General features: G+C 32.2%; 7 protein-coding genes across 11 annotated transcripts; 1 reads left to right on the forward strand and 6 right to left on the reverse strand.

Moving 5' to 3' along the window:
* Window positions 1-8,584: 8,584 nt before the first annotated feature.
* On the reverse strand, window positions 8,585-12,015 carry LOC114754742 (cationic amino acid transporter 7, chloroplastic-like). Of its 2 annotated transcripts, none has more exons than XM_028943561.1 (5): window positions 11,579-12,015; window positions 11,260-11,479; window positions 10,800-11,148; window positions 10,452-10,686; window positions 8,585-9,465 (listed from the first exon to the last, which is right to left on the reverse strand). In XM_028943561.1, the coding sequence occupies exons 1-5, from the start codon at window positions 11,958-11,960 to the stop codon at window positions 8,900-8,902; spliced, it is 1,752 nt and encodes a 583-aa protein (XP_028799394.1). In that variant the 5' UTR covers window positions 11,961-12,015; the 3' UTR covers window positions 8,585-8,899. The 2 variants fall into 2 exon arrangements, with proteins under 2 accessions (XP_028799394.1, XP_028799395.1); XM_028943562.1 differs by having other exon boundaries at window positions 11,260-11,492; window positions 11,579-11,655.
* A 13,911-nt stretch (window positions 12,016-25,926) lies between these two features.
* Window positions 25,927-34,476, reverse strand: LOC114754743 (L-aminoadipate-semialdehyde dehydrogenase-phosphopantetheinyl transferase-like). The gene is given in 6 exon segments (XM_028943563.1): window positions 25,927-26,286; window positions 28,082-28,253; window positions 28,815-28,842; window positions 28,845-29,058; window positions 31,643-31,775; window positions 34,148-34,476. Coding segments are annotated over 6 exon segments (852 nt in total). The 5' UTR covers window positions 34,264-34,476; the 3' UTR covers window positions 25,927-26,097.
* Window positions 34,477-43,414: 8,938 nt separating this feature from the next.
* Window positions 43,415-50,515, forward strand: LOC114754750 (uncharacterized). Of its 3 annotated transcripts, XM_028943569.1 has the most exons (3): window positions 47,384-47,712; window positions 49,699-50,061; window positions 50,096-50,515. In XM_028943569.1, exons 1-2 carry the CDS (start codon window positions 47,610-47,612, stop codon window positions 50,052-50,054), a joined length of 459 nt encoding a protein of 152 aa, XP_028799402.1. In that variant the 5' UTR covers window positions 47,384-47,609; the 3' UTR covers window positions 50,055-50,061; window positions 50,096-50,515. The 3 variants fall into 3 exon arrangements, with proteins under 3 accessions (XP_028799403.1, XP_028799402.1, XP_028799401.1); XM_028943570.1 differs by lacking the exon at window positions 47,384-47,712 and adding an exon at window positions 43,415-43,766 and having other exon boundaries at window positions 49,699-50,515; XM_028943568.1 differs by having other exon boundaries at window positions 49,699-50,515.
* A 32,131-nt stretch (window positions 50,516-82,646) lies between these two features.
* Window positions 82,647-85,693, reverse strand: LOC114754721 (pentatricopeptide repeat-containing protein At2g15690, mitochondrial-like). Its single transcript, XM_028943540.1, has 2 exons — window positions 85,615-85,693; window positions 82,647-84,808 (listed from the first exon to the last, which is right to left on the reverse strand). The coding sequence occupies exon 2, from the start codon at window positions 84,693-84,695 to the stop codon at window positions 82,833-82,835; it is 1,863 nt and encodes a 620-aa protein (XP_028799373.1). The 5' UTR covers window positions 84,696-84,808; window positions 85,615-85,693; the 3' UTR covers window positions 82,647-82,832.
* Window positions 85,694-90,795: 5,102 nt separating this feature from the next.
* LOC114754722 (uncharacterized) lies at window positions 90,796-92,254 on the reverse strand. The gene is made up of 7 exons (XM_028943541.1): window positions 92,186-92,254; window positions 91,845-92,109; window positions 91,570-91,736; window positions 91,441-91,488; window positions 91,191-91,283; window positions 91,006-91,104; window positions 90,796-90,900 (listed from the first exon to the last, which is right to left on the reverse strand). The coding sequence occupies exons 1-7, from the start codon at window positions 92,252-92,254 to the stop codon at window positions 90,796-90,798; spliced, it is 846 nt and encodes a 281-aa protein (XP_028799374.1).
* A 24,217-nt stretch (window positions 92,255-116,471) lies between these two features.
* LOC114754714 (vesicle-associated membrane protein 727) lies at window positions 116,472-120,527 on the reverse strand. 2 transcript variants are annotated; one of them, XM_028943533.1, is made up of 6 exons: window positions 120,450-120,527; window positions 119,741-119,994; window positions 119,449-119,650; window positions 119,209-119,329; window positions 117,245-117,307; window positions 116,528-116,853 (listed from the first exon to the last, which is right to left on the reverse strand). In XM_028943533.1, the coding sequence occupies exons 2-6, from the start codon at window positions 119,928-119,930 to the stop codon at window positions 116,710-116,712; spliced, it is 720 nt and encodes a 239-aa protein (XP_028799366.1). In that variant the 5' UTR covers window positions 119,931-119,994; window positions 120,450-120,527; the 3' UTR covers window positions 116,528-116,709. The 2 variants fall into 2 exon arrangements, with proteins under 2 accessions (XP_028799367.1, XP_028799366.1); XM_028943534.1 differs by lacking the exon at window positions 120,450-120,527 and having other exon boundaries at window positions 116,472-116,853; window positions 119,741-120,385.
* Window positions 120,528-132,478: 11,951 nt separating this feature from the next.
* On the reverse strand, window positions 132,479-136,693 carry LOC114754746 (uncharacterized). Its single transcript, XM_028943566.1, has 7 exons — window positions 136,449-136,693; window positions 135,931-136,036; window positions 134,861-134,944; window positions 134,698-134,737; window positions 133,891-133,959; window positions 133,671-133,780; window positions 132,479-132,721 (listed from the first exon to the last, which is right to left on the reverse strand). The coding sequence occupies exons 1-7, from the start codon at window positions 136,549-136,551 to the stop codon at window positions 132,586-132,588; spliced, it is 648 nt and encodes a 215-aa protein (XP_028799399.1). The 5' UTR covers window positions 136,552-136,693; the 3' UTR covers window positions 132,479-132,585.
* Between the last annotated feature and the right edge of the window lie 7,486 nt (window positions 136,694-144,179).

A 144,179-nucleotide genomic window follows, 5' to 3' on the forward strand; every position in this document is an offset into this window, starting at 1 on the left:
AAAAAATAAAATAGTGTCAAAACATTTTTTTTTGATGTTTTATTGTTACTTTCTTTGTTACAAAAGTCAGAAACGAGGTGAGAATACTGCATTTTAACTAATAACAATCATGCTAAAACTTTTTTATGCTCACCAACCCAGTTCTTATTATCGGCCTTACATATAAATAAACTCTAAAAGCAAAGAAGAAAATAAAAAAATAAGAAAAGGAAGAAAATGAAAAGGGACAAAATGTTTAACTATCTTAAAAGCATCCACGAATGAATACTCAACATATAAAAGTTTTTGGAGTTTTTATTTGCTTTAAAGGTTTATTTTTATAACAAAAATACTCTATTCGTTATTTGTTATTAAACTGTTAAATTATGTAATTTGATCGATTTTTTTGACAATCAAATTTAATGATGGATAATAGTTCAGGACAGAAATGCTATTAAATAAAACTTTCAAGATATATAAAAATTAAAAAAAAAACTTTTAGATGTTAAATATTTTTTCATATATATTTTTGAGGATTTTAAGCATTTTATCCTTATCCAAAAAGGAGTTCACGAGAGCACACATATCATGAAGTAATGGGCCGCGCATGATCTTTTTAAGATGAGCAGCTGAAGGAAAAGAAGAAAGATTACACTTTATTAACAACATAAATTGAAGATTATTTTTTAAACTTTTAAATTTGAAATTATTTCAAATTTAAAGACCCAAAAACATTAACTCTAATAAATCATTTATTTAATGCCACTTCTGGTCTTTAATATAAAAGTTAATTTATGGGTTATATTTTGTCTAAATATAAGACTTCAATTAGTTTTGTTTCTCATTTTTTCCCCTAAAATGTCCCTATTGATTGTAAAAAGTTCATATTATAAAATAATTCTAATCATTCAACCCATATGATTGAAGATGATAGTTTTAGAAGATCAACACATATTTATAACAAATAATCAACTTAACTAACTTTCTTAATATTATCAAATTAATTACCTAATACTTATATTAATAACCGGAGCTAATAACAACAATCAAACTTCAACCGTGGAAAGGCTTGATGGGGAGGAGAAGGGGATTCAAACTACATGTATGGGTGAAGGGAAGAGTTTTTTTTATGAAATATTGACCATTTGTACCCATAAGGCAAATATATATTATCTCTAATCTTTAATATAAGAGTTAGTGAATAAGAAGTTTATATTGGTCTTGAATATAAATTCTCAATACAATATATATAGGTTTTAAATTTACAACTTTTTTTTTCTGAACTCTTTTTATTAATTATATATGTTAAATGACTTTTCTGTAAATGGAAATAGTAATCTAATGAAAATGATAAAAATGGATTTATTAAGAAAAGTTATTTAACTATGTTTTTAATTTTTACAAAGTAATTATTTATCTGTTATATTTAGAACTAGATGAAATATATATTTATAGTAATTCTTCTGTTGAAAAAGATTTTAAAACATAACAATATTTTCAAATTATCAAGAAGTAAAAAAATTTTATCAATAAAAGAAACAATTTATCCATGGCGATAAGGATTTCCAACAACCACATTCAATGTCGTTTGGTTGAATAGTCACATGGTGATGCACAAGTTGCATTGAATTCTACTTTTGGGGTCTATTTCAAATGGTCCAACCATATCTTAATTGACTAAAAAGCCTGAAAAAAATAAAAACAAACAAACAAATATGAGATACCCAACCTCTCAATCACCCGTGACATGATTTTTCTCTTAACCTCATCCCTTTTTTATTTTTCGGCCTTTATTTTTTCTCTTCATTATTTGTGATATCCTTTTAGGATACGCAATAAATAATAAGGCAGGTGGATAAGCTCCAACGTGCGGTGGGAATGCAAATTCAAAAAATAATACTCTTCAATCCTAAATATAAGACTCTTATATAATATATAAAGATTTTATATTTAAGGCTGGAGGAGTATATGAACTAAAATTTTAAGTTGAAGATATGTATATTGAATGATTTTGAATTTTGAAATTATTTAAAATGACTCTAAAAATTAAAAAGTTTAGTGAACAAAACATGACATTTTTGGGGAGGTGACTAATGACTATGCTTCCAAGCAATATATTGAAAAAGAGATTAATGAATAATATGGTTCAAAATATCAACATCTGTTCACCATGGTAAAGGAGGGAAAAGAGAATATAATCGATTCTTCATAGTGAAAAGAGAGAAGAAAATCTTTGTCAATTTACCATTGAACTCATATTGTCTTCTTGTTCTTCGAATTTGCTATCGAATAAGTAACTAATCTAGTTCTTCTTTCTTGCATGCATAGGCTTCTTCAAATTTATATTCTACCATATTTTTTATCAAATCTACCATGATTTATTTTAATGAACTCAAATCCTTTTAAATGCTAGCCAAAATTGCAGCTGCTCAACCTATAATTATCTCTCTAGTAAAATAAGGGGCAAATTAACATTGTGTTGAACCAGATCACTAATTTTTTTTTTCTTCAATATTGTCACCTATAAGCAAAGTCATCAACGTGGCAACTATGTTAGTCCTTAATTAAAGGGGCAATTTTTAAGGACTAATATTGCGAACCGCAAAAACAACAAGGATCCAAAAAAAAAAAATTATTTTTTGGGGGGGGGGTTTGGGAATTTGAGGGGCCTACTCAGAATTATATGAAACTACAAGGACCTCTAACTTACTTTTCCCTATCTTTTATTGAAGATTTTATTAGTTTATGAATTATTTAGCATAATTACAAAATTTAAATTCATTTAATGTAAAGCCATCAAGCATAATCATGTGTGTATACTACATCCAATCTTTAATATAAGAGCAAGTTTAACTTTCAATTTGATTTTAAATATAAAACACAATCTACTTTGTTTCTTATATATATTATTTTTTTTAAAGTAACCTTATAGTAGTTACACATGTTAAAGATAACATCAAATGGTACTTTTAGTTAATACACATGATTAATAAAGATATTTAAAAAAACACCTATTTATTACAAATAATAACTTAATCGAAATTTTTTAATATACTCAAATTAGTCAAACTAACTTTTATTAAAGGAGTGTGTCATTAATAAAGTTGACTTTAGGTTTTGATTCTTTTCGTTTAGATCCTTTGATTTTTGTCCTTGGCAACTTTATCTTCACATGCTCCCTGGGAGTCGAGACCGGAAAGAAGTCTTGTGCAAACAACGAGATTAAAAAGAAGAGGCGGCCGCCGATTACAAGCAAGAATCAGAACAATATAATAAAGGAGGTGGGGATAATAGGATCTCTTCAAAGCCTGTGTTTGAGTTTTTATTTGGGGTCAATTTTCCTAGAAGGAAAAAAAATGGAATTCTTTGAACCCATCACATCAAAAATTAACTTGAAACAGACAGTTATGACATTTTGCCAAAGAATAATGCATGGTAAATATGCAATTCAAGGAATAAATATTGAAAAGTAAATTCTTTATCTTTTTTATCTGAAGTAAAATAGGTACATTATTATCTTAATAATATCATGACAAGTGTATTAATTTTATAACCAATGGAATAATATCTTCAATTAAACTATATACGTATCATGAAATTATTAAAAATTAAATACCTGTCACATTTTGATTGAAAGATTTAATTATATGGATATAAATAACTACGTTTGAATTCAATCCGTAAAGGAATAAACATCAATAAGTATATACTGCTATAGTCATGGAATATGTTTTTTTCCCCGCTTTTACCTGTTGAATGGAGAGAAAATGAGAATGTGAGGGGAAAAACCTGACTTTTATCATAGGGCTTCTGAATTTGTTCCTTGCTTTTTGACTCAGAATCCAACGAGAGAAAATTAATTAGTGATCACTTGCAAGTCCATTTGTGGGAATTGAAAATTCCACACCCATTACTTGTTGTTTTAGATGCTACTATATCTTATGCTTAATATAAGATCTAATTAATTAATTTAAAAAATTATTTAATAATATACTACTTCCAGTCTTCATTATAAGACCTCGCTTATAGTCTAAAAATAAGGTCTTATAATTAGGACTAGGAGTAGTATATTGCATGATTTCTCTGAAATACTTGTGTTTATCATTATATTATACATCAATTTATAAGTCAGACAAATTAGTTTAAAAAAACAATAAATATAAATAATTATTACAAAGTAGTTTATGTAATTTTTTTAAATTAGTCAATTAAATCGTATGTTAAGGATAAAAAATATAACACTATATGTGTTGAAAAAATGTGAATAGCATACTGATATCTGAAGTTATATGTATGTGTGTATATTACTTTTATTTAAATTGATTCGAAATTATTGATGAGCATCATTGATTTGGAAAACAAAGATTCCACGATGAGTGAGAATTCCTGTGCCAATAATTACTAGACCAAGACATAAAGAAGTTAACTAATGGTAAAAGAAGTTCAGTAAAGGAAACCCAATCGACGAGAGACAAGGGTTATAGGTTACTCCCACCCGTTGAAAGACCTAAGTTTTTAAATTAGTGCGGTCTCTTTTTTATAAGATTAGTTTGGAGGTGTCTCAATATCACATGCTACTCTCAGTTCTAATTATAAAACCTTATTTATAAACTATAAATAAGGTCTTATAATTAAGATTAAAAGTAATATATATATTTACTAGTTCTTAATCTAAGTATTATACTTTCCTATATTTTTTTTTGTAGTTTTTTCACTATTTCTCTCTCTAACTTATCGTCTTATAAATTAGAAAATGTTTGTTAAAAAATATATTTCTTGCATATTTATTACTTTTAATTAATATTAATAGATTTCTTAATGCAGTTATTTGGATGTTATGAAAAAAGCTTATTAAAAGTCTAATCAAGAAATCCTAATCACAACTAAGAACGACATATTAATCAATAAATAGAACAAAAGAGTTGGCCAAAAAAAAAATAGAACAACAAAAATAAGTCATTATATGGCCAAGCTTGGCCCTTTCATTTGACAATCCTTGAATAAACTCAACAAAGGGAGAAATTAGAGATATACATGGAAGCTCCATAAAATAAAAATAATAACCTTTAACTTTTGAGACCTATCTGTTTTTCTTTACAGATAATCTAGTATCCACTCGAGACTTCGACTAATTTAGATTCAAGCTTAGCGTCTAATGAGGGATAGCTCTCCTTGAAGCATCTTCAATTTTAATGTAATGAGCAATGGACTTACTAGGTAATGAAAGCTTTACTAGAAGTTAATTACTATCTTCGGTTGTTAATATAAGATCTCATTAATTAATTTGAAGAAATTTATAAAGTTACTAAATTACTTAATTATAATATATGTTACATGATCTCTCCAAAATATTTATGTGTATCATTATATATATACTCCTCCGGTCCTTAATATAGGACCCAATTATTAAGTTATTTTTGTTCTAAATATAAGATATTATATTTATCAAAAATTACATGTACTAACTTAACTAACTTCTTTAATTATAATCAAATTAGTTAAATGGGTCTTATATTAAGGATCAGAAGAGTATCATTTTATAAGTGAGGCAAATTATATTTAAAAAAATAAAAAATAAAAAAACTCTAAAGTGATTTAGTAACTTCGTTAGTTCTCCCCACATTAATTAACTGGATCTTATATTAAAGACTGGAAATAGTATTATGGTGGAAGAAGCAGTATACTTCAATACTTCATGCCACGGTTTATAAAGTAAAATTAAGTAGTTCATATTATTACTAGTTCTTACAGTTTGATTGAAATTTGATTTTAATCCCTATGAATTCAAATCGTGATTCTCAGTCCTATAATTTCATAAAAACTTAGTATGAATTTAATGACATTAATAGTTAACACTTATAAGTATAAGAATTAAAGTCAAAACTTGTTAAAAATACAAGGACTAAAACTAAAAGCCGTTAAAAGTACAAAAATCAAACGAGTTTTGGTTTTGATCCTTGTATTTTTAACGAGTTTTGATTTTGGTCCCTAGACTTAACAATATTAACTCAAGTCAAATTCTCACGAAATACAGAAACAAAAAAAAACCACAATTTGAAATTAGAGGGATTAAAATCAAAATTCGATCAACTAGAAAGATTAACAATGATACTAATAATATTTCTCACATATTGATGGCTATCATAATATTAACTTTAAAACGGGCATGACACATGACCACATCTAATCCACTTGTATCTTTCAAGCATCTTTGGACATGAATGGAATATTGACGTGGATTATGTGATGGAATAATCCGCAGTTCTTTTGATGCTGGATTGAATTCGTGTAAATCTTTATATATGATTCTTTAATTTCCCCCTGTTTCTTCTTGGTTGAAGCTGCACAGAGGTTCAGTAGCAGACATGAATGATGCAGCTTCAAAACAAAAGATGCCACCGACCCATAAGTATGAGAGAGAAGGGACCACACAAAGAGAAAGTGGCATGAGGGGAAAAAAAGCAAAAGCAAATTATGACCCAAAGAAAGTAAAAAAAACAATATGTGGCAAAGTGAGAAAGAAACAATTGGAGCAGCAGACAAAGGAGGCTTATAAAGCAAAAACATGGTGCCAACATAATGGCCCATGATAATTTTGTCTTCTTAGTTCTTGGCTATTTTGTCAATCATAGACCACTGGCATCCACCTTGCAAAGTTGAGATAAGGCACGGCCTTGTGTTATGATTTCCTAGATTTCTCTTGCTTTTCCTTTTTAAGAAAACAAATTTAGGAAATAATTAAATTGAAGACCCCTTGATCAATACAGCCAGAATTTTCATGGTAAAATAAAAAAGGATTGATTTTAGTTTTTAATATAAGACTTACTGAACTAATTTAGATAGATTAAGAAAACTAATTAAATTAGTTATTTATTAAAAATGTGTTGGTTTTCCAAAATACTCTTTTAAATTATTTGCATTGAAACTACCCTTTATGCAACTTCCTTAACATGCACAATTAGCAGGAACAATTAAAAAAAAAAAAAAAGTATGAGAGACAAAATAAAAATGCTATATTTAAGACCAAATTAAACTCTTAACTAACTCTTCTATTAAGCAAAGAAGCAATACTTAGTTTTTCCAAATTAGAATGCTTTTGAAAGAGGTAATTAATTTGGATAAATTAAGAGAATTCATTAAATTAGTTATTTAAAAAAATGTGTTGAGTTTTTCTAAAATACTCTTTTAAATTATTTGTATTGAAACTACTCTTATACAAACTCCCTTAACATGTGCAATCAATAGTAATAGTTCAAAAAACATGATAAGTATCGAAGATATTTAGAATTGAATTTAACTCTAAACCAACTCTTATATTAAAAATAACTGAACAAGAGATAATACTTAGGTTTTCAAATTAGAATGCTTTTGAAGAGGAGAATAACACAGTAGGAATGTATATTGTCCACTTCTTATCTTTTGAGATATTTTATGGATCTTATCATTACAATTTTAGAAGATGCAAATCTATCAACAAGATTGCATTAAGAGGAAAGAGTGTCACATAGTGACAAACTGTTTCCATATGCCATAGTTGATGATGGCGTGGAATATTGTAGCAGGGAATTCCTAGCGAATGAGGTAAGCAATGCCATGGCAAGGTATCATCCAGTTGACAATAACTATTATCAACTCAATTCCCTTTCTTGTTTCTAGTTTCTCCTATTCATTTTGCGGCCAGTGATTTACCTCAACTGATATAACAGAAAACTATAGACATGTGATTCAGAAAGTTCAGTGTGACCCACAACCTCAAAGAAGAACATAAACAGAAACAGTCCTAAAAATAAGAAGTAAAACATTAAAAACTACTAAAAAGCTACAGGATTCCACTCAATAAAAATGCCAAGGGTTGACAAAGAGAATCAACTATCATAATACACACACACACACATATATATATATATATCACCGCTGAGAATCCATTTTATGTCTAGATAAATACAAACTAAAAAGACAAGTATGGAAGAAGAAAAAGAAAAGAACCAGAGACTTGAGGTCAAAATTGATAACACTGAAAAAGCAAGATCGATTTCGGATCTGACAAGTTTGTTGAGTTTATAAATGTCTGCCATCATGTACAGAGATGGGACGACACAAAAGAAGATAAATGGACGGCACATCCTCCTTTATCCGAATGCAGCATGCTAAACAGCTAAAGTATATATTTTATCCATATTTTTCAAAAAAAATATTTCTTAGTGTATGCTAATAATGATGGATGCATCAGCTCTGCCAATTATTATAAAACAGCAATACAGCATTCTTTGGTGTATTTCTTTTGAAGATGACGTCACATGTCCACCTTGTGCCATCTTTGTTCTTTCAATATCAATAGATCCTTTGGCCAGAGACCATTAGTCTCTTCAGAAAAATTCTAAACCCCACATGATTCGATGCTGTTTATATCTTTGAATTTTGCTCAAAAAGTCACAAATAGCAGGAGTCAATGTAGCATCGCAAACTTTAAAAAGGATGAGTGACAGAACAAGAGTTACCTGAGGGTTCAATTGGTATTCACAGTACTTTATTCACTTTAGCAGTTAAAATTCACAGAGATGAAAAACCAAGCTCAAGAGCACAAGAACTGAGTTTTTTTTTTTTTTTTTCCGTCCTGCTTTTCACATAACATGAGGTTGATTTACAAAAGCAATCACAGCGTATGCAGCTACTTAAGACTTTAACTATACAATTCATCATTTCCACGAAAGTGAGAGCCTATTCTACTCTTCCCGTACCCTATTCTACTTTTGTCTATGATCTGTACGATATACAATTATCTCTCCCCACTTCTATATGACTATCAATTATACTATGAGGTTGAAATCATCCTATCCCAGCTTGGAAGAGGGGGAGCGGGAGCGGGAGGGGTGATAATCTACACTTCAAAACTTTGATCGCCACATGTACAGCTGATAATCTACACTTCAAAACTTTGATCGCCACTTTGTTTGGATAAATGAATTTCCCCATTTTTTTCACCAAGAGATCCATCTCCTTCAGCATCAAAGCTAGCATGAACGCTGTAAAATACATAGACAAGCACAGCGATAGCGGAAAAGAATCCAAATCGACTGTAGGATGGCCCATCCAGTGCACCAAGCAAAAACACATTGAGAAATATTGACATGGAGGGTATCCATGGCATAAGAGGGACCCCCCAGAACTCTGGCTTCCGAGCTTGAGGAACCATGCGGTGGAAAATATGCAGAGTTGCAATGGCAATCACCCCACAAGCACCAAGTATTCCTGCCTTGGCCCTTCCAGTTGGAAGAAATCTCCAAGTGAGGGTGAACATTATGGAGGTGAAGGAAAATGAACAGAGAAAGGACAATGTAGGCCATGGATTGGTCGTCTCAGCAGACACATAACGTCTATAAATTACAGCATTTGCCACCATGTAAAAAACAAAGAGGGTGCCGATTGATACGAAGCTGAGAAGAACGTTGAGGTCAGAGAAAAGGGCAATTGCAGCAGTGAAAATCCCTGAAAAAGAGATTATCTGCGAATATGAGAAAAATTGGACCCCAAAATGCACAATAATATCTTCAAGATATAAAGAGAGGGAATTTTAGCCCATCGATTGCAGGAAGTCAAAATGAACCACTTGGTTGGACAAAAAAATATGAACCACTTGAAATAAAGATCAAGGAAGTCCAACATTTAGGCCCCCCTTGCAACCTAAAGAGCTAAGGCCATCATCGGTCAAAGATTCTTAGCAAGAGGAATATTTAACTCGTATAATAATATTGGTTGGACCATACCAGCCACTAATTTCCATGCAAGATTCTATATTTCACTGAATGCACACATAAAGAAAATGAAGATTATTATGCAGCTTAATTTTCCTTGAATGAGTGAATCACATTTTCATGAGCCGAACAGCTCCGCCCTTAACCCATTTGCCAATTGTCTCTTCCATCGATATCTTGTTCGGATACTACTACAGAAAATTAATGATCATGATGTTAAGCTACCCTTCATTAATGTTGACAGAGAAATCATATGTTGGGGACCATCTACAATAGCATAGGCAATTCAATATAGCTTCAATACTTAAACAGGAAACACAAATGTGAGAGCTTTCTCAACAAGCACCAAAATTTACTGCTTTATGTTTGACGCCAAAGAAATGCAACTACGTTTTAATTATCGAATAGATGGCTACATTTTAGAATGAAGCTTAGGTGAGACCATCTGTCTAAGATAATTTCTGCAGCTGCATACAATAGTGTTGCAATTGCTAAAATTCCTGCAGCCTCTGATATACTTTTCTGACCGAAAGAAAGGTGGGGGGGTCCCTTGAAACAAGGACTATGAAACGGGCCCCCACCAGCAGACGCTAAGGCCTGCATCTTGCAAAGTAGGGTAGGAGTACACTAAGACAAAAAGCATGGATTGTATTTACTGAGCACAAAAAGCACAAAAGAACGAGCCGCCCTGCACGGATCAGGTATTAACTCATAACGTACCAAGAAAAACGGAGGCGTTGACAGGCGTGGACGTCTTAGGATGGACCCTGGCGAACCAAGAGGGGACCACGTTGGACCGTCCGATCACACACATATATCGAGCCTGACCCAACATGGCCACTAACAACGACGTCAGGATCCCAAAGCTGGCCCCCGCCCCTATCACATTCGACACCCATCCCCAGCCGTCTGATGACGCCCTGAACGCCGCCGAAAACGGCGCTTCCGCATCGATCTGCGTGAAATCCCCCAGCACGGTGGAATCAGATCCAATCGTCGATGGGAATTTTTTTCTTAATGGAATAACATAAATTCATGAATAAAAATAATTGGGACAGTCTCATTCACCATGTCGTATGGAAGAAGCTTGGACATGGAAGCGGCCATGAGACAGTAGAGAAACGTTACGGTTATGACCGACCCCAACACGCCGATGGGGATATCTTTAACTGGATGTCGGACTTCTTCGGCCATGGTGGAAACGGCGTCGTATCCGATGTAACTGAAATAAACCATCGCTGATCCGTTGAACACGCCTGAAGCCCCGTAAGGGAAAAACCCGGATGGGTTTTGCGGATCACCAGGCTCTGTGAAGTTCCTCCAGCTCCCTCTCCAGAAACCCACCACTATGACAAATGCTATGAAAAATATGTGAAGCGCCGTCAAAATCATGTTAATCACTGAGCTCTCCCTTGTGCTGATGGGAAAACAATAACACAAACAATACAGTTATTGGTCAAAACTTTGCATGATAATGGTGAAGGTCGAACCGAACAAAACTCCTTCACTGGGCTTATTTTGAGCATACCTATAGCAAATAATAAGGGTGATTATCAGAACGACAGCCACTGCAACGACGTCAATCTCGTCAAATCCTTTTGGAAGCGAGGGAACCGTAAGCCTCCATTTCGCAGTGGAGACACCGATTGCTGTGCCAAAGTATGCAGTGAAACTTCTGGCAACGGCGGCATTGGACATGACATAATCCATCACAAGGTTCGCACCCGTTATGAAGGCAGCAAATTCGCCTGTGAAATTGAACTGAAACCTAACATCAACAAGCGAGTTCTGTATATTTTATTTTTTTAAAAAAAAAACGATGACTAATTCATGAAACCGAAACGCACCGAATGTGACGCGGACGTAGCTGAAAGCACCGCCGGCAACGGGCATGTCGACGGCGAACTCAGTGTAGCAGAAGGCAGAGAGGAGAGCACAAAGACCGGCAATGGCGTAAGAAAGCACTACTGAAGGGCCAGCTGCGTAATGGCTGGCGTGGCCAGAGGTTACGAATACGCCGGCGCCAACCATACCGCCGATTCCCAGGCCGACCAAGTCGAACCAGCGGAGGGTCTTGCGCATTTCAGAACCTGACCGGGTTCTAACCCGGCTCATCTCGTCGTAGGAAGTGGAGAGAGAACCGGCTCGGCAAGCGAGGCGGGAAGGAGTATGAGCAAGAGCACAGAGGTAGGATCGGAAGGTAGAGAATGACGAGCCTTGGATCTCCATTGCTGGATCTTCGCGTCACTGCGTCCCTGAATATGGGAATGGAGGAGTCCCAGTTTATAAAGACTGCGAGCGGATAATATTGAATCGCTTCTTTTTTTTAGTTACCACCCAGTTTATTATAATTTTGTTTCGACCACGGCTAGACCTGATTCACGTCACGCATCTGGTTGTGACGAATGAATCGCTTCTTTTGTATTATTGTGTTCAAAAATATTTGTCTAACACATGAATAAAAGGCTTGACGATAAAAATATCAGTGTGATCATCTCTTGATTATTTGGTCCAATTGTTTTTGAAAAAAGTACAATATGTCATCCAAGTTACTTTTAAAAGGGTTTTATGGTATAACGTTTTAATTACTTTTTTAATTTTTCAAAACGTCCTTGTCCTCCATCATTAGCAAAGAGTGGAAATTGGTTAAGATTGATTAGCTTTTAGCAACTGTTTAGGATAACATTTAGGACCATTTACAAGCAACAAATTTATCAATATGCTATTAACAGTAAAATAAATTATCAGAATGCTACATAATAAAAAAAATTTATCAAAATATTATATTTAAACTTGTTCAGTGAGAACGAGTTTTAAATTATCAATAATTGGTTCTTGACAAAACGAGTTGGTTTGTCCCTTACTTCACCCAGTCACATCATCTTATAACATTTGATGTTTATTTTTTTAAATAAAAAAGTGAAGTTGTTCACAGCTTGAGCAACTTCATTGCTTTGAACGCCGTGCTACGCGGGTGAGGAGAGGAAAGAGAATGGAGAAGGGGAAGGGAATGGGAAAATGAGGGAGATAGAGAAGGGGATGAGGGGTTTAGATGAGATTGTAGGGAGGTTGCTGAAATTAGAACTCAGTAATATGAATTCACTAGTTTAACCCACCACCGTACAAAAAATGACAGGTTATTGTTGGTTAAAAACTAACCCGTCAGTAAACGAGCATTTTTAAACTGTACCGTCAGGCCCGTAACCCACCACTGGTTAGCCTGCCAACCTACGGGCTAACCGCATGTATTTTTTATTTTTTCAAATTTTTAATTGTTATAATTATATTATTATATATTATATCTTATCTAAAAAATTTAAAAAAAAGTACGTACATAATTTATTTGGTGCTTTCAATCAAATATTTCAAGAAAAAGCAAAAATTTTATCATTATTTTGAATATTGTATAAGAACAAAATATTAAAAAGTAAAAAAAAATTCAAAAAAAAAGTATTGGCAGGTTGGTTAGGGTTGGTTAAAGCCGACCCGCCTTTAAGCAAGCCTTTTCAATCCGACCCATATGGGTTCAACCCGTCACAGTTGTGGGTTAGCCCTTATTAACAGCCTTAGCTGAAATGCAAACTCATTTATTTATAAAAAAACGCATATATAAAATTCAGAATTGCCAAAAAAAAAAACTAAAATTGATTTTGCAAAATGTTAAACATAAATTCTTCATATTAAGAGGTAAAATATATAAATCTGAATGATATATTTTAATAAATCCGAATAATAATATTTCATATATTTGATAATCCTGGATAGTCTCACTATTTATACAAGTTAAACTCTTCAATATAAGAGTTAGAGAACTAATTTGTGGATATTAAAAAAAATTAGTTAAATTAGTTATTTGTAATAAATAAATGTTGTCTTTCTTAAAATATTCTTGTTACTCATGTAAATTAATCAGAACTATTATTTGATAAAAATTTTAATATATGCAGTTACTACAAGAATTATTTGAAAAAAAGAAAAATATTAAAGATAAAATTAATTGAGATCTTATATTTATAACTAGATTGAATGTCAAATTAGTTTTTCTATTAACGACCGGATAGTAAGAAGTTTAAAATTTTGAACCACAAAATTAAATTTAAATTATTCGGATTTATTATTTATAAAACTATAATTAAAATATGAAAAATAAATTTAAATTTATGCATTACCATGATTTGTTGTTCCCATTTCATTGGCCCACGCATCCCGCTTACTTGCATTTCATCATCCACGTGTTCCCTTTCTCAACTACCAACATCCTCTTACTTGAATTTTATAAGTAATAAATCTGCATAACTGCCTTCCAGTGCCGTCTCCATTCTCTTTCCTCTCTTCAACCACAGAGCACGGCGTCCAAGGCAGTGCGGGTGAAGGCGTTCAAGCTGTGAACCACTTCACTTTTTTATTACAAAAAAATAAAGGTTAAGATGCAATTTTAACAATAAAGTTTTCCTGAAAGAGCACTGGGCACCATAAAGTTTATTTGGACGTAAAAATATACATGAAGTTGTCAAAAGGGAGCATCTGACACCATGCCGTTAATGTCCGTCAGTTTGCCGTTAGAGGGGCCCACAAAGTCAGTTTTAAGGTGCATTTTTAACAACAAAGTTTGCATCAAGGGGCATTAGGCACCATGAAATTTATTTGGATGTAAAAATATACATGAACTTTATAAAAGGAAAAAAATAACAAAATTCTTCAACCTCCATAAACATCCATTAATTTTATTCTTTTTGGTCTCACCAAATGCTATATTTTCTCTCTGTAAATTTTTACTTCCAAGCCGATCCATCTTTCTCTCATCATAGTCAACACGCACACTCTTTCTGTCATGTTGTTTTCTGAGCCTCCAAGCCTTTTATATGTATTTAAGCAAAACACATCTTTCCCTTCTAGGATATGAGGTTCATTCCTTGCACCCGAGTACTACCTCCAGTCCTTAATATACTATCCGATGGACTAATTTGAGGAGATTAAAATAAATAAATAAATTACTTTAAATATTATATTATTTATTTATTTGACGCAATAGCATATAGTACATGATCTCTCTAAAATATTTATATGCATCATTAAATTATATATTAGTTTACAAGCCAAGAAAATTAATTTGGAGAAAAAACAATAAATATAATATTTTAAAGTAATTTATTTATTTATTTTTAATCTCCTCAAATTAGTCCATTGCATCCTATATTAAGGACTGGAGGTAGTAATTGGATCAAGCAATAAACCTCATATCCTAGAAGGGAAAGATGTGTTTTGCTTAAATACATATAAAAGGCTTGGAGGCTCAAAAAACAACATGACAGAGAGAGAGTGTGTGTTGACTATGATGAGAGAAAGATGGATCGGCTTGGAAGTGAAAATTTACAGAAAGAAAATATAGCATTTGGTGAGACCAAAAAGAATAAAATTAATGGATGTTTATGGAGGTTGAAGAATTTTGTTATTTTTTTTCTTTTACAAAGTTCATGTATATTTTTACACACAAATAAAGTTCATGGTGCCTAATGCCCCTTGATGCAAACTTTGTTGTTAAAAATGCACCTTAAAGTTGACTTTGTGGGCCCCTCTAACGGCAAACTGACAGACATTAACGGTATGGTGCAGATGCTCCTTTTGACAACTTCATGTATATTTTTGCACCCAAATAAATTTTATGGTGCCCAGTGCTCTTTCAGGAAAACTTTATTGTTAAAATTCTACCTTAACCCAAAAAATAAACATCAAATGTTATCATTTTATAAATATTAGAATACGTAAATGTCCATAAATTCTCTCAACTCTTGACTTTTCATATTCTACACTCTATAACCTCTTCATTAAATAGTTTTTAGGAGTTTTTATTCCATAACTTAGAGGCTACATGTACTACACTTATATGAGTTAAGGGTTAATTAATCCGCAAGTTTTTATAGTTTCAACGAATTTTGAATCAGGTCCCTATAGTTTTTTTTTCGTTTTATTAGGTCCTCATACTTTTACTTTTTTTTAATTAGGTCCTTGTATTTATTTTTCTTTTAATTAAGTCCTTATAATTTCACTAAATTTTTAATCAGGTCCATGTAGTTTTAATTTTTATTTATTAATTAAATATAAACTTAATTAAATAGATTAATACTGAAATATAAAATATTAATAATTAAATTAAATTAATAATTATGTTATAAAAAAGTAATAGAATTAATTAATTCAGGAAAATTTTTTAGAACAATTAATTTTTTTTGCTGAAAAAATTAAAATCATTATAATAATTCAATATCTTTAGAATATTATTGTTTATAAACTAATATTAAATAATATATACTATTTTATATTTATATAATAGTACTATTAGAATTTATAAAATAAAGAATAAAAAATTCAGGGACTTAATTAAAAATAAGGTGAATTATAAGGACTTGATAAAAAGAAAAATAAATACAAGGACCTCATTAAAAATATGTGAAAGTATAAGGACCTGATAAAAAAAAACTATAAGGACCTGATTCAAAATTAGTTAAAACTATAAAGAGCTGTGGATTAATTATCCCTAAATAATATATACTATTTTATGTTTATATAATAGTACTATTAGAATTTATAAAATAAAGAATAAAAAATTCAGGGACTTAATTAAAAATAAGGTGAACTTATAAGGACTTGATAAAAAAAATAATAAATACAAGGACCTAATTAAAAACAGGTGAAAGTATAAGGACCTGATAAAAAGAAAAAAACTATAAGGACCTGATTCAAAATTAGTTGAAACTATAAGGAACTGTGAATTAATTATCCCATGAATTAATATTGTTATTTATTTTATGTAACTCTTGGTTGAGTTTTGGAGTCTATAAATAGAAGGCTATGTAATGCACATTTTGATCATCCAAATGAATGAGAATACACTCCTCTTTCTCTCAATTTCTCTCTTATCTTACTCATCTCTTTCATTCCAAATCTTGCTTATATTTCTCATTTTCATAATACGTTATCAGCATGAGTTTACTCTGAAGATTTGAGGTATGAGCTTTTTGTAAATTAATATATTCTTATAGTATATGATAATACTTTATACTAACTTCTCTTTACCCAATTTTTTTAATCTTATTATCACGTCTAATTTTAATTTTCTGTATATTTGCTATATATTATGTTGTTCTTTTATGTTATTTATTAATTTATTCTTTTTATGCATTTTAATTCTATTATCTCTATTGTGATATTGTGTTATTTATTTTATTTATTTTTCTATACTTGTTGTGTTGTTTGTTGTTTTTTTTTTTGACAGATTTGTGTTGTTGTTTACATATATCTGTTTGGTTTATATTATGTCATTTTATATCTATCGCAATATTATATATATATGATTATATAATGTTATTTATATTGTGTTATATTATGTCACCATTAGATGACCAGAAGTCATATCACTTTTGCAATTGCTCTTTTGTAAAAGAACACTATGGATGCCTTTAAACGGAATGACAAGAAAAATCTATAGTACTTTGATGATCTAATAGTGACAAATATCAAAGCCCTGAAGGCTACATGATGACAAGTATTAAAGCCCTGAAGGCTAATAGTTCAAACATCAAATGACATAAAAGAGTTTTATTTAAAATATTTTTGCTATAGTCCTGAAGACTAATTTTTGGAGAAATTGATTGTATACTATTAAAAGTAAGAAACATGTTTATAACAGTAATAAAGAACATGACCACATTGTATCAGTGGAATTAATAATTTAAGGGCAATGATCTTTGGTCTTGGCTGTTGAATCATAACTGAGAAGATGGTGATACTTCTATAGTTAAAAACAATTATGGGCAAATATTACAATATGACCAGAAGTCATATGGACAAGTATATCCATTGAAGGTAAATGTTAAAATTAATTATGAAACCAAAAGATCAAGAAATATTATGAAAAGTATGAAACATAGTTATGATGTCTAAGGTAATATCTTGTGAAGAAATATGTTCAAATTAGTCAAAGTTGAAAAATATAATCATAAGCCCAGAAGGCTATATGACATTACTTTTAAATTTTTTTGTGATTGATTGGTAGAAACATATCATTATAAGTATTTGATATTAAGATATTGATAAATATTCTAAGAGTAGTATGAAACAAAATATACCAAAAGATAATTATTGGTCACTTTGAAATATTTATTTATTGTGCCAAGTTATTTGCATATTTAAGAATATGAAATATGAATATAATTTATTTTCATATTAATATAATAATGTAAAAGATGGTCGTCATATTATGATATTGATATTTTATTGTGTTATTGGTGCACAAATTAATATTTTGTTCATTTATATGCTATTTGTATGATCTTAGTTTGAATGATTTATTGTGGTTTATTGATAATAAATTTTATTATAAGCATTTGAAGTTATTTTGAGTTTGACTAAATAAAAAAAATTAGTTGAAAAAGAAAAATTAGGCATTCATATAATATGTAAGTATTTTTCCAAATGGCATATTTTGAGTGTTGCAAATTAATAATTGATATATGGTATCTTGATTATTATTGAAAAATTCTGAATAATACATTCAATTTTACATTTTGTTCTCAAAAAGTTTATTTTAAAAGATCATTTACGTTTTATGTTCCTTTCAACTATATGAGTTTGCTTATGAGAAAAAAATTAAGCATATGCAAATGATAATTATAATTTAAAAAAATTGTATGGATGTTGGATTAGTTCAAATACCATTTAATCTTTAAAAATTTGAACATTTTGAAATAACATAATAAAAAATTGGATATTTATATTCCTCTATTTTAATGTTAAGAGGTATGTTAATTCTTATTTTTTTTGAAATGATGAATCATTGATCTTATATATTTAAATTAAATTGCTCTTATTGTAATATTTGTGAGAAAAATAAAAATCATATATTTATGTTACATTTGAATTGAGAGAATGAAAAGTTATTTAACTTTATGAGAAAATTTATTATAAATAATTGATATTAATTTTGATTGGTTAGACAAAATCATCTTTGCAGTATGTGTAAATTCTCTATATATTACAAGTTAAACTTATAATACTTATAACTATTCGTTATTATGTATTACAATGTTATTAAGATGAATTTGTCTTCTTATTCTTTCAAATTACATAGTTCATGAAGAATTATGTGTAAAAATATTAATATAGTTCCTGAAGAACTAGTGCGAATTTTTTTTCTTTAGTGGACAAAGAATTGATAGTGAAAAATATGACTCATTAATCTACATCAAAATTTCGATTCCCCAAAGGGTTTAAAATGCAATAGCCCAATTGAATCAATATAAGTGTAAGTTGATGTTAAATAGAGTTTTACTTATATAAGAAGCTTATTACAGTAAACCAGAAGTTTACTTGTCCAATTAGATTTATAGTTGGTATGCCTTGTTTGATCATCATGAATCATATATATGATGTAACAAATCATTAATGATTATTATTGACATCCATTGAAGAACCAGAAGATTTTTCATGAATAGACAACATATTATATGATTCAAGAGTTCATATAGTTCTTATTCTCAAAGAAAAATTGATTATGTTGATATCACTAGTTATGATGTGGAATAGATCTCTATATTTTTGGAAATATATCAAATTCAGATATATGGGCCCATACCTATAGCATGTAAACCATATAAGTATTCAATAAATTTGATAGATGCATTTATAAGATGGTTACATGTGCTATTATTAAGTTGCAACCTGAAGTTTGCAAGACTAATTGAGTAAATCATTTTATATGTTGAGTGCACATTTCCAGAAAAGTGTGATCCAGAAAATTTCTATAGCAAACACCAATGAGTTTATGTCTTAGCTTTTGAATGATTATCCTATATTTATTAGAAAATTGCTGAAAAGCCTACTCAATAGAATGATCTAGTAGAATAATTTATTAAAGCCTTCAGAAGTAGTTAGATCAATACTTTTCAAGATAAGATCTTCATTTCAGTGTTCGCATATTTGATTTGACATTTTATAGTACTTATACATATCAAGCCAACAAATTCTCCCAGTAAAAATTGGCTTTTGGTCAGGAGCTAAATATTTCCATCTTAGAAGTTTAAATGTGCAATATTTATTACTATCAACCCGTCACAATGCACATAGATGGATATTTTAAAAAAAAGTTGGGATATATGTTGAGAAAGAATCTCCTCCTTGTCTCTAAATAAAATGAAAGATGTTTCTAAATGAAACAAATGAATTTAGGAGACTTATACTATATGATTAATTGATTGTTATTTGACAAAGTTTTTTCAACATGAACAAAGTTTTCCCAACATGAGGGGGAGAAATTGAGTAGCTGGAAAAGATAACATATAGAATGCATTATTATTATCAAGTATAGATCCTGAAATATATGATAGTATGAACCAGAAGTTCATCAAAGAATGCATTCATGAGATATTACAAACCACGTGCCAGATGCTGTTACTAACTTAAATGAGTATTACTAAATCTGATATTTTAGCTAAAAATGCTCCAATTAGTATAAATAAAAGTGAGACATGCCTGAAGCATGAAAGATTAATTGGTTCCATTATAATTATATTAGATAGAAAGGAGCATAAAATCTAGAAGTCATATTCAGAAGGCATGTACTCTAAAAGAGTGCCAAGACATAACTAATTGAGAAAAAAATCCCAGAAAAGGTTCAGGTACCTGAAAAGTAATGAAAAGATCTCAATAAATTATGTCATAAGAGGAAAAATAGAACCAAAAAGATAAAGTTGTCAACAACGTTTTTGATAATAATATCACGTGATTTTAAAAAGGATCTTATATGAAGGTAGAAAGTTGGCCAAAGGCAAAAGGAAAAGAGAAAAGATGTAATGGAAATATAATGATATTATTATGGACCTGCAATCCAAACACATGAAATACAAAGTTATTATGTGACATATGAATATTTTTGTGAAAATAAAGAATTTCACAAAGGTCTAGTGATTATGATTAAGTATAGTATTTTGTGGTGGATGTAATAATTGTTGCATATATTACTAGTTTGGCAGTATATTAAAACAAAATATGCGTCTGTTAGATATCGTTATAGCCTATGTATGTGGCTCACTAAATAATAAAGTTTACATGAGAGTTCTTGAGGGATTTACAATGCCAGCAGCGTTTATATAGACAAAAATCATCCAATATTTGAAATATTATGTTGAATAATCGAGTATACATATTTGGCTTAGAAAGATGCATTAGAAAATAAATAATTTCATATCTTACTTGACCTGTAGATCAAGTTATTGAATGCATTAACAATTGCAAAATAATTGATTTTGTTATGATAATTTTGTCTGCAAAATATATTCAACTAAATAAACTAGAAGTCCCATATATTTATTCTATAATAATATTTACATATATTGCCAATATTACGTGTTATAATTTTATTGGTAAATATAAGTTTCTATAGGTATGCATGTAAATAATGAAATTAAGATTGGATATATAATTCTATGAAACTATTATATGATATCATTTTGTTCAAATTAAATTAATCGTGCCGATGCAAGATATATTATGGTGTTTTTTAGAATAACCTCTCTTTGTAGTTTTCTCAGTGCAAATGAAGAATATATTGATAATTCCACATATCCAAGAGATATGTTAGAGGAATACACTTCAATATAAGCTGATGATGATGTACTATGTATAGTTCAACTAAAAAGAAGATATGCTTGAAAAAGCATTGGACGACTTGAGAAACTAGTATACTCTATTATGATAAAATGATATAGAGTTATGTTGTTGACAGGGGGAGCAAATATCATGCTGTACTCTTTTCCTTAACCAAGGTTTTGTCCCACAGGGTTCTCCTGGTTGAGGTTTTTAATGAGGCAGCCTAAATATATATTGTATACTTTTTTTCCTTCACTAGGTTTTTGTCTCACTGGGTTTTTCCTAGTAAGATTTTAATGAGGCATAATATTTATTTATAGACATCAAGGGGAGTGTTATAAATATTAGAATACGTGGATGTCCATAAATTCTCTCAACTCTTGACCTTTCATATTCGACACTTTATAACCTCTCCATTGAATAGTTTTTAGGAGTTTTTATTCCATAACTTAGAGGTTACATGTACCACACTTATGTGAATTAATATTGTAATTTATTTTATGTAACCCTTGGTTGAGTTTTGGAGTCTATAAATAGAAGGCTATGTAATGCACATTTTGATCATCCAAATGAATAAGAATACACTCCTCTTTCTCTCAATTTCTCTGTTATCTTGCTCATCTTTTTCATTCCAAATCTTGCTCATATTTCTCATTTTCATAACATATCAGATGATGTAACTGCGAGGAAAGTAAGAGACTGAGCAAACTCGTCCTTAGCTAAGAACGATTTCTTCGTGATTTTAATCCCGTTCTCACTCTAAACAAATTTAAGTATATTATCTTAGTAAATTCTTTTTATTATGGGAAGTTCTGATAATTTATTTTACTGTTCATAGCATATTGATAAATTTGCCTTTATAAATACGTTTAATGTAAGCTGATATTTTTATAATATATTTATTTCATATTCTATAAATCACGATTCAAAAGCTATTTATGAGCTATTTTAAACAAATTCTTGGTTGAATAAGCCTGAAGTTGAAATGGATATCTTGAGCATGAACACTATAGACTTTTTTTTAGGCTCAGGTATGAGCTTTAAAAGGTCCGCTATTGCTTAAAGCCAATTTAAAAGCCGAATTAAAATATAAACTTTTAAATAGGTTTAAAAGTCTACGTTACCAATGTTTTGTTTAGATGAGAAGAAAAGTTATAATGAGAAAAATTGTAGAAAAAAGAAAACTAAAAAGAAAATGTTTATTACTTCTTATGTTTAGGTGATTGAGAGAAAACACAGAAAGAAAATGAGCAATAATATCATTCAATATAAAAATATATAATATTTAAAATCAAATTAAATACTGTAATTAAAAAAATCATATTAACATCAGCATCTTTGATGAAGATGTATTTCTATGTCACTATATTTTAAAACAAATAATTGGGGAAAAATTCTTATCTTTCAAGGTACCAAAAAAAAAAGAGAAAGTGGATAATTTTTTGAAATTAGATATAATAAAAAAATAAATAAATTATACATGTACTAAGAATATGATATAAAAATGAAAGATGGAGGGCACGAAAAGAAATTTCTCTTCGTCATGTATCTCAAGCCTTTCAATGCTCTTTCCTCCGACAAAAATGCTAGGTTTATTCCTCTCTTGTGTTGTTTTGAAATCTTGTGTTTTTGTAAGAAGAGTTCATTTAATCTCAAGAAGTGCTACGAATTTAATCCTCACAATGTTGTAAAATATTTTTTAAGAATGGTGTCCTTAAGTACGACTCAAATCCACTATTGTTTACAGTGCCGCCGTGAACAAAAAATTTTAATTAAATAACTATTTATAAAAAGAACAACAAAATGAAGGAAAAGAAAAAGGGAAAAAAAGGGAATATCTCATAAAATGAATATGAAAATTACTAAATAGAGTTGGTAATACGAGCAAGCTTGCTGGTTATGGCTAACCCATAGTGGTTTGGAAGACTGGCGGGTTAGGCTTAAAAGAATTGACTTCTAACATATTGGTAGTTAGCCAATCCAAACTCGTCATGGTGGGTTGATGAACTGGCCTGTAAACCAACGCTTTTTATATTCTTAAAAAAATATCTGAGCAAAATAATATCCAATATATCCCTATCCTTTAAACATCAATTCAAATTTAAAAACCCCAATTCTCAAATTAAATAATAAACATATATCACTTATCACATTTAAAAATTACGTCCAATTTCAATAACAAGTTCAACAACTCTATAACGATATAAACAACTCTAATAACGTCATTCACCACATGATTTAAGATATGTGTTAACATTAAGAGATTTCTGAATACCTAATAAATTGAGAATTTTTTAACTTTTGTAACACGTTTGACAAGTCATATAATGATATGAATGAGTTCGGTAATGCAACTACCAACATATTTTCTAGAAAATTGTGAAAGTGAAATTTTTTTAATTTCAGTAACATAGTTAACAACTCTTATAATGATATTAACAATTCTAATAATGCTATTCACCACATGACATAAGAGGCATCTTGATTTTGAGAGATTTCTAAATGCATAATGAATTGAAAATTTTTCAACTTCTATAACCTGTTTACACGTCATATAACACTATTAACAAATTTAGTAATACAATTAATAACATGCTTTTGAAATATTTTCATAGAATAAGCACAAATTACATTACCACGGCATACTTATTTTAGCAAATTTCAAAATGCCTACTTGGTCATATATAACTGAAATAGAATTTCTCTTATTGGAGTGACTATTTAGGTTTCAAATTGGAATATCATTTTATTGTCATTTTCCCATAAATAATAGGAACAAGGAAAATAGTCCAATTGCTAGCCAAAATCTGTTTTCAATGGCCATTGAATATGTTCTTTAATATTAATGTTATTGTAGGAGCCATCTAATAAAAAATATTATATTAAAACCTTGGGATATTGGTGTGACTATGATGAATTTTTAAGATTGGTATGTTATTTTAAACAAATGAATTGTTAACCTGTATTTGTATTGAGTTTTTATGATATATTATAATGAATGGAATTTTATTATTTTATTTTAAATCTAAATTATATTTATTTAAATAATGGAATCATATGTAATCTTTTTATAACCACAGTAAGCATTGAAGATAGAACAAAACTTAAGTGAAATGGCTTATGCTCATTAGACTAAGTTTATGAGTGAATTTACAAGCATGTATATATATGCGTGTGTGTTTTAATAACTAACAATAGCAAAATAAGTGCTCATATAAAAACTTATATATATATATATATATCCTAATTTACATTATATTTATAACAACTGATATAAAAATTTACAAGTCTTTATAGGTGAATTTACAAAGACACATAGGTATTTTAATAACTAATAATAGCAAAATAATAAATATAATTACAAAAACTTGACCTAATAAATATAAACAGCTTAACCTAATTTTTGTCTTACAGAATTACAATTTTATAAGTAAATGTACAAGTGCAGATAAGCATTTTACTAACTAACTAGTAGAATAATAATCGTTCATATGAAAATTTACAAGTTCTCATCTACATTCTTCATATTTTTTTATGCAAAAAATTGCAATTATTCATAGGTAAATTAATAAGTACACTTACACATTTTAATAATTAGTCATAACCCAAAAAAAAAATTCATATGAAAATTTGCAGGTTCTAATTTACATTTTAATAGCTTTTAATACAAAAATTATACATATTTATAGGTGAATTTATAAGTACACATAAATTTTAATACCTAATAGCAAAATAACATGCTTCCATATTAAAACTTTACATTCTAACAGCGTCTGATACCAAAAATCACGAGCATTTATAGGTGAATTTACCAGGGTATATACAAATCATGACTAATCATGTACACTTCATGTTGCAAGTGGCTTGGAAGTTATTATTTATATAAAATTTTGCACTCATAATTAGAGCCAGTAATATGAGTTGAACTCGCAGGTCCAACCCGTCAACCGGCACCGCCATATCCTAAACTTGCAGCGGGTTGACCTGCCAACCCGCGGGTCAACCCACCTATTTTTTTAAAAAAAATAATGAAGGCAAAAGTAAGGCAGACTTTCACTTTAAATTTCATTGCCATTAGAAATAATTAGATAAAGAGGATTATTCAGTGTTGCTCCTTGGTTTCATTGGAAAAAAAATGTGTGAACTTGTATATTATCATATTCAAAAATTGGACAATCATATAATACTTGTGTTTTATTGTATTGTAATTTTCATTTGGATATTTGTCATATTTTATATCATTTTTAGTGTTTTTACTTTTGATTATAATAACTGCTAACATTTAAAAAAAAAACAAAAAAATATAAATTCTGACAGGTTCTTGCCACTGAAAAACAAATCTTTTGAACCCGCATCGTGTAGCCCTCAGCTTGATATGAGTCAACCTGCAACCTGTGGATTAGCTCGTTTTACCAACCCTACTCATAATGAATCGAGCTTAATGACTTGATAATCATAACATTTTTGTGGAGCCAAGCAGTCATGATTTCAAACCCCTCCTGGACCCCTTTGTTTGAATATTTATTTCTAACGGTTGACGGTGAGTAGAGAATTTTGACAAAAATGAAAGAAATTTGTGATTTCTATGGGAATAAAATTGATACAAGGTTGAGTGTTTCTGCATGCGAGGCACTAATTTTGTGATCATCTGCTCAGACAACAGAATCTTTTCACGGCGACATCACACACAAACATCCTCTTTGCCTTGGATTTACAACAACATTCAACTTCTATGAACACCATTGATCGCTTTCTGTAAAGTCGAGATGAGTTGTTCTACACTTAGCTCAACAATGTCTCCAGTTGGAAGATTTAAACCCTCGTGATATTCCTGCTCAGTAAAATCTACCTTCTTCAGCGTTGCTTTGTAATTCCTAGCGGCTGATCTTGCAGGACCTCTTGCAATTGATAGCTGTAAAACCAGAAGAAGCAATCAGCAAATAATCTACAATTCTAGAGTCAGAAATCACCATATCACCTGAGACAACTTCCATACAAGAAATCCCTTTGTATATAACTTTGATATTTACTTTGATCTAATTTTCAATCATTGAATTATTTATAATACTTCTTTTCCACAGTTCTCAGAAATTGAATACTGCTACCGTTCATATATTGAAAAATAAAAATATTCTAGCTTAAAATTTTGGATCTAACCCAACCATTTACAACTAGATTACTCTATGGTCTCAGGAAGGACATGTAGGTAATAAAGATCAATGGAGATAGTTGAGCCGAAGCGATACAGACAGCACCAAACTCTAGTTTTGGACTGATCTGGGGTTATGGACTCAGTAATGGGGTGCATTATTCCATCTTCTTGTTCATGACAATAAAATTGGAGCTCCCAAATGGAGAGAAAATGGATTTGGTGATCTATGCAGCAGTTTTGTGAGAAGCTTTTACTTTTTCAAAGACAGTGGCCATACGATTGGCCATATCTATGAATTTCAAAGGAACTTTGATAACATGAAAAAATTCAGGGTATACATTCTCTGAGTACTTGTTTTATTCATGGTGAGGAGATTGGTTTGCATAAACAGGAGATGATGGCTGGAAGTCTGCCATTCAATCCCATAAAAACTGCAACCGCAATGGGAAATAAAATCATTAAGAGAGATGCTACATCTTAGGAGCAAAATCAGGAATTAAAGCACGAACAAATCATAGAATATAAACGAGCTAACAGAATCAGAATCTCAACCAAAGCTGTAACCCCAGTTGCTCCAGTAATATTTTTGAGCACAGAGAATAATTCTGCAATATCATGCATACATATCTTCATATCTCAGCAAGCCAAGCCATCTTCAATAGGTATTTAGCGCAAAAAAAAAAACCCAAAAAAAAAAGTAAAGAAATAAATAAGAATTCCCATTTTGACGAAGATTCGGCACCTTGGATACTTATAACATGAGAATGCTCAATTCCAGCACAAAGATAACCGGAAATTTGAAACTAAGAAATATAAACTACTCTTTCAGTTAAATTATATTATTCATTCTTTTGTTGCAAAGGAGTCTTAAGAGTGTGGTCATAAGCATACCAAATCTTGCTTTTCAGCCGACTACAGGGACACGATGGCCCGCTTTTGCAAAATATTAAAGATGAGGCATACCTTACTTAGGTCTCTGACAGATAAGTAAAGTTTAAATATCATCTTCTGCATATAATTTATTTTGATTCAGTCCTTCAATCACCAAAACTTCAACACACCCCCCCCCCCCAAAAAAAAATCCTATTTGGATACAAAATGTCAAATCCAACATAATAGTAACTTGGACATTTACCGATACTGAACATCATTTACCCCCACCTGAAATTGCTCACTTCCAGACAGCAACATGTTAAATTTGGCATTAATTTTAAGAAGGAAAAAGTATCAAAGGCAACATGGAGAGCATTTTCACGACTGAGGCTGAATTGAAATAAAAGACACCATTGAAAGTGCAACTATCTGTCAAGGACCAAAATAGGGTTTCACTAGTAGGGAAAATACAATATCACATGCCTGGAAAGGATATTAGGAGCTAGGACCTACTCAAAAGGGTCAACATGTTTTGGTGCTATTGTGGTGATAACTCCTTTTTTTATGGACAAAATTGGGGTCATGACTCACACAGTGTCAATGTAATTTACGGGGTCTGTTGAAACATATCTTTGTAAGTGAACTAAGCTATACGTCTACTCAAAATGGATAAGGAACTCACACAATGTCTTTTTCCAAGCTCGTAGAGCCAAAATCTCCACTCTGCCATATGCTTCCCATCGACCTTAGCTGATATATTGTTCCAACTTATGTGACAAAACTCAACTGTATTCAAATCGTCAGTCAGTCCACTCCCTAAGGCTTTAACATATGCTTCTTTTAGGCTCCAATACCTGCAAAGCATGCACAGTTCTCCCTCCATTTAAAAGGATCATATTCCATTTATTAAAACTCCTACTTCTTCTGTACGTAAAATTAAACTAAGACCTGACCCTTCCTGATATTATATTATTACATTGTTCATATGTGAATTAAGCTATTCTAGATTCCATCTTAACGATTGCATTGTATACAATCTCAAGTTTCCTTTTTCTTTTGTTTTTTTTTTTTGGGCAAAATCTCAAGGCTTATTTGATATAGTCTTTGCATGAAGGCATCAGATAACAGCCCAATAGGGGAAAACAGGCAAGCACGCTAAGTATTCAGCTAATGTTAGCTACGGATGCTTCTTTAAGTGTGCTTCTGCTTTTGAGAAATACTAAAAAAAAAAGAAAAGAAAAGAAAAGAGAAGAAAAGATTGGATTACTTACCTAAATATAGATAATAAACAAAAAATGAGTCAGTGAAAACATTACACAAAGCTTATGGGCTTCAACAGCCATCTCAAAGCAGATAAACTTACAGAAATGAAGAATTGGACAAAGCCAAAAGAAGAAATTAAAATATAATCATACCTAAAAAACTCAATTAATACATTATCAGAGTTCCAGCGTTGACTATGTTATCCCATTCCAAACTTGAAAAGTATGATGAGAAGTTTAGAATGAATTCTTCAATTGTTTCTTTCTGAGGAACATCATACGATACAATATCTAACCCCACAAGACATATAGGTTCAGAAGCTATGCCCACATAATCACCATGATGGGATACATTAAAATTAAAATTGGGGAATTTGAGATCATCTTCATCATAATCCTGAAAAGGAAAGAAACAAAGCAATAAAATCTTATCCCATTGGCAGAAGCCTACTTAAGGGTGAAAAATATGATTTAATAATCTGGTAATGTAAAGACCAAAGACACATGAATTCAATACTGTCGTGTTCAAATTTGAGCTAGATAATTGAACAGTGATCAAGAACAGAATTTGCTGAGTTTTCCAGCTTTGAGCTAATGAAACAAATACATCGCTATATGTGAAGAATACAGGATGCTGTAAATTATACAGAGATATGAAATTACAAAGAATAAGGTTACTCAAATAATTAAACTTATCATGCAAATCATTAAACAGTTTTAATAGTTTACCACTTCCAAGATGAAGCACAGCCATAATTTTTATGTCTTGTAATTAGGTCTTCAAATCAACTCTTATTTATTGTCTTAATTTTTATTTCTTTCCCAACAGATATGAAAGGAATTGATCGTAAAAAGTTGCCACCACGTGGGTCACAGATGTAGAGATAGGGCTCTTGCCAAAATGTCAAGCGGTTCAAAGTTCTTCTCATAAACCCCTGATTAGTACAAAAGCTAATTTTGACTAGCAGCATATTGCAAAATGTCATATCATTCTTGTTGGGATGTTCTTAGTTTTGTATATTAGAAGGGTAAGTGAAATAAGCCCAACAAATCAAGGTTGCTAAATGCAACGGCCCCCCTGGCCCCATTTTCATTTTTATTAAGCAGAAAGGCAAGATAATTTACGCTCCGTCCCCTTTGATGTCTTATTAATCAGTAGCATCATATGAGATGTGGTTTTCTCTATCACATGCACGCAAGCCCAAAACCAAACTAACCAGCATGCACACATGTGCAGGAAAAATCTATCAGTTAGTCTAAAAGGTGGTGATCAAAAGATAACAATCATGTTCTGGGCTGTCATGTTCAAAAATGATGAAAACCAAATCAAAGAATGTAACGAAAGCATGCTTTGTCCTGGCACGAGAATACTTAGAATGTACAGGAATTTTGTGCCTCTCCATAAAGGAAAAGAAGGATTTGCTTTACAAAATAAGGAAAAAGGTCGCGGAAAGACTTATGGACATGCTTTGTGCTGTCTTGAATAAATTACACTTTAGCCACCATAGAATGAGAATAATTAAGTTCAAATGTAGTTATTAGAAATCAGACTTGTCCCCAAGTCACATACATTGTTGGTCGCCTTACATTGTGGGGAATAAAGAGTGGCAAGTCAACAAATTTGCCAAAAATAATAACATACACAGGAATTGGAGACAGTGTACAATTCAAATGCACCACCAAAGAATCAGAAAAATGCACCATGGAACTTAATTTTACTTCATTAATCAGCATACATGTTATGTCATTATAATTATAAATAAGAAAAGATTAAAATAGGATTTAAATGATATCATTAGGATGTAGCCTGGATTTAACTATATTAGTAGGATTTGGAGAGATTAGGGTATCTAAAGAATATTTAGATAAGATTACGATATCTATTAAGATTTAGAACTATTAGGACTTTTGTCTATAAACAAGGGTAACATAACATTGTTAATGGGCATTCTTTGTTCTCTATCTTTGTTTCCTTTCTCTCCCATTCTCCCTCTCTTTCTCAGCTAAATTCTATAACAATGGTATTAGAGCTGTCCTTCATCGTACGAGATGAGATGGGTTTTGATATGAAACAACTTCAGAGCAATTGACATTAGAAGAAAAAAGGGTTGCATTGAGCAAATAATTGCTAAATGCAGGAGGTAGCAACCTCGCGGGAACACTAGGAAGCCATTAAAAGAAAAGCTTTAGAAGTTCAAGAAGATGGGTTTGCCCTCTCGATAACCAAAGAGTACATCAATGAGAAAGAAGACAACCAAACAAATCTTACAGGCACCAACCAGAACGTGTGAACTAGCATTGAGAACGATTCTAGAAAGGCTGAAGATCCTAATGCAATGTGAATGATGGGTCCACAAAGCTTCAAACTATTGGTCTCTTCAACATGGGGGATGCTCAAAGGTTCTTTTCCAGCTTCTTCACTGTTGCTATCTTTTCCTGATTTAACAGACTTTATATTCAATTCTCCCTAGTCAGCTGCTTGTTCTGATATGGTTCAGAGGGAGTCTAATTATGATATTAATGGGGTCTAATTTTGTACAATGTTTAAGTGTACTTGAACTTTAGGGGCAAGGGTCTTTTGGGGGATATTGTAATGTATTTATAATTATAAATAAGAAAAGATTTAAATAAGACTTAAATAGATTTAGAATAGGATTTATATAGGGTTTACTTATATTGATAGAATTTGGATAGAATAGGATATGTAGAGAATATTTAGATAAGATTAGGAAAAGATTAATGATATGTAAAGAATATTTAAATAAGATTAGGATAAGATTAATATCTATTAGGACTTATGCCTATAAACAAGGGCAAACATATCATTGTTGATGGGCCATTGAATAAAACTGATATTATTCAAATTATTCTTTGCTTTCTATCTATGTTTCCTTTTTTCTTCTTTTTCCCTTTCTTTCTCAACTAAATTCTATAACAATATCACATTTTTTGACCTTTTTGGTTATAAGAAATATTCATACCAAATACGGTTTCCCTTCCAATGTCCGTTTTATCATGAATTTGCCATATCGGACATCCATTGCGTCACATACAAGAGCATACTGAAGCATTCGGCTCACAAGTGCCCGTTTCCTGTCTTCCAACTTAATAAACCTACAAATCCACAAGTAAATCTAACAGTCATGAGACCTACAAAAGCCATTTGCATATATTCTGAACAATCTAAACATTGCCACTTGACTCCAAATGCTGGAGTGTATTACCATATTCCATGAAATTTAAAATCACTATAGCTGATACACACATAAAATTTATATAAAATGCTGATGCGCAAGAAAAATAAAATCTCCATTTGCACATCTGACCAAATAAAAAAACTGCACTTGACTTTAGGCTTGAGGCTTTTTACCATAATATCATATTCAAAGGTAGAACTTGTAATTGTAGCAGTTGAGATAAACATAAAATTTTTAAGGGAAAAAAATTAACACTAGAGAAAAATTCCCACATGCAATCATGAAAATCTAAGTTATTGCAGGAACAAACTTATCCATATTCTAATTCATCTGCCACTAATTTTCAAAATAACACTGAATAGACACTAATTTGGATATAAGTGACCAAACAGAAATGTCAAGGCCTGAAACAAGGAAGCTCCAAAATACTTGGGGAGAATGCTGCCAACTGGACTTTTTGAGGAGGCAATAAAGTCGACTAAGTACTACATTTTGGTCCATTACCTTAAAGCATTAGGACTTATGCCTATTAGCTGATCCACCTTTCTATTATTCTCACAGTCTAATTTTATCCAATATAATACTTCAACACTCTTGCATGATCGCAAACAATCTGCCCTTCAAATATGAGTTCAACATAGACATACTCCCAATTTTTTTAGTATAGTTACAGTAGGCCGACCTCCTATCACCTTAGAAAAGCCCTCAATACTTCACCTAAGAATGGGTCTCACCATCACCAACCTTTCACAAGCACAAGATCCCTTTCTTTGCCTTTGAAAGGAGTTCATCGCACCACTCATCACTTTAGTTTGTACCTGGCTATCTCCACAATTTACAGATCGTCAGTCACACCTATCTCTAACTGGATTCAAGCCATTTCTCGACAATCGACAAGTTGGAGTCACACCCGTAAACTAACAGTGCCATTCTGTCCAGTTAGATCATTGTCTTCCAGTCAAGTCATCAGGTTTGATAATTGATACCAAAATATTGGAAGTTTGTTATGGCCTCAACTCAGGGACTCAAGTTACCAAAAGATCATCGTCCGTTGGATCTTCGGAGAGAAACTTTGAACAAAAGTATACGTGTCTGACTCCAAACATACTGCAGATGTTTTACTAACAATTGTCTTGCTATTTAGTCCATAGAAGTTGTTCTACATGTCTGTGACTAACAACATAACGCTGCAGATATTTCGCTTACTACCATGTTACTATTTGGTCAGTGGAAGTTGTTCTTAATCTAATGCTGCCCATTACTGTTAGAGTTCCCTTTGTAATCCAAGGAAGCCATACCGAGTCATCTATTAAAAAAAAGAAAAAAAAAACAGAGAAATTAGAGTTTTCTTCAACTCTGGAACATACCAAATGTTCTCCAAACTCCTGACCAGCCGCTTATGCATCTTTATCTTCACTGTTTCCTCTCATGTATCTTTACCTTCACCGGTTCAATCTCCACCATCTTGCAAGAGTGTCTGTTCCCTAATACACCCAAACTCTCATGAAGCAAACTGAAGGAATTGAACCATTTCTTGTTTGTTGTGTAATAGGAAGGGCATGCCAAACCAAAGTCCAATTGAAGTTGTGCTTCACTTCTTCTATCACAGAAACCAGAAAAAGAATTTTCCTTCTCTACCTTGCACTCGAACATCACAAGATCCATTTCAAATGGCCTCCTGGACCACAAGTATAATGGTTAAAGAACCTATGATTTCCAGCTTCCCTTTGACTTTCCCAACAAATCCATTAGGGAACATAGGGTAGCCTTCTCATTGAACACTGAGAACCCGGGAGAATCAGAATTCATATCTCAACTTTCCGGGGGTGTAGAACTGTGAAGTTGAAACCATATCTTGAGATAATAAGGTATTAAGGCGTGAGACCTATAAGCCAATCCTCTACTATATTCTTCTCAGAATCCAGTTCTATCAAATGTAACTTCCCCACTCACAACAAGGAACAGCTGAACAAACAAAACGCTAATATGAACGTGAGGGGAAGCAAACAAAAATTAACAAAGGACAAAGATTCCTTCATGTGATTGTGAAGAGAATAACAAATAAACCCCACCAGAACTTATTACTTCACATTGTCATTTGGCAAATCGATATTCTCTACCAAATATCAAATGCAAACTGTAATGACTGGATTTAATTGACCAAACAAGAAAACAAGAGCTGAAATAAGTTTTGAACATCATAGAAATTGACAAGTCTACTAGTTTTATAGATAATCAACAGTGAATCCAGTTAAACAACCAGCAATTCCACAATATGGGAAGCGTAACCTGGTGATGGAGGAGTGATCATGGGAAGGGAGAAGAGAGAGAGCAAAGGAAAAATCGCCGGGAAGTGGGTCCCACTTTGAAATGTCTACCACCCATCTCCGAACACCTTCCTCCATTGTTAGCGACTAGAAAAGCATCATGCGTACTTGCAGTTCCTCAAGGCTTTACTTTTCAAAAGGATTAAAATTCAAAAATAGAAAAAAGAAAAGGTGCCCAGAAGAGGACAGGATTACAGGAATGCTAAGTACAGGCCAGGGACGGCACCCGAACGAGTCGCTGGTCCGAGAGGAAGCGGGAAGTGAATTTTTCATTTTCTATTCATACTAATATGCTCTCAAGAATTTCACATTTATAGGAAGAGCTTATAGGTCAATTGGCACTTCTGCCTCCTCTCAACTAGGGGTGGGGTGTGTGATTCCCTTCTGCAAGAAGGTTTAAATTGTTGGTGTGAAAAAAAATAGGGTCCGAACTATTTTTTCAGGTGTGTTTAGTATTCTAAAGAAATTTTCAGTGCATCCAGTATCCCAAACTAATTAAAACGATGCATCCATATCTCGGGTTAACAGAAAAGTTAAGTTTGACTGTTATCTTACTGACTCAGCCAAAAGTTGACTGAAAAATCCTACGTGGCGAATACGCAAATGTCTGATGTGTATTATTTTGACGGATTAAGGTGCGTCCAGCACTCTGAACTATTTTGCCAGGTGTGCCTAGTATCCTAAAATAATTTTTTGTGCATCTAGTGTCCCAAACTAATTAAAATGTTGCGTCCACATTCCAGACTAACAGAAAAGTTTCATTTGACCGTTACCTTGCTGACTCAGCTGAAGGTTGACTGAAAAATCCTACATGGCGGATACGTAGGCGTCTGATGTGTATTATTTTGACTAAAAATTCAATTTATTTCCTCCTATTCTAACATTTATCTTTTGCCAGCTTTTAAACTTAAAGAAAAGAAAAACCACTGATCTGCCCTCTTAAATCCTGGTACATGTATCACCCATTCAATCACATCCTCGTCTTTAACATTTTATCCATTTCTTCTTCCACTACTCTGATTTGAAACCGCAACCACCATCACAGCACGCTTTTGTCTTCGTCTTTGTCAACTCCTCATTCGACTCACATTTGCTTTCCTCCTCGTAGAACACAGTAAACTTCCCCTTGGTCACTCTGTTGATATCACTGTCGCCTCCCGAGAAAACACCTGCCACCACCAAGCTCGTCTCGGGAACTTTAGTCAAAATAATACACATCAGACGCCTGCGTGTTTGCCATATAGGAATTTTCGATAAACTTTCAGCTAAGTCAGCAAGGTAACAGTCAATCGAGACTTTTCTGTTAGCCTAGGATGTGGACGCACCATTTTAATTAGTTTGGGACACTGGATGCACCAAAAATTACTTTAGGACACTAGGCGCATCTGGAAAAATAGTTCGGGGTGCTAGACGCATCTTAACCTGTCAAAATAATACACATTAGACGCCTGCGTGTCTACCACGTAGGATTTTTCGATCCACCTTCGGCTGAGTCAGCAAGATAACGGTTAAACTTAACATTTTTGTTAGCCTGGGATATGAATGCACCATTTTAATTAGTTTGGAACACTGGATGCACCGAAAATTACTTTAGGACACTAGACGCACCTGGAAAAATAATTCGGGGTGTTGGGCACACTTTAACCCAAAAAAATATAATAAAGAATTTTTTACTTATGAATTTAATTTTTAAATGATGTAATTCAATTTAATGACTATGACAGTTTAACTTATGAGGGTTAAATCCCTTGTAATTAATCAATTTTCATTTAAATTTCAAAAAATATATTTATATTTAATTCTCTATGTAGAATTTATGAATAATTTTTTAAAATAATAATAAATGAAATAAAAATGAAAGTTTGTATCATACTACCTTCGGTCCTTAATATAAGAGCTAGTTGACTAATTTAAGTAGATTAAAGAAACTAGTTAAGTTAATTATTTGTAATAAATAAGTGTTGTCTTTCTTAAAATATCCATGCTAATAAAGTATATTGGTTAGAATTATCATTCTTACAAACACTACTTTGGGGAAAAAAATAGATAAATATGAGAGACAAAACGGATTGAGGTCTTATAATTAGGAGCAAAATAAAAGTCAAATGAGTTTTTATATTAATGACCGAAAGTAGTATTTTTTAATATAAAAAGTCAAAATATATTATTCAAACAATACATTAAAAAAAGCTCCTCAAAGAAATTTCTACTAAAACCCGTTTGAGGAGTCCAAGCAAACAACAAAAACCGAAGCACATTGAAAACAAAGCAAAACATTGGGTTCCATTTCAAAAAAGAGTGCCAAAATTACCTGCTTGTCATGCAAGACGTCAATAAACATCTCAACAACCAGGCGACAACAAAAGAGCTGAAGAGCTTTCATGATTTAGTAATAAGGGATGAAAGGCAATGCCTCCACGGATCACCCCTAGAGATATCCACGACGTTTATAGCTTTAATGCTACTAAAAAATCCTCCCAACATAGCTGTGATGAGAAGTAGAAGACTAAGAAGCCACACCAGATAGTGTACTAAAACCAGATGAGTAGAAGAATATGAGCTACAAGACAGCATCATCAAGACTTAAACACCAAGAAAACAAAATAACAGATAACCCAATGTGAATATATATAGGCAGAGGGAGGGAGCAGCTTGGACTTTGCAACCGCTGCAGCAATAGCTACCCATTCTACAGTGGTCATGCATGGAGCTGATGATTTGGGTAGGTGAACCTTTTGGCCAAAGGCTTTTTGCAGAAACACAATGACAGAGACACATCAATATGATATGCTTGCCAAGCTCCTTTTCATGATGACGCAGTCCTCCACAGTGTTGGTATATGCAAAGAAATCGTGATAAGGAGTAGGGGATGCTAGATAAGCTGTATTATTGCAACGAATCTCAACTTACTCCTCTGAGTTAGGGATGAAAGAAGACCAGAGGCCTTTCAGAGTCTACGGTCTGACCTATTTTGAGTCTGGCTTGTTTAATAAATAGGCTAAAGCCGAGCTTTCGACTTAAAACTCGGTCTCCTAACTCGTTTTTTTTATTTTTTATTTACATCCTTATATGTGGTATAATCTAAATCAATTTTATTTACATTATTATATATAATTAACCTAAATCAATTTATATTATTACAACACAACTAAAATTTACCTTATATTTTAAATTTTTATGCCTTTTTTTGTGAATAACTTTTTATGCCTTTTATTGACTCTTAGAAGAACTTATTTGTATGAAATTCTTCTCATTCATATAACCTCTTGCTATTTGTTTTTGGGGTGAGTCTAAGCATATTTTTTATCCAGTCTTTTCTTGATATGAAATTTTTTTGTGTGTAAAGTTTCAATTTGAAGATCATGTACCTATGGTGAAAATTTTAATTTTGTATTGAAAAAAAAAGTACTTCATGCCTATAAATATACACATTGGTTGATTAGTATATCCATAACTTGTTTAGTGCTTAAGAACTCACAGTATCATATTTTACTTTTGATTTATCTAAAGCGTTATAACTGCATTTTCAAATCAAGTCTATCTATTGAAAAGTAACGATACTATTAAATAGTCTCTTTAATATTAATGACTTTCGTAAGAGTTGTCCAATAAAAGAGAAATTATGTTAAAATCTTAGATTATTAATTTAATCATGATATCTTCTTAGAATTTCTTATTATTATAAACAAATTATCGTATGGTTGGTGGCAAAAAAATTATCTATCTATATTAATGTAATTGAATCAAATTTTTATGAGGTATCATAAGTAATAAAATTTCATTATTATTTTATTGTAAATTAAAATTAAATTTATCTAGATAATTAAATTACATGTAATCTTTATAGCATCAAACCTTATTTAAAGCATTGTATGAGATTTTAAATAGGCTTGAAGAGTTATATATATAACTAGAAATTTCTCCCCGTGCGATGCACAGATTAACCTATTTGATTGTATTTAAAAGTTTAATAAATTGCATTATCTAAGATAGTTTAAAATTTACTTCTAATAGGAATATTTTTTTTATTCATTTTAATGGAATTTGAATTAGAGATACAGAATTTATGGTGAATAGATGAAAATTTGAAATTAATTATTTATTTCTCTATTTAAGCCTCTTATTGACATGCTATTCGATTATGATACCCCCATTTAATTTAATATATTCAAATTTCAATTAAGATTTAATTCAAATTGAAAGTTAATTATTAATTTCTTCATTTGAATCTCTATTTGAAATTGCATTTATTTATAATATTTCCTATTTAACTCATTATATTCAAATCTCAATTAAGATGTTATTTATATCTCATTAATTAAAGATATTCGGATCATATAATCTTATATCTGACCTGTTTGTAAACGAATCAGGTATTACAAGTTTTCAAGAATATAATTGATTGATTGATTGATTGAAGGTATAAAGACTTATATTTTAAATGTGCTTTAAAAAGGCTTCAGGTTTGACTAGACCTTTCAAAGCTTCAAACTTAAGCCAAAAAAAAAGTATACAAGCTTAAGTTTGCTTTTGTTTCATGCCTCAGGCCTATTTAATAACGTCTGATTTGGTTTGGCCTATTTCCACCCACTAATCATAGAAGTGATTCTCGTATAGGATGAGTTTGAACGATTATGAAGAAGCAGTGATTGATGAAGCTATGGATGAAATGAAATACATAAATCAGGATAGGTGTCACGAAGTCAATGCATAAACTGATAAAAGTGTAGGTGGGAGGAATAATAAACCTGCAAAAATATGGTTCCTTGTGCTCAATAACACTATCCTTAAAAATTATTTTGTCACATAAGATTAGAATAAAACAATAAGAGCGTGGAACGATAGAAAATATAAATAGTACTCCTCCGGTCCTAAATAGATAAGACCCATTTTATAATAATTTACACTACATAATCAGTTTCATATTTAAAACTCAAAGAGTATTTAAGAACTAGTGTCGTACGAAGTTGAGTCTCAAATCTCTTTTTATAGGTCATGAATTCATGTTGATAAAGTGATAAGGTTGTTAGGTATGAGATGAGTTAACATTGGGTTGGGAAAAAAGAAATAAGGGATAAGAATAGAAAATATTTGTTGAAGTGATAAGATTTGTTAGGTAGAGAATGCATTTAATTCTCTTGACATGCTCACATGTACTACCTCCATCCTTAATATAAGACCCTATTTGACTTTTTGTTTGGTCCTAATTATAAGACCCCAATCCATTTTGTCTCTCATATTTATGTATTTTTTCCAAAATAGTTCTTCTAATAATGATAGTTCTAGCCAATACACTTAATTAGTAAGGATATTTTAGGAATGACAACACTTATTTATTACAAATAACTAACTTAACTTACTTCCTTAATCTCCTCAAATAAGTCAACTGGGTCTTATAATTAGGACCGGAGGTAGTAATAATTACAACAGCCGCATAACCAGCACCACGAAGAGATTCCTGCCTAAGGATCATATAAGCCTTAAATTCGAAACAGTCCATACTCCATACACCCAGTGGAACCATGCAACTCATCGTTATGCCAACAAGGAGGTGCTTTGGTGGGAAAACTGGGGGCTAAAAAAGGAAAAAGTGAAAGCATCTTAGGTGTCTGGTCATTAAAAGGACCAGACGCCATCCATAAAGGAAGTGTTTTTTTTTTTAAAAAAAAAAACATTTGGGTTACCTGTAGGGCCAAGTCCAAGAAGGACTGGCCCCCCTAAGTGGTTCGTTTCTGTTTTTTGAAAAAGTTCTAAGCCACTTATTTACTACAGAGTAAACATTCCAGCAAGAGTTTGGTCTAACAGAAAAAGCTAATCTCTCACAACATAACCAATTAAGATTCGAATCCTATTAGGAGAGATGTCTACATTTAGTGTCTAACAGTACCTCGAATAGGATTGCCTCCAATAGGATGATACGTACGGTTTAGCAAAAAAAGAGTAGACACCTTAAATGTCATAAATTAAATATTATTAATATTAATTCGTTCTTGTATTATTATTAAATTATATCACTAGTATTTTTTAAATTTTTGTTCTTCTATTTCATTATAATTTCACATTACAAATTTAAAATATATTTGCTTTTCAAATAAGTTTCATAAGTTTAAGTGAAATTTATTTTCACCTTATTTAAAAGTTTCATATATATGACATATTTATGTGTGGCTCCTTTTATATATGCAATAGAAGCAGTAGTGTGACAAAGTTATTTATGACCTCTATTTTTTATGCAATAGACGCCATGAGTTATTATTACTTTCGTTCCTCAAGTAACAGAAGTGAAATCAAAATAATTAAATTAGTAGTTTGTACTAGTAATCCTATGATGTTTTGAAATATCTTTTCTGAAAAAAATTATTTAATATTTTTCCTCCACTCCTTAATAAATGAACTTTTTGAAACGTACGCATTCATCTAATTAGCGTAGAATTGAAAAAAAATATTTAAACACAAATAGACTCATTAATTAATTTGTTTAATTTTAATAACTATGTATTATATACATATATTTTTTTGCTAAAGTGTAAGTATTTTCTTATTGGAGGTAATCCTATTCGAGACACTGTCGGGCACTAAATGTAGACACCTCCCTCAGTAGGGATTCAAATATTAGTTCACTAAATTATAAGGGATTAATCTCTTTTGTTGAACCCAATCCCCGTATATTATGTATTATATTCAGAGATAGAGAAAATATTATATATAGAAGTTGGTGGTCAAAAAACTCACGTAATCTAATCCACGTGTGGACTTATAAAACAGCCCAATAAAAACAGCCCAAGAGCTTGTAGTCTCTTAGTTGGACTTGTATTCAGTCATTTTCGTAAAAGATTTTATTCTTTGACACGAACCGCCATTCTCAAATATTAAAAATTAACGAGGTTTGCAAGAAACAAATTTACAATTCTTGGTACTAGGAATTCTCTATGGAAATCCATTGCATCTTAATTATATCAGGAAAAACTTATCAAGTATAGGTTATATTTGTGATGCCGTGCATCTAACTTGTTTTATTACCTCCTGCCCTTAATATAAAAATTAGTTAAGAAATTGAATTTGATCCTAACTCTTAATGAAAAACTTTAATTCATTGCCAGATTTGTTGGTTATCGTCTCAGTGGTGGTTACCTGCGTCATGGATTCCTTTTTTCTTTTTTTCAGGAATTTGTTGGTGGGGAAGGGATAGCGAGGCAATGGTAGGGAAGAAGAATATGGTGAGGAACGATGAACAGAAAATGATCAGACTTGACACTATAGAGGAGGGAGGTGGAAGAAGGTGATGTTTCACTTTCAGACGTGACCTTTTTTTTTTTTTAAAATAAAATTTTAGAGTTCAGACGTGGCTTTCATTATTCAGCTTTTAATAGAAATTTCTAACAGCTAAAAGATCTAATAAAAAGGGGGAAAAAATGCTAAGGGACTTGGTTCAAAAAATGAAAACTACAAGTATCTCTGCATTAGTTTTCTCAAATTAGAATCAATTTTTAGGAGGGAAAATGGAAATTGCCCTTTATATTCTCCTTCGTAATTATCCTCTAGTAATCCTAAGAAAAACAAGTACTCCTTCGGTGCTTAATATAGAACCTAGTTGTTAAGTTAATTTTGATTTTAAATATAAGATCTATTTTTCATATTTATTAATTTTTTCTCAATTATCCTCATAGATAGTCCTTCAGAAAAAATATATCATATTTCTTATAATTAACTAATTTATCTAACTTTCTTAATCTAATTAAATTTTTTAAAAATGTTTTATATTGAGAATCGGATGAGTACTATGATGAGATCAACCTTTAAATATTCAAAAGTTTAGTGCATTTTTTTTTTTTGTTTCAAGAAACAGTACATGTGGGGTCCATCTAGTTGATGCATACGCCCACTTCTCCTGTGGCCGGTGCCGGGTGCTGTCCCTGGGCAGCCCCATGAGTTTTCGCCTTCGTCCCACAGAAGAAAGGAGAATCTTTCTTTTTGGGTATAAAACTCTAAATTATTAAAACTTTAGAGAGCCCAAAGAGATGCCGCAAACCACAGAAATACCATGTGAGATGTTCAACTAGTAAGAATTAAGAATTGGGTCCAGTAAAAAAAAAACTAATTTCTCGTAACTTGATGAATTAAGATTTGAATTTCTGTTAATAAAGGTATCTATATTAAATATCCGACAATGTCTCAAATGAGATTATATTAAGTATCCGACAATGTCTCAAATGAAATTATCTCCAATAAAAAATACTCTTCTTTTTATAAATATAAGACCTTTATATAATATATAAAAGTCTTATATTTAGGATCGGAAGAGAATTTATACTTTAGAAAAAAAAAAATCATGTGAGGTGTTCAAGTTGAAGCTTCCAACTATTGACAGAGATGCATCTGAAATAAAAACCAACGGCACCAGATTTGATTCGATCGAGTGCGTTTATGGGCCCCTCACAAGTCACAACATTTATTTTAATTTTCGGAAAAATTAATATTTTGGTTCTATATTTTTAACTCAAGGAGTGTTTAGGAAATATCAGAAGTGCTTGTAAAAAGTAATTTTTTCATAAATCGAGATAAATTCTTTCACATATTTTTTTCGTATACCTTAAAAATACTTTTAAAATCATAGTTTTGATTCCATCTAAATACCCCTCAATTATAACAGGAATGACTCCAATTCATATAGTTCCTGTGGTTTTGTTTGTTTCTATGGCAATTCAATTCTTAAAGTTTAACTTATTGTAACTTAGTTCTTATAGTTTTGATTATTTAAATTTTAGTTCATAAATTTTATGAAATATATAATTTCATTTTTAAAAATATATATAGGGGCTAATTTTTTAAATGATTAGATCGGAAGATAAGGTAGAGATTTGTATGATAAAATAGAATCATACTTTCTTTAATCTTTATTAGAAGAACCTGTCTAAGAAATTTTAGGTCTTTCATATGAGAATATTTGATAGTTTCAATAAATATTGTTTTTTCATATGCGCAGTATGTCCATATTTAATAAGAATAATAAGAGAATAAAAATTAACATGATATTAAAATTTAATATTTTAAATTATTTTTATTAATATGTATGAATTAATTAATGAGTATTTTGTAATAAAGACCAAAGCAACTGAATTTTGATAAGTTTAAGTTTAGAAATTATTTAGTTATAATTAAAATATCGGGACTAACTTGCAAGTGGGTTCAAACTACACATCCAAAAGATCAATTTGCCTTTTATTTTCTCCTTTTAATGAATAGCTTCGCGCTCTCTCTCTCTTTGCGCTCCGTAAGATAAGCCGAGCTCTGCAAGTTTATTCCCAGAAGATATCGTTGAATCATCAAAACCAGAACCTGCCTCCAGAATTCAGGCATTAGCCCACAGAATCCCCAAACATACATATCTCATCGGTGCTGGAGAAAGTGAAATCTTCTAATCTTAGGGTTTCCATCATCTCCAGTATTTAAGAAGAAGAAGAAGAAGTGCTTCAGAATTATGAGCCCAGATAGACAAATGTGTATCGCAGAATATTCTCTTGTCATCTTCATCTCTCTCAGTTTCCTATCATCTTCCTCACTTCACAAGGCCCTCTCTTCAGGTACGTTTCTAACTCATCTTGCTTCATATTCTTATCGACTTCATTCCACATCAACTCAATAAACTAAAACAGAGCATGTGTGTGTGTGTGTGTGTATTTACTTGCCCATCTGTGCGTCTGATAAACTAAGGGTGGTAGGAAAAATTAGAGGAAATTCTGGACATTTTTCTTGTACCTTCCGAAGAATTGATGGTAATGTTTCATTCAACGTTTGGAAAAAGGGTGAGCCAAAAATTTCTTACGTCTATGATGGAGACTCAATACTTATATCATATATAAGTTTTAAAATTTTCTCCAATCGTTATTACCATTAGAAAATTTAAAATATATAGAAAATACTGATAAAAAAAGTTTGATGAAAAAAAGTAATTTTGTGTATCTAAATTATCTTTAAAACTTGTCGTCTCTTTCAAAATGGCCATAATTAACGCTTTGCTCTCTTTCCCTCTTTCTCTCCCACGCCTGACGGGAAATAACTGAATTGTGGGATGGTATTTTAACACTATCACTATCACGTATTTATTAGAAGGAGCTTTCCTTTATAAATTCTTTTCCAACTTTCCACCGAATTTTTATGGGAAGTTGACTCTTTTTTTTATTAAATTAAAAATATTATTATTTTATTGTAACAATAAAATATTATTATTTTATATTATTTTATTTTTAATTTTTTTAATTAAATTCTTAAGTAAAATTTAGGATATTACATGTTATATTTCATGTAAATAAAGTCAATGTAATAATAAATAAGGAGTAAAATTAAACATGTATATAAAATTTTTTTCTCAGTATCCTGTAAATAAAATCATAAAATATCTTTTCTCTTTCTTATAAATAAGATTTAGAGACAAAAAAAAAATTATACATAGATGTTGGTGGTCAAAAAACTTACGTAATCTAATCCACGTGTGGACTTGTAAAACAGCCTAAAAGTTTGTAGTCTCTTCGTTGGACTTGGATTCAGGCATTTTCATAAAAGATTTTATTAGCTGACGCGAACCGTCATTCTCCAATATTAGAAATTAACGAGGTTTGCAAGAAACAAATTTACAATTCTTGGTACTAGGAATTCTCTATGGAAATCCATTGCATCTTAATTATATTACGAAAAACTTATCAAATATAGGTTATACTTGTGATGTCATGTACTGACTTTGATATAAGAACTAGCTGAGAAGTTAAATTTAATCTTAACTTTTAATATAAAATCTTAATTCATTACCAAATTATTGGTTATCTTTTGAATGGTGTTGTTGCACCCTTCCTCTTCCACACTAGGATTCTCTATTTTTTTTTTCCCCGAGAATTTGTTGATTGTGAAGGGACAGGGAGGTATCCAATGGTTGGGAAGAAGAATATGGTGAGGAACAATGAACAAAAAATGAGAGATTGATCAGACTTGACACTATAGAGGAAGGAGATGGGGGAAGATGATGTTTCAATTTCGGACGTGACTTACTATTCTTTAATAAAACTTTAGAGTTTAGACGTGGCTTTCATAATTCAGCTTTTAATAAAAATTTCTAACACCGTTAGTCCTTATTTAACAGTTTTGCAAAAAATTAAATAACACGATAAAAAAAAATGCCAAGGGACCTGATTTACAAAGTGAAAACTATAAGTAACTCTAAATTAGTTTTCTCAAATTAGAATTAATCTTTAGGAGGGGAAAGGGAAATTGCCCTTTATATTCAGAAGAATTATAACGAGATCCCAAACAAAGAAAACAATTGAAAAACAAGTTCCAGAGATTGTCATTCTCACTAAAAGACTTGTTATTATAAGCTGTTGAGATTGTTATTAAGATTTTTTGATAATTATTTTTTTCTATGAGATTTGATTGTAATGTTCCCTTTATATTCTCCTTCATAATTATCCTCTATTAATCCTACGAAAAAAAGGTACCATATTGAGATCAAGATTTATATATTCAAAAGTTTAGTGCATTAAATTTTTTTTAAAAAAGAAACAGTATCATGCGGGGTCCATCTAGTGGATACGTGCGCCCACTTCTCTTCGGCCCGTGCCGGGTGCTAATCTCTGGGCAGTCCCACTGAATTTTCGTCTTTGTCCCAAAGAAGATAAAAGAATCTTTCTTTTTTCAAAATTATTAAAGGTTTGGAGAGCCCGCAAACCACAGCAATGTCATGTGAGGGGTTCCAGTTAAAGCTTCCCACTATTGACAGAGATACATTTCAAACAAAAACCAATGGCGCCCGATTTGATTCGATCGAGTAGGTTTAAATGGGCCCCCCACAACCTTTATTTTAATTTTCGGGAAAATTAATATTTTGATTCTTATTTGTAACTGATATGACTCCTGTACCTGCAGTTTTGGTTCTGTTGTGACTTGTTTCCTAAACTTCAAATGACTGAAGCTCAGTTCTTATAATTTTGATTATATAAAATTTTAATCCATAAACTTTATAAAATATATAATTTTACTTTTTAAAAAAATATGTAAGGGCTAAATTTTTAAATGATTAGATTGGGAGGTAGGATAGAGATTTGTATGATAAAATAGGATTATACTTTGTCTGGTCTTTATAGTTTCAATATATAATTTTTTTTCATATATGCAGTGTGCCCATATTTAATAAGAGCAATGACAGAATAGAAATTGAAATGATATTGAAATGGGTTAATATAATCTTTGGCTTTTTAAATTTGTATTTATTTTAATTTTGGTTTCTTAAATTTCAAATAATAAGTTTTGGTCCCTCTAAGGGCAAAATGATCTAAATTTTTATTAGATTATAAGGACCAATGTTTTAAATAAAAAAAACTTGAAGTAATATTAAAAATCATTTAAATTTTATGATATTTAATATTGTTAACTGTTTTTATTAAAATGTGTAAATTAATTAATGGGTTTTTATAATAAGGACACGAGGGAGGGAGTATGAAAGAGTCATCAAAATAAGCAACTGAATTTCGGCAAGTTTAGGAATTAATTACAATCAAATAAAAATTATACGAACTGAATTACAATAAACTAAAATATAGGGACTAAGGGTGTGTTTGGGTGACCCCCTAAACCATAGTTTGGAGATTATGTCACCCAAACACCCACCCAAAAACCAAAACCATGATTTTGACTTCAAAACTATAGTTTTAGAAAAAGCAAAACTTTTTTGTTTTTGAAGAAAAAAAGGAGAGTGTGAGAGCCTCTAGGATATGTATCTTCTTATTTTTTTATAAACATATTTAATATTATATTTTATAAATATATATACATATTAATTATTTATTAATTATATTATCTTATGTATTATTAATTATGTTGGTAAAAAATATATTGTTAACAATTTTATTCCTTCAAATTAAAATATATCATAAAATCTATTTTTTCTGTAATTATCATATTAACTTATGTCTTTTTTTTAGTAATTTGTATATATAAAAAGTGCTTCTGATAACAACTATCCAAACACTTTCACTTCTTAAAATCACTTTTTTATAAAATCTATTCTTCACAGAATCTATTTTCCCAAAAATCTATTTTTCAGAATTACTTTTCCAAACCACAGTTTGGTTTCATCCAAACACACCTCAAGTTGCAAGCGGTTCAAACTATGAGATCCGAAAGATTAATTTTCCCTTTAATATGTAGCTTCGCACTCTCTACCCTCCTGGCGCCGTGTAAGATAAGCCAAGCCCTGCAACTTCATTCTCAGAAGCTATCGCTGAATCATCAAAACCAGAACCTTCCTTCAGAATTCAGATATTAGCCCACAGAATCCCCAAACATACACGTCTCATCAGTGCTCGAGAAAGTGAAATATTCTAATCTTAGGGTTTCCAGCATCTCCAGTATCTAAGAAGAAGAAGCGTTTCAGAATTATGAGCCCAAACAGACAAATGGGTATCGCAGAATATTCTCTTGTCATCTTCATCTCTCTCAGTTTCCTATCATCTTCCTCACTTCACAAGGCCCTCTCTTCAGGTACGTTTCTAACTCATCTTGCTCCATATTCTCATCGACTTCATGCCACATCAACTCAGTAAACTAAAACAGAGCACGTGTGTGTACACACACACACACACACGTATTTACTTGCCCCTCTGTGTGTGTCTGATAAACTAAGGGTGATAGGAAAAATTAGAGGAAATTCTGGACATTTTTCTTGTACCTTCCGAAGAATTGATGGTAATGTTTCATTTAGCGTTTGGAAAGGAAAAGTGAGCCAAAACACTGGGAGAATGACATTTTCAGTTTAAGAAATCAATTTTATATTGGTTAATTGATGGAAAAAATTGATGAAAAATAAGTTGTGAAGATGGGTCCCTGCAGCTATAAATTAGGCATTTTAATTGTTATTATTTGTTTCTAATAATTTTTAATTTGAATTAACTTTTCAGAACTTAATCATTCAAAGTGTCAATTTTTTCTTACATTTGGTTCTGTTTAGTTTCAAGAAGCAAAGAAACTCGATGGAAAAGTACAAGTTTGCCTTCAAAGTTGGATAATTTTCCAGACACAGGATATTACTTATTTACTACCTTTGCTCTAAAAACCAGTTAATTAATTTGAGTAGATTAAGAAAATAAATTAAGTTAATTATTTATAATAAATAAGTGTTGTCTTTTTTAAAATATGCTTACTAATCAAGTTTATTGGTTAGAACCACAGTTATTAGGAGGATTATCTTAAAAAAAGAATGAATAAATATAAGAAATAAAGTAAACTAAGATCTTATATTTAGAATTAAAATAAAAATTAAATAAAGTCTTATATTTAAGATCTGAGTTAGTATTATTTTTTCACATAGCGTGTGGCTTTTTATCAATTAGTGGTCAGAGAATATCTGGGATGTTGTCAAGAGAGAATATATGTTTGATTTATGACGGGAGGGAGGTGGAAAACTTTGAATTTGTTCCCTGGCTCTTAACCTTTTCCCACGTCTTATTCTCTTCCCAGAAGTTTCAGATATTAAAATATTTTATTTTCTATTGCTTCCCATTACTTTATCTAAAGTGAAAATGTTAGACACATATTTTGATCCATTTGGTTGGATCTGGTTCAAGAGATTTGGAAGGGAAAAGAGGGATTTCAGTCTTGTTAGTACTAGTAAAAAGAAAGAGTCTAATATTAGAAAAATTAGTTTAGGGGGAAAAGTTCTTTCAACTTACAAACCATATGACATTTGTGAGGTTTTTTAATATGAGATTCATAACATTGTGCCTTATTCAAGAGTTGACATTTTTAGCAGCTGCACATGACACTTCACTCGACCTCCTTATAATCCTTTGTGGGTATTTTTTTGGTTAACACTAGCCTCTCAATAAAAGCATATTTGTTATGAATACAAGTGTAAAGGGAGAGCTTAATCCCAAAAGATTATTCTGTTAGAAAGGAGAGTCCTTTAAATTTATAGGGGAAAATTTCTTACTATAGCAATTTAATGTCCAGTTGCCCTTGGAGATTTTTATAACTTCACTGCACATTTGACCTAAGATAAAATTAAATTTTATGGGCAAAAAAAACATTGATATTGTTATTTTATTTTATCTTAAAAAAGTCAATTGTCGTGTGGTCGGCCTATTGACGGAAAGGAAAGCAAGTTAGTCAGGTCAAAAAATGGAAAGAGAAAGAAAAAGATAAAAAGAATGAATAAATGAAATGAATTAATCAGAACAAAAAAAAAAAAAACTCTGAAATTCTAAAACTACCTTTTTGACTTTTTGCGTTTAATAATTTTCATCTTTCTCATGTCATATTAGTATAATTTGGAGAAACATTTCTCTTCCCTTCTTGCTTCTCTTTATGTACTAAACATTAGTTGTTTACATTCATTTTCACTCCATTTCTTCATTTACCACAATTTCCATTCCTTTAAACATATTGTCCAATTAACTTCTCAATCTAGCTAATTCACAAGATTCTTTCCATTCATTCTTTTAATCATTTTTCTCACTGGTTTTTGGATAGAACTAATGCAGGAAAGTAAGTTTAAAGAAGGCAAAGGTTTACATGCATATAAGGCTAAAGGTGGCGGAGGCGCCGGCGGTCACGCCTCTGGTGGTCACGCCTCAGGTCATGTTTCACCAGGTCACACATCGCCCCACAACGGTGGGAATGGTGGAGAGTCAAGAACACCCACACAAGGAGGTGCGGTTATTCCAGCTTATGTTGCTGGTGCTGCAGGTGCTGCAAATGCAAATAACCAACACCACCGGAGCCACCATGGTACCAACAACGGCAGCTTTAATAGAATTGAATTTCCCATAATGCTCACCGTCATCTTCCTCTATACTCCTCTGCTTCATCTGTGTTTGTTCATATAGAAAGTGACTTCTTTTTTTGGCTATAAAACATGCATCTAAAATATTTATGTTTAATATTCAAAATTGGAAACGTTGAATATCTCAAAATTAAGAGTGTCATGTGAGATTTTAGAATGTCATAGGCTCACATCATTTTGATTTTAGTACTGTTGACTTTTTCAATTTTGACAGCATCTTTTAGATTTGGTCTGATTGTACAACATCCAGCGTATTATCAAAGACTCTCCCTAGTGCCAGTGCATGTGTGGTGTAGTGGCATGGTAGCCGCCTGTTGGTGGCCCTTATCAAGGTTCAATCCCTGCCCGTAAGCTCTGCTTGCCTACTTAAAAAAAAACAAAAGAAAAGAAAAAGGCTCTCCCTAGTCTTTTGCATGAAGTAGCTGTTTGTTTAGATCTTGGCCAAGGCTGACTATCCTATATTGTTCAACTTATGCATTATAGTGAGTTTGACATTTGTGATCAGCTCTCTCTCTCTCTCTCTCTCACACACACACAGACAAAAGCAAACAAAACAGCAAGGAAGCAAAAGGTCCGTTCACAAAATAAATGCCTCAAAGAATAGTTTTAATACGCACAAGAATGTTTGACTAATATACTTTGAAGAAAACTCAGGTAATTGCAAGTCAGAAATGTCCCATATATTAATAATATAAATATTATAATATATTTATTAGGAAAAAATTAATTCATTATTAGTTTCTTTTGGCATGATTTTTAGGAAAATTGGGAATTCATGCCCATTTAAAAATTTAATTGGTGAATTGTCCTTAGGAAAAGGTGAAGCCATGGGGATAGTCAGAGGAAATAAATAACATGGAGTGGCCATTTTGCTCTTTTGTGCAGCCCATATTTTCTTGTGTACAATCCATCTTTCTCATGCGTGGTTCATTTTTCTTATGTGCATATCGGTCCGTTAGCAACCCATCTTCCCTACGTGTGCAACTTACTTTCCTCTATGCAAATTATGTTTTGTATAACTCATCTTGTTTTATATGCAATCTGTTTTTTCCACATACAATTTATCTTTCATATGTGCAAACTATCTTTTTTGTATAACTCATTTTTTCTTTGTGTGTAACCCATCTTACCTTGTATTCAATCCATCTTTCCTACGTGTGATCCATCTTTTTTTGTGTGCAATCCACTTCCTTCTGTGCAACTTCCCTATATGCAAATTATGTTTTATGTAACTTACATTTCCTCTTGTGCAACTTATTTCTCTATGTGCAAATTATGTTTTGTGCAACTTGTGTTCGCACATTGAAAAAATGAATTGCAGATAGGAAAGATGGGTTATGTAAAACAATGGATGGTTTGTACAAAAGGAAGATGAGTTATAGGAAAGGGACTGATTTACACACAAAAAATAGATTGAACATGAGAAAAAATAAGCTACACAAAAAGTGATTTGTGTATACAGAAATAAGTTGCACATGGGAAGATGGATTGTACACAAAGATATTAATTTGCACGTAAAAAAGATAGATTGCACACAAGAGAAGATGAAGGGTTGCACAAACGAAAGATGGGTTACACAGAAAGGAAAATGGTCATTCAATATGGTTACGTATTTTCCCTAAAAGAGCTCAAGGCTTCACCGTGTCTTAGTGACCATTTCCCTTTTAAATATTTAAATGGGGATTTATACCTAGGTTTTCCAATTCATTTTCATTTTCAAATTTCGTTTCTATTTTTATTTATTTATACTAATATTTTGAAAAACTATAGGACCTAATTAAAATCAAGTAAAATTATACGAATATATATATATATTAATTTTTTGAAATAATTTTAAAATGTCAAAAAAGTAGAGCCAAAGTGAAATAAAAAATGGTGCAGAGTTCGTACATAACCAACGTAGTAGGAAAAATTAATATATAATTCCCTTTAATTTGTCCTTATTTTTAATCATGTCTTTGTAGGTTTCTCTTTTTAACTAGTCATCACAATTTTGCCTGATTTTTAATTAGATCTTGTGATTTTTTTAAAGTTCTTATAGTCTCACCTAATTTCTAATCAAGTTTTTACAATTTTTTAAATTTTAAATAAATTTATAATTTTTAATTTCGTTTCTATTTAATTTCAAATAAACTATTTATTATCATAATGAAATTCAATATTTAATTAAGTTCAATATTTTATTATAAGCTTTAGTAGATAATATAAAAATATTTAAAAAGCCGTTTGATAATTACACGATGGTAGCGTGGTTTGCTATCGAGGGTCTGCATTTTGTGAACCAAATTAGTCCATCGTTGTAAGTGCCGAATTGATGAGAAAAAACATACAACTCAAGTCTGAGTTACACGCAGTGAAAATATTTTTTATCACTTGTAAGAATCTCTAAGGTAAACAAAACATAAGAAACCAAAAATGAAAAGAAAAAGAAAAAGAACTGGACATGAAACAGGTCGAAATAATGATTTAAGGGTGAGATCGGCATCGGACAAGGACAAACCAGAAACAATTAAAATAATATGATTTAATTAAAATGAGTAAAGATATTCATATTTTGATTATAAAAACAACGTTTGTTTTTTGAAAGGCTACTCATATTACAAAATCTCTTTTCTCTTTTTTCTCCCTCTTTTCCCTCACATGACCCGATGAAATATTCTTTTCATTGTTATTTGACCTTTTTCTTCTCTCTCCCATGTGGGTATTGGACTTTTTCTTCCATGACACATATCACAAGGTCAGCTTTTTCCTCTTCTCCCCTCCTTGAACAATGATCATGGCAGATTCAAAATTTGCTTTTTGAAACACACGTCCGTTCTCTTTCTTACTGGTTCCTCCTTCTCTCATGATCGCATTTCTCTTTCTTTCTTAGAGAAAGGTGAGAAACAGGAACCATTTTCGTCAATGCACGTCCATTCTACTTGTTATTTATCTTTCTCCTTGCCTTTGACTCTTCGACGAGCATAACAGCTTCGAAGCGGCACGCAACAGATTTCCACACCAAAAGAGTCCACTTTGATTTGCATGGTAGAGGAAAACTTCTTAAACGGAGGAAACGTTAAAAACTGGGTCACAACGAGTCAAATTCCAGGATTTAAATTATAATTGAGTTGATAGTTTGGAGGTCAAATGATTAATTTTTTCTATTTTATTTTAGGAAAAATGGCAAATAAAGATTCTCAATATATGAAATTATAATATGGGACTCTCAATTTAAAAAATGACAAATAAAGACCTAATCTCATTTGCAAATATGAAATTTTGGTGAAATGTCTGAAATACCTCTCAACCAAATTGTGATTTGATCTATTGAAGTTATTATTCGCTAAAGTTAACTTGTCATTTTTCATAGTTAACTTGTCATTTGACACATCCTCAGCCAAGTTGTGATTTGGTCTACTGAAGTTATTATTCGTTAAAGTGAACTTGTTATTTTCCATAATCAACTTGTCACTTGACTAAGCAGCATTTCAGATATTTCACCAAGACTTCATATTTGCAATATGAGATTAGGTTTTTATTTGCCATTTTTCAAATTAAAGGTCTCATATCATAATTTCACATATTGGGGGCTTTTATTTACCATTGTCCCTTTATTTTATCGACTTCTAAAGTTGCTGATGTCTACTTCCCATTAAAATGTTCTCGTTCTCTTGGAGATTTTTTTCTAATGATTTTAAAATTAAAAAAAAACTGCAAGGATTTTTTTTTGGGCATCAATTCATGTCTATTTTATTTTTTTTTTGGCCAACTCCGAGCAAGTGGATAGGTTCCATATGAATACTAGTTTTTAGTTAGATTCAATGTTTCAATCCATACAAAATTTTTTTAATTAAGTATCTACATTGAATGTTGTTGATGAAGAATAGAGTGAGAAAAATATAATAGGAAATAAATAAAAAGGAACTTTATTGCTTACACACAAACACAAATTAGAATATGGAAGAACATGTAAATATCACAATCTAAATATGAGAAAATTAAATTTATTTATCATTTATTCATAAGTCATTTAAATGTATTTATTTGAGCTTTTGAAAAAAAACCTTTTATTTTAAAAAATTCTTCATTATAAGCTATTCTATAACTACTCATAGTTCCCTATACATTAACATTCACTGATGCTCAACACGAGGAAAGAGGGGAAAATTAGATACAATGTATTGACGAGATACATAGTACATTTGAAAACTTGAATTAGCTCCTCTTATTTAATTAAAGATCATCCTCATAGGACATAAACCTAAGGAAAAATAGCAAATAAAGACCCCCAATATATGAAATTGTGATTTGGGACCTTCAATTTGAAAAATAGCAAATAAAGACCCAATTCCATATTGCATATATGAAATCTTGATAAAATGTCTGAAATGCCCCTCAGCCAAGTTGTGATTTGATTTACTGAAGTTGTCATTCGCTAAAGTGAACTTGTCATTTCCCATAGTCAACTTGTCATTTGGCATACTCTCGGTCAAGTTGTGATTTGGTCTATTGAAGTTGTTATTTGCTAAAATGAACTTGTCATTTCCTAGAGTCAGCTTGTCACTTGGCCAAGAAGTATTTCAGATATTTCACCAAGATTTCATATTTGTAATATGAGACTAGATCTTTATTTGTCATTTTCCAAATTGACAGTCCCAAATGGCAATTTCACGTATCGGAGAATCTTTATTTGCCATTTTCCCTAAACCTAAACACTCTCTCTCTCACGTGCACGCACACGTACATAGGAGAGGATATTAAAGTGACTGTTTGCGAATGAAAGCATTTAAATTGCCTTTCTTTTCTCTCCTTTTGGAAGAAAAATTGTTGCTTGGCTTGTGCTTGAGGCTAGGGTTCTTGGCGACTCTGATCTCCCCTCGATGTTTGCCACATGAGATTTTGAGGTAGGTGTTGGCGGAAGCTCCTAAATTCTCCAAGATCCAGCAGATCTTCCAGCTCCTTTGTAATGTTCTAGGAATCCTGTTGATGGTAACACCTGCACAGAAATGATAAATCCGAGTCGTATCCTGCAGACATTGTCCTTAAGAGATATTCCACAACTACTGGCAGAGCAAGAAGTGGCACTCCCCAAGATTAAACGGATTCTTCCTGTAAGAACAGGGTGAGCAGAACAGCGAAAGATAAAAGAACTCAGTAAAGCAAAACACCAGAGGAGGAAAGAGAGTTGCCTGAAAACTCAGACCACGGCAGCCCACTGTGAACTTCCATCTCATACCCCTTTTATAGGGTACGGATCACAAAGGCACATTTAAACGCGCTTAATGATAATTAACTCATAATTAAATGAGCAGTTTCAAGTAGTAATTAACTTGTTTAATGACTATTTAAGAAGAATAAAATCTTCGGTTACGAACATTGAAGAGGCATAATTGTAATTAAAATTTAGATAGATATTTCTAACAAAGTGCCCAGTACCGCATTTGAGTCGTGCACAAGAGGGTGAGGGGAAATTGCCGGATTTGTCTCCGGTGGCCCATTGTGCACGTGAGTCCACTCCTCCTCTTGGCCCATTTGGTAGCCCAAGACCATTTATTACTTAGACCCTCACAATCCCAAGCAATGTGGGACTCTTCCTTTGACACACCCACACATAATATTTACAACAATCCCCTACATGTGTCAAAGGAAGTACCTTTAGTTGAGTTACACACATGAGTATAACCATTGTATCTGGTGGTCCTTTAGACTTAAAACCAAACCTAGACCAATAACACTTAGTACACAGAGATGTTGGTGGTCCTATGAACTTAAAACCAACACCTCTTAGGTGTATACTAGAGGCATTATTAGTCAGATTATACTCCTACATTTTCACTGTTAACGGCGTTTTTGCACGTTAAGATGGCCATGCGCGTGCCTGGTGCATAACAAATACTTTAGAGATTTTGTCATGACCTCATAGGAGCGGCCCCATTCTACATTCGTAGAGGTGATTTTATTAAATGTACCTGCAATGAGCACATCATCCCGTAGGATGATGAAATCATGAAGAGCTTTTGCTTAGCCTCACCAAAATGCATTCTAGCACTTTCTCATGCCATAGGAAAGGACCAGTATTTTATTTTAGTGCTAGCGGAATTGACAAGCAACTTGTTTTTACCCATTGAACCTTCTTCATGGGATCACCAATCACAAAGGTTGAATTGCCATCGCTGTCAATTTCAAGTGGCTTTAGTCCCATTCCCCTCGACTGATTTGTTTGTTCCCGGGATTTTGTTATTGGATCCACTAAATCCACTTTTGGCCTTATAAAATTGATTGAGACAACTCTATAATTTTTAAGCTAGCTTATTCATATAGTATCTCAAACTATGTGTATTTACATCATTGTTCTCTTTACAATGGTTATTGCCTTTTAGCAATCACAATTCGTCAACACTAAGTGTTGGTTCTGCTTCTGCAACAATATATTTGCTAAGGAGTTTTCAACAACTTAGCCTTCAATCACCGCTATAGGTGAATAATCACTAGTGGATTTTCTCATACAACTTGAAATTCAGTTAACATCCGTGTATCTCAATATAACGGGAATCCACAATGCATGATACCAACATTTATGGTACCCTTCAAATATTTCATTTCCCTCATAGGACTCCATATTTAAATATGTATTCATCCTTACAACAAAAGTTACATCACAATAATTAATCTAAGGCAACAAATTCTCAAAAATTTGTGTATACACAAATTGAGCTGCACAGCTACCTCAAATAAAGTATTAGCATCATAAGGAATATTCATATACTGGTTCTCAAAACCAAGCTTTTAAAACACTTCTCTTAGAATCTCATTCCTTTATGATTTCAACACTTAAAACCACAAATAATGATATTATAAAAATTAAAGCGAATTTGTCTCTGTGCTAGATAAATGACTAGATTTTCATACCTAGATAATTGCTTGTTTTAAGCAACACAAAAAAATTGATAATTCACAAAATTTGCTCTCATTAGCAAATAACAAAGCCTCTACTTATTTTTTTTCCCTCAATCTCAACACTCATATTGAAATTTCCAAGATGAGACTAACACAATTTGAAATAAATTAAAATATTTTTTTTACCAATATTATTTCTGTAAGGTACCCCACAATTAAGGCACCCCACACTTTGAAATATTTCATTTTTATAGGAAAATTATCTTCATACCTCATCAATAATAATTCTACTTAAATTAGAACTTTTCCCCCAATATTTTGTTACTGCACACATATAGCAAACCATATATCTAAATACTAAATTATTTGAAAATTCCAAATGCCAACGCCAATACAAGTGTTTTTTTTTTCCTTCCCGACATAAAAGCAGCATAACTCATTATAGGTATATAGTTACTGTAAATGATCAGTTATAGGACTCTGAAGAAATTACTGTTGGCAAACTAAAAGTGATCATTTAAATCACCCCGATAAAATAATAATTGGAGGTTATCAATTATTGAAACCAGATTAATCATATATGTTGAACAAACCAACGAAGCTTTCAATGTGGAGGAATAAAACCCACCAACGTTAACAAGTTTTAGAACACATGAAATGATGCACGTGGAATCAATGCAAAGAGAACTAACGTATGAAACCAACAACATATTTGCTGGAATAAAACTAGAAGGTTACCAATAATCATTAAACCAAATTAATATACTTATTAAACGATAAGTCCTCCAACGGATAGGAAGTAAATTATTTTACTGACACAAGTAAAGTAATGACACCTATTGAAACCATTTATATACTCATCAATTAAATGCAATAAAACCTTTAAGACTCCAAGTCTCCAACGGATGGAAGAGGTTAAATTCACCAACAGAATACTCATTGACTAAAAGTAATAAGACCTCCAACGGATATAAATTAAATTGCCAGCATAAACTATGCACTAAAAGCTATTAAAATAGCCCACAGCAAACTATATATTTTAAGCTTTAGCCTCAAAATTAAATCATTAAGCTAAGGTTCATAAAACCCACGAGATATATATATCATGTCACAATCTCGCTAATTTTGGTTATAAAACATATATACTTCCGTTTCTTAATGCCGTCAAGAAACCACCAAGTATTAGCTCGTAGACAATTAGCTTGGCCATATAATCAAACAAAAATTGACTATCTTAGGATGTGAGATTGAAAGCAGCATAAACTGCAAACTGTAGCCATTATTACGACATTATAGTAAACTCCAAAACCGTTGATGCCGGAGGATACCAACAAAACTTATTAAACCTTAACAGTGCTCCGACTGCGTCAATTACGAAATTTCTCTAAAAACACAATAAATGTCCCATTAACGTCTACATAATGAGATAATAATTGATTCAATTCTATTCACAACACCATTGACTCATAATAACTCATACTAAATATATCACCACATAACGTTGCAGCTCCTGCAAGTTAATGTAAACAAAGCATCAAGCCTTAATTTTCACCTACTATACAACCGTCACACAAATATTCACAGGCAATTGATAATAGATTTCAAGTTTCATGTTACAAATTTGTCCTACATTGAATTTTGTATATAAACCTCAAATAGATGTTTCCACACAACGCAATGAATTTTCATCAATCCATGTAAAATCTCCTTTCCCTTTTGGAAGAGGGAAAATCCATTAAAATATAAACATGCTACTTGTCTATAATCACTGACTAGGATCAGGAAAGAAACACATTAGCACATAGACGCACATTTGCACATAGACGTTAAACTGGGTACAAAATTATTAAGGTTTTTCCTAGTCCATAGAACACAGGAAACAATGAAAAGACCCCTTCTTAATACATAATTATAAAACTATTTTTAAAATGATAACCATGGTAGAAAAAGAATTGAGTTAGAGTGTTAAAATACTACCATGGTTATAAAAAGTTTGACTTATTTCGAAAACGTCCCAAGTAGCTCAGGATACATAAAACACCCATGGGTTTAACAACGTAGAACAAAGCCTCAGGGCACAGTAACCGCCCACAAGCCCAACATAATATTCATCCCACAAAGACTTAGGGCACAAGAAATATAGGTTGCTCAACCCAGCCCATAAGGCATACACATAAGAGTATCACATACAGCAGAGTCTTATGGCTTTCAGCCATTTTAACAGCATTCCATCAAATACAGTCATCTAAACAAAAGAAAGTATATGTCAACACAGTTGTGGGCCCTAAGATGGCAATATACATAACATTACATGCCTATACCAAAAGAGGACTACTAGGCTATGCTCGCCTATGCCTCTAGTTGCTTCCCTTCACGCCGAGCCAAACTAGATGGCTCTCCTGAAAAGTATTGATGAATAGCGGGGTGAGACGTAAAGTCCCAGTAACCAAGTATTAATTTATGACATATACAAGTAGGATAGTAAGTTGGTGAAGTAGTGCTTAAATATAGTTTAAGAAATAAATGGTACTTTAATAGATACAATCACATAAAAGGAGTATATCTCTCCATCCACAACACAATTCATATAAAAGTACATATATGCAACAACACAATGAAATATGCCCTCCCATCACCTTGCTCCTCCTTATGACTCCTTGACAAGGACCCGGGCTTTCTCTGCTGAGTACTCGGCCAAAGGTCACCCCACTCACATCAAGCAACGGGCCCCCTCCTGTACCTACACCGCCCAAGAATGGATTATGGTGCAAGAGGTGTCTACCCAAGAGTTCATTCTCAATTTCGGGCCAAGGAAAAGGAAAAACTACAGGGGTCTAACAAAAAGAAGCCAAACACTGGGATCAATAGTGTAGGCATGCCGTGCGGGCTTCAAGAACAAGTATCCTCCACATAACAAAATCCCAACCTCCACATATGAACCCCATGCGTAGTCACGATATATATATATATATATATATATAAAAATCTCATAATTTTTCAAAGTAAGATGATATAATTTCAAACAAAGTACGACACATTTTCATCAATTTTTTTTTTCAATAACAAAATATTAGTATATTAAATTCAGCACCACAAGAAAACAGAATTTACAATAAAACACAACTCAAGCATACTTAAATCAACATACTTCCCACTTCACCAAAATTTGTCATATAAGAAAATATACACTTTATTCACAGGCATAATTTCACAAATTAACTTGAGAAAATAAAAACATAAACACCTTACAATCCAAAGCATGTATATAAAATAAATTAACCCCGGTTACCTCTACTCCAAGCTTAACCTCACAGTTTGAGAAATAAGAGCGTAAATTACAAACTCCGAAGTATAAGATAATCTACAAATAATATAGATATAATTTAATATGCATACAAATAATTAACTTAAATTACATAGAATTTATTATTAATAATATTTATACATATATTTACTATCCAAAAATTCTTACTTCAAATAACAATTTTTCTCTACCCAAATAACTAATTTAAATTATAAATATTTATAAAATATGGTTTTTATCTAATATTGTAAGAATCTCAATTTTTAACTTAAGTTTCTAGTTTCAAAATTTTTCTAATAATATAGTCTTAACCTATTTTACATTTTAAACCAATTAAAATATCAATAATATATTAAGTAACCCAAGTAAGTTATTTAACTTAAATTTAATTGGTAAAAACATTCTATATATCTTGAATGATACATTTTCGAACCAAAATCTTAGTTTAAAATTCTCAAAACAATCAATAAACAACTATAAACCGATTAAAATTTCAATAATATATCAAACAACCCAAATAAATTATTTAACTTAATTTTAATCGGTATAAATATGATATATATCATAAATGACAGATTTTTCAACAAAATAAATTTGATTTTAAATACCATAGGTAATAAATGGACAAATCTAAACCGATTAAAATTTCTTAATACTAAATCTTTAAATTTATACGGTCAAATATTTTTGAAACCCAATACTTACTCTATACCCAAAGTCCCAAATCACAAAATTTTCTCCAAACATTATAATGATACTACTAATATAAAGCTTTAAATATATAGACAATATTCATAGAGAAAAATCTAATAGAAAGAAGTGTTTTTATGTACCTAAATGATCCCCAAATGCTAGCACGTCCTTGCAGAAATCTTCACTCACTCTCTTGTTCTTTGTTTTTCTTCCTGCGTCTCTCACCTCTCTTTCTCTACTCTACACAACACTCACACTCTTCTATTTATCCTTTAACATGCCAACCATCCTTCCTCAATTTTCTTCCTTCATTTATTATTCCTCCCCATTTTCCCTCCTCCGTCAAATTCTTCTTCGCCTTCAATTCACCCTGCTTTTCCACCGACTTTGGTGGAAAAGTTGGGGTGTGTTGTTGTTTTTTTTTTTAAAAATATTAATAAAATATTATTATTTAATACTAATAAAATATTATTTTACATTATTTAATTAATTTTTTAATAATAATTTAAATTTTTTTATAATAATATTTAGGATGTTACAAACAACATCACACTCACAAAAGTTGTTCTTGCTTAAAGAGGAGCAGTACCTGATCGGTGCAATGTGAAGCAAGACTTCCTTTTAGGTTCTAATCAATCCCATATAGTTTTCTCCAAGCACCTTCACCATTATCACAACGTTTATACTAAGACTTTCTATATAGACTACAGTGTCTACGAGGTCTTAAGTGAGTCCTGTCAAAGAGGTAAAATTGGCACTTGGTGTTCATAACTACCATGACCCAACTAAGAGTATAACATATGCCTTGTCACCCAGCTTTACTTACAAATATCAATATATGATCAGACCCATTGCCTCAACACATGCTTTCATCGCGTTCACAAATCACCACACAAGATGACCGTGCCCGGGTACTAATGTGAGTTAGAACTCAAACCACAGATCATCCCTGGCCTCTACAATTACCAGAGGTTCATCCCTTGTCATCTCAATTCTTCATTAGAGAAGAAGAGTAGCAGCTTATTTTAGCCGATTTCTCTATTATGAGGTCTCAAAAATGTCCTGAAAGGAGGCACAAATAATGTGAGACCAACTCAATATTCCTCTTATTCAATAGAAAATAGAAATAGGAGTACTAAAATAGGACAAAGCTCAGACGCCTCCCTCTTTGGTAACTTTGCCGCCAATGAATGCGAAAACGATTGATGCAAATAGCTCTTAAGATTGTTGGCAGCAGCTCCTAAATTCTCCAAGATCCAGCAGATCTTCTGGCTCCTCTGTAATGTTCTATGAATCCTGTTGATGGTAACGCCTGCAGAGAAATGATAAATCCCAGTCCTGTCCTACAGACACTGTCTTTAAGAGCTATTCCACAATTATCGGCAGAGCAAGAAGCGGTGCTCCTCAGGATTAAACAAATTCTTCCTGTAAGAACAGGGTGAGCAGAACAGCGAAAGATAAAAGAACTCAATAAGGCAAAACACCAGAGGAGGGAAGAGAGTTGCTAGAAAACTCAGACCACGGCAGCACACTTTGAACTTTCGTCTCATACCCCTTTCATAGGCTACGGATCACAATACCATTAGGCACATTTAAATGCACTTAATGATAATTAACTCATAATTAAATGAGCAGTTTCAAGTAGTAATTAACTTGTTTAATGACTATTTAAGAAGAATAAAATCTTCGGTTACGAACATTGAAGAGGCATAATTGTAATTAAAATTTAGATAGATATTTCCAACAAAGTGCTCAAGACCGCATTTGAGTTGTGCACAAGAGGGTGAGGGGAAGTTGCCGAATTTGTCTCTGGTGGCCCATTGTGCGCGTGAGTCCACTCTTCCTCTTGGCTCATTTGGTAGCCCAAGACCATTTATTACTTAGACCCTCACAATCCCAAGCAATGTGGGACTCTTCTTTTGACATACCCACACATAATATTTACAACAGCAGGCATGTATGGTTTTATGTCATCGAATGTGTATTGTGATATTATAACGAATGGATCATTTGTTAGACTTGATGGTGAATCACTTTGATCTAGCTTCCTAGAGCTACGATAGAGATTTGTTTGGTCTGAAATTTATCAACCATTGCAATTTTCATCTAGATCTGGTATGCGATGCTTAGTGATTAGTGAGTTGGTGGTCTGATAACTATGATGGCGATGGTTGGGATCTAAAATTATGGAAGTGTTGTTTTGCTATTTGTTTTGAAATTGTTTTGGGGACTATTTAGTGTTCGACTTCAGGTATTTCTGATTAGGTTAGGTAGGGTTTTATCTTGATTTTGTGTGAATCTTTGTCTTTGTTGTGTTCTCTCTTGTACAATGGTTGGTTTGATTTAAGTAAAAAACTCAATTGACTGTGTTGGTATTTGTTTTCTCTTGCATTGTTAATCATGAAGTTTCACGAAGCTTACAATGATGACAACGACGATGATCAAGAGGATTAAAATAATATCATTGAGTATTATGGCATTTGTTAATCTATGCCTATCAAATCAACCACATACCAAAGGTACATTGATGAGTATTTCAATTCTATATTCACTTACGCACACATCAAATCATATGGTTAGCTAGAATAACAACTTACAATTCTAATATGCAAATCAGCCTATTTGATATAATGTTTCTTTCAAATATTATCATAAAATCTCATTAAATAGACCGACTTTATGTAAAGAATCATACAACCTATTAAGATTCATCACTATTATCTTATTATCGATCATGTTCATCTTATTAGTCTTTAACAAAATCAATTTATAAATTTGATGGTAAATTTTCCTATTTTTGAAGACCAAAGTGGCAATGGACTTGGGCTAGCAAAAGAGATTCAAGCAAATCTTCCCATGAATTTGTAAGCTAATGAAGTCCATGCTTTGATTCCATGTGTTTGGATGCTTTTATCCGGTAAGATCCTTTTGCACGAAACTCAAGCATGGCTTTTAAGCATCTGTTATCAAGTCCACTAATAAAAATACTAACAAACATATTGTTTACATCTAAATATGGCGTCTTTCAAAACTATGTTCACATGCACCACTATGACTATTTCTTCATCTGTTCAAAAAGTTCGGTCTTCATCTTTAGATTTGTTTGAAGGTTTGAAATCAGATCAAAGAATGTTGTCTATTCAACAGTGACTTATTTTAACAAACAAATGCCAGAACTAATCGATTTTGCTTGAATGTCTTGAATCTAATTGAACAGAACAATTGTAGTTTTTGAATTTACATTTCTCCGTAATCATAATTTGACAAGAAAGCAATATGTAATCTTCTGTAGTTAGATCCAATCATAGCATGGATATTAGTGTTCTAGCCACAGCATCATCGCAGGTAATTCCCGCTGGAATTATTTTATGTGAATTACAAGCCCAATTTTTGCTTATTATTGAACATCATGCATCTTATTATTTATTATTGTTCTAAATCATGCATGTTAATATAACTGATAAAGATAACCGTAAATCAGCAACAATGTGGAACTACATGTCACTTGTCATGAAACATAATCTTTAAGAATGAATTAACTTGTATCTTATCATGTCATGCTTCATCTATGGAAAGATAGAATTTAAATAAGAAATTTCGTGTATTTATGAGCTTTTATTCATTGTGGTTTTATTATTTTTTTTCCTTGTAAAATACAAAGTACTACCTTCGGTCCTTAATATAAGAGCTCGTTTGACTTTTATTTTGATTCTAAATATAAGACTCCAATCTACTTTTTCTCTCATATTTATCCTTTTTTTTCAATATAGTCCTTGTAATAATAGTAGTTCTAGCCAATATACTTAATTAGCAAGAATATTTTAGAAAAGACAACACCTATTTATTACAAGTAACTAACTTAACTAATTTTCTTAATCTATTCAAAATAATCAACTAGCTCTTATATTAAATGCCGGAGAAAGTATATATATGGAAAAATTAGACACAGGTCCCACAGAAGACAATTTATTCAGAAAAAGTCTCTTGAAATCCTGAAACTCTTCCTAAGTCCCCAAGGACCTGCTGGTAATAAATTTTAAATGTGATATTGCCTTCTTACCCCTATTACTTTGAGTCTGTATTTTCCCCGCCTCAAACCTTCGGCCGTTCTCTTTGCCTATCGGGACCATCTTCGTCTTTGCAACTGCCACAAATCACTCTTAGTGTCATCAGTGCCATATCTCAACCCAATCCTCATGGCCTTTTATCTTATGCGTGCATATGGTCTCTTGGCGTGAAGCAAGGAACAATAGCATAAAGATAATAGCAGCGTTTCAAGAAAGGCATTATCTTTTGCATCCTTCGAAATCTCTCAGACTACTCCTTTTTCAGTGATTGATGCTCTATTTTTTGGTGATTCATGCTGTGCTTCTGATGAAAATGACACTGTAATGTAATGGTTAAATGTGTTATTAATAGGTACATCGAAGGTTGTTAATGTAACTGTATGACTTGTTATTAAAAAGTGATTACGACAGGTTGATATGAAGGATGACAACTTCAAGAGAGAAGCATTTGTTCCGTTACCTCCATATAGGGGCAAAATTTATTAATGGTGTAGAAGGTGAAATGTAATATGTTGGAGGTGGTGTAAGAACAAAAATGATAAAAGAAAGCACATCATATGAAGAATTTAGAACAATTGTGAGAAAAGAAAGTAATAGAATGGTTATGAAATTCACAATAACCTTTGATGAGTGTACATTTGTGGACTTTGTTGATAAAGTGTAAATTTGGTGTAGTTACATTGTACACATATATAAAGTAGTAAATGACATCTCTACTTTGCTGTACTTGTCAATAGGTTGTCATGGAGTTGTTATCAGATGCCGTGGAGGTTGTCATTGGCAGTCTGAATTAAGTTACCGATATAAAATGACAATTTCTCCTACTTGTAGTATTCAATGATTTTTTGACACATGATTTTAGTGTTCAAGTTGTAATATGATATGAGGGAAAGGCTGAAAAAAATTAGTTTTGATAAATTGACAATTAATACTTATTGATTAACTGTCATTCACTACTGTTAAAGTTGTTAATGGCTGTTGATTACTTGTCATTCACTACTGTCAAAGTTGTTAATGCCTGTTGATTACTTGTCATTCGCTACTATCAAGGTTGTCAATGCCTGCTGATTACTTGCCATTTACTACTGTTAAGGATGTCAATGCCTCTGATTACTTGCCATTCACTACTGTCAAAGATGCTAATGTGTGCTGATTACTTGTTATTCACTACTGTTAAGCTTGATGCCTGCTGATTACTCGTCATTCATTACCCCACCAAGGTTGTTAATGCCTGCTGATTACTCGTCATTCACTACTGTCAAGGTTGTTAATGCCTCTTGATTATTTGTTATTCACTACTATTAATTTGTTCCTTTTTCTTTCCAGAGAGATTGTTTCTACCAAGTTCTTCATAGAGTGAAGCTAGTACTATTTGACGAAGAGGATAAAATTGACAAGGAAGTCACATGGGCAAAAGTACATGTACAATCTGACACGTGAGTTGTTGTTGTGCACAAAAACTAATTGTGTTTGAGTTTTTAGGAGATAATGTTTATTGACTATAGTATTTTTTTTTCAGGGACTCTTGTGGGGTTTATTTTTTGAGTTGGTTACAAACGTGGGACGGCATGGAGTATGGTGATGATGGCTACACAATGCCTAAGTACTCCACTCAAGAAATCCAATGACGTGAAAGTTGAATGCTTGTGGTGGCTTGTAACTCATCAAAACAACCTGCATGGTGATTAAGTACTATCCTTTCTATGAGGAAATCCCAAAACAAGAAGAAGAAATAAACGACCAGCATATATTATATTTAGTTTTTTTTATTTGACAGCATAATAACAGCTGAATGTAAAGTTCAGAGTTTGTTTTTTTATTTGACAATATAATGATAGCTGAATGTTAAGTCATGTTAATGTATATTGACATCGTTTACTGATTATGAAGTTATTTTTAATGGCATTCATGTGTTTTGATAAGCACAAAATTCTTCATTCCAAACCCGGATTATGTCCAGAAATAAAGACTTAATAAAACTGGATAAATAAATGTTAACCATGATGACATGATAGGTATATATCACAGTCCTCTCTGCCAGATCTATTTACAACCTCAAAGGCGGCTTTTGAAAACTTGAGGAAAGTGGTTAACAGTCTCGACAGTGTCCCTGACAACCCACTCTGTAAGATACCACAGCTTCTAAAAAAAATTATATTATGAGCGCATATAACGATCTTAACAATATAATTAGAAGCATTTTGAAGTCATTAATAGCTTTAAGTGAATCTAATAGGATTACAATAGATTTTTATTGCAAAGATTCATTTACAACCTCAACGGCAACTTTTGACAACCCGAGGAGATGTGGTTAACAATCTCGGCAATACCCCCAACAACTCACTCTGTGGGATACCACAGCATCTATAAAAATTAAATTATAACCAAATCATATCATATTACAACTTAAACACTAAAATCATGTGTTAAGAAATCAACGAATACTGCAAGTAGGAGAAATTATTACTTTATAAATCAGTAACTTAATTCAGATTGCCAATGACAACCTCCACGACGTCTGATAACAAGTCCATGACAACCTATTGACAAGTACAGCAAAATGGAGATATGATATTATATCAGATTACAACTAGATGTCATTTACCACTTTATATATATGTACAATGTAACTACACCAAATTTACACTTTATCTACAAGGTCCACAAATGTACACTTATTGAAGGTTATTGTGAATTTCATAATTATTCCATTACTCTCTGTTCCCACCATTGTTCTAAATTCTTCATATGATGTGCCTTCCTTCATTATTCTTGTTCTCACACCACCTCCAACATATTGCATTTCACATTCTATACCATTAATAAGTTGTCTCTCTATATGAGGTAACAAAACAAATGCTTCCCGTTTGAAGTTGCCATCCTTCATATCAACCTATTACAATCACTTGTTAATAACAAGTCATACAGTTACATTAACAACCTTCGATATATCCATTAACGACACATTTAACCATCGCATTACTGTGTCATTTTCATCAGAAGCAGCATGAATCATCGAAAAACAGAGCATCAATCATCGAAAAAGGAGTAGTCTGAGAGATTTCGAAGGAAGCAAAAGATAATGCCTTTCTTGAAACATTACTATTCTCTTTATGTTATTGTTCCTTCCTTCACCCAAGAGACAATATCCACGCATAAGATAAAAGGCCATAAGGATTGGGTTGAGATATGGCACCGACAACACTGAGAGTGATTTGTGGCAGTTGCGAAGACGAAGATGGTCCCGATAGGCAAAGAGAACGGTTGAGGGTTTGAGGTGGGGAAAATACAAACTCAAAGTAATGGGAGAAAGTAGGTAATATCATATTTAAAATTTATTACCCGTAGGTCCCAGGGGACTTAGGAAGAGTTTCAGGATATTAAGGACTCGTTTCGAATAAATTGTCTTTTGTGGGACCTGTGTGTAATTTTTCCATATATATATATATATATATATATCCTTCTCGCCAACTAAAATTATTTGAACATGGTGAATATATATATTGAGAGAGAGGAGGAGAAGTTGTTGTGGTGCTGATGTTCCCAGCGTTGAATTATATTCTTCATGCAGTGCTATTGTTGGTGTTCTAGATTTATCGCCAGAATGGCCGGACTCTGAATGGAGAATGTTAAAGGTTTGAGGTTGTTCTGAATTACATATATATATATATATAATTGTTTTTGTCACTTGCAGTTTCTTCATTATTTCAAACATCCTTGATGTCTTGCTTCATTAGGTTAAGTGGGAGGAACCTACGACAATCCCAAGGTCAGAAAGAGTTTCTCCATGGGAAATAGAACCTATTGTAAGGAGCTTCTATTGCTGTAAACATTTCTCATCCAATGATAGTAAAGAACCGAAGGTGCCAACAAATTTAGCCTTTATGGTAAATTCATGAGGATTTAATTTGGAGGTCTGATCCTGAGCTCAAAACCAAGCAAGAAATGAAGGTTCACGCATGTTAATATTCCATATTCCAGTAAGAGAATCTTCAACCTAAATCAACTCTTAGGATTTGATCAATTTACTCGTTGACTTATCATTAACATGATTATAAATTTTACTGTGCGTAGAAATTACTTGTCCATCGTTAAACACTAACAATAGTTCAAGAATGCGAAGTGAACAAAGAAGAATGACTATTTGAGCTCCTTATTGGAAACCATTACCCCTTGATGGAGTGTAGTATTTGTTAGTTTATTCCATTTGTAATATTCACAAGAGAAGTTCATAAGTACGTTTCATTCACCTATAAACCTATTATGATTAGAACGTAGTTGACTTTTTTGGTTTCTTGCTTTTCTTGCGCTTGTTTATTTCATGCCTTTTATTTCTTGGTGCAATAATTTTGATTTGTGCTCCTTACATGCTTCATTTGAAAATGGAGAGCTCTGATTTGAAATTTGGAGGCTTATGGTCATTGCATCACATGCAATTTCCACTAGAATATTTCGTGTCAATTACAAGCCCAAGTTTTGCTCATTAATTATTCAGCATCACAAACTTATTATGTATTAATTCTCCAAATTAAATGCATAAACGTCAATATATAATCGGCAAATGAAAAATCATAAAAGAGTGTAACAATGTGGAATTACATGTCATTTTTGTCTTTGAACACAATAAATTGTAATACCTTTTCGTGTATTGCTTCATTAAAAAGACAGAATTTAAATTAGTTGTATTATTGTTTTGTTCCATATAAATTTGTGCATTTATGATCTTTTACACGTTGCGTTCTTCTTTTTTTTGTGAGGAACAATTGGTATCTTTCTCATCAACAATATCATACAAACATGTTGAATATATAGAAGCGGAGTAGAAGTTGCAGTATATGTTCATGTCCCCAGTAATGAATGCTTAAATTGATGGAGTTTGATAAAGTTCATGTTGGAGATGAAGACCAAGACGATGCAGACGCTTTATTGAATTTTCAACATGGCATGTTAACGATATCAAATCAGCCACGTACCAAAGGTATACCAATGGTTATTTCCCTTCATATATATTCATTTGGTTGGGTTAATTGATAAAGCCCAATTTTTATAAATTTTATCCCACATTAATTTAGAATTAAATGATAATTTTGAGCTTAATTGGATTTTTATGCATTATTGAATTAATTGGTTGATTTTTGGATTTTACATAAAAATTGAGATTTTGGATTAAAAATATAAATATTTTGTGATTTCCTATTTTTGACTTGGAATTAATTTTTTCTATTTCTTTGGAAACAAGTCTCATATTTTTCAAAAGATTATTTTTAGAAAGTTTTGCAATTTCTTGCCTAATTTTTGTTCAGATTTAATATTTAATTTTTGATTATATTTGGATATAATCTACATTAATGGATGCACTTAAATTCTTGTAGGTCAAAAAAGAGTATATAGGAAATCCAATTGTGCAAGATTGTTTCTTGGGATTTAAGCACAATCCAATAGCTAATATCAAGTGGGTCAATTAATTACTAATGGGCTTGAGTTTTGGATCCAAGAAAATTTCCTTTTCTCTCCTAAAATAATCCCTCTAGCACGCCTAAGATCACTCTTTTTTTTCCATCTCCATAGAGACGCACGGACCATTAAAAAACGTGAATCCTCTCCTTTCAATAATATCCCATATTCACCATATACCATATATATTTCGTCCCATATTCAAGAAAAAACATCCATCCGCTCTCACCATCATCAATTCACATCCTTTTCTTTCTTACTCATTATTAGAAAAAAGACTTTTAACGTCACAAAATAACGGCGGTTAAGCAGAAAAACGACGTGGAAAAAAAGGCGGTGGCATTTTTGTAAATAAGTTGAAGAGGCTTTTCTTTTCCACGGCGGTTTTTAAGAAAACCGCCGTGGAAAGTTCATCCTTTACCCTTCTCCGCTTCATGGTTCCGTCATTTTTGTTCTCATTTCATCAGTGCGCCGTGGTCCCCTTCTGTCCCACTACCGAAAAACTGCCATTACCGGCCATTCCCGCCACTACCCCACCTTTTAAACTCCTCTATTGAGCTTGTGGTGCCTTGCCGCCGTCCGCCGTGGTTCGAACGCCCCTTATTTCGCATCATTCTTGCTCGGCGGTAGTCCCCTCTGTCCCACCACTGAAAAACTGCCATTACCGGCCATACCCCCCACTATCCCACTGTTTAAACTTCTCCATTAAGCTTGTGGTGCCTTGCCGCCGTCTGTCACCGTTCGAACGGCCTCATTTTGCATTTGAATCTTCTCTGCTCTGTAAGTATCCTCTTCTTTCATTCTTTTCAATTTTTCTTGGTTTGTTGAATGTTTTGGCCATGAAAATCTGTTATATATGAAATGGGTTTGTTAGTTTTACATTGTGGTTGGCTTGTATTGTTCATTTTGCATTTTTTATGTGGTTGAACCGTTGATTGGTGGGCATTGGATGTGAGAAAACCTTAATTCCTTCTTATATACTGTATTAGAAACATGTTTAAATGTTTGGAGTTGATTAGTTGTGAAGTTTTTAAAATTTTTTATAATTTTTTGATATTTATTTTGAATTTTTGGTAATTTTTTTGTAATAAACATAAGGATTTAGTAATAAATAATCTGTTTGTTATTTTGTGTTTTTTTTCTTCGTTATAAATTTTGATTGATAGTAAAGTGTTGTTTAAATAATCTGTAGAACAATGGATCATAATTGGATGAAAGCTAAGAGAATTAGCAAGGAATATGAGGATGGGGTTGAAAAGTTTCTTGAGCTTGCTCAGAGAAATGCCCCTAGTAAAAGAGATGGATTGTACTATTGTCCTTGTGTCAAATGTTTAAACAATAGTCGACGGAATATTTCTGAGATAAAAGAGCATCTTATCTGTGATGGGATAAATTTGAGGTATACAAATTGGATATGGCATAGAGAAATTAGAAAGACTACACTGTCTGCAAATGAGAAGGTTGTGAATGAAGACTTTGGTGATAGAATTTCGGATATGTTTCGTGATATAAGGTCTGAATCCTCTACACAGTTCTCTTCCACCTTTGAAACTTTGTGTAGTGATGCAGAGACACCTTTATACCCGGGGTGCAAAGATGATTACACAAGGTTGACAACCGTATTGAAATTGATGAATTTGAAGGCAAGAAATGGTTGGATCGATGCTAGTTTTACGGAATTGCTTGAATTGCTGAGTGATATTCTTCCCAAAGGGAATTCACTTCCGAAACGAATGTATGAGGCAAAAAAGATTTTGTGTCCGATGGGTTTGGAATATGAGAAGATACATGCGTGTCCTAATAACTGCATATTATTCAGAAATGATTATGAAGGGTTGAATAAGTGCCCTAATTGTGGGACTTCAAGATACAAAATGAAGAAAGATGATGGTGATTATAATGAGATGACCAAAGGTTCTCCTTTGAAGGTTCTATGGTATCTTCCAATAATACCACGATTTAAGCGTCTATTTGCTAATGCCACAGATGCAAAGAACTTGAAATGGCATTTCGATGAGAAAATATGTGATGGAAAGCTTCATCACCCGACAGATTCTCTTCAATGGAAAACAATAGATCAAAAATTTTCTCAATTTGGTGGCGAGCCAAGAAACCTTTGGCTAAGGCTTTGTACGGATGGAATTAACCCATATGGTAATCTTAGTAGCACACACAGTGCTTGGCCAGTGCTCCTTGTAATTTACAACTTGCCTCCTTGGTTATGTATGAAAAGAAAGTATATCATGCTATCTTTGATGATCTCGGGGCCAAAACAATCGGGAAACGATATCGATGTGTATTTGGCACCTTTGATTGAGGATCTGAAGAAATTATGGGAGGAAGGTGTTGATGTGTTTGATGCATATAAACAAGAGACCTTCAATTTACGTGCCATGATCTTCACCACGATAAATGACTTTCCAGCATATGGAAATTTGTCAGGATACAGTGTTAAGGGGCATAAAGCATGCCTAATATCTGAAGAAGGCACCCACTATATGCAACTTAAACATGGCAGGAAGACAGTATACCTTGGTCACAGAAGGTTTCTTAGTCGGTATCACCCTTACCGTAGATTGAAAAAGGCATTTCATGGCTCACAAGAATATGAAATGGCTCCAAGACCATTAACTGGAAAAGAAGTTTATCAGCGGGTGGAGGGAATTAATGTGGTCTTCGGTAAGAAGAAGAAGAAGACTGCCGGTGAGAGAAATATATGGAAAAAAAGATCTGTCTTTTTTGATCTTCCATATTGGCAAAGTCTTGATGTGAGGCATGTGGAGAAGAATGTATGTGAGAGCCTTGTTGGTACACTTTTGCATATAAGTGGAAAGACTAATATTTAAGAATTATGCTTCATTAATTGTTTTTTTTCAATTATCTTAAATTGAGTTTGTTGCTTTAATGATACATGATACACTTGAGGAGCAATTATCTCAAGATGCATTCATCCCTCAAGGACGGATGGATATCTTGGCCACTACTATTGGAAAGGCTAACCATCCCGGAAGAGTTAGAGGGACCCCTAAAGGGATTGGTATTAAAGAATTTTTTGGCTCTGCTTCATGAAGAAGCACTAGATCATCCTCCGCTAACATGGTATCTAAAGAGGAGCTCGACCAACGACTACAGGAAGAAACAGAGAGAGTTCGAGCTGAACTAAGTCAACAACACATGGCAGAGATGCAAAAGATACATGACGAATTTGATGCCAAGTTTCAACAGACTCTGATGATGATGGGTACGAGCGGATTCCAAATGCCCCGAGTATCTGAACTTTCCCAGGTAATAATCACACATCTTTTTAAATCTTCTAAAGATTCATTTGATCCATTTAAACTTATTTAATGTTCCTTAATTAATTTCATATTATGTTTCAGGGTTCACCTGTGATAAAAAGTGGAAAAGGGCAGTAATAATCAGACACAGCAACTGACAGTGTCTAACCCTGACCCTAGCCCTGACCCTGTCGAAGACAATGGGATGCTGTATTCTCTCTATGTGGATTATGAAAATTCACCTATTCATGTTGCTAGTGGTCGAGCATTCATGGGCACAACAATTCACGGCAACAAAATTCCGAGCAATCAAGCAAGGGTGACAGTAGAGAGAATTGTTCGTGGTCAGGGGGTACACCAGTGCCCAATCCTACTGATGAGGTTCGACTCTTGGCCCAAGCTAAAGGACATTTCATTTTGTGGCCAAAGAGACTTATTGCAAAGCCAATGGTGAAGAAGGTGGCAGCGAAGAAGGCCACAACGAGCGCATCATCAGATCCTGTACTCTTGCCTCTTCCTGGTGATGTTGTGCTTATGTATTCCATTTTGGAGGTTTTTCATTCCATGGTGCCAAACATGGATAAGCCTGTGACTTTCAAGATGCCGTTGGGGATTGTAGGTTCAGATATAACATACGACTTCACCATTGACAAGAGGGACCTCATTCAGTTCCTCAACTTTGAGGAGCTTGATATAGTCTTCATGTAGCTCGCTATTTTGTAAGTTACAATATCATTTTCTTATTACATATTATACTTCATGCATGTCCTAATGTTTTTTACTTGAACAACAGGCACTTTAATCAAATCTGTCAAAACGGAGGACTTGAAGGAACATATGGCTTTATGTGTCCTCAAAGGGTGCAGAAAGAATTTAATATTGTGGAAGCAAGGTCAATCTACATTATGACCACAATGACTCAGATCAGAAAGCCAATATATTTTGCACCTTACATAAGGGTAAGTGTATTATTGTATTTGAGATATACAAGTTGTATGTGTCGGGTTATAATTAATATGGTTTGCCTTTTGTAGTTATCATTGGACTTTAATTGTTTATGCCCCTTTTGACAACAAAGTTTACTGGTTCGATTCACTCTGTGGAAGTCCATCCGAAGAAACCAAAGATGTCATCGACACGTTAGTTTATATTTATATATTTATTACTTGTGAAGTTTATAAAAACATGCTCTAATATCATTTTCTCTTATATTATTGATAGGGCTTTTCATACTTTTAATGTTGTGGCGATTAAAAAAAATAGACAAGCACCAACATGGATTCTTCCAAAGGTATATGTTGTTTTGAACTAACTTTTAAACATTTTTGGATGAATTAAAGTTAATGTTTTTAATCAATAATGTCTAATATTCAATTTTATATCTTATTTTTTTAGTACCGTTGTCAACAAGGACATGTTGAATGTGGATATTATGTCATCCACTACATGAATGACATAATTGAGACAGGAACGACTGAGAAATTAGACGAGATAAAGATGAGTTACGTTGCATGACGTTCTTCAATTCATTTCACATTTTTGACTAAGTTTACTATGTTATTTTTGATTAACAGATATTTCAAAATACTGCGCCATATCTCATGGATGACATCAACTTGATGAGGGATACTTTGTCAACAACATTGGTACAAACTATTGAAATTTAGCTTTCAAATAGTTAGGTCATTTCTCAAAAAATTTATTGTTAGATGTTTTCTCTTGGTTCCCTCTTATATGTACATGTTCATGATTTTTATTGTACAGAGAAGTAGTTACTTCTATTTCAGAATTGTTGGTCCTAGCCAATACGCGTTCTTTGGTCTTAATTAACCCCTTAGTTCTATTGGCCGGTTTCCCTATTTTCGCATTGTGTAAAAGAAATTTCAATGCTGTATATATATTAACTAGCTAATTCATCTTGTTCTGTGTATTCTGCACTGCCTTCATTTATTTGGAACTGTAAACTGCAGAGTGGTAAATATAAAAATCCAGCAGAATTAAATTTTTTTTTTAACGACGGTTATATTTATAACCGCTGTTAAAAGTATTTTCCACAGCGGTTAAGACAAAAAACCGCCGTTGAAAGTTAAATTTCAACGGTGATTTTTTGTTTAACCGCTGTGGAAATATTAATTTCCACGACGGTTTATTAAGAACGGCCGTGGAAAATTGAGTTGCCACGGCGGTTTTTTATTTAACCACCGTGTTTTCTTTACCTTTCAACGTCGCCTTTATCAACTTCACCTTCAAAACTGTCGTGAAAAGCCACTATTAACCACCGTAAAAAGCCTTTTTTCTAGTAGTGACTCCACGTACAATCCACATAATCATCCTCTTCTCTTCTTTACTCCTCATGGCTTTGGCATCTAATGATTTTAGAGGAGGAGACATTTTGATGTAGGCTTAAGCTTGTTAGGGAGGCAATTTGAGAGGAGCATGGAGGAGACTCGAGCCTTGAGCTAGCACTTGAAGACCATAAGGAAGTGATGTTCCATTTATCTTTTTAATTCAAGGACTTAAAATTATTTAGTTTTAAATAATTTTAAGTTGTAATTTTGTGAGACAATTTAGTTCTAGATTGTCATCTTTATGCTTGGATTGGATTGATATTTGGATTTTATTTGTGTTGAGACACTTGTTGGAACCTTTGCATTGTTAATTGAATTTATAATTGAGTTTTCATTATGAGTTTAATTATCGATGTGGTTTGAATTGCTAAATTTGGGTTCTTTTGCCTCTTAATTGTTTAATTAAGTAGGTTAATTGTCTAATTGTTTAATTGGATAATTTCAAACATAATTTCCAAAATTAATTGAGTTATTTTTCATTGGTTTTAATAAGCTTAATTAACCAACCTTATACTGTTATGAGTTCTCTAATAGTTTAAGGGTTTTTGAAATTGAGGATTCCCTTTGTTTCAAGTAGGTAAGTTTATTAATTCCATTCTCTTATCACTTTCCTTTGGTCTAATTAACTGATTAAGGTTATGAAGGTTGAATCCATGCGAATTCTAAGTTGTCCCCTTTACTTTACTAAAGAGAACTTCTCAATTTTCACTTGTTAATTTTCTTTGCTCTTTAGTCAATTTTCTTCATTTATCATTTTAATTTTCTTTCTTCAACAAAAAAAAATCCCCCCAAAATTTGCATTGCATTCATTTAGTTTAATTTAATTTTCATATAGATTTTAGGACATTTGCATCTTGCATTTAGAATTAGAATTTTGTATTTTAGTTTAGGTCCAATTTATTGCATCTTTTTATCACCTGAATTTTTACCTAAAGAAACCCATAAATTGCTCCTTGGAAGTAATGACCTAGGTCGATCCTGAATTACAAATTAATTGAGACTTAGTTTAATTGAGTGCTTTAACGACAAAGGCATCATCATTAATACTATTGTTAGTCCTTATAGTTTGATTCATTTTTTGTTTTGGTCATGTAGTTTCAAACATTTTTTATGTCTTGCTACATTAGGTTCATTGGGTCAAACCTACGACAATTCCAAGGCCAGAGAGGGTTTCTCCATGGGAAATAGAGCCTTTTGTAGCTTCTGGTGCTCTAAGTGCTTCTGATCCTGTAGCAGTAAAGAATTGAAGATTCAAGCCTGTTAATATTCCATCTTCTAGTAAGAGTAATCTTCAACCCAAATTATCAATCTTATGATTTGATCAATCTATTTGTTGACTTATCACTAACATGGTTATGAATTTCACCGCTTGTGGAAATTACTTCCAACTCAATTGCTTCTCCATCATTGAACACTAACAATAGCTCAAGAATGTGAAGTGAATAATGAAGAATTACTATACTATCATTACGACTAGATGGAGTGTAGTGTTTGTTACTTCCTCCGGTCCTTATTTATAAATTTCAGATAACTAACTCGAGAATAATGAATAATTAGTTAAATATATTTAAAAATAATAAATAGTTAGAAATATGCTCTTATTTCTAAATGTGCCGTTATAATAAATGAGAAAAAAGATGAAAGAGAATGTGTAGGAAAATGTTATAAGAAAGAGTATGGGAAAGGAGAGAAAATAAATAATTAAGAGAAAAATTAGAAAAAATGCATAAAATGTGAAGACAAACCCAAATTAAAGTTTACAAAATGAATAAGAGCTCTTTCTAGATTTAAAGCTTATAAATTGGACTGAAGGAAGTAGTTTATAAAAAATTTATTGTTTGCGACCAAATGCATACATGTTAATATAACCGATAAAGGAACAATTGTAAAGGGGTGTAACAATGTGGAACTACATGTCATTTTTCATTAAACACAATCCATCATACCTTTTCACCTCTTGCTTCATTAGAAAGATATATAGAATTTAAATAAGTTCCATCCTTGGCTAGCCATCTATGTTTCTTATAAATTAAATTTGTGCATTTATGATTTTCTACACGTAGTGGTCTGTTTTCTTTTTGATGAACTACAATTGGTATCTTTCTCATAGAGTAATATTATATAAACTTGGTGAATATGTATAGAAAGGGAGCAAAAGTTGCAGTATGTTGACGTTCCCTATGGTGAATCCTTATATAATTAAGTATGATAAAGTTCATGTTGGAGATGAAGATCAACACGATGCAGAGCCTTCATTGAATCTTCGTCATAACATGTTAATCTTATCAAATCAAAAACATACCAAAGTTATATCAATGGTTATTTCACTTCATATGTTCATTTTCCCACACAATTCAAATAGTAATTTGTGCCAACATATGCCAAAAATAACTTCTTCTTTTTTCATTTGACTTTGGGTATAAGACACAAGCATAGGGTTAGAAATTACAAGAATATAGGTTTATTGTTAAGTATTTGTATTTTCTTTAGACTTTTTCTAACGGTTAAAATGTGTATTATCATCACATCTTCAACGCGGTGGACGTGGAGATGAATTTGAGAGCATTAATTTTACATTTGAATTCTTATGTCTTACTTCTCCACAAAATATATTATCTATAAATCTCAGTATATGTTCATTTTACATGGGATTTTTAAGTTTTCCTCATATCTGCACAGGTTTTGAAAATGATTGGCAATTCTATTATTTATGTGGTTTATAGTTTGAATGGATGGGTGAAGATAGCAGACATTGATGGTGTTAAACAGACTTGTCCGAAATTTGTGTTATGAAAATGCTAATGTTATGTTGTAAATATACAACTATAGTTGTAAATTTAAACTTTGTTTAACTTTTTCTAAGTTTGCATAAACTCACGAGATATGCCTAGAAGTAAGAGGGCTGAATCATAATTCCAAGATAAAAGAGTGTATCATTGTTCAAAATGTAGTGAGAGTAGATATACTCAAAAAACCTGTAAAAACCCCAATCTTAGGCGACATCATAGCTATACATATTCCTCTTTTTAGTTATAATTAAAGACAACTATTTGTTATTTTGTATATAAATGCATCCCAAATTACTTTTTTTTTTTCCGTTATGGTTTGAGAAAGCAGCTATTATGTGCATATATACAACTCATGTAGACGTTTTGAGATGACTTTAAGTATTGTCATTGTGGCTTTTTGTAATATGATTATATAAATTATAAATGGATGAAAAGTTTCAGCATGGTACTTAGTGTCAAACTTACCCAAGTACCAAGAAATTAGTTGGCAAGTAAGTAAATGTAACTACACTTTGATGAATGTCATTATACATCAACAATATGGGAAATGTGTTGTTAATTGCTTATTATTCTTGTTAATTGTCCTATTTTAGTTTTTATTACGCGTACTTGAGTTGTGAACCAGATATGGACATTGACACTTTTTTCCCCCATATACTAGCAATCTGGGAAATTTGTGTGATTAATTTTCTTACTCTTCCTTGGCCCTTGTTAATTGTCTTGCGTTTGTTATTATTATGTGTACTTCGATTTTTGGTGCAAATAATTTCTTGTGTGGAACATGCATGTGCAATTTTCAGTATAAGTTGGTTCAGGCTGTTTGGTCCCTGCCTGCCCCTTTGAATCGAGAACTTGAATTCGATTATTGTATGGTGAGAAAAATGTTATTGGGGGAGTTTTATATTCTTGTGGTGTGATTCCATGTATCTAGATTTAACGTCTTGTAAAAATCAAAACTGGTTTTTATCGAAACAATATTTTTTTTTTAAATAAGAAACTAATTGTATTGCTTACAAAATATTTTTCAGTCCTTCATGTAAGACCTAATTAACTAATTTGAATATATTAAAGATGTTAGTTAAATTAGTTAATATGATATTTTTTAAAAAAATACTCTTAGTATCTTTCTTAATTCCTTTCCTCTATCTCATACTTGATTATTATTGGGAGAATATTAATAAAATTAATTTAAAAAAATTGATAAACATATAAAATAAATCTTATATAGAGGATTAATATCAACTCACTAATTAGATCTTATATTAAAGGGAGGATTACAATGAGGTTTTAAAGAAAAAAATTACAAAATAAGTCTTAAAGATTGTCATTCTTCACTCAAGAAAACTTGCCATTATATGCTGTTCAAGTTGTTATTGAAGTTTTTTAGTAATTACTTTCTTTTTTAGATTTAATTGTAATTCTTCCTATGTTGAATGCCGGACGAGTATTATTTTTGGAAGTAGGATTCAGGAACACCGCTTGTAAATCAACTTCGACGCGACGTGGTGACATGGCGAAGCTGTGAATGAACTTCTATCGGGAACAGCTGATCCGGGATTGGTCATCTGTTAACAAGTCATGTAATGCTATTAACCACATGATTTGAGAGCTTCTTTCACTTAGAAAGATTAGTCATGACATCATAAATGAGAAATTTTACAGCTATAATGGAAGTTAATAGGTTCCTTAATGTTATTAACAATTTTGTCATTGTTTTTAACGTTTTTAACAACATGTGTTTTAGAGAATTAAAAAAGTATCACTTTTACAGCTTTAATAATACCATTAACAAGTCATATAACGATATTAACTCGCTTAATGCTATTAATTACATGATCTGAGAGCTTCATACACTTGGAAAGATTAGTCATGACATTAGAAATAAAAAATCTTACAATTCCTATAGTATGATTAACAAGTTTTTTTAATACTATCAACAAGTTCATTATCACTTTTAATAATGGATTTTTTAGGAAATTAAAAAGGTAGCAATTTATTACTTTAGCAACACTGTTAACAAGTCGTGTAACTATATTAATAACTCGCATAATGTCATTAACCATGTGATCTAATAATTTCTCACAATAGTCATAACATTATAAATGGAAAATTTTATAACTATTGTGACACACTTAACAAGTTGATTAACGTTATTAACAAGTTTATTACGACCTTTAACAATAAATTTTCTAGAAAATCAAAAAAATGATATTTTTACAACTTCACTGACCTATTGTTGAACGTAATAATAAGCTTGTTAATAGCATTAAAAAACTTATTAACTACATAAAATGAGTTGTTACCTCTTCTCTCTCTTTTTTTGAAAAATTACAAAGGGCAAGATGTTCATTTCAGTAAATTTAAAAATTCTTAATTGGTCATATATGATTAAAAAAATTTTTATTATTCAAGTAACTATATGAAAATTTTCAAATTTAAGTATCAAATGTTACTGTCATTTTGCTGAGAAACAAACTCTCTATAATAGAAAAAAGACTTAGATGTAAAGGTAGGTGTAGAGAAGCCTTAAGCTAAAGCTAAAATGCTGATAATATAGCCACATCCCTGATATATTTACCACGGACAATAATCCCTTTGAAACTAGCAATGTCAGCTTGTTATCTTGACGTGTGAAGCAGACAGAGCAGCAGGTACCCGAAATTATCTTCAAAGCTAGCTCTTTTAGGAGTAACAATATGAGGGAACACGGAATCACTTGATTTTTCATAATATATATTGCTTTGACAAGATAATGTCAATCTACGTAGAGATTTCATTTAAAATCACAAGTGACAAATTATAGGTAATTTGAAGTTTAAATATGAAAAAGAAGTAGGCAACTTTTGCCAAGTTGTGCAACTTAGAAACTTTTTCGGTTGAAATCTCCATAGAGGAACTTCAACAAACATCTGATTAAAAAGTATCAATGATAAAATAAAAGAAATAGAGGACCATAAACAGTTATTTTAACTGATCGATGCGAACACTTTCCGCAGAAGAATATAGAACAAAAGGCCATACACTTCCCAACAATGACTCTCACCTCCTAATACACATGAATCTAATCCATAAATATTCAAGACCTGGTGAAATATTGATGCAAGAGAGATAAGGTGAGATGATCAATAATGGCACCAATGCACAAATGAGAAATAGAAGAGAGAATAACCATTAAAGATTTGAAATTTTAAGAACTGTACCGCCCATAATTTAATAATAAGAAGCAACAGAAAGTGTCACTCAACTAACCCTTTAAACTGCAAAATTGTAACAATACTTCAATTTTTTGCGGTAAAATCTTTCATATACTTTGCTAATCATGGCTTAGTTGAAGAGGAAACATTGTCTTTACATACTCTTATCCATCAGGCTTCAAGATCTAGAAAACAAGAGCCTAAAACACTGAAGTGCTGAGTTTTATAATCTGTCAAAACCAACTCAATTCCTTGGCTATTCAGAGACAACAAAGTCATGACCGTATCATGACTTATAAAGGGGGTGTTTGGATGGAAACCAAACTATGGTTTCAGAAGTGATTTTACGGTCTATGAGGTAAATATGTAGAGGAGTTTATCTCGATTTGCGGAAAAGTGTTTCTCAGAAGCACTTTTCAGGGTATCCAAACACCCCCAAAAACTAAGAGCAAATGTGAACAAGGCCAAAAATGCAAGTAGCACCAATTAAGACACTGTTCCTATGGCCTACAATTTTATAGATGCTATATAACGAGATACAACGAGGTATGAGGTTGAGTTACGATGGTAAATAGTGCACACTGCAACTCTGAGTTGAAGTAGAAAGAATTGGCAGATCTCAAAAGTGATTAAAAGAAAACAAAATTTAACAAAATCGATTATCATGGGAAGAAGTAAGTACATTCTACATCAGAGCACAGTTAAATTCGTATCCCTGGCAGTACCGAGGCTCTGGCACACAACTACTTTCTGGCAAGCCAATAAGCTGCAGCGAGCAAAGGGAATAAAAAGCAGAATGCGGAGTTATAAAACCTTCACCAGTAATCCCCACAAGAGCATTTACCATCCTTGAAATGATGAAACCTTTTGTTATCTCTGACAATTAATTCCCTTCCAACAATCCTGGACATGATCTTGATGGCATTATGACAGTCACCACATACTCGGAGATTCTTTATAATTCTAAGAGGAGTTCTTGGAGGTGTGCTAATAAGACCATAGGCAATTGCTAGACGCTCACTGTGGTAGAGCAGGGCTTGCTCCTTTGCTTCTTGATCAATGTCATGAAGAACATATCTCGTATCAGGAACATATCCTGCTTCTTTCATTTCACGCAAGGCTTTTAGCTTCTCATCATCCTTGTAAAGGGTAGGGTTCTTATACTCAATAATTCTGTTCTTTCCATCAAGCATGCTAATTGCAGTTCGCTTCTTTGGTGGTGGGGTAGGGATCTTATTGGCTACAACCTTCGATGGATCCAGGCTAACCATCAACTCCTCAGCTTGGTCTTCAAGATCAATATCTCCCTGTGTCCGAGCATAATCCCTCAGTCTCTCCCAAACAGCCACTGTGGGCTCAAATGGCAAGTTCTCTATATATTCTTCAGCCTCCTTAAGATACCCAGATTGACCTAGAACATCTAGAAGCCCCATATAATGCTCCACCCCTGGTTCAATTCCATGTTTACTTTTCATGGATTCAAAATGAAGGTAGCCATCCTCCACAGCTTCTGAACTAGCACAAGCTGATAACACCGCTAAGAAAGTCTCTGAAGTAGGTTCCAAGCCCTGCTCTTTCATCAGCTCAAACAACTGCAAGCCCTCATCTCCCATGGTATTATTTGTGTACCCATAAATCATCAGGTGCCATGAATCCATATTTTTATTGGCCATATGATCAAACACTCTGCGGGCATCCGTCATGCTTTTGCACCTCCCATACATCCCAAGCACCTTATTATTCAATTTGAGATCACTCCTAAATGTAGACTGCAAAAAGTAATCATGGACCTTTTTCGCATCCTCAAGAGATTTTAATTTACCACACAAATCAAAGAGAGTATCAAAACAGTTAGCATCAGCTTTCACCCCTCTACCCATCACTTCAATAGCTTCCTTAACCTTGCCCTCCTGGCACAATCGGGTCAAATCAATAATGGACGGAGGCGGAGAAGATGGAGATTGGCTTTCAATGGTTTGCCCTTGATTAGGAACTTGATTGCCCAACTGATTAGGACTCTGAAATTGAGGAACTGATTTAGTTGCATGCCCATTTTGAGGGTACCATTGAGTCCGACTGCTAAACTCGTTGGGGCTTCCAGTTTGTGGGTATTCCTGGTTTTGATTGGTCAATCCATTAGGTCGAGTCCTCTGCTGAAAATTAGGGTTCTGAGAGCTCACCTGATTTGGTCCTGGATACTGGGGACAACTCTGATTCGGAGGATTCCATTGATTAGGGTGTCCTTGCGGAGCATATCGCCGCCCTGAATCAGGATACTCCCTCTTCTGAGGAATCTGACTCTGATTAAGAGGATATCGATCCGGAGCGTTCTGAACGCTATTAACTCGATAGTTGGGATTCCTTTGTTGAACGTACCCCTGGTTTTGGGCCAGTGGGTTCGATTGTTCAGAGCTCCTGCCTTGAGGACCACCCTGCCATCGCGGGTCCCACTGGTTTGGGTCTCTTTGATCCCGAAAAGCTCTGGGGTCGGATGGTGGTTGATGAGGATGAGTTCTCTGATACTCATTTGGGCTGCCGGAAGTGCTCAGAGCTTTACTTAGGATTTGATTATAGTAATTGCCGTAGATGAAACAAGAAGGTTGTATGTCATGGCGTACTTTGAGGAAGGAAGAGAGCATTGTGCTTCGTGCACGTTGAATCACCGTGAAAGACGCCATATCCAAGTGAAGTGAGCCAAATGTAACCAAAACCCTCTCTCCCTTGTGATAAACCCTCGCACGCTGAGTGCACAAAGATGAGAGGAGAATAGAGCGGCCTGAAGACCCCCGAACTGCGCAGAGATATCAGTCGTTTGATTATGCAAATGACCCAGATCGCTAAAACTAATGTTAGAATGATGTAAAACGTATAATAGATAGATTCTAAAGACCAAAGCTTCATCAAATCGTAAGAAAATTAATTAATAACAAAATTGTTTAAAATTATAATTTTTAATATCATCAATAAATTATATTCTTAAAAACTTGTAATACCCGGTTCGTTTAAAAATGAGTCGGATATAAGATTATAAGATCCGAATATCTTTGATTAATAAGATTTAAATAATATATTAATTGAGATTTAAATATACTGAGTTAAATAGGAAACATTATAAATAAATACAATTTCAAATAGAAATTCAAATAAAAAAATTAATAATTAACTTTCAATTTGAATAATATTTTAATTGAAATTTGAGTATATTAAATTAAATAAGGGTGTCATAATTAAATAGTATGTCAATAAAAGGTTTAAATAGAGAAATAAATAATTAATTTTAAATTTTTATCTATTAGCTATAAATTCTGTATCTCTAATTCAAATTCTATTAAAATGAATAAAAAAATATATTCCTATTAGAATTAAATTTTAAACTATCTTAGATAATGTCATTTATTAAACTTTTAAATATAATAATATAGGTTAATCTGTGTATCACACTAGGAGAAATTTCTAGTTTGTCCATAAATCAGTAAATCTTCTGGTTCCCTCGTAAAATGATAATGGATTGTTTAAACGCAGAGGCATTAAGACAAAATACCCAAAAAAAAAAAAATCCGTGAGGAAACAGAGAGAAAAGTGGGGGAAGAAGAGGACCTTGTGCGTTTGGTGATTATCCTCCTCTCGCCGCCTTTTCTTATTATGGAGCCAAGGGACGCCGCTGACGGAGACAGGAGCCGCGGAGGAAGAAGAGGACCTCGACTCGGAAGTAAGAGCTAAGCTGCGACTGCGATTGTGACCCCGGGGGGGGGGGGGGGGAACTGAAGATGAGCCAGATGAGGGACGGACTGAGCATTTGACCATACAACTCTGTCTATGACTCTATGCAAGGACCGCGACGGGGATTGGTCAGCGGGCAGCAGAGAAATGCGTTTTAAGGTCGGTTTTTTAAGGGTCGATTTTTTTAGGGTCGATTTGGACTAATGATTAAAAAATATATATTTAATATAATTTTTAGAAAAATAAGATTGGATAATATAATTTATATTTAGATTAATTTTTATAAAAGTTAGTTTGTAAAGTAAAAAAATTGTTTGGATTGTAATTAGATGAATAAGTTTAATTTGTAAGATGACCAAAATGAATATGATTCTTCTTACTTGAAAGCATCACTAACTTACTTACATTCTAACTCGAGTAGCGTGAGGCACGTTGAATCCCGTATAAATCACCAAGGACCATCTTGCAAGGCTAAATACTTTTAGATGCTCAATAGTGAAGTAGTACCGTAAGAGTGAAGTAGTACCGTAAGATAAATAATAAAAATGATTAAAAATATGAATTTATAAAATATAATAATTTTAAATTACTATATAGGAAGAAATTAAATTTAATTAACAAAATAGATTTAAATTAGAAAGCATAGTAACCTGAAAATTTTTTAATCAAATAATATTATATAAGTAATTAGATGATATACTCTAGACAATTTATGTTAATATAAAATAAAAATAAAATTAAAAATATTATAAAAATATTAAAAATTATTTTTATTTAAAAGAATATTAAAAATAAATACCTAAAAACTGATCAAGAAGTATAATAAATATATAAAGAAGTATAAAAACAATATAAATATAAGGGTAAAAATATCTTTTAACTCTAAAAAACTGATTTTGTAGCAGTTATAAGTAATTTTTAAGTGTTTTTGTAATCATGTTTAAAAAAAAAAAAAACTTCAGACCTATAAGTTAAATTGACAAGAAAAAACTATTACAAATAGCTTCTAAATTTGCAAACTAACTTAGCATACATATAAACTACTTTTCCGACAAACGCCCCCCAAACAAAGAAGCACTTAATAAGTTAATATTCTGCTAGCAAAGAAAAAACAAAAGAAAAAAAAAGAAAAGAAAAGGAGAACCCCAATTAAATTTAGTTCACCAAAATTTTAATTTGGACGTACAGTTCTAACAAATTTTTATTAAATATTTCCGCATGTTGTCAAAAGATTAGATTACCCTTAGGCAGCTAAAAACCATCAAAAACAAAATAAAGCTTGCACCTGCCTTGAACTTTTTTTTAACCATGTAGAGGGGTATTTTGGTTTTTTTAACAATATTTACAAATTCTTAATTTGGTCTCTTAGCCTGATTAGGATTCTGTTAAAAGTATAGGCCTAAATTAAATTTTGATGTTTCAAATATATTTATTTGGGATTTTTGAGAAAAAATAAAATTCAGAAACCAGAAATGTTAATTTAAAAGGAAAAAAAGGGAAAATTGGGGATAAATATCCCATTGAGAAATTAGTTGGCAAATGGGACCTAAGAAAATCAGTTGCACCTAAGGAAGATCAGTTGCACACCACGGAAGATCAGTTGCACGCACATGGAAAATCAGTTGCGTACACACGGAAGATCAGTTGCACAAAAATAGAAGATCACTTGTACACAACGGAAGTTCACTTGTTCAAAGTCCTTAGGTCCTATTTGCCAATTAGTTTCTCAACAGGGTATTTATTCCCAATTTGCCCAAAAAAAACCAGCTAATCCATTTAATAATAAATATCTAATATGATTTGCGGGAATTTAAAATTTTAAATATTCTATTAATAATGAAAATTTAAAATTAAATATTTGAAAATATTACAACAAAGGACGAAATTTTTATCAAAAAAAATTTAGGGTTAATATAATTTTGGTGTCCTTATTTTGGTTTTAGTCCCTCAAGTTTTAAACTATAAGTTTTGGTCTCTTAAGTTCTTTTCATTTAAAACATCAATCATCAATCAACTAATCAATCATCAATTATACTTTTGAAAACTTGTAATACCCAATTTGTTCAAAAATGGGTCAGATATGATATTATTAGATCCAAATATATTCAATTAATAAGATTTGAATAACATATTGATTGAAATTTGAATATATTGAATTAAATAAGAAACATTGTAAATAAATAAAATTTCAATTAAGGGCTCAAATGAAGAAATTATTAATTAATTTTGAATTTGAATAGCATCTTAATTAGGATTTGAATATATATTGCATTAAATATGAAGCATCATAATTAAAAAGTATATGAATTAGAGGCTTAAATAGAGAAATAAATAAATAAATTTAAAATTTTATCTATTCTTCCTAAATTCCACATTTCTAATTTAAGTTCTATTTGAATGAATAAAAGAATCATACTCCTATAAAAAGTAAATCTTAAGTTACAATGGATATATTAGAATTTTAAATCTAATTAAATATGCTAATCCGTGCATCACACAGGGAAAATTTTCTAGTTAATCCCTATAATTTAATAAAGACTTAGACTATTTTGCCTCTTGAGAGACCGAAACTTATAATTTGAAATTTAAGGGACTAAAACCAAAATAAAGATAAATTTAAAAGATCAAAGATTATATTAACTCAATAATTTATAAAAAGATTTTGCATAGGAGAACCGGAAAAGTTATCTATGATCACTAAAAGGCAAATTGCATTTATGACACTACTTCTGGTTCTTAACTAGTTTTTATATTAAGAATCAGAGATAATACTCCCTCCGTTCCTTATTATAAGAGACATTTGATGTTTATAGCATGTTCCCATATATAAGAGACACTTAAAAGTTGTCTCTATTTTTTTGTATTGATTTCCTATTTTACCCCTATTTATTTTGTCTCCAACTCATACTCTCTCTCCCTCTCACTTCTCTTTCTTTTAATAATTTAATTGTTCTTTCTCATACTCTCTCCTTATTAATGAGGGCATTGTTGGAAAAAATATTATACTTTTTACATATTAATTGTCCTCAACTAATTTTAACTGTTTTTTTTATTAACGTAATTTGGTTATCTGTCTCTTATAATAAGGAACGGAGGGAGTATTAAATAATTATATATAGATAAATAATGGTAGGTTTTTTTTTTTTTTAGCCTGTGAGTGCGGGCGCACGTGCGCGCGCGCATCGTTGGAAAACTTTTACGTCCAACTTTGGTGAGAATGGAGCTTTTGCCAACATGACCTATAGAATTGAAAATAACAAAGAAAATCAGAATGTATAAACGTTTATTAATTTTTTACGGGCTCCCTTACTAAATATCTTTTAATACTACCTCCAGTGTTAACATAAGAGCTAATTAACTAATTTGAGTATATTAAAAAAATTAATTATATTATTTATTTATAATAAATAGATATTATCTTTCCTAAAATGTTATTACTATTCAAGTGTATTGGTTAAAACTATTATTATTTCAAGAACTATTTTTTTAAAAAAAAAATAAATATGAGAGACAAAATAGATTAAGGTTTTATGTTTAAGATCAAAATAAAAGTCAAACAAACTCTTATAATAAAGACTAGACATAGTATTTGTTATTTTTATTTTATGTAGCATATATTAATTTGATAATTTAAGTTTATTTATTTCGCTTATTTTTTATATCGAAGCAGATATATTGGCTGGAATTGGATATGACATGATATGATGCGTGAAATTAAATAATTAATATAGTGGATTCCTCTTTTCAAGCACAAGCACTCACTTATGTCAAACTTGCCTTCTGAACAGAGAGGCAACAATGGCTTCTTCAATTTCATTCATGGAGGCTTGCACGAAGGAAAAAAAAAAAAAACGTTCTAGCTAGTTAGGAATTGGATTAGATTTGGGGGTATTTGGATGAAACCAAACTATGATCTAGAGAATAGTTTTTGGAGAATATATTCTTGAGAGAATAGATTTTTTGAAGAATAAATTTTGTGAAAAAGTGATTTTGATAAAGTGAGAGTATTTAGATAGTTGTTATTAGAAGTACTTTATATATATATATATATAAATTACTAAAAAAATATATTTTAATTTCAAGAAATAAATTTGTTAATAATATATTTTTGTCCAACATAATTAATAATATATAAGATAATGTAATTAATAAATAATTAATATGTGTCTATATATTTATAAAATATAAGATTAAATATATTTATAAAAAAATTGAGGGGTGTTAAAGTCATATTATCATTGAGATCTATTCTGACAGATACAATAATACTTTCCAATTTGAGTCAGAAGCAGAATGAATTCACCTTTCACTACTACAAAAAACAGAATAATTGACGGTTATTTTTGGTTATATTTGACAGTTAAAAACCGTCAAGTATGCTAGCGTCATATATTCCTATAAAAAATATTTGACGGTTACTAACCTTCAAATATAATTGATAATATTTGACGGTTCCACAACTAAAACCGTCAAACATAATCGACTGTATTTGACGATTTTAAAGGAAAGCCGTCAAATATATTCTGGGAATACTTGACAGTTACTGTTAAAACCGTCAAGTATTCATTAATACTTGACAGTTATAGTTAGAACCGTCAAGTATTATTCAATTTACTTGACGGTTTTAACCAATAACCGTCAAGTATTAATATTATTATTATTATTATTATTATTATTATTATTATTATTATTATTATTATTATTTTAAATACGGGCACTGCTTTTCCAACAATCCCCTTGCATTTTAAAAATTCATACAAAGCGACATTTTATGAAAGACAGGACCAGGCCAGCATTCAAAGTTTCAAACCAATATACAGCAAGCAATAATTCAGTCATATGAATATAATGTAACCATGCACCAGACACACAGAAATTTACATTATATACATGTTAATAACGTAATTAACAAACCAAATGTCATACAATTGTATTGTGTCAAGTCAAAGCAAAATTTTAATTTGGACAAGGAGAAAAGGCTAAAGCAAAACACCAATTCCAAAACCAAAATTTGCCAAATGCCTAAAACCACAACAGCTCTTCAATTCAACTTCTTCCCTATCTATTTTGTACCCACTGATGGTACAAAGCCATTGCTAGCTCTTCAATGATATCTTCCATCTGGACGGATGAATATACAGTGCAATATGTGTTGGGAAAGTACTGTATGCAAAACCAAATTGAAGTTAGATATAAAAATAAAGCTACACTAGTAAGTATAATTCTAAAGTATATAAATTAAACTTTAACAAATTAAATGCATATTACTTGTGTAGGGATTGTGTCAGCATTATGCATAATTATCTCTTTCATGAATTTCATCACCCAATACCCACAATCAAAGCTTTTTTTGGGCTGACGCAAGCACTATAAAGAATGGAAAAGGAAATAATATTAGTCAATCATATATATAAATCATATTTAATAGAGTAGTAAATAATGGTAATGAATACTTTCACTTTCTTCCACGGGAAGGTATCGTCAAATTGGCCGTTTTGTACGGGGGGCAGGGTAAGGCTTGATTTGTGCGGTATAGCCACAAAGCCCTGAGAAGACAATAAAATTGAATATTAATGATTGTCAAAAATTAGATTGAAGCAAGAAATTAAATTAAATTTAAATAATAAATATAAATGTTACTTATTAAATAATGAAACCATAAATAGTCGATTGGTTGGATCCCCATGAAGAGAATCGAGATACCAAATCCTCAGCTTCATGGGATCGACCACAATCAGCATCTAGTGTACCCTAATTATAAGAAAGACAATTAGAATAATTACAAAATATTTGAAAATAAAAGAATCTAAGAAAGTTCAGTATACAACGTACGTACCCTTGACAGTAAGGCGCCAAAAACAAAGTCTGAGGCCCTGCTGCCCTAGAAATGAAGATATCCACCAAGTCTCTGGATAAGTCTTTCTTCTTCGTATTAGGTCTGTGGCTAGCAAAAGTGTGGGGGCTAATAATCTTGAACTTGTCATGAAGGCCACTAGGAACTATAAAGTTCTTGAAAAGATACCGAAATCAACAAACAAAGATATTAATAGAATAAATGTTCAAGTACTTAAGTATAGTTAAGGTTTTAACACTTGATATAAAGTTACAGGCATTTGTTCTAGCCATTCCATGCATCGAAATTTCTTTCAATACATCATTTGTGACGTACTCTGACGAGGGTCGACCATTGACCTTTGGCTCAAACTCTAGGGGAAGCATGAAATCCTCGCCATGTTCTAATCTGGCTCCAACTACATATTCCTCAAGACATATTTGGAGTCTTGATGATACCGCTTGAACGAGCTCAGAGGGCTGCTTCTGTAGCAACGATAATGAGTGATGGCCCAATAGGCTCTTCTTCTTCCCCTTAGACTAACAAATAGACTGTTTGTAATTAAAACAAAGTTTATTTTAAATCAACTGAATGTTTCAACCTATACATATATACCTTTGAAGGATGTCCTAATGTAAGAAGACGGCCAGGCCAAGCAACAAAGCTACCCACTGCTTGAGCCATTGTCTCTGCATCTGAGGTGGGTATCAAGAGGGTATAATTAGGATCAATAGCAATGTTCAACTACACCCTCACATGATCAGCAGGGAGAGGCACATTATGAATCATGCTCTCCCCTGGTAAATTGAACATGCAGGCCATTGCAACAGTGTGATGTTTAGGGCCATCTGCCATAGACTGAATGTTTGCTTTACCCTGATTTAACATAAGAGACAAGTTAGTGTGATATGAAAATAAGTGAATGTAATCATATAAACACAAGAAGTATTATACCTCAGGTAGTAAGGGGAATGTATAGCTATCTTTGCCACTTGGGCTGAGATTTGGAGCAGCTGTGGTGCTTGATTCTTAATCAACTGCTCGATTAGGCATGTTTGCACTTCAACTTGCTCCTTTAACCAGTGCGTTTATTCTTTCAGCTCCATAAACTCAACAGAGGAAGGCGTGCATGACGAAGAGGGCTTTTATTGGTACCCGAAGTAATCCCTCTTGGTGACTCCATAACCGACGCCTCTAAAAAGACCAGGATGATCAGGAGTCCCCAATGCCCTCGTCAATATATCCTGGTCATTTACAGAATGTGCCTATTGTGAAACTTCTTGGGACAAACTCTCCTGCTCAACAAACATTGTTAGAATTCATACTTTGAGATGTTTGATAACATGAGGATTATTTAATTTAAAATAAAACTCACCATCCTGTCCACGACCTCCTTAACGCGAGGATTATCAATTTGGCCATCTTTATTTTGCCTAGCCAATGCCCACAGCATCTGACGGGATACAGTGACATCTGATCCCTCCTTCTGAGTCACCTCTTTCTTGAGGTCCACATAACCCAAGCGCCCTTTTCGGTAGGGATATTGATTCTTCTTTACCCTTTCCATATTTTAGACACTTAATTCCTGCAAAAACAAATAAGATTCTAGTTCAAAAATATATACATTAAAGAAAACGGACTATTTAATTTAGAATTACATGAGGATTATTCCTTGAAATTGACTATCACAACGTGACGTCACAAAAGCAGCCCAATTGTCTGGTTTGACCAAGTCTCGTATCAAGTTAGGAACCTCAGACTCGTTGACTATGGAAGGATCCTTCAAGTACTTGTGTGTCACAAAATAGCAGAAAGACCACAGTGCCCTCCCAGCCTTCCCCTCCACAAACTTCTTCCTGCTCTCATCTATATCAAATCCAGACTGGAAAACACACAAAACAACTCATTAGTGTGAGGTAGCTTGTCAGAAAATGAAACTTGAGTTGTTATAATATCTTACTGATACATCTGTCCAAAGAGCGTCCCACACTAAACGATCAACCCTCCTCCAATACTGCACTGTAATAGGCACGGTGCTTCATGCCACTGTCCCAATGTAGCTGATAAATTTATTTGACCGTATAGCTTGTCCTTTCTTATTCCACTATATGGCAAATTTCTTTCCTTCCATCTGAGCTTTCATCACCTCTTGCATGACACAAAGCCCCCTCTGTATGCGTGCTGCCTCTTCCCACACCTGTCTCTCCTGGTCGGAGGCATCCCCAGGCTGAGAAGGATTGTCAATGCTCGATCCACTATCGTCTGCCATCTGCAATGAAATTCAATCAAACAAAATGAATTAGAAACCATTAAATGAAAATAAAGTTATTAATAATGAAATTGACTTAAACAAAATTAAAACAAATAAAGTTTTCAATCAAGAATAATAAAAGAATTTACATGTATGTTTAAGTAAATCTTTTCCTTTTTCTACTCTTATGTTTTTGTATATTCTTCTTGGTTTGAATTGTTTTGATCTTCTTACAAAACACTTTCCCCCTCTTTAAAATCCAAATTCCGTTGTTGTGATTGTGCCTGATGTACATGGATTCATCTTCATTTAAATGAGATTCAAGTGATGTCCCTTGAAATGGATCATCTTCAACTGCATTGTCTTCATACCCCATCTCCTCATTCATTTTATTGGTCAAGAAAACAATAGACTATCTTTTAGTAGTCGGGTCTGGGACATAGAAAACTTGTGTAGCCTGAGAAGCCAAAATGAAAGGCTCTTCCTTGTATCCTTCCTTATTCAAATTCAATTGTATGAACCCTAAGTCATCAATTCTCAATGTATTATTATTGTCCACCCACTTGCAACCAAATACCGGAACTCTGAATTCAATGTAATCCAACTCCCAAATATCCTCAATCACCCCAAAGTATGACATACGTGCATAGATAGGATTTTTATCTTTGACACTTGATATATGCATCATATTAGCTATAGGAGTTATGCCACTATTTTGCTGTTTACTCCAATCATCTTGTTTTTTAGTATAGAAAGTGAACCTATTGATAAGGTAGCTTGTGAAAGAAATCACATGTTTGCTCAGTCCATTTGCCAACAACTTTAATTTCTTCGAAACAGAATTAGAATCAATATTATAGTTGCCATGCACGTGCTCTCTCAACCATGCTGTAAATTGTTTATTGTATGTTTTGGTGTACCAACTTTCAAGTTTATTGGGATTATCCCTCTTAAGCTCATTAATATGCTTGTCCACATAGTCTTCAATCTCTTCAGAGTTGTGCAATACATATAGATGTGCTTGCTTCCACTGTTGATTTGAAATAGTTACAACTTTCTTTCCCATAATCACTTCTACGTCCGTCCTTCCCTCATGACGAGACACTGAAACCCCTATATCACTTGCATTTTTTAAGTAATGGGTACAAAATTCAGTGGCCTCTTCACAAATATATCGTTCTACGATACAACCCTCTAGCGACTCCAGTTTTTTACATACCCTTTCAATATTTTCATGTAACACTCAATTGGGTACATCCATCTTAAAAACACTGGGCCACACAGTTGGACATCTCTAACTAAATGGACGGTTAGGTGGATCATGATGTCAAAAAAGGCCAGAGAAAAATACATTTCAAGTTCGCATAACGTAACTATGATTCGGGTTTGCAATCTTGGCAATTTACTAGGATTAATCACTTTGCTGCAAAGAGACTTAAAGAAGAAACATAACTTCATTATCGTAACTCACACCTTATTAGGTAAAATAGCTTGTATTGCCATTGGAATAAAGTTTTCCATCAACACATGACAATCATGAGATTTTAAACCTTTTAACTTCAAATCCTTCATTGAAATAAGGTTACTAATGTTAGAAGAGTAACCTTACAGAACTTTTACGGCAGCAAGAAACTCACAAAAGCTACTTTTCTCTTTTCGAGAAAGTGTGTGAGTTGCTGGATGAAGAAATGTACAAGTTCCCTTATCCTCTGGTGCCAATTCCTGCCTTATCCCCATCTCAACCATGTCTAGCCTCACATTTGTGCCATCTTTAGTCTTCTCGGGAATATGAAGCAATGTGCCGAAAAGATTTTCACATAAGTTTTTCTCAATATGCATAGCATCAAGAAATGTCTCACATTTAGGGTTACCCAATACGGCAAGATAAAGAAAATAGACCTCTTCTTCCACCCACTTGTCCTAACATGCCTCGTCAAAGGTATTCCAAATTCACAATCTATATCTTTTACCTTTTGAAATACATCCTCCCTAGTCAACGGTATAGGTGCCTTACCTTCTTCTGAATTCCCATTGAAATATTTTTTAGATCGCCGGTAAGGATGATCACGATACAACCATCTACAATGTCCCATATATGAATTTTTCATTCCATGCTTCAATCTTATGGAATCTGTGCTCTCTTCACAAATGGGACAACCAAGTTGTCCTTTAATGCTATACCCTGAGAGATTACTATACGCAGGGAAGTCGTTAACTGTGCCAAACAACATAGCTCTCAACTTGAATGTTTCTTTCTTATATGCATCATATACATCAACTCCATTCTCCCACAATACTTTTAAGTCTTCAATTAATTGAGCTAGATATATATCTATGTCATTTCCCGGTTGCTTTGGCCCAGAGATTATCATAGACATCATCGAATACTTGTGTTTCATGCATAGCCATGGAGGAAGGTTATATATAAACAAAATCACTGGCCATGTGCTATGGGTGCTGCATTGCATCCCATACGGGTTTATTCCGTTGGTGGCTAATGCAAGGCGTAGATTTCTATCTTCTTCCCCGAATTTAGAATACTTAATATCAGACTTCTTTTATTCTAGAGAATCAGCAAGATGCCGAAGCATGCCATCTTTAATCTTTTTATCTGCATGCCACCTTAAATTTCTCGCATCTTCTACATTATTATACAAGCACTTGAATCTTGGCACAATGGGAAAAGGCCATAATGCCTTCTTCAGGCTCTTTCCATTCTCTTGGTAGCACCACGCATTACACTTATGACACTTAGTTAGTGACTTATACTCATTCCTAACCAAAATGAAATCGTTGGGGCAAGCGCGTATCTTCTGATAGCTGAGGCTGACAGAGCGCAACACTTGCTTTGCTTTATACGTTTTGCTTGGAAACTTGTTTTCTTTCGGTAGCATTTTCTTAACAAGTAAAAGCAGTTTTGTGAAGCTTGTGTCGCTCCACCCATTTCTTGCCTTCAAGTTATACAGTTTCAACACTGCAGACAATTTTGTGAAATCGGTACAACCTTCACATAAAGGTGTCTCAACATCACACTTCAATTTGTCAAACATTTGAGGACAATCATTAAGTTCCCGTTCAATAGCATTCGTCATATCCTCAAGACGGTCAGCTTCACATGTACTTGTGTCAAAATTAAACAATCCACGACTTTTACTATGCCCTCGACTACTATTACTCGTATCTCTTGTCTCTCTGTGCTTTGTCCAGCACTTATAACTTTGATCGATTCCATTGATAATAAGTGGCTCTCACAATCGAATGGGTAAACCCACTTCAAAAGGCAACACTTAAGACAGGGACAAATAATCCTATTACGATCGTCAGTGTGCTCAACTGCAAACTTAATAAAATCTTCTACCACTTCCTAATATTCCTTTGATAGATGATTAGCGGACATCCATTCCTTGCCCATGGTCCCCAGCTAAGATGAATCATTTAGAGGAAAATGTGATCAGCAACTCAAAGATATTGTGAGAATTAAACAAAAATAGGAAGTCAATACATGAGGCACTATTAATCACATTTATCCCTCTTTAATTCTACTTGTTAACAACTAGTAATTCAATAAAAATTTACTTTGACTTCAATGTGCTATTCTATGTGAAAAAAAAATTGACAACATAACGGCTTAAAATTAAGCATTTCCTAGGATTTATGCCCTCTATTTGACTTCAAATAAAGTATTAAACAGCAAATCAACAGTAAGGCAATTTCAATAACAACATCTGAATTAACTAACATTCAATAATTTGGAAAAATATAAAACATAAGGCCCTCAAGTTAATTTCAATTACAAAAGCAAAGAATCTATGGCAAAAATAGAAAACATGACCCAAATAACTTCTTTTTTACACTAATTGTTATTAAATCCTCGCATATAGCCAGCAAGGCAATTTTAATCTAACTAGTTATGTACTTTTAGGTACTAACATATAGCAAGTTCTCTAGAAAGGCCACATTAAGCTTCCATAAACCAAAAATAAGCAATACTTAAATGCAAAGCAATGATCCCATTCAACCCATAAACCAACAACTCATGCGAGATGAAAAAACTCACTTATGAACAAACTGAATTTTTTTCCAATTCATTTTCCTACAATCACGAGATGAAGACTAACTTCCTGTAGTATATAAAATAAACTTTGTAGCTGAATACAAACGTTTCTTTCCACCTCACATGGATAAAAGTAGATAAAAAGGAATTAATTCTAATTCCCATATGATGAAAAAAGTAAAATGTCTTGAGAAGAAAATGATCCTATTTCACCGCTATGCATTGCTAACATCAAGAAAAATGCAACAAGAGCTAAGGCAGAAGAAACAACAAAATCAAATTAGTGATTTTAAAGAAGAACACGACCAACCTGAAGTAATAAAATCTGGAGAACACGCCGCGAACAAAACGTGATAATGCTCACCGATTGCAAAAGAGAAGAAACACACCACAGAGGGTGACAATGATACAAGAGGACCACAGTATAGAGGGCGATGATGATGGACGAGGAACCACAAAAACAATAGGGAAAGTTTGAAAATGATGTGGGGATGGTAGATTAGACTACTGGGAGGTCTGAGCAGGGCGTACAAAAGAGAATGGCGCTTGAAATTTTAAACCGAGTTGCAACAAAATGAAACAGTGTTAGGGATTATAAAAGGCAATAATTGATGGTTTTTCAGTGTAACCGTCAAATATGTAAAAGAAATATTTGACGGTTATTCATAAAAACCGTCAATTATTATAAAATTGACGGTTATAGGGAAACTGTCAAATATGTTTAGAAATACTTGACGGTTCCTTGAAGAACCGTCAAGTATTCATTTAGAATATTTGACGATTCTATAAGAAACCGTCAAGTATTCCTCAATTATTTGACCATTCCTATGAAACCGTCAAATTTTAATCTTATTTGATGGTTTTTTTTTATAACCGTCAAGTATGATGCGTTAAGTATTTCACATTCTGTAGTAGTTTTTCCTGAAATCATGATTTTGAACCCAAAACCATGGTTTCTATTTTTCCCTAGGTGTTTGCCAATTTTTTTTCCCAAACCATGGTTTGGGCAATTACCCAAGCATAGTTTTAATCTTAAATATAGGGTTTTTGTTGACTTTTTCTCATATTTTTCTCAAAATATTCTTATTGATTGTAACGTTTTTCACTAAAAGATAATTCTAATTATTTAATGTACATGATTAAAGAGGATAATTCAGGAAATCCGACACACATTTGTAACAAATAACTAACTTAACTATTTTTTTAATATCTTCAAATTAATTATCTAATTTTTATATTAAAAACCAGAGTTAATATCATTCAGCTATTCAAGGAGATGTAGGTAGAAATTGAACTAGCTGGGAAGAACATCCATAAGGAAACATGGTAACTATTTATTTGTATTTGAAAATCAAATAAATCTAAAATTCTATTTCACTCCAGAAGTACGAGGTAAATTCAAATTAACTTGTTTGTTGTTTAATTATAATATACACACACTGCCTTTACTCGTTAACATTTCATCCAGTATTTATTATAAGTTTCAAATAATTAATTTGTGTGTGACAATTAAAATTAATTAAAAGCAACAAATCTATAGGCTAGAAGTATACTTTTGCTTCCAAATATACTTTTATGAAAATGAGAAAAATGATAAAAAAGAATAAAGTAAATTCATTGATGAGGAAGAGCTCAAAGAAGAGTGCTACGGAGAAGTTACTCAAAAAAAAAAAAAAATCGTTTGCATACAGAATTGACTTGCTCAACTTACATAACCTCGTGACTCGGTTAGGACAAGTCACTCCCTCTTTCAACCCATGTTTTTTCTTTATTAGCATATAAGCCCCACTTATATTAGGCTTGGATCCTAATCCACCAAGCTTAGACTGGTAAATCCCAACAAAAGTCCTATTATAGCCGCTAATGTCTACTTCCCATTAGTAGGGGTGTTCAGCATCGACTCGTTCTGGTCCCGAGACGGTCCTGTCCCGGTCCCATCCTTGTCGCTTTTATTTTTTTAAAATTTTTATCATATTTATATAATGTCATTTTTTTTTTTAAGATCTGATACTATTATATGAAACTATAAACCCATTTATTTAGAGCTTTTATATTTGTTGATGATTTGAGACTATTGATTATTATAATTTTCAACAAGTTTTTATTGTGTTTAAAGCTTTTATTAGAGTTTTTAATGACTATTATATGTAATAATTTGAGCTTTTGTTTAAGGGTGCCCAAAAAAAATAAAAAAATAAAACTAAAAGATGTTTTTACAAGGGCTAAACCCAAAAAACTACAATTAAAAAAAATCAGATTTTATTGTACTCAATAACTAAAAAAATTTTAAAAAAAATAAATCGGGGCGTCCCGGTCCCGTCCCGTCCTGATCCGGACTAGGACAACACCGGGACGAGACGGGACACGGGACAACAAAGCTGTCCCGTTATTGTTCATCAAGACAAAACCGGGACGGGCCTGTCCCGGTTCCGATCTGTCCCGTGAACAACCTTACCCATTAGCATGTTCTTGTTCTCTCGTAGATTTTTTCACATGATTTTCAAATTAAAAATAAAAAAGGGAAATTTCTAATAAAATGATAGTTGAATTTGTAAAACCCCAAATGATCACTTAAACTTGCAAAATTCCATAACAGAAAAAATGACTAAATTGAAATTTTAAAATATTGATGAATTTACAATGTTGTCCTTTAATTCTTTTGAAGAAAACTCTCAAGTCACCTTCATTGGTTTGCTGACTATCAGAATTCCAGTGCCAGTGGCTGGCACTAGAGTTCAAGTAGCCGGAACTATATTTCAGATTTTTTAACTTTCATAATGTGATTAACAGCTCTTGTAATGATATTCATAGCTTCATTAATGTTATTAACAACATGTTTTTTAGATTTTTAAACTAGGATTTTTTTTCAACCTTCATAACATGATCAACAACTCTTGTGACAATATTCATAACTCTATTAATATTATTAACTATGTGTTTTTTAGGTTTTTAAATTGGGATTCTTTCAACTTTCATAATAGAGTTGTAAATATTGTTACAAGAGTTGTTAATCATGATATGAAAGTTGAAAAAATCCCAGCTTAAAATCTGAAAAATCATGTGGTTAATTGATAGTGTTACTGAAGTTGTGAATATCATTATAAGAATTGTTAATCACGTTATGAAAGTTAAAAAGAAATCATAATGTAAAAACTTAAAAAACACATGGTTAATAGTGTTAATGGAGTTGTGAAGATTATTACAAAAATTGTTAATCATATTATGAAAATTGAAAAAATGCCAGTTTTAAAATATGAAAAAAAACATTTGGTTAATAGTGTTGACGAAGTTGTGAATATCGTTACATGAATTGTTAATCATATTATAAAGTTCAAAAAATCCCAGTATAAAGACCTGAAAAACATGTGATTAATAACGTTAATGGAATAGTTAATACTATTACAAGAATTTTTCATCATATTATGAAAATTGGAAAAACCCCAAAAATAGTTGTTGATTGCTAGAGCTCCAACGACCACTTGTCGGAGCTTGGGGACTAATTGCCACCTGAACTCCATTGCCAGCAGGGTGACTTGGGAGGTTTTTTTAAAAAATAAAATAAAAGAAGACATTGCAAATTCACCAAAATTTCAAAATTCTAAGTTAGTCGTTAGACCTAATTTAGAAATTTGCAAGTTTAAGTAACTATTTGGAGTTTTACAAATTCAATAATCATTTTCATTGGAATTTTCCTTGCCAGAACTTTTTCTTTTCAATCAACTATTGTCTACTTACGTTTTTGTGCCAATTCCCTTTATATAGCTAGATTCCATATGCATAGTTTTTGGTTAGATTCATTGTCTCAGTTCATACAAATTTTTTTTATTAAGTATTTACATCAAATGTTGTTGATTAAGAATAGAGTGGAAAGAATATAATAGGTATTAAATAAAAAGGAACTTTATTGCTTTTTTTTTTATGCATATAAAAGAGAATTAAAGAACATGTAAATATCACAATCCAAATATGAAAATTTCAAATTTATTTATCTTTTATTCGGAAGTCATTTAAGTGTATTTCCTTGAAACTTTGAAATTTTTTTTTTTAAATTTCTTGATTATAAGCCATTCCATAACTACTCATAATTTCTTAAATATTAGCATTCACTAATGGTTAACACAGGGAAAGAGGGAAACATTAGATACAATGTATTGACTAGATGCATAGTATATTTGACAATTTAAATTAGCTCCTTTAATTAAATTAAAAATCATCCTCATAAGAATTAAACCTAAACTCACTCACACACACACACTCTCTCTCTCTCTCTCACACACATACACACGTGCACGCACATGTACATAGTTAAGGATATTAAAATGATTGTATGTGAATGAAAGCATTTGAGCTGCATTTCTTCTCTCTTTCTCTCCTTTTGTAAGGGCAATTGTTTCTTGGCTTGTGTGTGCGGCTAAGGGTTCTTGGCGACTTTCCCCTCTATGTTTGCTACATGAGAGTTTGAGTCAGGCATCTGTGTTTTCATGTCATCGTGTGTGCATTGTGATATTATAGAGGATGGATCATCTGTTGGATTTGATGTTGAATCACTCCGATCTAGTTTCCTAGTGTTGCGATGGAGGTATGTTTTGTCTAGAACTTATCAACTATTTCAATTTTCCTCTAGATCTGGCATGCAATGCTTTTTGGTCGGTGAGTTAGTGGTCTATTCACTATGATGGCGATGGTTTGCTTGATTTAAGGGGGGGGGGGGGAAATCAATTGACTATGCTGGTATTTGTTTTCTCTTGTATTGTTAACCATGAAGTTTGACAAAGCTTATGATGACGAGGATGATGATGGAGATGAAGAGGATTAAAGTAATCGTTTATTGATCTATGCCTATCAGATCAGCAAAATACCAAAGGTATAATGATGAGTATTTCAATTCTATTTTCATTTATACACACACACATCAAATCATATGATTAACCATCATAACAACTTATGCAAATCACCCTGATTGATTTTTTTTTTCTTTCAAATATTATCATAAAATCTTAGTAAATAAACCTACTTTATGGCAAAAGTATCATACAACCTATTAAGATCCATCACTGTTATCTTATTATCATGTTCATCTAATTAATTTTTAACAAAATCAATTTATAAATTTGATGGTGAATTTTCCCATTTTTGAAGATGATGTGGCAATGGACTTGGACTAGCAAAAGAAGTTCGAGCAAATCATCCCATGAATTTGCACGCTTATCAATTCCATGCTTTGATTTCATGTGTTTGGATGCTTTTATCCTGTAAAATCCTTTTGCACGAAACTTATGCATTGCTTTTAAGCATTTGTTATCAAGTTTACTAATAAAAATACTGACAAACATATTTTTTTCACATCTAAATGTGAGGTCTATCAAAACTATTTTCACATGCACCCCTATGATGACTATTTCTTCATCTATCCAAAAAGTTGGGTTTTCATTTTAGATTCGTCTGAAGGCTTTGAAACCAAATCAAAGAATGTCGTCTATTCAATAGTGACTTAGTATAACAAACAAAGGTTAGAACTATTGATTTTGCTTAAATGTTTTGAATCTAATTAAACAGCACCAATTGTAGATTATTGAACTTACATTTCTCCACAATCATAGTTAACTGTTTACGATTTCTAGTAAGATCATATTTTATGTGCTTTGGCAATAAAAGTTGGAGCTAAGAGGCATATATATTAGACGACAAAGCAATATGTCATCTTCTCTTAGATCCAATCACAACACTCACATTGGTGTTCTAACCACTGCATTACACGCAATTTCCACTGAAACAATATATTTTGTGTGAATTACAAGTTTACGTTTTGCTTATTATTCAACATCATGCATCTTAACATTTATTACTTTTCCAAATACATAGATGTGTTAGTATAATTGATAAAGATACAATTGTAAATTAAAGGGGCAACAATGTGGAACTACATGTCAGTTGTCATGAAACACAATTACGACTTAATTAATTTGCACCTTTTCATGTCTTACTTCATTTATAGAAAGATAAAGAATTTAAATAAGAAAATTCATGTATTTATGATCTTTTACACGTTGTGGTTTTTTTTTTTGGGTGAACTATAATTGATATATTTCTTTCTCATCAAATAATATTATTTGAACATGATGAATATATATAGAGAGAGAGAGAGAGGAGAAGAAGGTGCAGTGTGCTGATGCTCCCAATATACCTCCAAATTGGCCAGAATCCAAGTGGAGATCATCGAAGGTTTGAGATTGTTCTAAATTACACAGATAATGTTACTTTTGTCATTTGCATTATCTTCATTATTTTAAATGTTTCATATGCTGAATGATTCACTCGTATATTTTATTGAAAAGAAAGCATTACAATATATAGGCATCCAGTTATCTCACAAAGAGGAGAATAATTTGGTGATTACAATCAATATTAATGAACCAGAATCAGAGAAGATAATCTAGGCAGATAAGATAGGAAAGTATCCGTTTAAAATCTCCTATAATCAAGGCTAACAATCAGGATAGGATCATGGGCTTTTATTTCTAACACTCCCCCTCAAGCTAGAGAGTATATGTCAATCATTCCTAGCTTGCTTCAAAGCCCTTCAAACTTGATTCTGGCCAAAGATTTGGTCATGATGTCCGCTATTTGATTTGCTGAACGTACATAGCCCAAATTAATGATGCCACCCTCTATCTTTTCTTTAATAAAGTGCCTATCAATCTCCACATGCTTCGTCTGATCATGATACACTAGATTTCTTGTCATCTCAATGCTTGATTTGTTGTCACACCACAAATTTAATGGTCCTTCATATGGAAACTTTAGCTCTTTCAAAAGTCTGATTAGCCAAATTCCCTTGCACACCCCAAGGGCCTGTTTGGTTTGAGGGGAGGGGAGGGGAGGGAGGGGAGGGAAGGGGAGGGGAGGTTTTATCCTCACCTTGTTTGGTTTGATTAAAAGGAGGGGAGGGGAGGGTATTTAATGATCCCTTGTTTGGTTCAAGGAGGGGAGGGGAGGGATAGTAATAATCAATTTACTATTTTACCCTTACATATTAGTTTATGTTTTTTATTGATATATTATATAAATTAATTTACATCTTAATTTAAATTATATAATTTAATAAAAATTCAGTCTTATCATGTTAATATGTGTATTAAAAAATTGGTATAGTAATTTTTTATTCTAATTAATATAATAATATATTTAAAATAATCAAATTAACAAATTTTATATGCTCTAAGAAAAATGAAATTTTATTTTCTTTAGGCTATCTTTTTTTCTAGCTTTAAAATATATTTAATAAATAATATATTTATAAAAAAATTAATTTTATATATTATAATTTTTTATTTAAATAATTTTTTATTTTTAAATAATTTTTATAATATATTTTTAATTATAATAATGTATATTTTTTTTACTTAGGATAATATATTTTTTATTTGAAATAAATATTATAATAATATATTTTATGGGTATAAGTGGAATATTAAAAAAACCATAAGGGCATAATGGTCCAAAATTTTGGCTCCCCTCCAAAAACCCCCGATTTGGAGGGGAGCCAAAATGGGGGAGGGGAGGGGACATTTTAGCTCCCCTCCCCTCCAAAATTTTTAACCAAATGAGGGGAGGGGCTCATTTCCCCTCCCCTCCCCTCCCCTCCCCTCCAACCAAACACACCCTTAACTCTGCTCAGCACTATTTCTAGACACCACTGTTTGTTTCTTGTTTCTCCATGTAACAAGATTTCCCCAAACATAGGTGCAATACCCTGTAATTGATCTTTTGTTATCTATAGACCTTCCATGATCGGCATCTATGTAGATTTCTATATTCCTTACACTTCCTTTTTTGAAGTAGATTCCTCTTTCGGGGTTGAGTTTGAGGTAGTTTAGGATTCTATACACTACCTCCATGTGCTCTTCCTAAGGTTGGTGCATGAACTGGCTTACTACTCCAACCGAATGACTGATGTCCGGTTGAGTATGAGTCAAGTACATCAGCTTTCCCACAAGTCTTCTGTACCTTTTAGAATCAACTGGTACTCCTTCTAGTTTGACTTCAAGATTACATGAATCTTCCATGGGGGTTTCATTTGGTTTTGCTCCAAGCATTCATGTCTCTTGGAGCAAATCCAATGTATACTTTCATTGAGACACATTGATACCTTTTCTAGTTCTTGCTACCTGCATTCAGAGGAAATACCTCATTTGTCCTAGGTCCTTCACCTAGAATTCTTTCGCTAAGGCCTTCTTTAGTTGGATGATAGATTCCTCATCATTCCTTGAAATGACTATGTCATCTACATATACAATTAGGACAATTACTCCTCCATTATCATGCTTGACAAATAGAGTATGATCAGCTTGTCCTTGGCTGTAGCCTAAGTTTCTGACAGGTTTAGCGAATCTATCAAACCAAGCTCGCGAAGATTGCTTCAACCCATATAGATATTTCTTGAGCTCGTAAACTGAATTGTGTGGAGCTAATAATCCTCTGAGATGTCCATGTACACTTCCTCCTCTAAGTCTCCATTTAGGAATGCGTTCTTTACATCTAGTGGTAGTAACAGACAAGAGTACTTTGATAGTGTTGAATTTTGCCACTAGTGCAAAAGTTTCTTGGTAATTAATTCCGTAAGCTTGGGTGTTCCTTTTTGCAACCAACTTGGCTTTGTATTTGTTTATGCTTCCATTAGGATTAAGCTTGTGAGTGAAAATCCACCTGCACTCTATTGGTTTCTTGCCTTTAGGAAGAGCTGTGATTTCCCATGGGTTGTTTTCTTTTAAGGCTCTCAACTCTTCTTCCGCTGCCTGTTTCCAGTTAGGGTTGGCCATGGCCTGTTGAAATGTATCTGGTACTTTGATCTGTGAGTTGTTTACCACAAAGTTCTGCATTCTAGTAGATAAATTGCCATATGAGACAAACCTTTGAATAGGATGTTGAGTACAAGTCCTTACCCCCTTTCTGAGTGCAATAGGCCATGCCAACTCTTCAGGATCTAATATTGGGTTGGAGTCATGGTGTTGCCTTGGAATGAGAGGGGATCTACTGTTGTTGTTGTCCTCTTGATCCTGTTGAACATCTTCTCTACCTATTCTAGGATTCAACTCCCCAATTTCCCTAGTTTCAATTTCAGCATTAGTCTCCTTAGTTTGGGGTGTGTTTTGTGGATTTACAGTGGTCACAGGCTCAGGTAGGTTATGTACTAGTTCTGGGTTCAGGTTGGGCAGGTGGTTGAGGTGGTTGAGTGAGTGTATGAGGTGTAGAATCCACATTTAGCCATTCTATGCTTGTATTCTCCCCCTGAATGGGTAATTTGGGGTAATAAGCATCGTCTTCTAGAAGACAGTATCTTTGGAGATGGTGAGTTTCCTGGAAGTGGGACAATAACATTTATAGCCCTTTTGAGTAGAGGAGTATCCTAAAAAGATACACTTGTTGGCCTTTGCACTTAATTTTCCTCCATCGTGCTTATACACAAAGACAACACATCTAAAAACCTTTTGGGGAAAAGTAGTTATAAGAGGTGGGTTGGGATAGGTTTCGAGAAGTTGTTGAATAGGGGTATGGAAATTAAGAATTTTGGATGGCATTCTGTTAATAAGATAGGCTGTGGTTAACACGGCATCTCCCCAAAACACATCAAGAACGTTTTGTTCCATCATAAGGGCTCGTGTCAACTCTAATAAGTGTTTGTTCTTCCTTTCAGCCCCACCATTTTATTGAGGTGTATATTCCTGATGGTGAGTCCCCTGCTGATCAAGGAACTCCTAAAATGATCCACTAAGGTATTCTTTGGCATTGTCGCTTCGGAACACTTTAATAGAGCTTTGAAATTGGTTTTCGATAAAGGAATGAAAAGTTTTGAATATTTGTAGGACTTCGGATTTTTCCTTCATCATGTAAACCCATGTAACTCGGGTATGATCATCAATAAACATAACAAACCATCTTGCATGGCTCAGATTTTTAATCTTTGTTGGTCCCTATATATCGCTATGGATTATTGTGAAGGGGGTAGTAGGTTTATAGGTTTGTTTAGTATAGGAGGATCTAGTTTGTTTTTCAATTTGGCAAGTTTCACACTGAAATGGAATAGAATCTTTATTGAAGAAATGAGGAAACACATGCTTCATATAATTAAAACTAGGGTGGCCTAACCTATTGTGCCACAAGAGTACCTCAGTATTATGAGACTTAGATCTAACCAGCGCCTTTCTAGCTCCTTTATTCTTGATGCTCGTGCCTTCAAGGTAATAGAGTCCATCCCATTCTTTAGCAGCAATCCCAATCCTCTTCCCCAATGTCAAATCCTGAAAAATATAGCGATTAGCATAAAAAACGGCTTGACAATTATGACTGTGAGTCAATTTGCTCATAGATATCAAGTTACACGTGAGGACAGGAACAAACAACACCTTGTATATTTCCAAATCATCAGATAAAGCAACAATTCCAATTCCCTCAACCTTTGTAAATATGCCATTAGCCACTTTCACCCTAAGGTTTTCATGACAATATTTAATTTTTGTGAATAAGGATTTGTTACCAGACATGTGATCGGTAGCTCCAGAGTCAACAATCCAAGTGTCTTCACTAGTCACCATAGCATTAAGGGCTACAATGGAATTACCTGATTGCACCAAGTTGACATTGGGAATTGCTTTTGATTTATTCTGCTTTCCAAGGATTCTGCGCAGTGCTTACAGTTATTCCTTGCTCAAGTGATCGTCCTCTTCTCCTTTCCCCTCAGAGGAGGCTTGATAGCTTCTTCTATCTTGTCGCTATTTCTGTTTTCCATTAGGTGGTTTTCCATGCAATTTCTAACATTCATCTTTGGTATGGCCTTTCTTGTTGCAATGGTTACACCACTTGTTGCTCTTCCTTTCATTCTGTTCTATTGATGGTAGACCTTTCATAACTAAGGCTAATCCTTCCCTAGGAATCTGACTTCCTTGAGTAAGTTGTCTTCGACTTTCCTTAAACTTAACCATATTGAAGACTTCAAACAAGGAAGGTAGGGGTTTTAATGCCATAATTCTTCCTCTTCCTCAAATGCATCAGTAAGCCCCAATAGGAACTCAATGGTCCGTTCTTTTTCAACCAGTTGCCTATAGTATGTACTGGGCATCTTTAACATTCTTCCATGGGTGAACTTCAAAGAGAACAAGTTCCTGCCAAATCTGTATTAGATTACTACAATATTGGGTCACAGTTAAGTTACCTTGCTTCAGATCTCCAAGTTGTTTTTTTAGTTGGATCAAGGCTGTGGTATTGTCAAAGGTGGAATATGTGCGTTTAGTTGCATCCCATATCTCTTTGGTAGTCTTGGCAAGAAGATATCGTTCACTAATTTCAAGAGTCATAGAATTACATAGCCAAGTCATTATCTGATTATTTTCAGCAAACCATATGTCAAAGGTAGGATCATTAGGAAGAGCTTAAGGGGCCTATCCATTAATGTATTTCTCCTTTCTCCTTCCCCGCAAATACATCAACACACTCTGTGACCATTAAGGTAGTTGCTGCCATTGAGTTTATGGTTAATTACCATAGTTTGAGTTTCAGTGGCAGATGACAAATCAGACACTATTGCAAATGTTTTTGAGGTGGAAGAGGTTGAAGAACTATTGTTTTATGTCTGTGAGTTAGTGCCAGACATGAGGGCTGTTGGGTGGATTCTCATATTTGTTGACTTCCTTTGAACAAAACCAAAAAGAGGGGGAAAATTGTTGCTATCCATCTTTTGCTGCGACGGCGAGTAGGTTTCACACGCAAGGAGAGCGGTGGCTTGTGGGCCTCACGTGCCGCTCTATTCGTCACCGGAGCTCTGGGAAGTACTGATCAGTGGCCTCTAAGGACGACTAAAGGGGTAGTGTAGTCCACCCCCTTCTCCTTCTGAGGATCTGGTACTGCCTCTCTCACTCTCTCACTGTGATGTTTCCAGTGCACAACGATTCTGAGTTCGGATCGAACCCAAAAGCTTTGATACCATGTTTCATATGCTGAATGGTTCACTCATATATTTTATTGATAAGAAAGCATTACAATATATAGGCATCCGGTTATCTCACAAAGAGGAGAATAATTCGGTGATTACAATCAATATTAATGAACTACAATCAGAGAAGATAATCTAGGCAGATAAGATAGGAAAGTATCCGTTTAAAATCTCCTATAATCAAGGCTAACAATCAGGATAGGATCATGGGCTTTTATTTCTAACATTAAACATTCTTGATATCTTGCTAAATTAATTAGGTTCAATGGGATGAACCCATGATAATTCCAAAGCCAAAGAGGGTTTCTCCATGAGAAATAGAACCCATTGTAGCTTCTAGTGTTGGAAACATTTCTGATCCAATAACAGTTAAGAATTGAAGATTCAAGCCTATTAATATCCCTTCTTCTAGTAAGAGTAATCTTCAATCCAAAATAACTCTTATAATTTGATAAATCTATTTGTTGACTTATCATTAACATGATTATGAATTTCACTACATATAGAAATTACTTCCAACTCAACTATTTCTCCATCATTGCACATTAACAATAGCTCAAGAATGTGAACTGAACAGTGAAGAATTACCACTACCATGGGAACTCCTTTACCAGCAACCATTACCACTTGATGTAGTGTTTGTTATAGTTTCTAAAAAGTTAGTGGCTGGTGATCCATTTATAATATTCACAAGACAAGTTCATAAGTATGTCTCCTTCACCTATAAACCTATTATAGGGACTAGAGCATACTACTCTCAGTTCTTAATATAAGATATAATTAACTGATTTGAAGAAATTAAGAAAGTTAAAAAATTACTGAATTATAGCATATGTTGCATGATATTTTTAAAATATTCATGTGTGTTATTAGATTATATATAAGTTTATAAGTAAAACTAATTAGTTTGGAAAAAAACTGACAAATATAATACTTTAAAATAATTTGTTTAACTGTCTTAATTCTCTAAAATAGTCAACTAAGTCTTATATTAAAGACAGAAGGTAGTAGTTGCTTTTTTATTTCTTTCTTTTGTTTCACTTGTTTATTTCATGCATTTTATTTCTTGGTGCTATAATTTTGATTTGTGTGCCTTACATGCTTTATTCGAGAAGTGAAAATAGAGAGCTCTGGTTTGAAATTTCGAGACATATGCATGGCCACATCATGCGATAATTTTCATTGGAAATATTTTGTGTGAATTACAATCTCAGATTTTGCTTATTAATTATTCAACATCAGGTACTTATTATTTATTACTTCTACAAATGCATACATATTAATATAATTAATAAAGGAACAATCATAAAAGAGTGTGATAACGTGGAACTTCATGACATTTGTCATTAAACACAATAAATTGTACCCTTTTCACATCTTGCTTCATTAGAAAGGTAGAATTTAAATAAGTTGTATCCTTGGCTGATTATTTATGTTCCATGTAAATTTGTGCATTTATGATCCTTTACACGTTGTGGTCTTTTTTTCGGTGAACTACCATTGGTACGTTTCTCATCAACAAATAATATTATGCAAAAATGATGAATATATAGAAGAAGAGCAGAAGTTGCAGTATGTTGATGTTTCTGAAGACGAATGTTTAAATAATGAAGTCTGATAAAGTTCATGCTGGAGATGAAGATCAAGACGATGCAGATGCTTCATGGATCCTTCATCGTAGCATGTTAATCTTACCAAATCATCGACATACCAAAGGTATGTTAATGTACCATTTCACTTCATTTATATTCATTTTCACACGCACTTCAAATCATTATTTGTACCAACACAGCCAAAAATACAGTTCATTAGACTTTACACATAAACTCAAGCATAGGGGGTTAGAAATTACAATAATATAGGTTTATTGTTAAGATAATTTTTGCTTCTTTGGAATTTTTCTAATGGTTAAAATGTGTATCATCATAAGATCTTCAATGAGGAGAAGGTGGAGATAAATTTGAGAACATTAATGTAATTAAGTTGTTCTACATTTGAATTCTTATGTCTTACTTTAACTTCATCACAAAATATATTATATAAATCTCACTATATCTCCGTCTTATGTGGGATTTTCAAGTATTCCTCATCTATGCATAGGTTTTGAAAATGGCTAGCAATTCTATTATTTATGGAGTTTGTAGTTTGAATGAATGGTGAAGGTGGTGGACATTGATGGTATTAAACTAATTTATCCAGAATTTATGTTGTGAAAATGTTAATGTTATATTGTATATATGCTAATTATAGTTGTAAATTTATACTTTGTTTAGCTTCTGCTAAGTAATTAAAATTTACATAATTATAATGTGCAGAGACTCATGAGATATGCCTACTAGTAAAAGGGTTGGATCACAATTCTAAGGTAAAATAGCGTATCGTTGTTCAAGATGTGGTGAGACCAGACATACTTGAAAGACTAGCAGAAACCCCAAACCATTCTGACATTCAACATATTCCTCTTTTAGGTTTTAAAGACAGATGTTTGTTATTTTGTATATGAATGTATTCAACTTATATTTTTTTGAATGGTTTGGAGAAGCAGCTGTTATGTGCATATACACAATCTATATAGGACTTTTGAGATGGGTTTAAATATTGTTATTGTGGCTTTTTGTAATATGAAGTAAATGGATGAAAAATTAATTGGCAAGTATGTAAATGTAACTATACTTTGATAAATGTTATATTTATATAAACAATATGGGAAATTTGTGTTGTTAATTGTCTTCTTGTTGCTATGCATATTAGAGTTGTGAACTATATATTGTCACCTGCACCTTTTTTCATATATCATCAATATGGAAAAGGGAAAATCAAGGATAAATTCTCTTAGAAAAATTAATTGGCAAATGATCCTTAGGATGATCGGTTGCACACAAAAAAAAAGTTCCGTATAAGAGAAGTTGAGTTGCAGATAGAAAAGATAATTTGCACAAAACATTATTTAGAGATAGAGGAACAATTTGCATATAAGAAAGATAACTTACATATAAGGGAAGATGTATTGCACACAATAAAAGTTCAGTTTCACAAAAAGAAAAGGAAAAATGTCATTTAAGTCTCATAATGTGGACTTAATTTATAATAAGTCCCAAGATATTCTGAAATTTGTTTCCAGTCCCCCTACCCGTAAATGAAAATAAGTTTGAAAGTAAAATGTCTACGTTGCCCATCAAAATTTTAGTAGGAAGAAAGGGGTCGATTGAGTTTTTTTACAACTGCATATATGAAAATTTACAACAACAAAAAAAAGGAAAATAACAACTGAAGACATAAAAAATTTATAATAGATAATAGAATATTAACAACTCTACGTATGAAAATTTATAACAAATAATAGAAGATTAATAACTTCACATATGATAATTTATAACAAATAATTGGAAAATAACAGCTGAAAATATGAAAATTTACAACAAATAATAGAATATTAATAACTCGGCATATGGAAATTTACAACGCAATAAAAAATTAACAATTGCATATATGTGAATTTTAACAAAAACAAAAAATAATAGAAAATTAGCAACTCCACATATGGGAATCTACAACAAATAATTGGAAAATAACATGGAAATATGAAAATTTACAACTGATAATAGAGTATTAATAATTCTACATACGATAATTTACAACAGATAATAAAAAATTAACAACCTCACATATGAGAATTTACAACAAATAATTAAAAAGTAACAACTAAAAATATGAGAATTTACAACAAATAACAGAAGATTAACAACTCCACATATGAAAATTTCCAACACAATAAAAAATTAACAACTGCATATATGAGAGTTTATAATAAAAAGCAACAAATAATAAAAGATTAACAATTCCATGTATAAGAATTTAAAACACAATAGAAAATTAACAAATTCATATATGAAAATTTATAAAAATAATAAAATATTAACAACTCTACGTATAAAAATTTACAACAAATAATAGAAGATTAACAACTTCACATATGAGAATTTATAACAAATAATTGAAACATAACAACTAGAAATATGAAAATTTATAATAAATAGCAGAAGATTAACAACTTCACACTATTACAAAAAAGAGTTTTCACGATGCTAATTTACGGCGATTATTAGAAAAAACATTGTAAAAAATATGACAGTGGCATTTCTGTAATTATAGGCGGACTTTTAAAGCCGTTAAAAGTATTTTTTACGGCGGTTTTTAAAAAACCTCCGTAAAAAATACTTTTAACGGCGGTTTTTAAATAACCTCCGTAAAAAATACTTTTAACGGCGGTTTTTTAAATAACCGCCGTAAAAAGTCTATCAGAATTTTAAAATTCATCGCGCTGCGCGATAGTTTTCACTTTTCAGAGTCAGAGCTCATGGTCCCCCTACCATTCTCACTTGATTTTCTCCCTCCTCCTACATTTGTCGGCGTTTATCCATTGCTTCTATCATTTCCGCCATGTTCTTCCATCACCGTCGCTGTCACTGTTGCTGTTGCCGTCACCATCACCTCGTCCTCTTCATTCTTATTTGTGAGTTTTTCACCTCCATTCTTTCCGTGGATTTCATAGTTTTCTTGGTTTGATATAATTATTTTCTTTGGTTAAAAATATGATGCTTAATATGAGTTTAAAGAGATCTGATTTTTAGCAAATCTAAGTCTTTGATTTTATCAGATCTGAGTCTTTGATTTTATCTTTATTAAATCTTAGTTGCTTCGATCTGGTGGCCGAAGGTGAAGCTAAGTGACGCTATTACGGCGGGAAAGAATCTCTATTTACTCCATCAAAATGCTTTTAACTGGCAAGCGACTTCTTTTGAGGCTTTGTTCTCTTGTTCCCTCCTGATCCGTAGGATGAAACGTAGCTTAAAGAAACAAAAATTTTCCACGGTGGTTATTTATATAACTGCCGTGAAAAGTCACATACCACGACGGTTTAAGAACCGCCGTGAAATCCTCTACATTTTACGTCGATGGCATAGATGTCGGTCTCAAAACCACCGTAAAAAGTTTATTTTAACCGCCGTTAAATATATTTTTTGTAGTAGTGTCATGTAGGGAAATTTATGACAAAATAGAAAATTAACAACTGCATATATGAGAATTTATAACCAAAAAAATAGCAAAATAACAACTTATTTTCCTATTATTTGTTATAAATTTTCATATTTTCAGTTGTTATTTTTCTATTTTTTGTTACAAATTCTCATATATACAGTTGTGAAAAGCCCTAATCAACCCCTTCCTTTTGCTAGAATTTTGATGGGCAAAATGAATATTTTACTTTCAAACTTATTTTCATTTAGGAGTAGGGGGATTGAAAACAAATTTCAGAATATCTTGGGACTTATTACAAATTAAGTCCACGTTATGAGACTTAAATAACATTTTTTCCAAAAGAAGATGTAGCATAAGGGAAGATAATGGTACCCAAGAAAAGACTAATTGCACTTAAAAGAAGTTAAGTTGCATAAAATTTTTAGGACCAATAAAAGATTTATCCCAATTTTTTTTTGTGGAAAATTCATGTGATTAATTCCCTCACTACCTTCTTCTTAATTATTTTATTGCTGTTGTTATTATTCATACTTTAGTTGTGAATCTAGATATGGACACTTGCATAATTTTCATACGTCAACAATGTGGAAAATTCATGTTGTTAATTCTCTTAATCTTCTTGTTAATTGTCTTGTTTTTGTTGTCATTATGCATACTTGAGTTGTGAATCCTGATATAAAAGCGAGTGCTTTTTACGCACACAGAGATATAGATCAATAATTTGGGAAATTCATGTTGTTAACAACTCATATTTCTTATTAATCGTCTAATTTTAATTGTTAGCATGGAAAATTTAAGTGGTTAGATTTTGTCATAAGGACACGCATAAATAATTGACGTTAGTTGCCTTAATTTTTTTTATTAATTACCTTAATTTAGTTGTCAATGTGCAAAGTTGATGTGGAAAAATTTGGCTGCAAATGCGCATAGTTTTACTTTCATCAGAAGTTTTAATTTTATACAGTAAAGCCCTAATCAAACTGCTTTTTCACCTACAAATATTAATGGCAAAATAATCTTTTTCTTGGGACTTACTTTTAATAAAGTCTCTTCTGTGAGACGCGATATAAATTTCATGTGTACAAGTTTAAACAATACAAAGTTTTTTTTTCAAAAATAAAATTTCAATAAACCCGTTTTAATTTTTATAAGACGTTAAACGCCTACTAATCTAGACCGAGTGGGATCACACCACAAAAAAATAAAACTCCCCCCAAGAACAATTTTCTCAATACATACAATAATCGAATTCAAGTTCTCGATTAAAAGCAGCAAGCAACAACCAGTTTGAACCAACTTACATCGAAAATGGCACATGCATGTTCCCCGCAAGAAATTCTTTGCTCAAAAAATAACATTTAATCGCTATTATATCTTATCATCAAAATCACATCAAAGTAACTAAATTTTTATTATTTTTTTCAATTCATGGTAAAATTAATTTATTTCCCCTCCATTCCTATGTACCAAATGGACTTTAGTCTTCTTTGTCCTGCCAACTAGTAAATTCTCAGCTAGTTAACCCAATACCTAACGGGAAAATTATTAAAAATAAATAAAGGCAAGTCAAGCGCAATATGCTAAATATAGTCCAAAATAATATGAAAAAGAAACCCATGTGTGTCTTCTAAAGTAAGTTTGATTAAAAGGAACCAGCAGCTTTCCTCAACCTTAATTACATGCCCTGACAGCAGCAAGATAAATTCTGGAATCTTAGTCAATGTACAAGGTGAAGTATAGTACCACTTTCCTCATCCCTTTAGGTTCTTAGGTGATAACAGATCTCAGTTTGCTTGGCTCAACCTTTATCAACATTTGAAACCACCACAGGCAATAGCCCATAATATTACGATTATGATGAGGATTCCTCCTCCCATCATTAGCTTCATTTGAAGACTCTGTAGCCACATCTTCCGTCTAAGCTGCCTTCCTTGCCTCTGGAAGCTATCAGCCTAAAATTAAAATGAAAATAGAATCAATCACATCCGTGGATATTATATTGAGGAAATATCCCTATTCTGCTCCTGACAGATGGGTGAACCTTCTATTTGGTTCTCCACAGATCATCTCTTTTGTTTCCCTCCCTCAACTATTAAAATCCTTTTTTCACTCAAAAATCTAATGCCAAATCTCTAACAAAATGCAGACTTGAATGTTACTTGTCAGCTATTATGTGGGCCAGATGTGCTATTGGTAACATCCAAGTCTGCAGATTATTTCGTTTGGTAACCTGATGACTGAGTGGATGACCATCATTGAAGTTTATCTGCTAGAGACCAGAATACAGGTTTCCTCTAAGTTTATTCTTCAAACCCGCATGGATAAACCAGGGATACTACATGCCTGGAACTGAAGGCTTTCAGTTTTATCCACTAAAAGTTCAATCTTCTCGCCACGATCCAAAACCTGTCATCCAGAAAGTGTAAAGATTCTTATTAGAGTGCTAAATAATATTGAGCAGTAACTTAATGCCTCACTTGATTGAGCAAGAACATTAAGTTGGTGATGCCAACGATGGCAACAAGAGTCATGTTGCAATGAGTAAAATCCTTCAAACAAATTGTATCAACAAAAACCTAACGCATTGCATTAGTGAAAGCAAGCAAATGCAGTATTTATTTTAACTTCCACAGATTATATCCTTGAGGAAAAGGCTCCTTCTTAAGGGGCAAGTATTAATATATGGCAAGTTAGGGGCAATTAGGGAAATAGCAGGGAGAGGGTAATTTGGGGATTTAGTGTAATATCTCTGGAGCACAGATGTATTGAGGTGTCTAGTGAAATCAAATACAGTTTCCTTTACTTTTCCTCTTCTACCGGTATCACAAGGTGCCCTTAACTAGTTGCAGAATAAATGGAAGATATAGACTTGGGAAAATCCCAAAAAAATGACTATTAAATTTCAAAATTCTAAACCAAGAATTACTACAAAAATGTGTTGTCATTTGCTTTTTGAGTGTAGTCATTTTCTTCACAAGTGTAGTAACCAATACTGATTTGGAATTTTAAAATTCAACAGTCATTTTTTTTGAGATTTTCCCTATAGACGTTCAGCATTAAATCACTATCAAGGCATAATTGAATTAAGCAAAATTTTCCAATAAAGTTTTCTTACCAAACTACTAATTCATTTTTGTCCTCTACGTGAGGGTTAAAAAAAATCCACTGTAGCCTTAGGTAGGCGTCCCTCGTGGGTCTTCAAAAGGAATTAGACGATACTCTACAGTCAAAAGAGTCTCTATTTTTTTTTTTTTTGTGGGGGGGGGGGGGGAATACAACGCTTCTGTTACTATTCATCAAGCACTTTAAATTTTCTAAATGCATGAAACACCCACCCCCAAAGGGATATGTTTTAAATTGCGGATATCAGTTAAGTTGGACACACCAGGTCCAAGAACATTTGACAATTTTTAAGTGGGGTGGGAAGTTATTCACAGATTTATCTCACCAAGAAAAGGGAAAGTTTATTAGCTATGCAAATAGACACCAATGATAGCTAGCATAACAGGCAAGGCAGAAGTTTGATTTAACCCAAACCTCTGAAGAACACAGGTCATGCAGTTCCAAATGATTCATCACACAAGCAGGTAATGAGAACCAGCAACAGCCCAATCAAGAGGGCTTCGTTTAACACAATCTACATTCATCTCTCAACTATATTGCAGTTCCATAATCGTATCACAAAACCAAGAAAGCACTCTCTTTTTCTTTATTTATTTTTACAAATATAATGTCTTTTCATCATTAATCTTTGTATTATCTTGGAGCGAGAATTTACTGGGAATCAGATCAACAAAAGAGGAATACTTGTAAGTCAGAGGAAAGTAGCAAAAAGGTTTCTTCAGCCAAGAAGGCGTGCTTGAGTTCGAATATAAATCACCATAGCATTAAAACCACTTTAAATGGTAACACAGCAGAAGAGATGACACTGAAAAATGTTCAATGATCTTAAATAAAGTAAAAGAACAATTCATATTTGTAATTTTATAATCATAACACTTGATCTAAACCATAATTTCTATAATTTAATGCAACTATATATATGACATTTTTTGGGGCAGCCATCAAATTGACATAATTTAATTCATAAAATAGTAATCATCCCAAACAATATTCAAGTCAAGCCTATAACATCATTATGGGGGGGGGGGGGCCTATAAGCAGACACCACTATCTCATTCAAACTAAGTCCAGAACCCGAACTGACAGCATATGGTAGAAACAATAAGTCTAGAACCAACATCTATATAATTATAATAACACAAAAAAAGTGTTTTTAGGTGTGTGTCAACATACGGACTTCATACCTTCTCAATATTGTCAATCATTATCCCCTTGACCTCAGTTATTTGAGCCTTTAATTTTGACAGTTTGCTCATTTCTTCTGGATGGTTCATGCAGTACTGCATATGCTCCTTAAGTCTTGGCCTGTGTAACAAGATAAAAACATATACTGGATGAAGACTTTAATGACTTAAAACACCACCAAACTATGATGAAGGCAACAATTAACAAAAAAATCTGAAATAGGATAAAGGTTAACAAACCCAAATTCTCTGTCTAGACTATAGGCAATGCTAAATCTGTCTTCAAATAAAAACTCATCATCATCCTCATCATCGGCCAATGGATGGGCACCTTCATTCTTAATGCTTTCACCATAACGCTGTTTAAAATCATCCTTCACACGTTCAAGAAATACAAAAGGCACACTCCGCCCAATAGATTCACCAGCAACAACAAGGAAAACTGCACCGAAGGGAAAAGCTTTCAGACAAGCTTTCAGACCCAACCAATTGTACACAATAAAAAAATAAAAAAAAAAGAATAATCAAATACCAAATCCATTGTCAATGAGGAAGTTAAATGTGTATCCATCACATGAGTATGTGTATTTGCTGCTATTCGAAGGCAGCTTCTGCAAGCATTGAACAGCAATGGTACTGAAATTTCCTGAATATGAAGTGTGCTCTGCCAACACGACAGTCCCTTTTGCAACGAAGCTATAAACTAAACCCCTTTGACTCATCTCCAAGAAGCTCCAGGACCAGAATATAATCAAAGTCAGGCCCCAAAACGCAACAACGACCTACGAGTAGATCCGAAATATAATCCAATAAAAATGTCAGAACTATCAAACACCCCTCCCTACAACAGCCCTGGTAGAAAATTAAGCCCTAATTTGTGTAAGTAGGAAAAACCCCCGCGAGTGCAAGTAATGCAATCAATGTTCAATCCCCGAAGCAAAATGAGCATTCACGAAGAGATGCAATCTAGAGATCCACATTCAGTATAATGCCATGATAAGACCCAGTCTACGAGTTGCAAGAAATCAAATTCAACAGCCTATTTCCTAATTGTTTCTCAAATTTTCGTGAAAAGTAAAAGAGAATGCACAAATCCCAATTGGAAACAGACCAAGTTCTTCCAAATATGATGATGGAGAATTCATAACTACCCAACCCCGATCTAATAAGAAGAAAACTCGGATGAGGTGAAACAAATTATGTTGGAGAAAATCAAACGCAGATAGAAATACACAGAGAACCTGGGCTTGCTTGCCGAGTACTGATCCCCGGTAAATGATTCAGGAAAAACGCTTGTAAATCAACTTCGACGCGACGTGGTGACGTGGTGAAGCTGCGAATGAACTTCGATCAAGAAGTGCTGATCAGAGATTGGTCGTCTATTTGGGCACTTTTTTTTTTTTTTATTTTTGCGCCAATGATTTGAATTTTGGGCATATATTTTAAAAAATATGTGGCTCGGATATAATATTTTATAAACTAAAATATATTTTAATCTTTTAATTTTGAATAAGATTTCAATCTAGTTTTTAAACTTAAAAAAAATATAGTTTTAATATTTTAATCTTAAAACTGTTAATAAAAAATATTATATTGAGATCTTGAACATTAATAAAATATTCTCAAATGCTAACATTTTAAGTTCAATTTTTAAAATAACTATGATTGTTATGAAAAAAATCATCATTAAAGATTAACAATTTTAGGGTTGAAAAACTAAAAATATTCTTTCTAAAGTAAAGGAATTAAACTGAAACATTATATAAAAATAAAGGATCAAATACATACTTTAGCCTATTTTATGAAAATATTGTTAAAATATTTTATAAATTAAAATTTTCTAAACTAAACTGCCCAAATTAAGTTTTAAATACTTAAATTCGAGAATTTATATTTTTGTATTATTATAATAATATTTTATAAGATATTATCACTACATTTCAACTATTTTTTTCTTGAGTACAAATATCTTTCTATTAGAAATAATCCTATTCAAAACATTATCAGGTATAAATATAGACATATCTTTCAATAAAAATTTGAATATTGATTTTCCATATTATGAAATACCAATCATTTTTATCAAATTCAACTCTCATTAGTTGAACTAATTCATTTTTTATTTCATATTTAAAGGGTGAAGAAGGGATCTTGAGAGGAAAAGAAAAAGGAATTTGAATCCAATTTTTCAGAGTATTGAGTGTTGAGTGCCTCAAAACTTAGTTTGGAGTATTGAATGCTTATGAGAAAATAATTCAAAGCAGCAGATGATAGTTAACCTATTTTTAAATTATTAATTATTTTATTTAGTTTTAGTTTTTGAATAAATTATATCATATATAAATATTGAAAATATTAGGGTTAAGGTGCCAAAAATACTCATAAACATTTTTTAAAAGCACGCCTAATATTATATACTTTTTTTTGGGTGCAAATCTAACTATGAAAATTTAAAACTGCTGCAAAAATAACAAAACCATTAAAATGAGAGGACTATTGTTAGTTTTGGTGGAAATTTTTTTAGAAAAGTAGCAAAATACCCCCCAAATCTAAAAAAATTCATTGATTTGAATATTTCAACATTTGAGGGTATTATTATTTATATACGATTTTCCCTTAATTTTTTGATGGCCAAAAAACTAACAAATTAAATTTGTCAGGCAAAAATATATGATGACTATAAAGTGATTATGTTTGACTTACCAACATCAATGGAAAAACCACAAGTCTAATGTCATGAGATTAAATATAGAAAGCTTTTCAAACAAATTAATATTTACATGTCAAACTTGATACTTACGAGTAAAATTTAGCAAGTTATGTTTACAAGTCATATCTATATATCCTATAAACCTTGTAACGGTTTTGTGATTAGTTCACGTGACTGTCTTGGACGGTGTTTTCTTTTGCATCTTATTGGCTGTTGGTTGTTGATGTGATGTCTCTTTTTCAATCTAGATACATGCATCTGCATAATAGTTTTATCCTTATTTATTATAGTCCTTTCGTTTCCATTTCTCTATGTTTTGGGAGAGTGGGGCCTTTCTTGCGTTGGTGATCTTATAAATATGGAGTTGTTGGGGGCCTATTGTGTTGTGGTGCTGTTGTTTGTTTCTTTTTCCTTTTTTGGTTTTAGTTGTTTGGTGTTGGTTGTTATCTTTTTTTTCTTTGTTGTAGAGGGTCGTCCACAAGAATGGATTGCTCTATGGAGATTTCTTTGGCATCCATGAGGTCAGGATATCGTTATACATATCTCTGTGCCTGTATTTCTTGTGTGTGTGTGTGTGTGATGACACTACTTGGCTTTGTGGAACGTGGTTGAGGTCTTTGAGTTCCATCATCATGATGGCAAGTAGGCAATGAGTTCTTTCACTTTTAGGTATTTGTTTGTATGTTCTTCCAAAGCCATGTTAAATAGATTTTGTTTTTTAAGACTGATTAATTTTCTTGTGGTAGGTTTGAGACCAGCAAGATGTTAGTAATGTTCCTAGCATTGATGCCATTGTTGCTGGAGTCATGAAATCTATGCAGCCAGGCTTGCACTGTCGCACCGTGGAGTTTCATGACAGAGTGAATTGGCAACGTAACTTCGCATTTTCTAGTGTTTGAATGGCTGAAGCCTCAGATTCAAGCTGGTGGAGCCCAGTAGCTTTAGATTGTATCAGTGAGGCAGCGTTGTTATGATCACCTTGAAGGCGAGAAGCCAAGAATGGTGCATGCCGGGATAATACTCTTTCAGTTCTAAATATAAGACCTTTATATTAAATATAATATCTTTATACTAGTGTATATAAAGGTTTTATATGTAGAACCGGAGGAGTATTTTTTCAGTTTTACAATGTAAGATATGAGGTGTTTTCAGATGTTTGACCCTCCCTATAATTATAATTTTTTCAGTTTTCTTTATTTGAATTTTTGGGGCTTATATCCATTTTAACATGTCTCATAATCATAGAATTTGGGGAAACCTTTTTAAAAGAAGTCGAAATAGATATTCTCTAATTTTATTGCATGGAATTCAAAGAGGTCCATTTTTTGATTTCTAAAGATATTCTTGGTCAACATTTTGTTTCTCCAAAAACATTTATTTTTTTTTAGAGAATCATTTTTCAAATTTTCACTATTATCTATTAGATAGGTGGACGCAAAATTAAAAAAAAAAAAAGGATTGAAGTAGAACCTTCTTAAGATTTTTAAAAGAAAACATAACAGAAAGAAATAAGGCTCAAATATATTTTTAGTCCTTTAACTTCACACACAATTTCATTTTGGTCCATTAACTTTAAAAAGTAAATTTTTGGTTCTCTAATTTTAAAACTGTTAACAAAAAGTAATGATATTGAGCTCTTAAATACTGATAAAATATTACTAAATATTAACATATTAAGTTTAATATTCAAAACAATAACTATGATTGTTACAAAAAATCATAATTTAAATCTAACAATTTTAGAATTAAAAGACTAAAAGTATACTTTTTAAAGTTAAAGGAATAAAATAAAACCTTATATGAAATTAAAAGACAAAATGCATACTTTATCCAAGAGATAATTAGCAAAGATAAGAATAAATAAATAAAACCACAAAATACTTCCTAACAAACCATCGATATGAGAGGCAAAAATATCTGAACAACTATTTTGACTTTTTCCTGGGCATCTGACTCTAAACTAATTTATAACAAAATATATTAAATAAGATATTCCGAGTATATTAAATACCGTTTAGATTAAGTCTAACTAGATAAATTCTTTTGTTAGCTAAAATATATATTTGGTCCTTTAATTTTATATGAAGTTTTATTTTGATCTTTTAACTTTAAAAAACATACTTCTAATTCTTTAACTCTAATATTATTGGTTTAAATAATATTTTTTGTAACAATTATAGTTGTTTTGAATATTAAATTTAATATATTAGTATTTAGTAATGTTTTATTAGTATTTAATAGCTAAATATTATCATTTTTTGTTAATAGTTTTAAAATTAGAAGATTAAAAGTTTACTTTTTAGAATTAAAAGACTAAAATAAAACATTGTGTAAAGTTAAAAAGATTAAAAGTATATTTTAAGCTCCTTTTCTTGGTTGGAATGACTTTTTAGTTTAATCTACGGATAATATCCTTCCTTTGGAATTTCTAAAATATTCAAGTGGCATTTTGGAAGACGTGAATGTTGAGTTTTCGACTTTTCATAGTTCCCCCAAATTGATAATTTCTAAGAGACCGTCAATTCCTTTGATTTGATGTTTGAATTAATGTGCAGTCAAATCAAATAATATCTATTTTATTTTTTTTAAAAAAATTTGTTCGTTGAGTGTACAGTAAATAATGAAAATTTTTATAACTGAGTTATTAATTATTAATGGAAGAGCTAATAAATACAAAAGAGGAAAATAAACTATGTTTTACAATCAATATATTGTATATTTAATATGAGAATAAGTGGAAGGAAATAATAAATGCTTTGTGGAGAAAAATTATTTTAAATGCTAACTGAGGTAACGTTGGATATTATAACTTTATGAGTGTATTACATATTTTAGGGAAAATTGCAAATAAAGACCGTAGAATATATAAAATCGCAATTTGGGTCCTTGAATTTATATAATTGCTGTCAGAGACCCAGTCCCAAATAAGAATTATGAAATGTTAGGTAAAAGACAAAAACGCCCTTCTGCTTTTTTGCAGTCCCTTGTCTACATACCCTAACTTTATCTTTCTTCACTTTCCAAGTCGTCTCCCTCTTTCTTCACTCTCCGACTCGTCTCCCTCTTCTTGATGATGAACCATACAAATCTCTTGAAGAAATTGAGGCTAACACCATTAGAAATCTCCTTCATGATGAAGATGGTCCATCTTCTGATGTTTTTGATGACTCAAGTTTCAATAATTTACCAAAGCTGGTGATAACCTGGAAGATTTTGATCTGTTTGGCAGTGGTGGAGGTATGGAGCTGGAAGGCGACGAACATCTAACTATAGGAAAAGGGGCCAATGGTCCAGATAAAGATCCTAGTTGCTTCGGACGTTTTAAAGGGAAACTTTCTTTTGTTGAACATTCTTCTAGAACAATTTTTGTTAGAAACATTAACAGCAATGTTGAAGATTCTAAGCTAAAGACTCTCTTTGAGGTGCTTCTTTATTGTTTTACGTTGATAGATGCTATGCTAGAATTCTTAAAAAGTATTTTAGACTTTGAATATTATAAAAAGTCAATGCAATTTCTTATTTGTTTTGACAGTAATATGGTGATGTCTGAACCAAGTTTGATAAGTTGTTGAAAATAACAAATTGACAAGTTCTGATACCCACTTCACGACAAGTTCAATAATGCGAATAACAAGTTTAGGAAGGCAAATAACAACTTCTGATAAGCGATTCATAGAAATTCGAGTTTCTGTGTTAAGATGACAGCATTTTCAGATTTCTTTAGCAGATGACAAGTTCTGATACACAATTCATGACAAGTTTAGTAAGGCGAATGACAAGTTTAGTAAAGCGAATGACAACTTCTGATAAGCAATTCATAGAAATTTGAGTTTCTGTGTTAAAATGACAGGTTCTCATTAGGTTTTCATACTTTTTCTGTTAAAATGATTGGATTTTCACATTGATTTATCAAATGACAGGTTCACAATAGAAAATGACAAGTTTCCATAAGATTTTCATACATTTTCATACTGTTTTTGGCTGGAATTGCAATTTGCATATTTCTGACAGCAACAACTTCTGATAAATATGAAATGACAAGTTTATAATGAAAAATGACAAGTTAAGTATGACAAATGACAAGTTCCCATAATGTTTTCATACATTTTCATACTTTTTCTGTTGGAATTATAATTTGCACATTTCTAACAGCACCCACTTTTGATAAACACGAAATAACAAGTTCATAATGGAAAATAACAAGTTAAGTATGGCAAATGACAAGTTTTCATAATGTTTTCATACATTTTCATACTTTTTCTGCTAGGATCATAATTTGCACATTGCTGATAGCAACCACTTTTGATAAACAGTAAATAACAAGTCTACAATAGCGAATGACAAGTTAAGTATGTAAAATGACAAGTTCCCATAACGTTTCCATACAATTGTAAATTTTTCTGTTAAAATAACAATGTGCATATTTCTGACAACAAACACTTCTAATAAACAGTAAATTACAAGCCCATAATAGCGAATGATAAGTTAAGTATGTAAAATGATAAGTTCCCATCACGTTTTCATACAATTGTAAATTTTTTTGCTGAAATAACAATGTGTATATTTCTGACAGTAACCACTTCTGATTAACATCTTTTATCATCAATTTCACCTCTCATTTCCTCCTAATGTATAAAACTATAGCACCGGAACTCTCATAAGCCCCTCAAGAAGCATGCTCATATCAACACCAGCGGCAAATGCACTATGATGATCATATCCACTCACAAATGCATCCTCAACCATGAAATCCCAAATGTAAATTGTCATATCATATGAACAAGAAACCATCAAATTCTACATATAAGGTGAGAACTTTATTCATTTAGCACTGTATTTAAGGCTCGTTTGTTTATCACATCCCACACCTTGATCGATTTATCCACCGAAATATAATCATCATACTTGATTTCCACAATTTAGAGCTTTTTTGCAATTATCAGAAGTTGGTGCTGTCAGAAATGTGCAAATTGTAATTCCAGCAGAAAAAGTATGAAAACGTTATGGGAACTTGTCATTTGCCATACTTAACTTGTCATTTTTCATTGTGAACTTGTCATTTCGTGTTTATCAGAAGTGGTTGCTGTCAGAAATGTACAAACTGTATTTCTAGGAAAAAAAAGTATGAAAATCTTGTGGAAACTTGTCATTTTCTATTGTCAACCTGTCATTTTCATAAATCAATGTGGAAATTCAGTCATTTTAACAGAAAAAGTATGAAAAGCTAATGGGAACCTGTCATTTTAACAGAGAAACTCAAATTTCTATGATTTGCTTATCAGAAGTTGTCATTCGCCTTACTAAACTTGTCATTTGCCTTACTGAACTTGTCATGAATTGTGTATCAGAACTTGTCATCTGCTAAAAAAATCTAACAATGCTGTCATTTTAACACAGAAACTCAAATTTCTATGAATTGCTTATCAGAAGTTGTTATTTTCCTTCCTAAACTTGTTATTCGTATTACTGAACTTGTCGTGAATTGGGTATCAGAACTTGTCAACTTGTTATTTTCAACAACTTATCAAACTTGTTATTTTCAATTATAAATAGAAGCTGAAAATTAAAATAGAAATGAAGAATAAAAATCTAGATTTGTTAGGCGTTGTCTGAGCACCAAGCAATCATCGCACACTTGTCGTCGTCGCTGCAACCATCTTTGACTTCAACGCAGAACTCAGTGACAAACTGGAACCCAATTCCCTGCTGAAGCTAGGCTTCAACAATATCCAACGGGAGTCTTGTTGAGCTTAATTATTGTTTCCCTTGACATCCTTCTTCTAAGTCCTGTTATTCACTTGCTTTGGGAGAAGAAACAAAGAAGATGACAGAGAGAAAAGAGAGAATGAGAGAAGTTGGGAGAGATGGGGTTAAGGACAAGGAAGTGAGATGAGGAGGAGGAAAAAGAAGCACGGAGTGAAGGATCGAGGGGAAGAAAAGGAAAGAGAAGGAGATGATAAGATGAAAAAAAGACAAGAAGAAGCAGAAGGGTATTTTTGACTTTTAATCAACATTTCATAATTCCTATTTGGGACTGGGTCTCTGACAGCAATTATATAAATTCAAGGACCCAAATTGCGATTTTATATATTCCACGGTCCTTATTTGCAATTTTCCCCATATTTTACATGTTAATACGAGGATTTAATCAAATAGTTTACAGTCTCATTTTTTGAATTATATAAATTATCATTGGATGTGCTTGAATAATATTTTTAGAAATATCTGGAGGATATATATATCAGGATGCCACATCTGGTAACTTATCGTTGTGAAAATTGTAATGGAAGTTTTTAATAAACTTTATTAGTCAGAAATGTTGTTAGCATTTAATTAAGCCCTTTGTTTCCTTCCTTACTTCAAAATTAAAAGCTACATATAGAGATAATAAAAAAAATTACTGATAGCCCCTATGCGCGTATCGAAATTAAACATACAGCCAGGTGTATCTTAATTACAATTTAACATACTACCTCTGGTTCTTAATATAAGATCCTGTTTGACTTTTAATTTGGTCCTAATTATAAGACTCCAATCCATTTTGTCTCTCATATTTATGTATTTTTTTCCAATATAGTCCTTCTAATAATGATAGTTTTAGCTAATATACTTAATTAGCAAGGATATTTTAGGAATGACAATACTTATTTATTATAAATAACTAACTTAACTTACTTTCTTAATTTCCTCAAATTAGTCAACTAGGTCTTATAATTAGGACCGGAGGTAGTATTATATTTGTTTACTTCTTCTTTTTTTTGAATTTTTTGTTAGTTTTCAACCATTATTAAAATATTAAGGATATAACCACTTACTCCCCTGATCCTATTTATAAAGTAGAGAGGGGGTTTTTCTTAATCTTATTTATAAATCACTTCATTAAATCTTTAGCATGAATGCACTATTTTGTCCTTATTTATCATAATATAAATAGTTATTTTTTTGAAAAATATATATATCAAATACGAGTAAAGTTAAAAAAATTGTTATATTTTAATAGATAGTTATTGTAGTTTAAAGTTTTTCTTAATCTTATTAATAAGATTAGAGGAGCATTTATTTAACTCAGATTCCAAATGGAGTAATAATTTTAGGGGGTGTTTGGAAAGCTCATTAAGTATTTTTCAGAAATACTTTTTCACAAATCCAGATAAACTTTTCTATATATTTATCTCATACACTGTAAAAACACTTCTAAAATCATGATTTTGATCTTATCCAAATATTCTCTTTTTTGGGAGTTTCTGTTTTTGTCAGATTTTTTCCCGGAAGTTTAGGGGGCAGAATTCACGTTTTATTGTTTAGCTTCTACTTTTTTGGGAGGCAGTGAAGGTAGGCATTTATGTTTCTTAGCTGCTCCTGTGTGAGTTCAATGCGTATGGGGCTGCTGGCCTTCCATTTCTCTGCAAAAGATTAATGTTGACGGTTTGTGATATTCGTAGTACAAATTGATCATGCCTATCCGAAAAATAAATTGTAGATTTTTTTTTTGTGTGGAGGGGGATTATATAACCAATGTTTTGATATGATTTGTTATTGAAATCTTTTTTCTTCTGAGTCTATCAAGTATAATAATCTAATACTATACTACTTCAATTAATAATTATTAATTGTTGAAATATAATGTGAAAATATCTATTTTATATTAATATATAAAATAAAATAAAGTTAGAGAATCTCTATTCACGTATCTTTTTTGTAATGAATTAATCAAATATAGAAACTCCATAATAAAAGTTATATTGGAAGGTCTCGATTGTTTCAATAGATTTTATTTCTCATAATTACTTAACATTAAATTTTGAAATTTAAAAATCAACTTGAAGAAGTTTATCTTAAAAAAATGAAAAGTCGATAAATTATTTTGTGAAATAATGTAGAAAACTATAAACTAGTTACCTAAGCTTACACTCTTTTTCATATCTTGAAAAATGAAAAGAGCATAAATTACTTTGTTGAATAATTTAGAGAACTCCCTTTTCAATATCTTCAAAAATTAAAAAAAAAAAATTGTTGATCACTTTGTGGAATGATTCAAAGAACTATTGGTTTTATAGAATTTAAGAGTGTAGAAATGGAATTGGGAGAAATGTTTTGTTGGTACACTTGAAAGACCATGGAAATGGCTTCCGCATGAAATACTCCCGTAAGTTTAAATTTGTTGACATTACTATGTGATTTTTTTTAATTAATTATTAATACTAATGGGCGAATAAATATTAACTTTTCTTCCAAAAAACTAAAACAAAGAATGTGCTTATTTAAGCTTCCGGATATTTCCTTGCCAATATTTATTCACAAGTTAATGGTATTACTCGGTTTTTTTCCTATTTATTAATTGTTAGTTATTAATTGGACTAATATATATAAAGTAGTAAGATGGATTGTCAGTTCATCACCTAAAATGTACTCTTCTGGTCCTATTTATAGGGTAGAGAGAGAAGGTTTTCTTGTCCTATTTATAACTCACTTCATTAAATTTTTACCATGAATGTACTATGTTATCCTTCATTTATTATAGTATAGATAGTTATTTTTTTGAAAGATGTATACATTAAATAGGGATAAAATTGAAAAGTTACTATATTTTAATGAAGAATTAATGCAGTTTAAGATTTTTCTTGATCTATGTGAAACATATTGGAAGTGCCTTATAAATAAAACCAGAGGAGTAATTTATAAACTTATTCATAAAAGAAATAGATTAAATATACTTAAAAAATTTGACCTTGGAATATACTTAAAATATTACTGCTACACAATTGTTAACATTTTTTCCAAAAAAATAAATAGCTACAACCTACAAAGAGATTCCTTTTTTGGGGGGCCCGGGAGGGTTTCCCCCGGCGGCATTAAAGAGGAGAAATGCATGTCTAAAAATAATTTTTTATTTACACTATATCATCCACTGTTTTTTTTTTTTTTTAACTAATTAGACGTATCATATGAAAGGTGTTTACTTTGAATATTTCTTTTTTCAAATTATCATGTGCCTTATTATTCAAAGCAAAACTTGTATTACAATAGTTAGCATTAGACACTTTGGTCCTTTTTAAAATAGCTTCCATCCTATATTTTACTGTATGAGTAGATAAATTATTGATAACTCTTATAATAAGAAAAAATATATTTTTATAATACATGTTAACAAATGAAGTTTTCGGATGGAGGAAAAATGAAATTTTCTTTAATTAAAACGGAACCAAAAATTTGTAAAGCAATATCACTTAAGTTTTGATGATTAAAATTTTACATCCAAGCATATTCACCTCCTGTGAATCAGATGAGGAAGTGCAATAAATATAATTGTTATATTTTAAAAGTTTATACGAAACTCTGTTCAAGAACTATTCTCTTTTCTTTTAATTCTACATCAATACTTTATTTCAGTAATTCACAAATAATATTTTCCATTCTAAAATATTTTTTATGTAATATGGACATTAAAATATTTTGACATGTCAACGTCCCATCTCATCGTTGTTCTATGCTCATGAGTCATCCCGTACAATGTACGGGATATGATGTCTAGATTTCATATTTATAAATTGAGTTGCCTAATTTATGAGTCAAATTTGAAAAAAAATTGAGATTCTTGAGATTTTTGTTTGCCAATAAAGTCTTGAAATCTCTTAGTATTTAATTCTCTTATTTGAGAATTTTAACGTTTTTTTTTTCATTTTATTCTTTCTCTAAATATAAAAATAAATTCATAAATTTATATAATATAATATGGTACATTAGCAAATCCTCGAGTCTCTTTGCTTATGCCTGACTCTTGTATCTCTAAATTACTCCTCCGGTCCTAATTATAAGACTCAATTGACTTATTTGAGGAGATTAAGGAAGTAAGTTAAGTTGGTTATTTATAATAAATAAGTGTTGTTATTCCTAAAATATCCTTGCTAATTAAGTGTATTGGCTAAAACTATCATTATTAGAAGGATTATCTTAGAAAAAAATGCATAAATATAAGAGAGAAAATGGATTGGGTCTTATAATTAGGACCAAATAAAAAGTCAAATTGGGTCTTATAATAAGGACCGGAGGAGTATATCATAAAATTCTCAAAACCTCAACAAATATATAACTACATACTACTCTATGCAATATATTGCCATGATTCCACATAATATCTGTAGGAGACTGCATTGCTCATGAAGCATGTAAAACGACTGACATCAATTCAAGTTTCGTATAGAACATTAGCTCTGAACTTAATAGCCTGTATATACAACACATTGACATAAATCCTCTTAAAGTCTCCACACACAAGCCATAAGAAAGAGTAAACAGAAAAATATACGGCTTGATGAAGAGATCAAAAACTTGAAATCAAACACTCTATAGAAACCCGTCTACTAGTCGTTAATATAAGACCCAGTTGACTAATTTAGAGAGATTAAGAAAGTTACTAAATTACTTAATTATAGCATATATTACCTGATTTCTGTAAAATAGTCATGTATATTATTAGATTATATATCAGTAAATAAGTGAGACAAATTAGTTTTAAAAAAAAAGATAAATATAAATACTTTAAAGTAACATAGTAATGTCCTTAATCTTTCTAAATTAGTTAATTGGATCTTATATTAAGGATTAGAGGGGGTATATGATGAAGTTCTATACACACATAAACAAACTCCCCTGAAGTGTAGAGTCACTCACACATTTGGATCCCTCCCAAACCTCATCAAAACGTGTGTTGCCAGCATTGCACCCCTTCGGGTCATTTCTGCAACCCGGCCAAGCAGAGGCAGCTTCACTGTTTCCTTATTCCAGAGTGGTTTTTTGTCCCACCTAGTTGATTTCAAAGTCAATATTAGTGATACAGGACAAACTATTATTGTTTGCTTAGGGTAAGAGAAAGACTGAATTCAACCATTGGAAACATTATCCTCCGGTTTTAAGGGATCAAGTCATAAATCTCACAAATTTCATTAATTTAGGCTGGAAACTGTTATCCTTGGGATTTGTCTCAGCACCAGCAGGTGGATACAACTAAATTAAAGGTAACGGTTATCCTCTGAGCTTTTAATTCTTCTTGTTACTTTATCATTCTTCCAAAAACTGCTTCAATGTTGGGTTAAACAATTATTATGAGCATCCCATTCTACTTGATGTGCCACCTAATGTCCTATACTACCTAATTCCTATCGCAAGGATATGATAAAAGGAGGTTGTGTTCGTTTTTTCTGCTTCAGCATAAGAAAAGTTTGGTTTTGACATATCAAGGCAAGGAGATAATCATGGGAAGTGGCATTGTCTTACTATTCTCCTCACCCTCAATTTCGTATATGTCATATCCACACAAGTTGCCGTGTAATCTCCTCCATGATTACTCGAGTTTTAAATTTCTGTTCAACACATCATGCTTTAAGGTTTTGCCTCGGTTGAAGTTTAGGATACCGAGGACAAGCTTAACAAGCTGTAGTGACAGTTATGACTTCATCATCTGTGATATTAAAAACACAATAACCATCTAACGGACATGCAAATGCATGCTCCCATGCTTGCTACTACAACTAAACAAATCAACGTGTAAGACGATAAGACATGCAAAGCCTTATTTTGCCCTCTCCTAATACTAGTAGATGTTCTTGTAGGTAACAAACTTCATGTAATCATAAAAAGAAGATTGCATATTCCTTCTTTTACATTAAAGAATATAAAAATGAAGACGTCACAATGAATAAATAAGGAAAAAGGAAAGCAGGCAAAAAGAAGTGTGAAGGTGATTCGCGCATACCAGTCTTCATGGCGAATAACTTTGCCGTTCACGACATATAACTTAATAAGTGTTGCCAAATCAATATCCTTCCCCAAGAACTTGTAGTGTTGCTTATTGTCTATTAATATCTGCATACAACACCCATGAATATGGATCATGCATTTGCTCATAATAGAATTGAATATATAGAAGATTAAAGAATGATAAATTGCATCTAAGTGAGAGAAATTCTGACAACCTCTTGTTTTCCTGGTGAGATCACATTTTCTTCAACACTGTACTCCACAATCCTTGACTCCCTAAATACCTACGATGTATGGAAAAAGTGGTCAAGCATCAAAACCATATGGAAGAGAGCCCAAGAAAAGAAAATGACAGCTTAACTCGTAAAAAGGAATCCTCTCTCTATCATGAACCATAATTTACCAACCCTTGAATAATTCTTATAGCCTTCACTGTTATTGTTAATCCAAATATTTAGTGCTATTCAATGCTTAATGACACGCATAGATGAAGTATGATCTGGATTTATCACTACCACTTCAGATTAGGTCGCATAAACTCTTGTAAGCAAAAACAAGTAATAGTGAAACTGATTTACAAGGAGCCAAGGGGGGATATATCGTACCAAGAACCAGTTCATATTGCTATGCTTTCGGCAGCAAAATTAACATCAAGGAACCATCTTTAATTTAGTACAAACAAAGGCGTGAATAAAATCAAGCAAGCACTTTAAATGGTTGCCAAAAAAAAATCACACATAAATAATTTACAAAAATGATAATTTATGTCTATATTTTGACCAAAATTTCCCCTATATTAAGAGATCTTCATGAGAGATGGATCTATAATTTTCTGATTCAAGAAAAGGTGGAAATGTCTGACACCTAATTGTATGGATGTAACAAATTTCATGTCACAACCTCAACCAAATATTCCTTGGAGCAAGATCAAGTGTAGATGTAACACATCCTCTAAGAATTTGAGAGCAGAGGATCATAAAGCTAAAGACAAAATAATGATAAAAACAAATCAAAATAGAAACCTTGGAAAGAGAATAGAATGCTGATTTGATTTGCTTCACCCTGCAGTATCAATATTCAATATTTTAAATTATATAAGAACAATATCTCCACTTACAAGAATATTTAGAATGACATTTTAGCATTTTCAGAGGCTATTCCACGAAAAGCAAAACAAATGCATACCCATGTGCACGCATAAGGGGATCCTCAAAGGAAGCATCTGGGGCATATATTTCGAAGTCAACAGCTGTTGCAGAGGATCCGTACCTGGAAAGACCACAATAATTTGCTGGTAATAAGGAACAAAGGAAATTACAAGCTTAGTGAAAAATCCTAAAATTAGACAAGTGCAGAGAAGTTGTCAAGAAAAATGAAGTGTACCTATCTAATGATTTGAAGCATATGAAATATTGAAAGAAATTAAAGTAAAAAGGTGAGCCTATTGATAAGAATGCTTCAATTTAAGGAAGATATGGTGCGAAGAACTTAAGAAACAGAAGAGAAAGCAGTCTAAACTCCAGCATGTTAGTTGAATCCTGGGCCTTGGCCCATATTTATACTAGACCTAGTTTTAAGTTTGCTTTGTTTAGTGGTTGTTTGTTGTTCAGGCTTTATTACTTGTTATTATTTCCAATGTGTGATTTTGATTTCCAACAGTTGTTGCTCCACATGATTCTCCCTGACATTTCCGACCACAAGGAACACATTCTTATGCAACTTTATAATCACAATCACATATCAATTTATATTTATTATCAGACAGATTTGTTAATGTTGGGCTGGCTACTCACCTTATTGCTATTAACATTATAATAATTTATTAAAATACTCAACAGTAATTATAGAGGTTGAATGACATGATAACACCCATATTTGCATGATAAACTCTACAGGAAAACTTTCTGCTGTTAGCAAAGATAGAATACTTGAAATGTCCAACCCTTTATAAAAGGTTAAATGACCTGTGACCAAGACTGAGTACATAAACGCGATATTATGTACCACAGGAAACAAAAGAGCTGGCAAGTTCTAAATCATCTTCCCAATCCACATCCTAAACCCATTATTCTAACATGATTGACAGAAATCCTGACAAGAGAACAAGTTATTGGAGGTAGCATAACAGTTTCATTACCTGCCTTTATAGTCTAAATGTTCGTGACAATTATTATAAATAGACAGGAAGTAGAGAATAATGTTAAAATTCTACTCGTTTGAGTGTAACTTTGGGGAGTTTAAAGAGGGAGACGTACAGACGCAGGATGTGAGGCATTATGTCATCAGACATGCGTTTCATTGAATTATCATCGGAAGCTTCTTTAAAATTTGCCTGAGTCTTCTGATTGTATCCACCCGCATCTGAAAGACAAAACAAGGCTGAATTGTCTAACTATACTATCGTACGAAATCAACAAGAAAACAAGAAGAAACTTATTCCCACACAAGACTGCAAATAACTACAAAAGCCCAATCAAAATACGTGACAACCGAAGAAACTAGTTCAGTTTAGCTTCGTTAATAACATCAGTTCAATTCCCCTCACGATTGCTCAACTTGAATATTGAAGATAGGCGATGAACCTGACCTTAGATAGCTGGAATTGGGTAACGGTGATTTAAAAATTCAACACAAAGACAATGAGATGTGAAGTGAGATTATGTCTCAGGTTTTAAGCAATAAATACAGCGACAGTGAGCGAAGACAGAACCACAAAAACAATACTAAAATTCCCGCAATAGAAAACCCAGATATGAATATGATGATTGATTACCCGCTGAAACTTTCTCCATTATTGAGGATGAAGAAATTCTGTTGCAAGCCAAACGGTATATGTTTTGGCGGTAGAAAAGGAGCTGAGAAATTGAATTCCTCATGAGTAGAGAAACTTCAGAAGGCAGGATGTGTAAAAAGGAATAGGCACATGGCTGCTTCGGCCTCTACGTGGCCTTTCCACATCCATTACCATATTCAAATTCAAAGGCAGCGGTGAGTCCCGTAGTCCCGTTTGACAGTTGCTCGCCTTATCTTCTCGATGACAGGGAGGGATCCATTGTGGCAGACTGGCAGTGCACGCACGTTTAGCTGAAAAGTACAACCTGTCCATGGGGCTTTTTTTTTCAAGGGAAAGTCATTTTTATTAATAACCAACAAAAAAAAGGAGAAAATTGGGAGAATAAATCCCTCGTAAGAAATTAATTGGTAAATAGTCTTTAAAGATTTTGTACAACTTAATTGGGAAAAAGACAGAAAAATACAACTTTAACTCCATAATCCCCAAAACGTCCGCCTAATTCCACAAATCCCATTTTAGTACCATGAGACCAAATTGGGATTATTATGTAAAAGGAAAAGACTAAATTGCCCTTCATTTTAAATATTATTTTTAAAATATCACAGCCCCTACTGACCGGCCGGTCACCGGAGCTCCGGCGACCAGCCGACAATTAGTTACCGGAGCTTTGTCGGTCGGAAATTTTTTTTTGAAAATTTTTACAACTTCAATATAACGGTTAACAACTTTTGTAACGCTATTAACAACTTCAGTATAGCAATTAACAACAGCTTTTCTGGGAATTCAACAAACTCCGGCGACCGGAAACAATTTTTTTGAAAATTTTTACAACTTCAATATAACGGTTAACAACTTTTGTAACGCTATTAACAACTTCAATATAGCAATTAACAACAGCTTTTCCGGAAAATTCAACAAACTCCGGCAACCGGAAACAATTTTTTGAAAATTTTTACAACTTCAATATAACGGTTAACAACTTTTGCAACGCCATTAACAACTTCAGTATAGCAATTAATAACAGCTTTTCCAGGAAATTCAACAAACTCCGGTGACCGAAAACAATTTTTTTGAAAATTTTTACAACTTCAATATAACCGTTAACAACTTTTGTAACGCTGTTAACAACTTCAATATAACAATTAACAACAGGTTTTCTGGGAAATTCAACAAACTCCGACGACCGGAAACAATTTTTTAAAAAATTTTTACAACTTCAATATAACAATTAACAACTTTTGTAACGCTATTAACAACTTTAGTATATCAGTTAACAATAGATTTTTCAAAAATAGAGTTACAAAAGTTGTTAACTGTTATATTGAAATTGTAAAAAATTTTCAAAAAATTGTTTCTGGTCGCCAGAGTTTGTTGAATTTCCCAGAAAACTTGTTATTAATTACTATATTGAAATTGTTAATAGCATTATAAAAGTTGTTAACCGTTATACTAAAGTTGTAAAAATTTTCAATTTTAGTATAACGTTAACAATTATGTTTTTTTGAAAATTTTTACAACTCTAATATAACGGTTAACAACTTTGATATAGCAGTTAACAACAAGTTTTTTGAAAAATTCAAAAAGTGGCATTTTTATAACTTCAGTAATGCCTTTAACAAACTCAAAAACCTGTTGTTAACTGCTATACTGAAATTGTTAATAGGGTTACAAAAGTTGTTAACCGTTATACTGAAATTGTAAAAATTTTCAAAAAAATTGCTTTCCTTCGCCGGAGCTCTGACGACCACTTGTTGAATTTTTCAAAAAATCTGTTGTTAAGTGATATAATAAAGTTGTTAACGATTATATTGGAGTTGTAAAAATTTTCAAAAAAATTGTTTCCGGTCACCGGAGTTTGTTGAATTTTCCTGAAAACCTATTGTTAATTGCTATACTGAAGTTGTTAATAGAGTTACAAAAGTTGTTAACCATTATACTGAAGTTGTAAAAATTTTTTAAAAAAATTGTTTTCCTCCACCGGAGCTCCGGCGACCAGTTGTTGAATTTTCTGAAAAATCTGTTGTTAACTGATATACTAAAGTTGTTAATAGTGTTACAAAAGTTGTTAACGGTTATATTGAAGTTGTAAAAATTTTCAAAAAAATTGTTTCTGGTCGCCGGAGTTTGTTGAATTTTCCAGAAAACCTGTTGTTAATTGCTATACTGAAGTTGTTAATAGCGTTACAAAAGTTGTTAACGGTTATATTGAAGTTGTAAAAATTTTCAAAAAAATTGTTTCTGGTCGCCGAGGTTTGTTGAATTTCCCAGAAAAGCTGTTGTTAATTGCTATATTGAAATTGTTAATAGCGTTACAAAAGTTGTGAACGGTTATATGAATTGTAAAAATTTTCAAAAAAAATTGTTTCCGGTCGCCGGAGTTTGTTGAATTTCTCAGAAAAGCTGTTGTTAATTGCTATACTGAAGTTGTTAATAGCATTACAAAAGTTGTTAACCGTTATATTGAAGTTGTAAAAATTTTCAAAAAAAAAAATTCCGACCGACGGAGCTCCGGTGACCAATTGTCAGCTGGTCGCCGGAGCTCCGGTGACCGGCCGGCCAGTAGGGGCTGTGATATTTTAAAAATAATATTTAAAATGAAGGGCAATTTGGTCTTTTCTTTTCACATAATAATCCCAATTTGATCTCATGGTACCAAAATGGGATTTGTGGAATTGGACGGACGTTTTGAGGATTATGGAGTTAAAGTTGCATTTTTCTGTCTTTTTCCCAACTTAATTTTTCTTATGTGTAATTAGTCTTTCCTTGTATGCAGTCAGTTTTTTTTTTTTACGTGATTTGTAACTGAATTTCCTTTTATACAACTAAACTTTTTTTACATGCAAGTCATTTTTTGTATGTATAAATTAGTTTCTTATATTCAGATAATGTTGTATGAAAATCATCTTTTCTTTATCCACTGTCCTTCGATGTAATTTTTTTTTTTTTGCAATTCATTTCCCCCAATTTTTTCCAAAAAAAAAAAAGCTGGCAAAAAAGGAAAAACAAAAGAAACACACGCACTAATAGCCTAAGCGTAGGCCTATATCATGTGTCTCCTTTTCCGTTGAAGAATATGATAATTTTTATTATCCCGTTGTGTGGGGAAATGGAAGGGAATGTGGAGGAAGAAAAATTTAATGAGCTTAATTTTAAAAATTGAAGAATTGGGGTTAAAAGTTTTCAATTGATTTTTGTTATTCTTTTATCTTACGTCTTCTTTTTATTAAAATTTTAATACCACACTTCTCCAATTTTTTAAAGTGAGCTCAATAGAGTTTTTCTTTCCTTCCCTTCCCCTCCATTTCCCTCATACCAAACATAGGCTAAATATAATAGTTAGATAAAGATTTTATTTTGGTCTTAAATATAAAACCCTAATCAACTTTGGCTTTTATACTTATAATTTTTTTTCAAAATATTTTTATTTATTGCACATAGTAAGGGAGTTTCCATAAAAAAAAGATAGTTACAATGCACTACCACTAGTTCTAAATATAAGATCTTGTTTGTAATATAATTTATACTACAAATTACATCTTATATTTAAAATTCGGAGTAGTACATAATTAGAAAAGATATTCTAGAAAAACTAAACATAATTATTACAAATAACTAGTTTAACTAATTTTTTTTTAATATTTACAGATTAATTATCTAACTCTTATATTAAAAATGAGAAGTAGTGTATATATTATATTAATATCCATATCATATTTCTTCACTAGAGCTAACTGAGCTTAAGAAACATATAGGGAGAGATGCTTGAAAAGGGACACAATAGACCGGAGGCATCCCTGTGAATTATTTAGGTAATTAAGTATTATTCCAAGCTAGATTAACTTAAGAATTGAACCCTAAAAGGGTTATTGGCAACTTCTTGCTCTGAACCTTGGACAAACTATATGGGCAGGAATTTGAGTAATTCTTTAGGTAGCCTAGAGGGAGAGTTAGAGCCTCATATTTAGCAGCTAGACTACACTTTGCACAGGTCCCAATTGTGATTTGACTGAGTGGCTAGGAGACCAGACAAGTAGTACTACTTGTCTATTGCATATTTTGGTATGACTTGGTGAGTGATTTTATGAATGATTGAGAATATATAAGCTAGGTGATATATATCTTTTGTTTTAGGAAAAATTTCAATGAAGGACCACTGTAGCCAATTTATTTCAAAGAGTTCCCAAAACATTATGAAACCTTACCGTAGGACTAAGAGGAGAAAGTGAAATTAATTCCAGAAGGTAAAAGATGAAAATGTCCTGCGAAAATGAGACTTTCTTTTTCAATGCTGTAAAAGAAAGAGGAAAGAGGAAAAAGGGAAAGTCCGTGCCATTTCTTCCCCACCCCATGTAGTGCAGCAGGGATGGAGGGAAATGTTCCCCTACTATGAGTTGAGGAAACGTAGTAGGCGATCATCATTTTGAAGGTGCATCCCTCTGCCATTTGTGAAAGTCGATGTTAATGTTGGTACAAGTGAGATAAATTATAAATGTGCCTATGATGTTGCATCGTCAGTGTCACTGTTGCTTGGTGTGTGAGATAAAATTTTGTTTTCAAAATTTTCGCTTTCTTCATTCAAATTGGTGAGCATAGGTAGATTCTGATGGGTGAATAATGTTAAAATGAGTATTTAAATGCACGGGTAAGTAGGTAGTGAGTGAGAAAAAAATCTGATGGAGGTTTTGGTTTTACAAAGAAATTGTTATCTTCTTCTTGTTTCAAGATGTTAAACATGGGGTGTTTATGATTTTTAAGAAGTGTCTGAGAAAATGTGAACGTTGAGTATAATGCGTTGTTGAAGGAACTTAGGGAGGCAGAAATGAAAAGGAAGTGGGTGAATATGCTGGAATGGGTAATATGATAGGTAAATGTGCAAAGAAATGGCAACTTGAAGCTGGGAAAATATGTATTTGAATTGTAAATGTACAAATTCAATAGAAAAATGACAATTTATTGTTGTGTGTAGCATTCTAATTTTCTTCAAAATTTTAAGTTATATTTGAGATTAATTAATTATCATTAAAATTTAATCTTAATTATCTAATTATGAATTATAATCTTAGTTAACAAATAATAGTTAAATAATAATTAATATATATACTTAACAAAAAAATTTAGATACATAAAATATATTTATAACCCACTGTTCGACATGTGAGGGGGAATTAAACCCCCCTGCCCCTTTCTTTATATTAAAAAAAAAAAATTAAGCAATTTTTTTTAAATCAATAGTGGGGTCACGTGTCCCCCACTATTGATTCACTCCCTTTTGCCTCTTCCTGTTCTTCCCTTATTTTTGCCTCCGGTCCGTTTTTGCTCTCCGCCCACGAGGATGAGAGTGAGAGAGATGGAGAGTGAGGGTTTGCCTGGAGTTCTCTTAGAGGGGTGTTTGGATATAATCAAAATATAGTTTGGAGAATAGCTTCTGGAGAATAGATTCTGGGAAGAATAGATTTTTTAAAGAATAAATTTTTTAAAGAATAGATTCTGAGAAGTGAGAGTGTTTGGATAGTTGTTACCAAAAGTACTCTTTATATGTACAAATTACTAAAAAAGGCATAAATTAGTATGATAATTACAGAAAAATATATTTTATGATATATTTTAATTTGAAGGAATAAAATTGTTAATAATATATTTTTTATTAACAAATTAATAATATATAAGATAATATAATTAATAAATAATTAATATGTATATATATTTATAAGATATAAGATTAAATATATTTATAAAAAAACAACAAGATACATATCCTATAGGCTCTTATACTCTCCTTTTTTTTTTTTTCCAAAAGCAAAAAATTTTTGCTTTTTCCAAAACCATGATTTTGGTTTTTTTAAGGGTGTTTGGGTGATTTTTTCCCAAACCATGGTTTGGGTTGGAACCCAAACACCCCCTTAAGATGTTTTGGCAAGTTATTTTTATCCTATTTTTTCTATTTGGCTTCTTCCTTTTAAACTTTTTTTAGCTTTTAACAGAAAAATAAATTTTTAGGGTTTGAAAGATTTTTGATATTTGAATTTTTTAACTTATTACCATAATATTAATGGAGTTTATGGGGTTAGAATAGGATTCTTATGAACTAGATTTTTATCTAAATGGCTGATTTAAGGAAATATAAGTTAGGGCCAAGTTGAAGAATTGTGGTTTGTGATAATAATGCTATTAATTTTGAATTTGAGCTCTTTAATTTAGTTCATGGAGATTATATTAAAGATTTAATGGTTGGTTTTGAGAATTTTGTTAGAATATAAATGTTGATGCTTTTTGGGGGAACTTTAATTAGTGGAATTTAAGTGTTTTGAATAAACTGGGAAATAGTTATAATTTAATGACTCTAATGAGTGAGTGATACTTAATGGAAGAAGAGAATAGGATTGTAATGATGATTTGAGGCATAACGATGTATCGTTATTTTTTTCTAAGAATCAAGGTGACCACTTTTAAGGACTTTTAGATGATTCAAAGGAATTATCCTTATTAATAATGTTAATGAGTGAAATAGAGTTGGGAAGTTCTAGGAATTGTGATTTGAAATGATGATTGGACGAACAAAGAAATTATTGTCATTCTTGCTACAGAATTTTAGGTGAGCCACGTATGGGGATTTAACTAGTAAACTATTTAATGTTATATTAATTGATTTTTTTATTAATATATGTTTATAAATTCATTATTGTAGAGTTAGTTTGGTTTGGACTCTTAAGTCTTGAATCCTTCCATTTTAGTTCTTGTGTCATGAACTTAAGGTAACCACTTTCTAATTTACCTTATATGCTTGTTGACGTGATTATAAGCATAGGCTGATATTATAAATGTTATCATTATATGTCATAGTGTTCTATGTATAAAAAGTGTTCTATGTTTTGATAAATTTGTTAGTTAAGTGGACATGAATGATTTTATCTTGTGATTATCTTGTTGATGTTGAACAAAATTGATTATTGAATATGAGAATATTTTATGGATATTGGATTGTGTAAATTGGATGGTTGGAATGCTTATGGAGCTGTATTGAGTTGTGCTGAAATATAATCATGTGAAATTTTGCTGTTTCATACTATATGGTATAGCCGCCACTTGGTGTCTAGTGGCTGACTTTAACATTCTTAGGACCCTCGGTATCACCCTTCCTTTGACTAAGTCAAGGGTTAGCCAAAGGGACATGACAACTTTCTATATTCCAAGAAAAGGGAACCCATGGTCCGATGTGAGCTCTATAACTTTTGGCTGAATTACACCTCATTATTGGAGAGCTTAGTGCAGCCTTATTAAAGAAACGAATCATGTTATGTTTGAATAGTCCATGGGTTCTGTCAGAGGTTACAAGGAGGTTATAAAGATAGTTAATGGAGTTCTGTACATGCAAGCTACTTTTTTGAGTTGTTATATATTGTTTTCTGTAAAGATATTTGCACTATATATTATCTAAAATTGTACTTTCCCCGCTTAGCTATCTTGTAATCACTCCATATATGCTTGTTGAATTGGAATTGTGGTTACTAGATTAATTTGACTCACCCCAGAGTTATTTAACATTTTTCAGGCAAGAGTTCATGTGTTAGTCCCAAGGGGAAGTTGTCTAAGGTTTGAGTTTCTCTTTCTACTCAATATAGTCTCTATTTTGTTATACATGCTTTGTTTAATGTATATTGCCAAACTTTAAGACTTTTTGTTATACTGAGCGTATTTTGAATTTTCTGTTGC

Source organism: Neltuma alba, unplaced genomic scaffold (assembly GCF_004799145.2).
Source record: "Neltuma alba isolate B1F8T4 unplaced genomic scaffold, ASM479914v2 tig00010187_pilon, whole genome shotgun sequence".
NCBI classification, from domain to species: Eukaryota; Viridiplantae; Streptophyta; class Magnoliopsida; order Fabales; family Fabaceae; genus Neltuma; species Neltuma alba.

Coding starts and splice junctions, on each gene's coding strand:
- LOC114754742 (XM_028943561.1), bottom strand. CDS start 11,960: ATGGAGATCCAAGGCTCGTCATTCTCTACCTTCCGATCCTACCTCTGT. Junction 11,480..11,578: donor CTACGTCCGCGTCACATTCG/GTGCGTTTCGGT, acceptor TCAATTTCACAG/GCGAATTTGCTGCCTTCATA. Junction 9,466..10,451: donor CAACGCCTCCGTTTTTCTTG/GTACGTTATGAG, acceptor TCTCTTTTTCAG/GGATTTTCACTGCTGCAATT.
- LOC114754750 (XM_028943570.1), top strand. CDS start 43,664: ATGAGCCCAGATAGACAAATGTGTATCGCAGAATATTCTCTTGTCATC. Junction 43,767..49,698: donor TCACAAGGCCCTCTCTTCAG/GTACGTTTCTAA, acceptor GTTTTTGGATAG/AACTAATGCAGGAAAGTAAG.
- LOC114754721 (XM_028943540.1), bottom strand. CDS start 84,695: ATGGCGTCTTTCACGGTGATTCAACGTGCACGAAGCACAATGCTCTCT.
- LOC114754722 (XM_028943541.1), bottom strand. CDS start 92,254: ATGGCTCAAGCAGTGGGTAGCTTTGTTGCTTGGCCTGGCCGTCTTCTT. Junction 92,110..92,185: donor CATTAGGACATCCTTCAAAG/GTATATATGTAT, acceptor TCTATTTGTTAG/TCTAAGGGGAAGAAGAAGAG. Junction 91,489..91,569: donor CGCCTTACTGTCAAGGGTAC/GTACGTTGTATA, acceptor TCTTATAATTAG/GGTACACTAGATGCTGATTG.
- LOC114754714 (XM_028943534.1), bottom strand. CDS start 119,930: ATGAGTCAAAGGGGTTTAGTTTATAGCTTCGTTGCAAAAGGGACTGTC. Junction 119,651..119,740: donor CCTCATTGACAATGGATTTG/GTATTTGATTAT, acceptor CCTTCGGTGCAG/TTTTCCTTGTTGTTGCTGGT. Junction 116,854..117,244: donor CTGAAAGCCTTCAGTTCCAG/GCATGTAGTATC, acceptor TTTTAATTTTAG/GCTGATAGCTTCCAGAGGCA.
- LOC114754746 (XM_028943566.1), bottom strand. CDS start 136,551: ATGAGGAATTCAATTTCTCAGCTCCTTTTCTACCGCCAAAACATATAC. Junction 133,960..134,697: donor CATTCTATTCTCTTTCCAAG/GTTTCTATTTTG, acceptor CATACATCGTAG/GTATTTAGGGAGTCAAGGAT. Junction 132,722..133,670: donor GTTATTCGCCATGAAGACTG/GTATGCGCGAAT, acceptor GAAATCAACTAG/GTGGGACAAAAAACCACTCT.